This window comes from Leptopilina heterotoma, unplaced genomic scaffold, assembly GCF_015476425.1.
Source record: "Leptopilina heterotoma isolate Lh14 unplaced genomic scaffold, ASM1547642v1 Lhet_97, whole genome shotgun sequence".
Classification (NCBI taxonomy): domain Eukaryota; kingdom Metazoa; phylum Arthropoda; class Insecta; order Hymenoptera; family Figitidae; genus Leptopilina; species Leptopilina heterotoma.
Window position 1 is genome coordinate 1,866,812 of NW_025111203.1, and position 144,179 is coordinate 2,010,990.

Here is a 144,179-nt window from a genome sequence, read left to right on the forward strand (position 1 = left end):
GTCGACAATAAAGCATGTGATATTTGAAGGAGTAGGGGGGTCCATAAAATATCATGCTTCATATTAATCATTAATGGAAAAAGTATCAAGATGGGGGGGATAAAATTTCGGGAATTAAGTATGCTTTATGGATGACCCCAAACAATATCTTTTTACAGCTGAGAACCCACAGCATTTTTTTATCTTTTACTTTAACTAAATTCGTTTGAATTTTGTATTTCTGAAAAACCAGCTCCTTGTTACCGTGGTCACCGCAAAACATATTTCTTATGATGACCTTTACTCTATATTTATAGAGAATAAGTTGCTTTATTTAAAAATGTTGGTGGTTTTTCTTAAAAAAATTAACATAATGTTAAAAGCTTTATTTGGGTCCTTAATAACGTTTTTCTTTCAAAAGCATCAATTTGCACTTTTTAATTTTTCAACGCATAATTTCGCATAATAATCAGTTTTTCAGGGCATAATCCAGTAATTTTTAGCGTCATAAAATACTGTCCTTATTTATGAAGTAGAATTAATACACTACAGAAATTTCACATTGTGCAATCTATTTAAACTTATTTAAAAAAAATTTTACTCAGACGAATTTTGAAAAAAGATCATTTTTATTTGAATCATTAAATAGAATACTCATTCAATATAGAATTTCTACTTCGTCGAGTTTTCAAATGTCAGAATTCACTCTTCACCGTATTGCAAATTATTATAAAAATTATTATTTATTATTAATTATTTTTAAAGAGAGAAAAAATATTATTTTTATATATACAAATAAACTTTAAAAACCGCTGCCAAGTTGTAAATTTTTGTTATAATTTTGTGCTCCTGTTAATATGGGCGAAAAATGTTCGATTAAGGCTCATAAGATGCGTCTAATAAAACTCTACAAAATTATGGAAAAACATTTATAGGTATTATCCTAACATTTTTTTAAAGTTATGGGCAAAAAACGATTTTTTACAAAATTAAAAATCCAAAAAAATATAGTCTTAAACTAGTTTTTAGCGTCAAACAAGTCTTGAGCTTTAAGTGAGCCTTGAGCCTTAAGTGAACTTTGATAGAGCCTTTAGTGAGCCTAGAGGTAGTTTTAAGGTAGCCAACATTTTTTTATGCGGCACATGGTTTTGGCCGAGAGGGGATTTTATTAATGAACTTGACAAATAGGGTAAATGCACTAGTAGTCGGACACTTAAGGATACAATCTTAAATTATGGTTTTTTTTTTAAATAGCAAATATCTACTGTGTTTATAAGCACATTATTAATTAATGGAGTTCTTCAGGATTAAAAATCATGTAAATTTGTTACAAATGCTTGAGTATTTAATAAAATATAAACATTTTAATAAAAAATTACGAATGCTTTAGTAGTCGGACACTTTTTCCCCTTGTTTCTATAGTCGGACATCTGTCAGATATTTTGAATTTATAAAGTGAAAAAGATAATTTTTTAATTGCTATCTGCTGGAAAATGGAATTAAAGCATATAAGAAGTTATTAATATAATATTTAAACCCTATAAGTTTTAATATTTATGATTAATTATCAACAAAACTTTGTGCCACTCATCGTGCTACTCGAAAATGGTTGTATCTATAGTCGGACACCATGATTTTTAAAACATTAAATAAAATATTTCTTGTTTAATTATTTTCGAAAATAACACTATTTTAATAAAATATAAACTTCACACATTCGTCTAGTATACTTTTTAAAGTAATTATCACAATGCATTATTATTTATTTGCCAAAAAACACGAAAGTGTCCGACTACTAGTACTGTCCGACTATACCCGCACTTACCCTATAGCTATGTCTGGAATTCTATACAAATATTACAGTTGTTACAGAAACCTAGAACTAATGTTTAAATATCTTCATTATGATGTTTTAAAAATTATTCGAAAATAGTAAAAGTTTAAAGTTTCGCAATTTAGTAAATAAGAACAAACTGTATCAATAAAATAGTTGAAAAAACTTCCATTATAAATATAAGAAGTTTACTCAACCAACGAGTCTGGATTAATATATAAGCAAGGTCTGAGTGAAGTTGTGCTTCAAAAGGTTGTGTCAATAATTAAATAAAAACTTTCTCAAGCCAGGTAAAATTATACTTTTTTAAAATTATTTCTAATTCTAATAACAGGCTTTTTTATTTAATTATTATTTATTTTTTAAGCTCAGTATACGCATTTTTGAGGCATATTCTATCAATATACAACTTGCAAATAATGTTGTCACTTCTGTCAAAATAAATAAAATTGATCAACAAAAAATAATCAAATGACATTCAATATAAATTGAACTAAACTATGAGTTATGTTTATAAAATACAAATAAAAAATGCATACACTTAGATTAAAAAATATTGTAAATAATAATTAAATAAAAAATACTAAATTCGCATAAGCGGAAAAAATTTCTCATTTAAAAAAGATTAAGTTGAAAGAAAAAAATTGAAAATCGAAAGTGTCCATCTTTGAGAAAAAATACTTTAAAATTTAATTTCAACTTTTTTGGTATTTTCATGGCAGATTCATTATTTTTTATTGCATATTTAAAAAATCCATAAAATTTCCAACAAATTTCAATGTACATTATTTTCTATGTTTTGATAATATTGAGGAAGAAAAACACTTTCGAGAGGTACACTACATTAAATTCCAATAATTCATAACTTCTGTAATATTCATTAAGTCTCAAAATAAAAAATACGTAGGTATTCAATTTTTTTTAAACAGAATAAAAAAAAATTATTCAAACCAAGAATAATTTTTGAATGAAAATATTGTGGAGAATACCCCATACACGCCTTGTTAATATTCTTGTACATCTATATTGTAGTAAATTAGAAAATATATTAAATTAAACTATTAAATATTTAACAACTATAAAACAAACACACAAAACATTTTTTTTTCAAATTTCGCGTGTTAGTAGGAGGTCTAACCTATCATATATCATATAGTCAGTTTACCAAAATTATCACTTATCTAAAAGAAATTTCAGTTTTACCAAAGAGTGCACTTTTATGATTTTTTAAAATGTTGGGGAATTGTGGGCCACTGCCTAAATTGAGTTCAAAATAAAAAATAACGATGAAATATATTTATTAAATGGTTAGAAATATTAAAAATGTTTTAAATGTTTAATTATTAGTTTAAAATTAGAAAACAAAAAGTAAAAAATTGAAATTAATCAGAATCACAATTTAGACTTAAGTAAAATAGGCTCAATTAATTAAACACATTTTAAGTGAACAGCTCTATCGCTTGAATCACAATGAATATCATTGTTTTTGTTAAATTACTATAACTATGAGTGATTTTAATAATATTTGCAATTAAATCGCCAAAAGCAAGCAATAAATACTTCCCTAAAAAAAGTGGCCCACAATTCCCCAAATGCTTCATTTTACAAAAAGCTTTGTATTATTTATTCATTTTAATTTAATGCAAAATTTCTTTTTGGATTCAAAGTAGCAATGACACAATAATTAAAAAAATATTTTCCATAATTAATTCTTGAACAACCTTGCAAAAACAATAAAAACATGAAGGCCCAAAATAAATATTTGAATGCAATTTTTCAGGTGATTTTTGTTAACGGTTTGTAAATAATTGTAAAGCGTTGTAAGGTCATGAAATGCTAATGAAAAATAATTTACTTTGGACGAACAAAAGAAAATAAAAAAAAAATTGGATGATCAAACTTGTAAATATTATTAAATAATGGAGGTGTCCCACAATTCCCCAATCTCCCCTACATGAAGATGAATCAATTGATTAGCAATTATTTATTTATTCGATTTTTTAAACGATAAATTTCTTCTAATTGTAAAAATGTATATATGAATATAATAAATTGGATAAATAAATTTATTTTTAACATTTTTTTCAGAGAATTTCCCTTTGACGGACTTTCGGAACCTCCAGTTCCTTCTAATGCTTATGAACATCTACAATAAGAAGATAATATTAAAGTAATTAAATTTAAAAATGGATAGATATCTACATACAAATCCACTGGATGCAGTGCAGTTTGTATCAATTTTTAGTTACTTGAACTCACTCAGTGACTTCTTATTTATTGAAAAGTTTTTAATAGAAGAGGATCAAAATAAACAAATCCCTGTGGTCAACGCACTCTATGATTACTTGGAAGTCAATAATGATAATAAAGTAATGAAAGTCAAATTGGTAAGAAAATTATTGCAAGGCAGTGACCTATATGGAGAAAATAGTTATGAACAATTGGATGTAACTTTTGTAAATGCAATGTTTGAGTACATTATTACTTCTCTTGTATTTGACAAATATGATAATATTTACGGCTTTTTAGCCAACGTTGTTCAAGAAACTAAATGTTTCCAATTAAATTCTTTGCTCGAGGAAATAGTGGCTAGCCTAAAAAATGCGAGATTTAAAAATGAGTATGGCGAGAATTCAAGACTTTCTAGTTTAGCAGTGAGGAAAATATTTGCTGATATAATCCTGCCATTGTTTCCTCAAACTAAATCTGACATTAACATTTTGTCTATTGATTACATTTACGCACAGGCTGGTTCTACATTCCTTCGAACTGGTAGACCGAATACTGCTTTTTACACTGAGTCGCAGGACTTCAATAAAGCTGCTTATGATCAAGAGAAATTATTTGAACAATATTTGGTAATTGGACATCTATTAAGAAATACCCTCAACAGTGAGAACATACATTCCGTAAGCTTTAAAGCTTTTGCTCTTCCAGCTCTTTTTTATTATGTTTACTTTGATAAGGAAAATGTAAGAAATGTCTTTTATGATTCTAGCTTCTGGAAAGAAGCGTTTCTTAAGTTGTATTCATATCTAGATGGGACTCTTGATGAAATAAAAGACAAATTTGAGCATGAAACCAAGTATCAAATACACAAAGCGTTATTAGACTTCAAGAGTCATTCGGCAATAGCTAAATCCATTCTAGATATTCACTGCAAACACCTAAATAAGGAAGAAATAGAAGAGAATGTGAGAGAATATTTGTACTTTCCAGGACACTTTCAATGTGGAAATGGATACATATTACCGAATCTAAACGAAGAGTTTATGGAGAACGTGAACAGAATAGGTGAAATGTATAAAATTCATGATATGGAAGTAATGCAGCAATTATTCAGAAAAAATTTGTTAAGTTCTTTAAATGACAGCGAAGTAGTTATACAATTACTAGCTCCGGATGATAAAGTAATTTCAGGTGTCTTTGATAATAATACTCGAATGTCTTACGATTTGTTTGTTTTTTATTATCCAGAAAATTCGAATGCAGATTTCTATGCATTAATTCGAGAAAATTATACGGCAATATTAATTAAAGAAATTGATGATCCTACGGACTTTCAACAAAAAACTAGCCTAAGTGTTGACATGTTATTAAGTCATCGGTATCATCGAGTAAATTTAAAGTCTGACAATCAGTCCATGGACGTATTTTGGGAAAATTTTATGACCTTTAAACTACAAAGGTTGACATCTTATCTCAAGTATTCAGGCGGAGATCTGTCACTAGGTGAATGGTGGAGAGAATTTGGGTTATCCTTGATGCCGTTCTATTCATGCATAGAAAAACCAGAAAACATAGAAACTATTAACCAAGATTTCTGCGAACTCAATGAAATAAATTTTTTGCATCAGTGGGATGAGGATATTTCTTCTCAATTGACCAACTCAGACATAAGATCCTTTTTGAAAACGATAAGCACAACATTTAAAAGTGCCCAACTCTTTTTAACAATTAGTCAGAAATATAATGTTACTGCAGCAAATGAAGATATTGATGGCCTTATGAAAAAACTTGTATTGCATATGGAAGAACCTGGATATGATCTTACCTACCTGACTGAAGAAGATATAGTTTTAATGCAAACCGTCGTTAATACTTTAAAAGAGGTTGTTAATAATTCCTTTTCGTTTGTAATATATATTTTCAATAAAATGAGAATATTTAAAAAAAGTGATTATAAAGTCATTGGTCATATTCCAGGAGAACGGAATCAAAAGGTGTTTATTAAAACTGAAAATGTTAATGGAGATACTGGTTATGGTTATAGATTTGCCCATTTGTATAATTACACTGTACAATTACGAACTGATTATCAATTTAAAAAACAAATATTTGTTGCACCTCTAAATCCGGAAGTAGAAGTTGAAAATATATACTTTGAAGTTAGTTGTAATAGTGAGGGAACTGAAGAAACTACACGTATACTGTATGAAAGAAACAACCACCTTCAGAATGTAATGGCAAGAAGAAGGTTTGAAGGCTTATCTGTAAATGAATATAATATTATAAATTGTATCACTGATTCATACATGGAGCATACAATGCCTTTAATGGAATGTCCACGTCTTGCACGTGACATGCGAAAAAGGCGGAATCTAGATGCATGTTTAAAGTTAGCCTTGGCAAGGAGCGCAAATCTTACACACGATCAGGCATTGAAAACAATAGGAAAATATACATTCCCAGATGGAGACAGCATTTGCCTCCAATTTGTAGAAGAGTGGACAAACAATACAAATTTAACAATTCCCGCGTGGGGCGAACAATACATAATAGATAACTCTCCTCTTCTTTCTAAATTAAGATACCAATTCTCTCTTGACTCTAATGATTTATCAGTCTACAATGGTACGTTAAGAATTTTTTCAATTTACACACCCAGAGAAAGGAAACAAATTGAAAATGGAGAACCAATAAAGAATATAATTAAAGATTTTAACAATCAGCAGGCACGTTATGTTGCTACATTTGAAGATTACTATGCCATACGAAACTTTGCGACAACTGGATATACGAGAATAACAGGAGATACATTTGAAGCGAACCAAATGAAGACAGCATTATATAAATTGGCAATAAGGCAATCGGACGATCCAATCGAAGAATTTGACCAAACATTATACAAATTTGAATCAAAACCTCAAGAAATTGTTGAAAAAACGATATCTATTGGAGAACACATTACTTTACAGAAATTTACCACGACTATAGTAAGTAAAGAATCCGCCTTGACATTGGCCACAACTCCGGCAAAGGGATTTATAAATATTTTGTATGAATTTATGCTTCCGACTCCTTATGTAAGAGCAAAAATAAAACAATCTTGTTCGACTGTAGACAATACAGTAATACTTCTACCTGGGAGTAAATTTAAAATTAACAGTATTGAAAATGTACATGGTTTTTTAATTGTAATATTAGATTATGTTTCCAGTGAAAATGATAGATACAATTGGTATAAGAGAATTATGAAACTATTTAACAGAGTACTCTAATCTTTTTATAATTTTAACTTAAATTTTATGCTCTAAAAACTACTTTGTTCCAATTGTAATTAAATATTATTCTATTTATTGTATACACAGAAGAAAATGAATATTTAAAAATAGATATTTAGAAACAAATATTAACGTTTCACATCTAGATATTAAAGTAAAACATCTGCACAGCTATTTTCATTTTAATTTGATATGATATTCTATAGCATAGGCCTTTCATTAACTATTAATGTAAAGTTAATTTTGTTGCGTGTGGAATTGGTTAATGTTAAATCGCACAGAACGTGACGCCATCTGCGAGAGTAAAATTTGTTATATATATTTTATTTTGATGCCAAATTCGGTATTAACAAAACGCTTTGTATTTTCTGTGTAAATCTCTAGAGCAATGACTGAGTTTGTAAAAACGCTTCTTTATGTATCTATTTAATTGTAGCTTTAATATTTATATCTTATTTAATAAGTTTAAATGTTAAAAAGTAATAAAAAAATTTATTCTCAAACAGACTAGCCGATAGATTATAATATTTTCAGTCTTTATAAAATAAAAGAAAATAATTAAAGTTACCATCAACCGGAGAAATTATAAAACAAATAACGCAATTTTTTTCAGTCGTTTCTTCATAAAAAATCTGAATTCCATTTAAAAATTTTTAACTATTTAAATATTAAGGTATTTGTCGCGTAAATTCGTTTTCGACAGAATTTTTTTAAATTTCACATAATTATTCTTTGGATATTTATCTACAAAATAAGGCCTATTAAAATAAAATTGACCGTCTGTAAGTCTCAAAAAATGAAATCAAAGTTTCGATTTTTAACATGTACGGTATAGGAAAACCATATGAAAACCACAGATTTTTAATTTTTGCACTTATACTAATCGACAGATTTTTTAGAAAAACTAAAGTTTTATTTATTGAACCAAAATGAACTTTTATAAAAAAAATGAAAATTTTTCACCGTCTTGTTTAAAAGATATTTAACATCAAACTTGAAAAATTATTTTAACATTTACTGTAAATGACAGGTGAATTTGTAAACGTGGCAATAGCGCTTGTTAAATACTACAGCTTGTCTGCTACTTTTGGCGCGAAATTTTAAAGACGGCCATACGCCAAACTTGCGACGTTGCCACGATCGTTTTTCATGCGAGAGGTTATGAATATACATTGAGAACATCTGTGTGTCAAACTGTACGTCCGCAAAAGTTTTTCGGAAACTCGCATTCATAATCGTTTCATAAGTACAGTCAACGGATACAAACTTTTGACAGTGACCAGTCGCGCGACAAATACCTTAATTAACATTAATAATGAATAAATTAATATTAATGAAACTTATTGTATTGCATAAAATATTATTATTGTAATAAAATAGTATTTTCCTGCAATTTTATAGCAAAATACTTTTATAAGTTGTTTAATTTCAAAAAGGTTTGAATTTGGATTTTTTGAAAATCTTAATTCCTGTGGAAAAAGAATAATAATTAAATATTTATTTAAAAAAGAAATTATTGATGTTTTTGAATAATTTTACAATTAAAGAAATTCGTAAAAATGTAACGGAACATTTTTTTTGAGTAAAATTTTTTCCTTTATTTTCTAAAAATTCAAAAATTTTCATTTTCAATAAAATCAATATTTAAAAGAATTTTGATTTAATAATTAAAAAAAATTGAATTTTACAAACAATACATGAAATCGATTTTTTATAGAATTTTAATTTTATAAATTGAAAAGAAATGAAATTTTTTAAAGAATATTCCAAAAAATTGAGTTTTTAAAGAATTTTAATCTCTTAATTAAAAAATAATTGAATTTTATATAGAATTTAACAAAAAATTTAATTACCGAAGTATTTTAATTGAACAGTTTAGAAAAAATTTAAATTTTCCAAAAATTTATCTTTCGAAGAATTTTAATTTAATAATTAAAAAATAATTTAATTTAAAAAAAAGTCGATTTCTGTAAACATTTTAATATAATGATTGAAAAATAATAGAATTTTAGAACAAAATTTTTAATAAAATCGACATTTGAAAGAATTTTAATTTAATAATTGAAAACAATTGAATTTTACAAACAACTTTACGTGCAATCGATTTTTTTGAAGAATTTTATTTAATAAATTAAAAAATAATTGAATTTTTTAAGGATTTTCCAAAAAATTGAGTTTTGAAAGAATTTTAATTTTATAATTGAAAAATAATTGAATTTAACGAATAATTTTTTTAAAAAATCGATTTTTTTAAAGAATTTTAATTTAATAGTTGAGAAATAATTGAAATTTCCCAAAATTAATTTCAAAAAGGTTTGAATTTGGAATTTCTAAATGTTTTAATTCCTGTGCAAAAATAATAATAATAAAATCTTTATTTAAAAAAGAAATTATTGATGTATTTGAATAATGTTTCAATTAAAGAAATTCGTAAAAATGTAAACGGAACATTTTTTTTGAGTAAAATTTTTTCCTTTATTTTCTAAAAATTCAAAAGTTTTCATTTTCAATGAAAATTTGTAATTGACAAATAGAATTTATAAACGTTTGTTACGTTTATTTTTGAAAAAACTTTGAATTTTATTAAAACATTTGTAATTAAAAAATTGAAATAATGTAAATTATTCCCTAATGAAAATTGAAAATTTTCTACAAAAATATTAAGAAACGGGAATATGTAATGTTTTTTTTTCCAAAATAAAAGAATGAGGTTTGTGAACAATATTGTTATTGAGAAATAAAAGTTATGCATAAAATGGGGTATGTATTTACTATTTCTTAATCATAATTTTTTAACAAATTTTCTATTTTTTATAAATAAACAAGAGAAAAATTTGCATAATTTAGATCAGTCAAACGAAATTTTTTATAAAAAGAGCATATAATAAACAAAATGGGTAAATTTTTCATTTGTTAATCGTAATTTTTTTTTAAATTTTCTAATTTCTAATATTACTTTATTATGAATCATGAAAAAATACCTGCATATTTTCGTTTTTTCAAAACAAATTTTTTTTAAAGAAAAAAAAACAAAAGAATACACAAAAACTAACTTCAGGTGTGGACAGAATGAAAGAATGAATTATAGGATTATTATAGTTAATTTTAGGGTGTACTTACCAAATTGTAAGATCTTAGGCTTATCGTCAGTGATTTTCAGTTTATGAATGTATAAAAAATACTGTTCAAATCAAAATGCATTGCAGCTTTGTACTTAATATTTGATAAGTAGCCATGTGAAACTATAAACGGCTGATGAAAAAATACAGTTACTCTAAACATGTATTATCGTTTGATGAAGATTTCATCATTTATTAAAATTAATGTTATTGAAACAATGATACATAAAACTGCAGATATAAACAAATCTAAAAGGCAGAGTAGCAATATTTGATAGAATAATAAATAAATGTTGTTTCATAAAATTGAAGTTAATTTAAAGCAGTAGAAGTAAGCACTGCAACACCTCTTTCGTAAAAACTGTGTGGATCTTGACTTGGAGCAATGTTCAAGTCTACTGTAAATAATAATTCTGTCCTTGTACTGTTCAAGTAAACGGGTAATGTCAATTTTCCTTTCTTAGTTTCCTCATTCGAGGACCGAATCCATCGTAGCATAGTCACAGGTAGGTCTGTCATAATAGTGGAGGTGAGATACAACTGATTATCCTTGCAGTGTGCCCCTTGTAATTTGAGGCCAGTGACGGCGAAGGAGCAGTCATCGGTTGCTAAGTTGTCACCGTCTCCGATCATAACATCCAAATGGAGTTCTTCGAGAGACCAACTATTAGCTTGAGCGATGCACTGCCTAGTGGCTGTTATATATGCTTCCGGATTTAGTAGTCCTCCCAACCAAACAGGAAAACTCTGAAATTATATTTTTATTTTACTCGCTTGTTGACCTGTCTTAAGCTTAACTTCTACTCTGCAACTGTTTTACACAGTAGAATTTAATTTACAATCTTTTCAAACCTAATGCTAAATATAATCTACATCCCCTAAAAATCATAGATTTACTTAAAATCATATTTCAACCTACGTTTCTGCAGTATTTACTGTTTTTCCCCATACCCTCAATTCGTGAATAAATTTTGGAATACCTAATTGTTGAACAAAGAATTTTCCTGTATGCAATGCAAAAAGTTTGGAATTCGAGACTCGATCAAATAATTTAGAGCTCATCTTTTTTCGGGACTATTCGAGTCGACATTAATTAGTTCGAGTTCAAGTTACTTGCATACAAAGATAATAACCGATTACAGACTCACATCATTTTTAATTAACAATTAATTATTGGAATCTTTACAGTCTGCTTTTTGTGCTAAGCACAGTACATGCACAGCTTCTCTAAAATTTACAACAGACATTGAAGTATCCATAAATAAAAAAATACATAACAATTGTAATATTCTTTGATTTTTCAAAAGCTTTTCCCTCTGTGAATCACAAATTATTAAATTGAAAGCTCCACTCTTTTAAACTTTCTGAAACGGTTTGTGATTGGTTTGAGTCTTATCTTAGTTCAAGATTTTAAAGAGTGGTTACATTTCTGATTGGGACCGAGTAAAGTGTGGTGTTCCTCAAGGCAATAAAGTTTAGCGAGAAAGTATGAAACTTTGGTTTAACAGTGGATCATTCCTTATCTTGGAAAGACCATATGAATGTAATTTCACGTAGAACATACATTGTATTTCAACAATTAAATAGAAAAATCGGACAAGTGTGTGTTACACTCGCAATAAAACCGAGGGTTCCGTACACCAAAATTAAACTCGTTTCTTATACAAAGATATATGGGAAACAAATATGATTGATTGAAAGTAATATATGCGAAATAAGAAAGTTCGTAAATATGACACCCAATCAGATTCGCTAAAATTTTCCTCAAATCTACAATTGAAAATGTAACAGTGTACCGAATTTTAGCCCAATAGGTGACGATATGTAACTTTACGTGTTCAATAATCTTCACCCTTTGATAAAAAATCTAAGATTATCAGTCATTTTCAAAAATTCGAAAAACCGAATTTCTTAAAATTCAACATTTTTTCTTCTCTTTTATGGCATATAGCTTTATTATTTCTGTGCTCTTAAAAAATAATTTACTTATTTAATAATCTCAACCCTTTGGTAAATAATCTAAAAGTTTCAGAAATTATCAAAAATTCGAAAAACCGAATTTCTTAAAATTCAACATTTCTTCTTCTCTTTTATGAAATTTTGCTTTATTAATACGAGACGCATACTTATTCCCGAAATCTTTTTTTACCAAATAGTTATTTGATATAAAACTACCTAACTTGACAAAAAAATTTTGTAACATAAATTTCTATTGACGTAAAAATCATTTAACATAAATTTCTTTTGACATAAAATTCATTTAACGTAAATTTTATTTGTTATAAAATTCATTTGACATCAATTTCATTTGGAATAAATGTCATTTAAAGTAATTCTCATTTGACATAAATAACATTAGACATAAAATTACCTTGACATAAATTTCATTTGTCGTGAATATCAGTTAACATAATTATTATTTAACGTAAAATTAAATTTATATAAATTTCATTTAGCATAAATGCCAATTAACATAATTCTCATTTGACATAAAATTTACTTGACATAAATTTCATTTGGTATAAATCCCATTTGACATAATTTTCATTTGACATAAAGTTCACTTGATATAAATTTCATTTGACGCGGATAACTCATTACACATAATTCTCATTTGACATAAAATTCAGTTGTCATAGATTTCATTTTACATAAAGAGCATTTGACATAGAAATATAGGCGCGAATTTCAAAATTGGCGAATCACAATGTTGTTGATAATATCTAATTGGTTACTTTTAAAATTGGCGCCGATATTTTTATGTAAAATATAATTTGTGTGAAATGATTTTCATGTCAAATGAGAATTTTGTTGAGTGACTTTTATGACAAATGAGAATTGTGTTAAATGGCATTTATGCTAAATGAAATTTATATAAATTTAATTTTACGTTAAATAATAATTATGTTAAATGATATTCACGTCAAATGAATTTTATGTCAAAAGAAATTTACGTTAAATGATTTTTATGTCAATAGAAATTTATGTTACATAATTTTTATGTCAAATGGGAATTAAGTTATCTGAGTTTTATGTAACATAATATTTCTGTTTAATGAATTCTATGACAAATGATATTTATGTTAAATGGTTTTTGTGTGCAATGAAATTTATGTCAAATAATTTGCATATTATGTGAATTTTAAGTTAAGTAGTTTTATATCAAATAACTATTTGGTTAAAAAAGATTTCGGGAATAAGCATGCGTCTCGGTCAAAACCCACATATTGACTTTTTATGACTATTGTTGTACAGTTTATGATGATATAACAGACGAACTAAACTCTAAATTGAAGAGATCCTTAAACGCATGTATAAGATTCATCTATGATTTACCTAAAACGGAACATATAACTCAATACAGAATTAAAGCAGAATTATTAAATGTGGCATCGAGAAGACAATTTTTTATGGGTAATTTACTATATTCACTTTTTAAAAACAAAATTTCATCATATCTACTAAACTTTTTTGAATTTAAAGAACACAGTGAAACAATGTACAATAGGCTTCGAGAAAGGAAATATGTTTTACAAATTCCTCAACATTGAACTTGTAAAATGCAAAAATCGTTTAATGTAAGAAGAGCGAGATTGTGGAATAAGTTACCAATTACTATTAGAGAGGCTTCAAATCAGTTTCAATTCAAGAAACTTTTTTTCCATTTTCTTTTTAAATGTGAGAATCACTATTGTTTAAAAAAACAATAAATTACATGTAATTGTTTTTTGGAGGGCTATGTAGCCCTAGGAACTTATTCTAAATAAATAAATAAATATAGAAACTTTCTTGATTTAAAATTTAAAGAAATATACAATTTACAAGCATACCTTGATTTCTTTTGCTCCACCTTGTGACACTAGTCTTGAAACTTCCTGCAACTGAGAGACTCTGTGGCTAAAATCTGTAATCCATTGTATGACAGTGCATCCTCTTGGCACAGTATACCTTCTCCAACCGCTGGGTAAAATGCCTTTTATTAATTCCGACAGTATAGTCCGATGATAGTTGGTTTGCTTCTTTTCACCCTATTAACAGAAATATTCTTAGATCCATGTGGAACTTGTAAAGTTTGTCGTTAGAAATTCTCAAAATATTGTAGGAAACCCTAACTATTGCTTTGTTTATTATACGTTATTTTGATATTTACTTTATTAGATACCAAAATATTTACCTGGCAAATAAGTACAACGTCTTCCAAATCGTGAATAACATCTTGAAGCAGCTTGGACCCACTGTTGACCTCTCGCTCGAAATATCTGTACAATGGATCTTTAATATTTTCGACAGTTCTTTTCAGAGTAGCCAAGTTTTTAGGAAGCAATTGCAACCAAGTGGTAGCCGAGTTGTGCAAAGTCCTCATCCACGAAGGGCGACCATCGCCTTCAGCCTCGCCAGGCAAGTCTAGCGATTCGTCGTTCGAGTACGCCAATTCGTCCTCGTCTTCTAATTGCTGCATTTTCAAAAGTTTCGACACGAGGTCTGTTCCTCTTGTAGTCAGTAGCACTTTCTCGGCATTGTTCGGCAGACCGAGCCAGGAAGGTGTTTGCCGATCAGAGAGCAGTTCGATCCACTTTAAGAAGTGGTCACGTCTGGTGCCGTCGGGCATCGTAATGTGGCGTTGGTTGCTCTGCACTCCGTCGACATTCGCAACCAGCGCAAAGTCAGCTTCAAACGAACGAGGTGTGAACAGCTTGCGCAGGAATGAAGCCAGCAAACGTTGATCGAAGTCGTTGTCAATCTTTCCACCGTAAATGCACTGAGACAGGAGGGTGACCAGAGCATCCCAGGGGACCTTCTCCGGTGGGAGATTAGTCCTGCCCATGGCTGTGGTTTCTATCCAAGTGTCCAACGTATCACAAGCGACTCGTAAATCACTCTCGTTGAATTCGTAGTACTTGGCCCATCCGAGAGGAACGTAGCGGAGTCGCTCCTGAACAATGGCGTGGAACCAGGCGAGCAGGAAGTACAGCCTCGCTCTTTCGCTAGGTACTTTCATCATTCGCGAAGCCGGGACGGTGCTGAACGTGCGCAGTAAGTTCGCCCTGATGCCTGGAGGCGGTTCATAGACGAAAATGCGACCAGCTCTCAACAAATTGACAGGAACCTTGGGGTTTATCTCCATGGTGAGGAAGAGACGGAAACTCGTGTGCGGCGACAGGCTGTGCAGCTTCTTCTCTAGCTGCACCAACCACTGAGGAGCAAGATGCACATTCTTCAAAAGCACCCACCTGCCAGCTTTGACTGCCATATTAATAGCTCTGTCCGCTTGATGGAAACCTTCCGCCGAACCAATGGCGATACTGGCAATCTGCTTACCCAACTCCGCCGCTAAATCGTCAACCCTGCCGGACGCATCATATCCAGGAACTGAGCACAACAACGCTGGGACTGTTGCTTTCAATTGATTCTCAACAACGGAGCCAAAGTCCAATTCAATTTCCGCTTCGGCCATAAACGTCTCTCCTAACGCAGAGCTTACAAATAGCGACGTGGCAGCAATCACCCGGTCTGGCCTGAAGGCCTGAATAACCAGCAACTGATACATGGCGACTCCTATGGGCGAGAGAGGCTTCTCTTCCTCCCAGAGTTTGGGAACACACGTCTCCGGCGTGGGACACTGCAACCACTTGTTAAACTCGGAATTCTCTTGAATAACGTTAGCAAGATTCTTAAAGGCCGGGATTCTTAGACTCAGCCTGACCATCGCTTCCTGTTGCTCCGATCCTAGACAAAGAACCGGCTGTCCGCGAATACTGAGCACGCCCTCCTTGCCTCGGAGGAAGAAAGCAAATTCATTGTCGTACGTCGACTCACTAGAGATTCCTTTCAAGTGAATACGACACAATAACAGAGCGAAGGTCAATCGGTCCGTATGCAGCATTCCCCTAGCCACTCGTTCGTAACAAGCCGAGAAGAGATCGTTCGTTATCACCGAAAGTCTCTGAGTGTAGTCCGTCAACGCCGCCAACTTTTCATTCTGCGACAGAACTGACGTGAAAATGTCCAAAAACATCTTCAACGAATATTGGTAGAGGAAATGAATTTGATTCAAACTATCCATAGTGAAGTAGATGTTCGAACAAGCTTGGGACAATGGCATGTACTGCTGAGACACGGTTTCAATTTCCGCAATGACCTTATCCGTTTCCTCGACTTTCTTGCTAATATCCGCCGCTTCTTGTTTCAATGTCTCCAAAGTCGTAATAACCGAATCGTCGTCCAGAATTTTCCCCTTCGCATCATTCAGTGCTTGAAGTAACGACTTCTCCAACTGTCTCAATCTAAGATGGAATTCTCCCTGCAGTTTCAGTAGATCAGATCTCTTTTCGTCGATGTCGGGTCGTTCTGCCTTGAGCACTTGGTTCAGGCATTGGCTCTGCAACGAACTTCTGGTAACTGTGAAGTTGACGAAAGTAACACGAGAACAAATGTCGGGAGGGAATTCAACAGTCGGATCTCTCGTCGAAAGAAAGATGACGAAAGATGGCGATAGATCGATGTCTTGATCGCCGAGTGTAATCAAAACACGACCGCCCGTTCGTCTTAATTCTCTATTCAAAACTGGATTTAAAACGGGATCGTAATTCTCCACGTCCTGCACTAGCAAAGGATTGCCAAATCTTAAGGCGCTCTCCAAATTCTTCCTGAACGAGTCGTCTAAAAAGCTGGTTTTTGTGATCTTACGATCTTTGAATTCGTTCATTATGAATTCGGTTGCTTGACCCGAAGGATCGATAATCAACGGGTACCTGTTGAATCGTTTCAACATAATAGCATTTTCCGTGCACAAGTCGTCAGTCGGTAGCGCATTTGCTTGCCAGCGTAAGCGCTCGTCAGGGTTGGACAGATATTCAGTTCTCGCGATGTCAGGTCTGAATTGGATATTCGCATGTTGCAAGTGCTGACACCAAGTGGTAAACAGATTTTGACGATACTGTAAAGAAAAAACAAAAACAAATTTAGTAAATTTAGTAAATCTAGTTTCTTTGTAAAAATTGCAAAAAATGAAAAAACAGATACGTACATGTTGGTCAAAGTATCCAGCGTACGCTAGGAATGCAGAGGAAAGAAGAACGTCGCCTATTATTGTCGACATTTGGCTTCTGAATGTTTCACTTGTCGTTTCCCATCTTTCTCTTTCAATCACCAACGACTTTAGTAGTGCAATTGAGCGATCAACTTTTCCTTGGACATTTTCCAAATCCGTCTTAATAGCTTGCGCTTGTGAAATTAATTGTGCATATTCTTCCTTGTAAGACGCAATACTTTGCTCTAGTTGGGCGATCAAATTTTTCACCTCTTCGCCTTTCAACTTATTCGTTTCTGCTTGACGCTCGAGAGAATGCAATTCATCCCGCAATGGTTCAACTCGTTTCAACATGTCAGCATATTCAATCTAAACAGTTAGAAATTTAACAAATCATTCAAATTTTAATACTTTTAATATTCTCAATGACTTGATTCATAGTTACTATAATTTTCATTCGCAAAGTGAAAAGAAATTTCTAAAATGACAATTATTATTACCTGTGCTATTGCCCACTTTACCATAGGACCACAAGCCATACTGGCACGATTTACTTTCTCGAAATTGTAATCTGGATTTGAAAGGTAACGACTTTTCATTTTCTCTCTAACTTCGTCACTGCAAGAAAAATAGAATATGCTTTAATATTAAATAGTCCTTTTACGAATAATTTTTCTATCAAGTTCAGGACATTAACAATATTTTCTAGTTGAAAAAATATATAATTTTTCTACTTGAAAAACAGACTGCGCACTCGATAATTAATTTTAAAAAAGTAGAAAAAAAGTAATAAATAGTAGATTTTAGTAGATGAGTGCGAAGCCTGGAAAAATATAAAATAAATATTTAAAATATCTATCAAAAAGGTGAAAAGGGAAATTTTTTCCCTGAAAAAAAAAGACAAAAAAGGACAAAAAATTTACCAATACAATACACTGATTTTGGGTTCCAATCGATTTTCTTATAAATTTTCAACTCCAAGTTTGTATTAAGTCTGAAGAAAACTATTAAATTAAAAAACTTATAGGGAAATCGCCTGGGTCTCAAAACTAATGTATTGCCTGCGGGATCCTCTAATTAGAAAATTGTTTAATGAAAAGTTTTTAAAAAGACTTACGTAATATCATCTGTACTGAAATTGGAAACGATGGTGTTAATGAAATTGTCTCTCATGATAACAGCTCGAATGGACTTCCAATCACTTGCGTTTTCGCCCAACAGGAGACAGATTGATTCTAATGCGAGTTTGACAACAGCGGGAGGATTCGCCATAGATCGAACTTCTACTAAATGTTGTTTCTTTATAGATTTCACAGCTGTAAAATAAAAGTAAATTAAAGTAAGAGAAAAAATTAAAGGTAAGTGGTCTCGTTACCTTTTTTTAATTAATTATTAGGTATTTATTAAATTTATCAACGTACCATTTTGTGCGTCAATCACAGCTGGTTCCACTTGTGCTAAATCTGCCATGACATCTTCGCGCTTCTGATCAATAGCTACCGTTTGAATAGCTAATTGTTGTTGAATTTCTTGACTTTGAACTTTTTTCTTTTCCGCTTCTTGTTGATCTTTAACCATTTGCCTCAATTTTGCATTTGCTGCATCATTTTTCGCTTGTAGTTCCTAAAGGCAAAGAAACAATTGAAGAAATAAATACGACAAATAAGTTGCAACAGGAAGTATTTTGCGTAACTCTAAATTTTAAGTCGAAATAGGGTACATGACAAATCTGTTAAAATTCGTTAAATTTATTTAATTCGCTTCTGTTATTTTACTGTTTTCACTTTTCGTAAAACAGAAAGCTTTCAAACATTACTTCTCATGGAAGTTTTGAATTCCATCCAATCAATAAAAGTTGCAAGATGAATTAAATATTTGATAAAATTTACTTTATCTTACCTGAGATTTGACAGCTAAGCTTTTCTGCATTTCTTCAACTTGCTCGACAGTCTCAGCAATTTTACTTAATCCCACATTCAAATGCAATTGCTGTTCCTCCAAGTCGCTTCGTTTCTCTCGATAGAGTTTAACGAAATGATTAATAAAGTCCAAATAGTGTCTTGGCGTAATAGCCATTGTTCTGCTGCCTCTCTTCGCCAATCTCGTGTTGGCTTTGTGCAGAGTTTGGTGCACATAAACGAAGGCGTTGATCACGGCGTCTCTGTGAGATGGCTGTGCTGTAATCAAGGAGCAAGCTGAGGGGAAGAAGTCCGGAGATCTCCAAGACGGCCTCTCCAAATCAATTCGACTCGTGAATTCTTTTCCAACCTGGAAGAGAGCATTGTCGGACCAGTCTCCAAACCAGTTCAACACACATCTGTTGAACAGGGCTGGCGACGTCGCGGCTCTGTCCTTCAGACCATCAGTGTTTGGATTCATCGTGAATACGACGTGTAAATTCTTCATGACCTGTCCAGTGAACCATTTGTACAATTCCTCGTTCGAATCCAACATGAGGCCCTCCCTTTGCGCTCCCTCCTTGCACTGAGTCATCAGTGTCGTGTACTCGTCGCCCTCAAATAATCCTGGAACCTCTCCATTCGCCAGCAGTGTATTCATTCGTTCCAAAAAGCCAGAATCGAGAACATTCGACTCGTCTAAAATGAAAGCTATCTTCTCATCCTTACAACCGGACCGCCTCAATACTTGACGCAAGTCCTCGTCAAAGTCTTCACCAGTGTACTTGTTATGCACCTACGGCGAGTTCAAAAATCTGACTTTAGTTTACTATTTTAAGTGTATTTTTACTGCTTCAAGAAATAGCGAACTAGACAGTAGACACGTACCTTTATTTGGAAAATGGACAGTCCATTCATCCACGCAACGAATCTTGATAGTGTCGTTTTGCCAGCACCTGAGACTCCGATCAGCAGCAAGTGTCCTTGAGGTTGACGGAATATTCTGTCAATTCTCAAAACATGCTCCAATACTTCATCGAAAAGCACTAGCGGAACATCCAACTCTTCTTCGTAGAAAACCTTGAGTCTCGCTCTAACGTAATCCCTCAATTCTTGTCTATTCACTGGAATATAATCTTTAGAAAGCCAGTTGCTGTAGAGAATTGGTCTCGAAAGTGCTTTCTCTTTATCGACGCCAATAAAATGTTTCATAGCAACAAAATCAATGTTCTTATTGGTCCAAGCTCGTTCAGTGTCATCAACCAGTCGGTCTTGGAATAAACGCAAAGCTTCATGAGCCCACAATCGCACCAAGCCTTCGACGGAAAGATTATCCAATGGTCGGATTGCCTCGCAAATACCACGAACCCATCGCGTCATTTCGCGGGGAGAATAAACATAATGTGGCTGCATGTCTTGAGTGAATCTTTCTTGAGAGGCCAAATAAAACTCGACCATGGCATTCGTTAAAGATTCGGAAAATCCTCTTAACGAAGGTGTCAATCTATTAAAAGAAACGTTAATTATTACTCTATATTTCAGAACACAATTCCATTTATTCAATATTTTTAATTTCTCTTCTATTAATCATCGCAAAAAAAATGTTTAATCATATACCATTTCTAAATTTTTTAAATGCTCTCCGTTAGAGCTGTGCAAAATAATTCGAACCGAACTGTTCGAATTTTTTCGCCTAGTTCGAATGTCGGTTTTTCGACATTCGACATTTCGACGCCCCAAAACCGAACAAAACTCGGTTCGGTTCGAATTTTGCACAGCTCTACTGTCCGTTTTTAAAAATTTTAAATTCAAAAAGTTGATGCATTAGACTTACCTGAGCATTGCTCGCGTAAAAGTTCCATAAATCTGCTTCAGCGATGTTTCGCCCGGATAATCGACATATATCACTGGCACATGGCGCAAAAATCTGTGACTCAAAGGCTTCCTTCCGGGATCAGTAGGTGGATTACAAGCACCCACAAACTGAATTCTTTCCAAAGTCACCCACGTTTGATCACTAGTGCGATAGAATCCCTTGTGCTCCACCAATTGCCTCAAAAAGGAAATAACTCTCTGCGTACCATAATTGTCCATATCAGGCAAGTTTATTTCGTCACAAAACAAGACCAGCCATTTGCCCAGTTGAACCGGCGAAAGAACAACTCCGTTAGGAGTCTTACGGTATTCGCAGTAATGGTCAAAAGTTTTCAACAGCAACTCCGGAGTCGTCGCAGAAGAGAAATTCAACCCAACGACTTCCATGTCTGGGAGAGCACGTAGAGCAGAGAAGAGAGTCATAGTTTTACCAGAACCTGGAGGGCCGCAAAGAACTGCAAAAGAAAAAATCGAAACGCCCGTTATAGCATTGCATGAGAAAACATCTCCTTTTATTAACACAAAATATACTAACCAAGTGGTTTGTGCTCAGCCAACCAGGTGTACAGTAGACTTTCATGCCTCACAGTGTCCAGGGTCGGAACCACTATGTCGGGACTTGCCACTTTATGGGTTTCGACTTCAATCTGGGGCACTTTGTTGCTCCACAGTAGCCATTCGCCATGTATGTTGACTTCAAAGTCTATGATGGGCACGTTGCTCAACGTCGGTAAAGGTATAGTGGTAATGGATCTGATGAAGTCTCCGACGTCGGACCTGACCTTCAATTTGGCGTCGCCCGCGAAACTCCAGAGTAGAGCGTAAACGAGGCACTTGGGCATGTAGCGCTCCAACTGCTCGCTCGGCAAAGGAAAGTCGACGTGGGCATGGTTGTACAGCAAGACGTTGCGAACCGCTTGGTTCAGCATGGAGAACAGGGAACTAAGCGCGCGTAGTCGAGTGAAGTCCATTATGTGCTCCTGTCTCATCGCGTATTCCATGCACTTGACCACCAATCCGTCAGGTGCAAAGTAACTCTGCAAAATGCAAGCCACCTCCCGTTGGACGGAGAGAGCAGGCGACAGGGAGTCTTCCTTATCCGAAGCCTTTTTACTTATGTTCTCCTCATCTCCATCCTCCAATGGAATGCTTCTCAACCTCAGCATATAGTTTTCGAAAATCATTTCAGTCGACAGGACGTCTTCGGAGAACCAGACCATTCCACATCTTGAGACAGTGGCCAACGTTGCGTACTTGAGGTCCTGCACTTCGAACATGACTCTCACATTCGGTGGCAAACTGAGGCGTTCACCATTCGGGAGTGTCAAAAGTTTATTATCATCAAGCACCGAGTTTAGATTTTCAACCCATTCCGGATCAACATCTCCGTCGAAAATGATCCACTGTCTTTTGTTAATTTCGCCTCTGACATTATCTATAATTTTTCTGAGAATGTGTGTGAATAACCCATCGGTCCATTCTCGAGTATTTGGGTCTAGTACTCCGTACAATGTCTCCTTGCTGATTGCTTTTGGATCAATCACGTGAGCTACTCCTTCGACTCCTTCGAACCTCTCCAAAGCTTTCAGCAAAACTTTCCATGCCATACTTTTACCAGAGCCACTTGGTCCGACCATCATTAAGCCGTGGTTCAGATTGCAAATTTGGTACAATTGGAGAACCTACAAATAAGAAATTGACAAATGTACATAAATAGAAAAACCAGTGTTTTTACAAACAGATGACAAACGTGCAATCAGCCAGACAATTAGAAACACTAAGAAACGACAGAAGTTGTCCAATCGACATTGTATTTAATAGCCTCTCACCTTTTGAACCCAAGTCACACCGATCATCTCCTGAGTGTGCAAAATGCAAATAAACAAAAAATTACAGTATACAAAAAATCGGTCAAACGCAAGTTTCACTCACTCAAACAGGGTTCCGTTCATGATTTCTTAAAATTTATTTATTTCGGCTGTATTAGCAGGAATGTTGGACTAATTTCATATTAAGAAAAAATGAAAAAATGTAGGAGCCGAAACTCCAAATACGGACAAGATGCTATAATTCTTGACAGAATACGTAGAAACGGCTTTCAAAAATGAACATCAAAATCAACATGTTACTCAGGTTTTTTGAGTCATGATTACGAATTTAATGTCAGATTTGCAATATTTATAATACTTTAAAATTACTTCGAGTTTTTTTAATCCCCAAATTTACGTGAATCCGTGAAATTTTTAAAAATTCGTCCGCCATTTTGAGTTTTTAAAAACTAATACCGGATTCGTCATCAGCGACCCCGAAAGTTCTCAAGTGACAAATTTCCAGTTTATCCGAGTGATTTTCAATTTTCCGTCCACCATGTTGTAGCCGCCATTTTTAATTTTAAAAATTTTGCAAAACTGACCTCGGATTTACATTCAGCGACCCCAGAAACATTATTTACAATAATGTTTTTAATCGATTCTAATCCGATTTATTATTTTTTTTCATATAATCTACACTTGAAAATATTTATATTTCTGATAAATTTTAATCCTAAATAAAAATAGTTAACCCTTTAACGCCCAAATGTACAAACTTTTAGCATGAAGTTTGAGGACTTATTTCTATTTAATCAATAGATGGCGGCTCAAAAATGGAGTCTGAAGTTCAGATTTTTTTTTGCGAAATTTCACCCGAAAGTACGAAATTGTTAACTGTTCAGATTAGCTTGAACCCCCAAGTTTTTGGGGTCGCTGATTATGAATCAAATGTCCAATTTTCAAAATAAAAAATGGCTCATCTAATATTGCAGACGAATTTTCAAATAAAAACTCATGGATCCGGTTCGTTGAAAATCGTTAATCACGTTCTTTTGCCACTAAAATGTTTAAAATATTTTTAATGTTGCTTAACTTTCACCACGTGGAGGTAAACGCATTTTGCAAAAAAAATATAATTAAAGGTTAAAAAACATTTAAATGGGGTCATTCAAATATTACGTAAGCATATTTTTCAGGTTCTTAGACCCCCCCCTCCCCCATGTAAGATTTTTTATATGCATTAGCGCCATTTTTTCTAATGGAAATAAGTAATAGCTAGACCCCCCCCTCCCCCTTAAATGCTTACGTAATACTTGAATGGTCTCAATCTAGTTTTTTTGAGATTTAAATCTAAATATCATAAATCAAAAAAAAGAAAAAAAATACATAAGAAATATATAAAAAAAAGTACCTAAAAAAAATATAAAATTAGAAATTAAGAAAAAGGCTTTCCACTTCACGTTTACCTTCACATGGTGAAAGTTGGACAACATTAAAAATATTTTAAACATTTTAATGGCTAAAGAACTTGAATAACGATTTTCAACAGACCGGTGAGTTTTTATTTGAAAATTCATCCGCCATATTGAATACGCCATTTTAAATTTTAAAAATTGGACATTAGATTCGTAATCAGCGACTCCTAAAAGCCCCGGGTAACAAGTTTCAAGCTAAACTAAAAACTTTTAACAATTTCGTACTTTCGGGTGAAGTTTTGCAAAGAAAAATTTGAAATTCAGATTCCATTTTTGAGCCGCACTTTTAATTTTTAAATTTCCCTATAGTCCTATCTTGCAGCTTATATATTTTTGTCACGTTATTTGTAACATTTGGAATTATTTTCCTGCTATTTCGTAGTTGAAAAAAATCGGACTTTATTTATAAAAAACATTAATAACTTTTTTGTTTATAAATGTTTGATTTTTCTATAACGTCATTTGATAGAATGCACATGAAAACATTAGAAATGATGATTGATGAATTTTTCTATTGATTTTTAAGTATACCGAAATAAGTCCTCAAACTTCATGACAAAATTTTGTACATTTGGGCGTTAAAGGATGGGAGAAGCAAATTTTGTGGACGAACAAACGAATGAAATAATTTGGGTCTCTTTACGATTACTTCGTGAACGGAACCCTAAAAATGCCGTATTTAAACAACTCTAGTGTTGTGCTCAAAAATAAATGGTGAATGCTTGCACTCTTGAGCCAATAACCATAGATTTTAGACGTTGAATCTCAAAGTTCAGAATACTTTTTGTGAATATGTTTAAATCTATAAATGTTATAAATGAAATTTACTATTTAAGATCATTATTTGTAATTTGATATTATATATTTATAAAAACCGACTTAACGGAGTCGCAAAAACAACTGCACACAGTCGACATTTATGAATTCTCATCATGTCAATATTTAAAAAAAACCTCGTGTTACTTTTAAAATGTAATGCTTAGAACAATGATTATATGATGCGATGGTTAGCTGTAGTAATTTTTCCTCTTCACTTCATTAAGTAAACTAGGCGATTATGATGATATTGAATTATCTTTGAGGTTTAAGTAATAATTTCAAAGTGGTAACGTATCATCAACACATATCGCATGTTAGTTTTTAATAAAGTAAGTAAAAATGTCTTAAAATCGAATTTTCTCACCTTCTCTTGCCAGGCACCTCCCTGCTCATCTCCTTCTCCGCAAACAAGGAATTCTTCAGCACATACTTTTCGAATTTGATCCTTCAATCCTAAAATATAAAACAACAGGTATTAGAATTTTTCCTAAAATGTTGAACATTAACGCACGAGTTACGTTACATTTTATGTTTCGAGGATGAAAACAGGTCATAGTACTTAAGTTATAATAATATTCACCTTTCATCTCAGCACGAGTGTAGCCAACATTTGGAAAGACATCATTCAATAAACTGAACAATAAGGGAATATCTTCTGCTACTAATTTCGGAACCAATGTTTCACAAACAGATTGAATTAAAATCTCCTGCTCAGGTAAGTTTTCAGCAATTGATGCCTCATCAATGTCTACATCACCACGGTTCTTCATTCCCTCCTTAATTTTTTGTATGCGGTCTCGTTTCACATTTCCGGCAGAAATCAGCACGGACTTGAGTGCACGTAGACCGAAGTCGTAGTGAGATTGATTCGACAGCTGTTCGTCACACAACCTAAACAATACATCTATTCAGTACTTGCACTTGGAGGACAAATTTATTTACTTTCTTTTAAACTTATTTTTAATACTTTAGTTAACCCTCCGTCACACACCTAGGGAGGGATTCCCTCTACGGTTTCAGTATTTTTTAAATAACTTTTGTTTTCCTCATTGCAAAATATAAACAGTTTCTATACCTTTCGACAATTTACTCCTCAACACATTTCTAAAAAAACATTTAGTTTAAACATAATTAATATTTAATTATGAAGCTTCAAAGCCAGAAAATACTCGAAAAAGTGAGGTTATGTTAAATAAAAAAATCAAGTTTTCAAAACATTTTTTGTTCCACTGTTGGTTAATGACAAAATTATATTATAAATATAATTAAAATGAATTGTTTAATGATTTTTTTGCTTATTTGTTAATGTTACATTATTTTTACATGTCAAGTGGAATTCCTTCGAAGATGTGCATTCGTGTAATTAATTTTTATTTTTGAGACCGAAAATTAATTTTATTAATTTTATAATTTAGAATAATTTACTGCATATTTGTAAGTTTGTGTTAAAACTAAATTTTTGTTGATTCCTTTGTTTATGTTGTAATGTTGCTTATTTTACAATGTGGTGAGGGATTCCCTCTAAACGTGTGTAAAGTCGTAATTTTTTCCCATGTGTGTGACGGAGGGTTAAAGCATTTATTAATTACCCTTTTACCAAATACTTAAAGTAGTTTTAATATTGTAAAAAATACGAGATTAAACATTAATTACTCACTTAAAGAATGGCACAATTTTGCAAGCTAACTTCTCGGCTGTTCTGAAACCTTGACTGAAAAGCATGACTTCAGCGATTAACTGACGATCTGGAGTAGTCATAGCCAGGGATCTAAACAATTTTTTCAAATTGTCTGGCAGATTGGACCTGCCGGCATAGCCAGGGTTCATCGTGATGAATATCGCCATGTCGGTTGACACTTTCACTTGTTTTCCAACCAATTCGACACACAAAGTTCCTTCCTTTTTGCCTTCCATTTGACTCTTCAGAGCTTCCTGGATAGTCTGCACCTGTTGCGAGACGGCTGACAACATTCGCTCTTCTAAGCGATTGAACTCGTCGAAACATCCCCAAGCACCGACTTGACAAAGTCCGACGAAGATGCGACCCATAGCCTTTAAAACAACATTGCATTATAAAAATCAGCTCGAATGGAATACGGAAAATATTTAGTAAAACTGAAGGATAACTTACCTGGAAGTCAAACGTTTCATCACAATTGAAGACCAAAACAAATCTGCCGAGTTGATGCCCCAAGGCTTTGACAGATTCAGTTTTTCCAGTGCCTGCGGGTCCGAAAGGCGAACCTCCCAAACGCGCCTCCAAGGCCTGAGTCATTGTCAGGTAACACCTGTCGGTGAGAGGAGTTTGTACCAATCTGTCTTGCACGCCGAGATATTCAAAGCCGTAGTAGAACTTCGCATTCGCCATGTGTATCGTCAGTTGCTGGAGAACGTCCGTCTGTCTGGGGTCGAAGTAAAACCTCATCTCACATAGCCATTCGAAAGCCTTTGGGTTGGACACTTTGTTCGCAATAAGCCTCCTGGTCACTGTGCGTTTGTGCACGAATTCATTGATCAAATGTTCCAACTTCTTTCTTCTCAACGAAGGCTGTTCCTGCAGGACAGAGTCTGCCAGAATATTCAAAGTCCCTTCGACCTGGACCAAAACCTTCTCCAAGGGACTGCTATTGTTAACAGCTTGAGCCTCGTGTAGAGCAGCTTCGACATCCTCGGACCAAAGAATCTGCGCTGCCAGAACGATGATCTGCGCCTGATAGTTGTCGCACCAGGTCATGAAAGCGTGTGGATTTATATTCCCTTCTTTGAATTGTTTAATGTCTTGCACGGCTTTCATGAGACTTGAAGCGAGTGTGACTCTCATTGCCTTCTCCACTAAAGTCAACCATTCGTTGATTTTCGGATAATCGACGGTCGACACCGGATTTTGAAATTTCACCTCTTCGCCTTCTCGAGAAGCAATTCCGGTAATAACCGTATTATCTTCGTTCAACAGGATAGAAGCGACGCCAGCGAACATTTTCTTGAAATGCTTCTGAAGTCTGGCAACATTTTTACTGTTACCGATAATTTCCAATAAATCCTCGTCACCGACAAAGTAAAATCTGGGAAAAGATGTCCTCTCACGTTCTAGATATTCTCCCAGTGCTTTTTGTATTTTGCCCAAAAGATCGGCAAGACGTTCCAAAGCTCTTTGAACACCGGGAATGTTCAGGACATCCATCACCATTGGCGATTTGGAAACTTTTTTCATTAGGCCAAGAAATTCCGAACTTATGCTCTGAAAGCGTGATGTCTCAACCGGCAGGAGGGTTTTGATATCCGCACTTCCGGAAAATATGCCCTCTAAGTAGACCCAGCGTCTTTGAACGTCTATCCAGACATCAAATAAAGCATTTATTCTGTTTAGCTTCTCCTCCCAGGTTAGAGCTTCTTCTTCGAAAACTTTGTAGTAAGGAGACAGTTTCATTGCAGCTACGGAGTTAATATGCTCTTTGACTTTGTTGAACAAATCGTCCCAGCCGCGAATTAGACGACATTTGTTCTGGTAGTTTATAAGGTCCAATTCGTACGTCTGCCAAGATTCACGCACCTGTTTGAGAAACTCTTCAAGGGCCATTTCACCTTGGGCCACTAGGATAATGTCCTTGACGATCCCTTCGTTCTTCTGTAAATTCACGTCCCACACTTGACCGAGAGTAAGTTCACTGAGTACCCAACTGACTCTCAACTGCTTCGTGAGCTGCTTCCAGTGTCTCTCCTTCAAGGCATCTGATTTGAGTTCAACAATCAGCATATTGACCTTCGTGTAACTCTGCAGCATTTTCTTTACGTATTCGTAGGAGGAGTATTGTCTCAGTCTCGCCGGGAGTTCCTTCAGTTGACTCATCATCGTGTCCAGTTGCTGGCGCAGTTTTCTCGGCTGAACCGACAACCACGGCTTTTCTCTCGTTTCATCAATTTGGGTCCAAATTCTCGATAATTCGGACCACACTCCTCTCAGGTCTTGAAGTTCCTCGAAGATTACTTGCATTCTGTCCTCACTCGCGGAAGTTGATCCCGGTTCTTGCAGTTCTAAAGCCTCTTTGGCTTTGGTGACATTATCCCTCTCTTCTTTTAATCTTGCAAATTTGCTCTCAAACATCTGCAGTTGTTGGAGGGCATCGTCAGGCCGCAGATGACCCTCGACGGGTTTTCCCTTCTCCCAGTCGGACAGGAAATCAGTAGTCCTGGTTTCGACCGCTTTATCCTCTGCGACAATTTTCATTTGCAACGAAGCCACCTGAGTTTGTATGTTAGTGTCCTTGCGCTTTATAATTTCATTGAAGGCTCCCCACTCTCCGTCAATATTGTCCACGTGCAGCCAAGTAGACGGAAACTGAAACCTCTGCCGTTCCAAAATTCTCTGCCCCTCTCGGTAAATATCAACCTGCTTCTCCCAAACTTTCATCTTTCGTTTCAGCGACTGAACGTAGGTTATGAATCCAACCGCGTCGGTCGTGCTCGCAGCTTCTATTGACTGCTGCTCCAGGTCGCTTCTCGACTTTGAAACCTGCGCGTGGAAACTAGTCATTTCATGCCCCAGGAGTGTGCCGAACTTCCCTAAAGTTTCTTTATGCCAAGAATCGTATTTTAAAGAAACCTTGCTCTGAACTTTGGCGAAATCGATAATAATCGGTCCGAACTCTCTCCTAGTGTCCGACGTATCGAAAGTAGTTCTCGTCTTCTTAATGTCATTCAAACACTTCATCCACAAACCAATATCCTCCCCAAGTTTCCCGTACAGATTATCCGGCTGCAAATCCCAAAGAGCTTGGTATCTCAGCCACTGATCCACATAGACCGCAACGTCTTTCATCTTAGTTTCTATAGCACCATAAGCAGCTTCCAGGGGCACTTTCCCCAACGGTAGTTTTGTCAAAAGATTCCTATAAGTTCCCGTCTCGGGTTTGTCAAGTCCCACCTGATACCTAGAACTCTGCAGTCGAATTTGTGAAGTGACGATCGCCTGCCAAGCGAATAATTGTTGCATAATTTGAAATCGAGCGTCCTCGATGCTTGGATACAAGTACATGGTTTGGTTCGTGATTCGCACTTCGTGTATTTGGTTTTGAATTTTGGGATCGCCGCCGAGTTTGTGAGTTGGTAGAGTGGGAGCGTCTGTGTCCATGCTCAAGTCGATTTCTTTCTTATGACCCATAAGAGCGTCGGTCCATGCTTTTATGCCAGCCTCTAATCTGGTTGCTAAATTCTTTTCCACTTCCTCGTCAAGTTTCGTGACCCAAATGTGTAAATTGGAATAATTTTTCAAGGACAATTCGTCGACTGATTTTTGAATTTTCGACAAAATGTCGGCAAATGTATTTGCGGAATATGGGCATGTTTCTAAGGAGCGTACGTCAACGTCCAATTGTTCTTCAACTACTAGAAGATCTTCAACTCTCTCTTGGAATGAAACGACGACATCTGACAGTCGTTGTACGTATTGATCTAATTTGTAGCTTTCCCACACCAGAGCAATACCCTAGAAAGTTGAGATAAAGACGTTTTTTTTCATGCAAAACCGGTGCGAATTATAATGAGTAAAAATTGAAAAGCACTACTCTATTTTGCATAAAATAATTTAAGTTACGGTTGTCTTACTTACCTCAGAAATAAGAACTAAAACTTCTTTTCGCATGCCAGCTACTAGAGGAATAATATTTCCTTTATCTTCAATCTGAAAAAGCAACATTTATTTTGTTTATTTATATTTACAGGGTTGCCACAAATATTTAATTTTATTTTTCCCTGACTTTTCCCTGATTTCCAGACAAAATTTTCACTTTTTCCCTGACCATAAACAATATTCTGATTCACTCTAAAAATTATTAGATACTCAAAAAAACATTCTATTACATTTACTTACGAATTTCTTAAATTGTAAAATTATTCGCAAACATCAATAACTAAATTTTTAAATAAGTATTTAATTATTATTTTTCCATAGGAATTAAAATTCCTCAAAACATTATTCAAACATTTTTAAAATTCAAAAACTTATAAAAATATTATTATAAAACATGAAGATATTAATTACTCCCAGTTTTCGACTCGGAGTGATTGATATCTTCATGTTTTATAAAAATTTTAATTTCCATAAAATTTTTCAAAAAAAAAATTAAATTATTTACAAAAATTATAATAAAATTCTAAGCAAGAATTTAATTATTTTCATAAATAATAAAATTCTTCGCATGGTTTCAATTATTTTTAATACAATTTTAAATAAATTTCTCGAAAAATAAAATTATCTTCAAAAATGTTTTGCAAGAATTAAATTAGGTACATTTCACAAATAATGAAATTCTTCGCTGAAATTCAAAAAGTTTCAAAATTTACATTTTTAATACAAGTTTTTAAAAGAATATAATTATTTAAAAAAAATTGATAAAATTCGTTGTAAGAATTCCATTATTTTCATAAATAATAAGATTCTTTACATTATTTCAATTATTTATAATACAATTTAAAGTAAATTACTAGAAAAATGGAATTATTCTCTTAATTTTTTTGTAAGAATTTAATTACATTTCACGAATATAATGAAATTCTTGGTTGAAATTCAAATATTTTCACAATCTACTTTTTTAATAAAAGTTCTCAAAAGAATTCAATTATTTAAAGAAATGTAATAAAATTCGATGCAGAAATTCAATTATTTTCATAAATAATAAGATTCTTTACATTATTTCAATTATTTAAAAAAAAATTTGAAAAAATTCATTGCAAGAATTCAATTATTTTCATAAATTAATAAAATTTTTCACAGGATTTCAATTATTTTTAATACAATTTTAAGTAAACTCTTCGACAAATGTCTCTATTTTCAAAAATTTTGTTAAAATTCTTCGAAAGAATTCAATTATGTATTTTTAAAAATTCATGCTATAATGCTTTTAATATTCAATTATTATCTAAAATTTTAACTAATATTCATTTTAAAATCAATTTTTATTGGAAAATTCTACAAGAATTAAATTATTTAAATACAAAAATAAATAATTTATTGAATAAATGAATGTTTTTCGAAACTAAATTATCATAAAGAATTATTATTATTCATGAAAGTAATTGAATTTTTGTAAAAAAATCTTATTATTTATGAAAATAATTGAATTATTGCGAAGTTTGCTTAGAATTTTATCAACATTTTTTTTTTTGAAATAATTGAATTCTTTTGAAAAATTTTATTAAAACTGTAGATATTGAAAATCATTGAATTGAGAAAAATTTGAAATATTACAAAGAATTTTATTAAAATTTTTGAAAATAATTGAAATTTGGAGAAGAATTTTATTATTTTTGAAAATAATTGAAATTTGGAGAAGAATTTTATTATTTTTAAAGATAATTGAATTTTTATGAGAATTCTTTTTAATTTTTGAACTTAATTGAATTTCTGCGAAGAATTTTATTATTTTTGAAAATAATTGAATTTCTGCAATAATTTGTAACTTCTCCAAAATTCAATTTTTTCCAGTTACTTAAATAAAAATCCCCGACTTTTCTCTGACTTCCCTGACCAATTTTACTTTTCCTGACTTTTCCCTGACCTGTGGCAACCTTGATTTATGTCAAATGAGGATTTTAGACAACATGTGACACTTTATACTTTCTAACGAAAGTAAATAGAAACGTGATAACAATAAAAAGACAATTCAGAATCTTGGTTTCAATGTATCCCATAAATCAAATAATTTGGAGCTAGTAAAAATACTGTTTCGGAATGCTCACGGAATTAATAACATACATGACATTTGCCGATTTAAATCACTCTATTATAGTAAATTATTTAAATATAACTGGACATAAATTTGTTGAATTCTTACCTTCTCCAAAGTCCTCTCATAAGTCCGAATACTCTCAATCAAACTGATCGCAAATGGGTACAGCTGATTTGCTTGATGAGCTTTGTTAACAATCGCCAGCGGTACGCGGAAGCCAAGATTCTTCAAATTTCTTACTTCCTTAGAGAGAGTTATAATTTCTGGCAAAAAGTTTACTTTCAGTTTTAAAACATTCCCTCGTCCTAACCGTGAGCGCACACTTTCAATGGTGAAAATTCGACCAGTTACTCCAATATTACGTTGCTGCACTTTGCGAGCCCATTCATCAAAAATCTCCTGAGTTGAAAGTTTTGTGCGAAAACTGTCTCCATCTGCTTTTAATTTCTGTCCCTCTATGTGATTTTCCCATCCTTTACCTATAAATTATAAATTGTAAAAAATTATAAATCAGTATTGCAACTTGTTTATATTCATTTGTTCCAAAAGCAATGGCCATAACATTTACCTAAAACATCTTCCACACGTTTCAAGTACATTGTCAGTTGGTAATCAATTTGCTTCACCCATATAATAGATCCAGCAACCGGTGGTAAATCTCTTATTAAACTCATTCTACAGCATTTACTTTGAGCATATTGAACCTATAAATAAAATATGAGATTACGTGAGGAGAAATATCAATAATTCGGAGAAAAAGGTAAAAGAGAGAAACGTACCTTAAACTTTTCATGTAACGCTTCGATGTCGTCCTTCACCCTTTGTATTAATTGAGTTTGGTATTCTCGAATAGCTCCTCGAATGTGAGGTCGTACGAACAAGGCGTTAAATCTGGAAAATATTCTGAACATTTCATTAGCGTTCTTGGCCGTCCCCAACTGATCTCTCAAATGTGCTGTTATGCGCGCCTCTACGCGCTCGATTCGTTCCTCGTATCTGTGCACAGCAGCCTCCCAGGATTCTAAACCTTCTTTCGTGATATCCAAACAATCGACTTCTTTCACATTCTCGTAGGCGAAGTTCACTTCTCCAATGGCATTCGCGTCAGCCGCGTCCAAAGCGAACTCGATTTCAACATTCTCATCTTCGGTATTTTCAATTGTGGAATTGTTGTTCTGTCTGATGGTGGGTCTCAGTACGCGGACAATGACAGTCCTCAATTGCTCGTGTTGTCTTCTGAAGCACCGCATGTGCTCCATTCTCGTTTGAAGTTTCTTGTGCGCTGGAGACACACGCCAGACCATTTTCATATGCTCATCGCGCTTCTTCTTCACAACATCCCTCAGCAAACCAGTCAGCTTGTCGTACTCATCGTCCCACGTATTGAACACTTCGAAACACTGACCCATTACCTTCTCAAAATCATCGAAAGGAATGTGCATCAATCTCCGCGTTCCGAGAACTTTCAGTAATTGTTGTCCTAAATCTCTGGATATTGCTTCCACCAATCTTAATACTCTCTGTATTGGATATTTAGTGCTGCGAATTTTTCTCAAGTGAGTGAAAATTTGTTGGACTGCTAGACGAATTCTCTCAAGTTCGGTGGCCGATAAAAGATCATTAATTGGAAAATCCTTCATCAGTGGATTGTAGTCATTTACTGTCGCAAGAGCCTGTTTTAAACCTGTGTCCGTGTCGAAGCTGACAGTTGCGTGAAAACGTTTGCCATGTTTCAAAATGTCTAAAGTTAATGAGATTTCCAAACTCTCACGCTTTTCTTGAATTCTGTGCAAGGCTCTCTCGAGATTTAACCAGAATGATATTTCCTGCAGAGCTGTGCCGGATTCTGGGTCACGATTTAGTTTCGTAACCTGAATAAAATAAATAACACACTAGAATAAATTTAACCCTATAAATATAATCTTTAAAAAAACAGGAATATCTTTACCTTTTGAATTTCTTTGATCCACCGGTTGACGCCGTTTTGCAGTTGATTAAGGAATGTCGAGTCTTCCACCTTCTCGCCGAAATCTGCTACTTTCGGTTTTCTGCTTTCGTCGCTGCACTGCTTAATTACTTGCAAGACAACCGGATGTATGGGGAGAGAGATTTCGGGAATATCAATATTCTGTTGTAAATGCAAAAGACCCATTTCGAGTTCTGCGATCTTCTTTTCGACGGAAGGCGCCATCTTGTCACCGTCCCTGTCCGCTCTTCCGGTTTCTTTGACGTAGCTCTTGAAGTACGGCGCCATTGTCTTGCTGATGGCATGCAGCGTCTCATAAGCGGGACCATCAGAAAGTGTGACGATGCGCAATTGGGGATGAATAGGTTTATCAGCTTCTACTAAAGTGCCTCGTTTTATTAAAACTATTGATGCCATTTTGGTGTTTGTAAAATGAATTTCATTAGAAACATAGAAAGTCATGTTTTCTTTTTCATCTTCACCTTCGCCATTGTCTTCTTCTGCAATATAAATATTTGAAAAACAATTCAATTCACCATTCAAGTCATCAGCAATGCCTGAGGATAAGTTTATATATTTTCAGGGTGGCCGCAAGTCAGGGAAAAACTGGAAATCAGGGAAAAGTCAGGGAATTTTGTTAGTCAGGGAAAAATCAGGGAAAAGTCAGGGAATTTTTAAAAATTCTTTAAAAGTCAGGGAATTTTGATCGAAAGAAAACAACAAATTAAAAAACTTTGATACTTAAATGTCAATTCAGTTTTTTATTTAGACGTTTTTGTAATATAGCTCATTATAATGGTGCCGTCACATTTTTTATAAGTTTGGACCTTTTTACGGACATTTTAATATAGAATATTAAATAATTCAAAAATTTGTTAGTCAGGGAAAATCAAAAATTAGTCAGGGAAAAGTCAAGGAATTTTGAAAATAAAATTTTGCGGCCACCCTGATTTTGACAAATTAACCCCTTAGCAGTCCAGCTGAACTCCAACTTGAAGTCAAATTTAAAAAATTCAAAATGGCGACTACAAAAATTAAAAAAATTATCAGATTTAATTGAAACTCGTTACTCTATGATTTTCAGTGGAGCTGTGTCTAAATTCGACATACGAATAATAACTACAAAATTCGAACTAAACCGAGTTTTGTTCGGTTTTGGAGCGCTAAAGTGTCGAATTTCCAAAATTCGACAGTTCAATCGCCTAGCACGAATGTCGAAAAATCGACATTCGAACTAGGAGATTCAAATGTCGAATATTCAACATTCGACATTTCGGTGCCCCAAAACCGAACAAAACTCGATTCGAATCGAATTTTGCACAGCTCTAATTTTCAGGGTCCCTGATTACGAATATGATTTATAGATCTGTGTTTGGTATTGAAAATCCATAACCGGTTTTTAAGACGATTTTCGGTTTCAACATTAAAACCGGTATTCTTTTTTTTTAAAAACCGGTACTTTAAAAAAAACTGGTATTTTAAAACACGGGTTTTGATTGAATACAGACATTTAAAAGACGGTTTTACAAATACCATTTTATTTAAAAAGAAAACTGGTTCAAGAAAATTTGGTTTATTACAAGAATCAGGTTGTTTTCCGAAAAAAAATGTTTGCCTGTGTTATCTTACCAAAAAATAATAATTAAAATAGACAAAGACGATGGAGTAGAGTCTGGAGTCAGAAAATTATAAAGGAACTTAATATTCATAAAATAAATTTAAAAATAATTGAAAAAAAATTTTTAAATTTAAAAATGTGAAAAATAATCAATAATAAAATGACCGACTTGGATAATTTTGATAAATCGTACGAAATGATTTTGAATTTTATTTCCAGCAATTTAACGTAATAAATACTCATTGAGTTTTTATTCTCTGTTCTTATTTAATTTATTGTTTTTATTTGTTTTTGATTTTCTCTGTTTAATAAATATTCACTTTAATGACTCGATAGAGTTTGGAGCTCAGTTTTAAATTTGACTTTGTAGTTTGCAATACGTTTTTACTTAATTTGACAAATTATTTTTATTTTATTTTATTGTGAATTATTGTATTGTGAACCGTTATTTATTTAATTATTATCTATGTGTTATTTATTATTTATTTATTGTTTTTATACCAAGACAGATTATTTATTTATTTATGGTATGTTTATTATTTATTTTATTCATTTTTTTTTTCATTTTTTACTATTTATTATTTTTATTTATTATTAATTTTTAAATTATTATTAACATGTTACTAGTTTTATTATTGATTATTTTTCACATTTTTGTCAATTATTTTTAAATTTATTTTATGAATATTAAGTTCCTTTATAATTTTCTGACTCCAGACTCTACTCCATCGTCAGGGCATAAAAATTTAAGTCTTTGTCAATTTTAATTATTATTTTTTGGTAAGATAATTATCCATTACTTTTTATTTTATTTATTTATTGTTAAATTATTTTTATTATTATTTTAATTATGTATATAATTTTTTTTTTTTATTTTGAATATTTTTTTGGATAGACTCCCTGAAGAGGAAATCATTTAGATTTCGAAACGTTGGAGTAAATAAATATTTTATTCATTGTCCGAATGTTTTCGTTTATTTTGCCTTAATTTATAATTTTATCATATACCTTACGGACACCTTATTATACATCCAACTTTTTTTAAACAAAAATATTTCAAAATCAGATTTATTGGTTTTAGGTTCAATTAAATATAAAATCTCGAAACTGGCACAAAAAAGCAATATCACTCCATAAAACTTAAATATCCCATTGTTATTGAAACAAACATTAGAATGATAATAACGTAATATGTGTCGAATAATAAAGTATCAAAATATTGGTGAATAATTTTTATTTTAAATCCTCTCTCTCTCTCATTTTAAGTTCTATCCAAAATTAAGAAATATTATCTTATTCTCCACACATTTTTTTAGAAAAAAACTATTGACAAAAATGTCCCGCTTTGAAAAATAACAATATTAAACATTTATCAAACTAGTAATAAATATTTAACATTGTTATTCCTCAAAGCGGGACATTTTTTTCCTCAACCACTTTTTACTCAAAAATATGGGAAGAATACGATAGTAATTTTTAGTTTTGCATAGAACGTGAAGAAAAGTCTTTTTATTATAATTTTATAAATAAATAATTTTTAAAAAATTAGAAATTTTCTTTTGAAAATACGAAATATTTTTAAATTCAAGATTTTAAGCCAAAAAAACGCCTTTTTATTTTTTAAAATCGGTTAACATAGACTCAAGAAAAAAATATATTCGTTTGGCACAGTTAAAAATTTAAATTGTTTATAACTTTAACAAAAAATTTTTTTTATTCAGAAAATTTGATCACATTATTTTTAGTTCAAAAGAGTTAGAAAAAAATTGACAGGGTGGCCACTTTTTTTGTAAAAAAAAATTCACTGTCATTTCCCGGTCCATTCCCGGTCATAAATTATTTTTCCCGGTCATAAATAATAACTCTGAAAATAAATTATTCCATGAAAGATTGAAAGAATTTCCTGATTTTTAGACAAAACTTTGACTTTTTTCCAAACCCTAAAAATATTTTAGTTTACTCTAAAAATAATTTTGAACTTAAATAGATTTTTTGAAATAAATATTTAATTATTATCCATTATTTTTCCATATAGTAGGTATTCAAATTTCAAAAAAAAATTCAAATTTCAAATCCTTTAAATTAGAATAATTTGTAAGAATTGCTACTGTAACTTAGTAAAAATTATTTTCAAAATTTCAATTCAATTATATTCTAGAAATAACTAAAATATTTCTAAAATCCACTTGTTTACAAGACAATTTCATGAAATTTTGAATAATTTAAAAATTTTCAATTAAATATTAGGTACATATTTAAAAACATAACTAATTTGAAAAAATGTGAATAAAAATATTTTTAAAAACTAACTTATTCAGAATTTTTAATTAAAATCTTTTAAAATTCAACTTTTCTAAAACTTCGATTTAAAATTTTTTAAAATTCAATCTATAATAATATTAGTAATATTAATTTAACATTCTAAAATATAGAAAAATTTGCTTATGAATAATTGTAAAAAAAAACTAATTGATATTAATGAAAAATACGGTTTTTTAAAATTTATTTTCTAAGAAAAGAAATTTTATTTATTTTTATTTACTTTATTTATTATTCAAAAATTAATTTTTATAAATTTCGTATCACTTTTGTTCTAATTAGTTCAAATTTTTAATAATTCTTATTTGTTTTGTTATAATATTATTGCAAAAAAATTTTTAAATTTCTTTATTTTTCACTATTTTATAGGATGTGAAATTTTTTCTCTTTGAAATTTTTTTGACAAATTTAATTAAAATTATATTTTGTTTAATTATTGTTAGAAATAGAAAGAATTTAGAATTAAATTTAATATTTTCTTTTTCTAAGTCTGTTACGTTGGACAACAAAATTCATAATTTTCTTATAAATTCTAGAAATTGAATATTTTTATAGTACTTTTTATAAAATTCTCTGACAAAATATAAATAGATTTTATAGAAGATCATTCAATCTTTTTTAATGAAATATAGTTAATACCTAAGTCTTAAAATAAATATTTCTATTTTTTCTCACAAAGTAATGTGTGTTTTTAAAAAAAAATTCCAAAATCCCGGTCAAGATCAAAATTCACTGTCATTTCCCGGTTTTTACCTGTCCAAAAAAATTCACTGTCATTTCCCGGTTTCCCGGTCCAGCGGCCACCCTGAATTGAATTAAAAAAAAATCATTTTAATTTCATCTGATTCGCTTGGCAAACCCTGACCCCTATTTTCTAAAATTTTAACTAAAATTTAGTTATAAATCAATTTTTATCAAAAAGTTTCACGAAAAATTAATTATTTAAACACAAAAATAAGTAATTGGTTATTTCTAAAAATTGCACCTGTACCAGTTTTAATTGGTGTTTTAAAAATTTGTGAGGTGTGAGAAAGAAAATTCAAAGATAATTTAGGGTTTTCAATAATTTGATATTTTTTCACTAGGTACTTTAACTGAAGTTTCCTGACTTCTCTTATTCTCCAGTCCTGTGAGAACCCTGATATTGTCAAAATTTATAAATTTATTAATTTTACAAGAGAAATATTAAATTCACTGATTTTAATTACTTAATTTAAGTGTCATAAATCTAAATAAAATTTCTAAATCGTAGGAAATCGCATGAAAAGTAGTAAATAATAGGTTTTAGTAGACGAGAGCGAAGCCTTAATTTTATGTTGTTATTAATTTGCTTCGCTTCTTTTCATTCTGTCTTTGAAATAACCTACTTGTCTTATCCCAACCGTCTTCCCAACTCATGCAAATTTAAAAACGGACAAAGTAATTAGTGGCTCTTACTTTTACCTGTCAACGGAAAATTAACCCTTCGAAAACACATGGAGTCAATCAACTCCAGGTTTTTTTTGTAAACCCCGATTTTTTAAAAAAAGGTGTTCTTTCATTACTTTGGGTTAAACGTTAATATGTTTGAGGAAATTAAAACCTATATTTAAGAGAATTGACATTGCACAAAATTTATACATAAATTGTAGAAAAAAGTACCTTTGCTAGAACTCCTTTGAATATAAAGAGCCCAAACTTGGGTGTCGCTTATAAATTTTCTTATAGACTCTTGACTATTCTTGTCCTCAAGAGTGAGGTTAAAACTGGGTGGTACCTCATCCTCGTCGGGAAGAAGAATCTTGACAATTTTTCGCAGATAATTAACGAATGTTGAATAATCTACAATTGCAATGTTTTGAGACTCCGGAGAAGGATCTCCAGACCCGTCTAAAGAGTCGCCCATTTCAAATCATTCAATTCAATGACCTTCGTTTCGACTGTTATTAATTTGATTTTCAACGTGTTTAATTCACTGCGGCGATTGATTGCATACAAAACAGCACTACTCGGAAAATAATCAGCGGCTCGATTTCCGTGTTTCGAGAAACTAGCGGACCAGCGGTGAGTCATTCATTCCATCATTTCTCTCCAGTATAAAGGTGCGTCTACAATAAATGGTGCTTAATGTTCATTAAAAAAAATAAAGGCGGTTTCACACCTCAAAAGCGTGAGGGTGGAGTCCCATGACAGCGTTTTGCGTTGCGTCGTAATGGGAGAGAAAAAGACGCAAATATACGTTTGCTGCATTCTCTCTTATTACAACGCAACGCAAAACGCTGCCATGGGACTGCGGCCTTACTTTTAGAAAAATTATTCTTGTCATTTTCTCTCTTATGACAGAGACATAAGTTTGTCTTACTCTGCATTTTCTTATTTTTTCCAAAAAAGGAATAATAGGTAATTCTTATTTTATTTTAATTAATCTAATTTTAATCTAATTTTATTTTAATTATTTTTTAATAATTCTTATTTTTTCTGTATTTGGAAAAAAGTAAGAAAATTTAGAGTGAGACAAACTTATGCTTCTGCTATGGAAGAGAGAAAGACAAGAATGGTTTTTCCGAAAGTCGTGTGATCGTACCGCATACCCTGACTGCATTATGCTATATCTTTCCTGTTTGACCACCTTTTTGAAAACCGTTTTTACGTTCCCGATTAAGAATCTATACTGCGTTGGGGGTACCTTCAGTTGTGTTCACAATAGCACCTTGAACGTAACGTGAACGTAACGAACTTAGCATTGTTACGTTACCAATATGTTCCGTTTTAGGTGAATTGTCTGACTCTCTTACTCTTATGTGTTACCATGACAACCTGCAGGCAGGCAAGGCAGGAGCCGAGGTGAGACCGTACCTTGAGTGTAGCAAGGATAGAAGTATGTCTTTTCTTCTCTCTCTATCTCATTATTCAACGCAAAACGCATTGTTCGAATGCAAGAATGTAAACACCGCCTGAGACATTGTGAAATAAACAGTATTTCACCCCCTTGATCTTTAGTTATCTTGGATAATTAAAAATGATAGATATGTCTGTTTTAACCTATTTTTTAATTATAATTTGTTGAATTACTACTAAGAAAAATGGGATGTTGTTACAGTCTTTGTAAGGAAGACACTGGTCCACAGGTAAAAGAAAATATTCATAAAATAATATTCTAAACTCAAAGAATAACTTCCCAAAAGTACCTGTTTAATGTTAAACTAAACTATTTTTGTTTTTCTGCCAAAAAAAACATCGGATGAAAGTGCACCTTTTGTTTATTTTGATTGAATTCCTTGAGGTATGTTTATTTATAGCTTAAAATGAATATTGCTTTGTTCAACTGTGAACATAACCTTAATTTGTATCAAAATATTTCAAGCTATTTCATTGTTTGCAACTTGTAAAATTACAAAAAAAACATGTAAAACAATATTTTTGAAAGAATTTTTTTCCAGACACGGCACGATATGTAAATTAGCTTTTATTTTTCGGTAACAGTCATTAATAAATGAAAGGAAAATATTGTCTATTGTTGTCAAACATTCAATAAAAACAAGTTTCGTCTTATACGAAATTCAATTATTATTAACTTATTAAGACACTATTGTACACTACGGTGTACAATGATTCTTAACATTAGAATTAGAAAATATTCACAAATGTTATCGTCAATTAACTATTATTATTGTTGACATTGTTATTAAAATATCCATCATAATGCACTTTTTAAAGATTGAACATTTTTAAAATGTTAGACTTGATAGGTAATAATTAATAATTAACGAAAAGATGATTCAATTTTTACAATATTTTCGAATATTGTGTTACAAAATATTTGTTGGTCAAAATAAGTAACGACATTTTTTAACATTAAACCCTTTTTTATACTTATTACTTCCTCATAGAGGAAGTACTGTAAAACCAAAATTTTTCGAGTTCGATTTTTTGACATATCTTTATGTTATTTGACCTCAGGAGTTCAAAAATGACATTTTTAAAAAATGTCATTCCGTATGTGTGTGTGTGTGTGTAAACATCACATTTTCATAAATATCTCGAAATCATGAAGAGCTTTTGGGTTGAATTATTTTTAAATTGTAGATCTCACCTGCGGACATAAAGTGAGAGTACTTTCTGCTTATTAATAAATTTTAACTAAATTTTTTTTTTATTTTAAATTTTGCAAAAAAACGTTTTTTGCCCATAACTTGAAAACAATGTTAGGACACCTATAAATGTTTTTCCATAATTTTGTAGAGTTTTTTTAGACGCATCTTTTGAGCCCTAATTGAACATTTTTCGTCCATATTAACCGGAGTTATTAAACTTTTAAAAATCAAAAATTTTGGAAAATAAGACTTTTTTGAAAATTTTGTTGAAAAACGTAGAAGTAACTTTAAAATTATCGTTATCAACTTGTAGAGCATTAAAAAACGCTTCGATTGACCTATTTTTGAACCTAATTCGATAATAAATTTCGAAATTATTGGTATTTTAAAAACCAAAAATTGTGAAAAATGACATTTTCTCAACTTTTTTGTTTCAAAATTTTTATTTAACTATTAAATTATTGTAACTATCTTGTAGAGTATTTAAAAATACATTGATTGACTCAAAATTCAATCACTTTTACCATATTTATAAAAAGTTATTCATATATTTCTATTATTTTTATCTCCCTGAGGAAGTAAAGTGTTCATGAAATGAGCACCAAAATTATAAAAAAAAATATACAACTTGGCAGCGGTTTTTCAATTTTGTTTAAAGTTTTATAATTTTGTCATTTAATAAAAAAAATACTTAATAAATTTTCTTTTTCGTGTGTTTAGAGTGATGTTAATGAAAGGACTCACTTATTAGTTGATCCAGTGAGCAGTAGCGCTAATATTCCTCGAGTTCACAGGTAAGATAAATTTATTTAATAACGTCTAGTTTTCTGTTAGATATTTAAAAAACTTTTGATTTTGCAGGCTTTTCTTAATTTTTTAATTCCTCTGAACCTAATTAACATTTTTTAATATCATAAAATTTCGGAAAATAAAAAGATACTTCAGTAACGAAAAAATTATTTTTAAAAATCAAATAAATACCTTTTAAGTAAAATAATTAATTTTTTGCAGCCATTTTGTTACATAATTTAAAAAAAATGTCCACACTTCTCAATATATATATATATATATATATATATATAATAAACATTTCAAAAAGAAAATATCCTATTCAATTTTTTATTTTCTCATAACAAATCATCAAAGATATGGATATCTTTTTCTGCATATTTCCTGTATATTTTTCTTGTTAAAAGTAAGAAGGTTTATCAATGACAGGTCACAATTTAAAAAAAAAATTATAAACAAATAATTTGACAGATGTTTAAGACTATATCAGATTTAGGAGACCCAAATGAGAATGTACACTAAATGTTAATCAAATTCACTTATATTTGTACTTTGAAAAGTGATTTGTTTTAAAATTTTATTAAATTTCAGAATAAGAATTTTTTTTTTTTTTTTGTAAAAAATAATTGTTTTATACAAAAAAACAATAATTATAGAACGTTTAAAGGGCCTTACGGCAAGCCAATTTGGCAAAATTGTCCGGAAGCCACTTTTTCATGACGTCATAAAATTAATATTGATTTTGTTAAAAACAAAGTTAAATATATGACTGGATAGAAAATTAGACAAACTTTTCAGCGCTTTAAAGATCAAAGCTTATTAAATACCAGGACAGGACAGAGAAATGTGCGGATCTTCGGCCTTCCGGAAATATTTTATTGAACTCCTTAATTAGTCCTTGAAAATCACGAACGATCCTTTCTTGAAAGATGGCTGGTGTTTATTTTTAAACAAAATTAAATTTTGCATAAATTACTGATGTCCTCCGATTATGATAATTCCTGTATATTTTCGACTTTCACTATCTGTCGGAATTTGATGAAATCCTGAAGACAGGTCAAATGCTAAAAATTTATTTCCTCCCATTTGGGAAGGTATATCTTCAACCACGAGTAGCGGATAAGTTTCTTGGTCTACATCTTCATTTAATTTTTAAACTCAGTATCCACCTGTCTGATCCATATTCTGATTATATAAATTGTATCAAAAATATTTTAAAACTTTAAAACAAAATTTTTTTAAAATTAAGATCAAATATTGACTGAGTAATTATAAAAGTTTATTATTCGTTCTATAAAGTATATAACAGAACATCTTAGGTAAATTAAAAACATTCTAGATTTTCAGTTGAATCCAAAACTTTATTGAATTTCTTTTATTTTCAGCGATGTTTATGTCAATGAATATACAAGTTCAATTCCAAAGAAAACTGACGAGCAGAGTGCCCTGAATAGAATACTTCATGAAACAGCAGCGTAAGTTTAAATAACTAACAGTATATTTCCTTATAACATTCGATATTCCCAATGTAACAGAGAGAAAATCTTACATGAACTTGAAACTTATCACTCGGAGATTAATCCGGTGTTACTTTTTGAAAATTGAAAATGGCGGATTTAATATGGTGACCATAAAAATTTAAATTTGATTAGATTCTCTAAAAACTTGTTCGGTGGTTTTTTGAGTCGTTGAATCCAAATTTTTGGATAGATTTTAAAAAATCAAAATAAATATTTTAATTGTTTGACAATACGGGATGTTAAATCCAAACATAATAATATGAAGTCATATCCGTATTTTAGCAATATAATTGATGTTGGTGCTTTGGATTCTCATAATTTGGAACAACATGAAGTTATTGAGAGGTCTAGAGCCTATGCGAAACGGTTAGAAACTATAGGTATCAAAGTTCCCGAGCAGACCCCAAGTATGTTAAAAGATATTCCTGCATTGGAAAAAGTTCTCACTTCTGAATCTCTTAGCACTACGGACAAAGAATTAGTAAGTACAAATAAATAACTTTTCCATGCAGATGCCATTTTTTAGAATGAATTTAGCTCTCAGAAAAGAAAGTGAAACAGAATCTTATGTTTTGTAATACGTTCGTTTGAAGTTGCTTTTATTAAATTATAAAAAAATCCATATTAAAAAATAAAATGCACGCGGGCGACAGATAATTTTACTAAATTGACAAGCACACAAAATAATCAATTTCTGATATTGATGTAAATTCATGTTTTATTTGTAGATAACCGACTTGCTCAAGAAGGCTGTGTTAGCTTTAAAAGATATTAAAGTGGAACATAAAGAAGATTTAGTTGTACCATTTCTCTCGTGATCTGCAAAAGAAATTTAGCAATAAACCCGCTTTAGTAATTTATAAAAATATATTAGTTTTACTGGTTGAAGCTTCTAATTTCAGTAAGAATTGAACAATTTTAGGTATACAGTGAAATTAACAAAAAAATATATTTGTTTTTTGTTTAAGAATATTTATTTTTTAATTAATAGACTGTACGTATTTGTATATATTACCGTCATAAAGAATGTGTATACTTGCCGTAAGCGTTATTTAAAAATTATCATCAATTTTGGACAGTGTATTTTGTTAGGTGAATAGTTATGATTAGAAAGATCATTAAATTCGGCGTCAGTGATTCATACAAACTTAATTATCGAAATATGTATGAATACCTAGAAATTATTACCTTCGAATTTTCCCAACTCGGCAAGGAAAATTTTCTCTTCTTTGACATTCATAATGTAATTTGAGATATTAGGTTGAATTAAATGTAATTTGTGTCCTGGCGCGGTAAAAGGGACCTTACAGCTTAGAAGTGAATTTCGCAGAAAGTGTATTAGAAGTTACACGAAGCAAGGTAATTGTGTGTAACAGAGAAAATAGAGAGACTGATTTTCTGAACTGCCTTCTGCTTGCATATATAAACAATTCAAGTGTGACTGTGTTTTAAAGGTAATAATAAAAAATGTAAAAGTTATAACAATTTTTAACTTTTATATGTAAAAGAACAACTCAAAATCTATAAAACAGTATCAATAACTCAAAATTAATTTTTTTAACCTACGGCCCCTTACATCGCGTCAGGGCATATAACATTTAGAAAATTTCCAATTGCTCTCGAAATGCTAAATTTTTATTATTAAAGCATCAAAATGTGTAACGTAATAACGATCCATGTTCGAATTCGCATACTTACACGAAAATGAAATTGAAAATGAAATTAGAAAGATTATGCTATAATTATGACAAAGTACAAAAGAAGAATTTTTTAATTTGCAGAAAAATTCTGAATTGTATTAAAAAGTGTATTAGTTTTTTCTATATTTATACACTGTACTAACTAATGATGGATAAATTGAAATAATTGAATTCGTAGTTCTTTAAATGCAAAATTTAATGACCTTTCTAATTGTATGCAATTTAAGAGTTTATTTATTTGAAGCTAATTTTCAATAATTCTTTATGACAGTAGTGCACAATGAAAAATATATAAATAAGCTTGTGTCGAATCTAAATTTAGTTAACATAACTTCCTGAAATGTGTAATTTTGTCACATTACTAAAAATAATCATGCAAATTGATTACTTGCATATCTGATCATATAACTAAAAATATTATGTACAGAGTAAAGAATTTTACGTTTTTTATAAGTAATTAAATTAATTTTATAAAGAATTGAATTTATGCTTAAAAAATTCTCTATCTAAATATATATACATATATTAATAATATCTGTTTTTATATGCATGTCAAATAAAAAATTAAAAATGACAACTTTTTTGGTTTGTCTAAAATTTTTCAAACCGTTCCTACTTTCAATTAATAATAATTTAAAAGGAAATAAAATTTACACGATAATATTATGACCAATGAACAAAATTCTTTATAATTTAAAAATACTATCACTGTAGCTCAAAAATTGACTATGACCATTACCTTATCATTGGACATTAAATGAAAAAACAACGTTATTTGTATAAAAGAAAAATTTATTTAAACAACTATTGTTATAAATTTTGTGAAAAAATTTAAATGAGCTTTACTTACAAAGATATAATACATAGTTATTTCTGTAACATATTTCTTGAAAAGTATTTAAATTGAATTGAACAATAATATTTACCTTATTACAAATTTTGAAAACTTTTTCCATTAACATACAATTTTTTTTTTACATATTTTTGTACGTTTCTTTTACACTAGTTGGTCTAAAAATCAGCACTTTGTGATTTTTATATGAGTTTTATTATAATGCATAATATTTATTTTGGGCGCATTATTCTTCTTCAAATTGCAAATATAAAAATTCTATTGTCCCGAATGCTGTTTGTCTGAGAAGACATGTACGTTTCACTATTTAGCTGAATTTTTTATAAAATCTGCCAACCAAGATTCAATTATTAAAAAAAATGTTTAATAGAATTTTAAATTATTTTCAATAATTTTAATAACATTCCTTGAAAGAATTTGATTCTTTTTATAAATAATAATAATATTTTTTTGCAAGAATTCAATTATTTTTGATACAATTTTAATTTAATTTTCTCGAAAAAATTCAATTATTTAAAAAAAATGTTAATAAAATCCCTTCAAATGACTTTAATTATTTTCAAATTTTTTGTTAAAAACTTTGTGAGAATTTAGTAATTTTCAGTACATTAATTAAAAATTTTAAAACATTTAAAGAGAAAATTTATTAAAAAAGTTAAGAAGCAAACAAAAACTAATTTCAAACTGCGAACAGATTCAAAACATATCAATATTAATTTATTGCTTTAAAATTGTTTGTGAATTTTAATTTCATCTATTATTATATTTTAGAAAAAATTATAACCAAAATCTGAAGAAATTTTTGAAGAATTTTTGTTTGCTATGTCTAAAGATTTCTGAAGATAAATAAGAAAATATAGAAGATTTTTCGCGCATAACCAAGAAATTTCAGAGACCATCGAACAATCTTAATCCAAACATAAAATGGCTCTGCTGAATAATTATATTTTCTTTCAGAAAGTTAAAATTATTAATGTTTTGTTGATAGGTATTATATAATTTATACTCCATAAATTAACCTTATTATAAGAAAAGAATTACATTGATAGGTTCAGCAACAACATTTTTCTACTTACCGCGAAATAATCTTCGATTTTGAAAATTCTTTTTCATATGTGAGTATTTAAAGACTTCAAAGTATTCCAATATTTTTTTGCGAATGAACCGTGTGTGCCCTATAGCGCCCAAAATAATTATCGTACCAAATAGATGTGACACGCTCCGAAAAAAGGTACCCAAGAAGCAAATGATTATGTTTGTGTTATTTTCACTTTAATTAAAACTAACTAGAATTAGTCTTTATTAATTATTTTAGATGTAGTAAATAATTAAACATCAGTGATGTTTTTATGTATTTTCATTTTAAAACTTAAAATTGTAGCCTAATATTTTTTGCGTTTCAGGTACTTTTCTTCAGAGCGCGTCACAAATGAAAACGCTAAACGCACTCTTTTCTCTCTAAAGCATCACATATTGTTTACAAAATTGTATTTTCCTGCACATAAATTTGATAAAAACAAAATGATATTCTGAGGTTTATGTTTTTATTATTGTCTTCAATTTAAGAATAACTCCCAGCTGAAAATATTCGCCCGAATTTTCCGGGCGGAAATCTGTATGGAGATTTGAAATAATCCGCAAAGATTTCCGTGTGCATTTTCCTCCGGATTTTTACAAAAGTTCTAAATAAACGTCAAATATGTAACATAAATACCACTTTAAAAACGCCGGCGTAACATATAGAGTGATATACCTCTTCGGGATATAAAAATTTGAATTTGAAGCCCGTTTTCAAATATCTATTAAGGTCACATGCCCCATATACTTTACTATGGAAAAACTTCTCACTGAATAACATGACCTTAAGGGTAAAAATATTGCGGTTTGCGGATTTTCGTTCGAGTTGTTTCAAATGGACATCCGGGTGAATTTTTTTAGCTGGGTTCAAATTACAAGATTTGTTCGTATCACTAAATGATGTAGTCGTTGGTTCTGTATCAGTGCCAAATTAACAAATTTTTAAGTCGAATGTATTATGCAATTTTACTGCATAGTTAACGAAATTTTAAATGGACATGTTAAAAATATTTTATTTTTTTTTCAATTTCGAAAATTAGATTGCCGACGACTACATCACTTTATCTATTAATGTGATCCATAACGAAGTAGTAGGCCGAAGTCTGTGATTTTCCTATAAACTTCCGTAAAATTGCAATATTAACCACCATAAGATTGAAAGATATTTTTTAAAATATTTTTAAATTTTTGTTATAAACTTGCATTTTGGGTAAACTTTAAGAAAACCACAGGTATAGAATTCAAAATCTTTACTGTTTATAACTTTCCTGTTTGAGTAAAATAAAACAAATCATTTAGGCAGTGGATTTGTTGATTCTGAAGAATTATCCATTTACAAGTTTAAGATACAGGTGATCCATCGCCAAATAATTTAGTGGTTTTATTTGGATTTTCAAATTCCTAAAGCTATATTAGGAAATTATGAAGTTACAAGGAATATGGACTGCCTGATCTCAAGTATGTAAAGTATTATACGCGTATAATAGCGTATCCCCTTATTGCACATGCACTCTGCGCTTAGCACTTAAGAACTTTACTTACAAACTAGCAATATCAAAGTTTTAGCAAAATGTATGGCTGTCACATTTTGCTAAAGTGTAAATATAACAATTTCAAAAACGTAGTTTCTTCTTTATAAACTATCAAGTCATTGTAGTAATAGATACAATTCAAATTTTATAAATAGATATCTACATAACTTGGATTATCAATCATTTCGATGTCACATGTGCATTCAATAATAATCAATACAATCACCAACAACTAGAATTTTATAATTTTATATTTTTATTAATATTAATTAAAATAGTTTCATTATTTTTCAAGTAACTCTTTCTCTGGTAAAATCATTAATCAAACAAATTTAACAGATTTATATACAGTACCGGCCAAAATTGTCAGTCCACCCATTTTTGAAGGAATGAAAAAAATTTTTTAACATAAAATTTATGAAAACTCAAATTTTTTTTGGTTTATATTTTAAAAGACGATCAAATTTTGAAGAGAATAAGACCTTATAGAAGTCATTTGGCCAAAATTTGTAGAAGATATTCTTAAAAATCGTCATTTTCAATGCTTCACAAAAATTTGAATAACTTCTAAAATAATGAACGCTTTTTAATAATCTTAGGCTTATTTTAAAGGTCATTTTCTACGGAATAAAAATTACTTATAGGCATTAACCTGTAATTTTTTTCTTGGAATAAGCATGACGTCAAAGTTGGACAAAAAAATTGGAAAAATTTGAAATAAATTTTTTGTACTAAAAACTATTCTAGAACATATATAAAACATGATATGGTGTAGATTCTTCAAGAAAATTTAATAAAAAAATATGTTTGAATTTCAAAAATTATTTTTCTTTTAATAATATTGTTTCAAATTTTTTGAATTTTTTTGTCCAACTTTGACGGCATGCTTATTCCAAGTAAAAAATTACAGGTTAATGCCTATAAGTAATTCTTATTCCGTAGAAAATGACCTTTAAAATAAGCCTAAGATTATTAAAAAGCGTTCATTATTTTAGAAGTTATTCAAATTTTTGTGAAACATTGAAAATGACGATTTTTAAGAATATCTTCTACAAATTTTGGCCAAATGACTTCTGTAAGGTCTTATTCTCTTCAAAATTTGATCGTCTTTTAAAATATAAACCAAAAAAAATTTAGTTTTCATGAATTTTATGTTAACAAAGTTTTTTCATTCCTTTAAAAATGGGTGGACTGACAATTTCGGACGGTACTGTAAATATATTTTCTTTAATCCACAACATTAAAAAATGTTCATTTACAAGTTGCAAATTTTAACGATTTGTAACTGAATTTAGATTTACGCTCAATATTATATTCAGTTTAATACTCTTAGTCTTAATTAATGAAATTCAATAAAAATACTATTAAAAATATTTAAAGTGTTTTAAATGAGCTTAAATAAATAAAACAAACATTTAGATTTACCAGTAGTCGAAGTAATTTTTAGAAAGTTTTATGTAATTCCCACACTGAAAAAAATGCCTAAACGATTTGAGCATCCATTATAGCATTAAGGTTACTTTAACTAGGAATCTTGATTATATTGACAAATTTAGTGCTGTAGGTGCTTTAGGATTCCTAGTTAAAGTAACCAATATTCTTAGTGGATGACTCTCGTAACTAGGAGCATAGTCAAATCGCCTAGGAATTTCTTTCAGTGCATGATATGAAAATATAAAATAGATTCATATTTCAACTTGAAACTTGTAAATGACTTAAAAATTATTGTCTCAAATGTCTTGTATTCAGCAGCTTCACTTTTCTCACGCAACGATTTTAACCCCTTTACAGTCTTTGAAAAAATCAGTTTAGGGACATTAATAGGTAAACCCAAATCGAATTTATTTTAGTATTTTTTAAAGATATTTTTTGCCCAAAAACGTGTCATGGATTGTAAAGGGGTGAAATAGGTAATTAAATAATATTCGTGACATTCTTGTAAATAAACCGCCATTCACTGATATTAAATGTGACGCTCAGGCCGTGGAGCGTCACATATTGTGAACATTCACTCTTTATTAATTTTAATCGTACTTAGCTTTTTTATAATATTATAAATTTGTGTTTTACCAAAATTGCCTGACTGTTACATTATAGTAAAAGTTGAAATTGTTCTTTAATTTTTTGTAAAAGTCAATTTAAAAAAATGAATAGTAACTAAGGTACTAAATAAGAAGTGTTCGTTCATGTATGAACAAATTAATTGGTATATGTGTTTTTGTCCCTTATAGTGGACAAGTACTTTGCCTTCACAAGTAAAAGAAAACTTCAATTGTATAAGGTTTTGATGAGATGCATGAATATTTCGAAACACAAGATGTAATTTCTATTTAAGCAAATCGTATAAACTAAAATTTATATGGGACCGAATGTTTATGTTCTTAATTATTCAAGAATATTTATTTCGTTACGAATTTCTATATGCAATAAAACAGATAGAACTTAATCTTTAATTGAAAAATTAATTAAGTTTACACTCTGGAGAACATCACTTAACAACATAGCTGTTGACATGATATCTATTTAATAAAAAAACTTATTTATAAAAATTTTTCTAAATTGAATTTAAGTTAAAGTTAACTAATTTTAACTAATATAAAAATAAATTCTATTTCATCAGATTCGCCTAAATAGAAATTCAAACTGAATAAGAAAGTATGGAAGATTTTCATGTGCTTGGTCCTAATATTACGCATGTGTTTTCACCGAGCTTGTACTAACATAATGTAAAGATGGTTTTACAATAAGTCCAATAAGTTAATAATAAGTTCCTCAATAAGTACGGTGGAAACGCATGCCGAGAACAATTGGTTAAGTAAGTTGTAGGGTAAAATAAAATTTTAATCTTCCTTATCTTGACTCTAAAGATAGGAACCCTACTTTTTCCAAAATTCCGAACTCGTCATTCTTTTCATATGTGCGATATTTTAAAAATATGAAAATATTTAGACTTAAAATAAATATTTAGTACTTTCTCGTAACTGAAATATTGTGTGCAATAATGGTGCTCTAAGATATTTTAATTGAAAATTTACATTTAAACTATTCTTTCTACAATAGTCATTTTAAGAACTTGGAACTTTTTTCTACAATGTTTTATCTGGAAATGAATTAAGAAAGCAATAGTTGTAAGTATACGCCACTGTTGCGCTCAATATTTGAGTTAATAATAAATTTGTGGTGTTGAAAACCTTATTTGATCCCACTGCTTGTACTAGAAAAATATTTCGATTCCATTCGACATATATTACTATTATTTAAATTTCACTTTGAATGGACTAGGTTGAGAAATTCCTCTCGAGTTTTTGGATCGTCTCGAAAAACTCCCATCATAGTTGAAGTCACAGTTTTGCTGTTGATTTTTTGAACCCCTCTCATGACCATGCACATGTGTCTGTAAACATAAGAGACATAACAGTTTGACTTAATCCTTTATGAAATTCGGTTTTATTACTTCAGTATTAACAAATCTCAATATTACAGTAACAAGGTTAGTAATTAATAAGCTAGCTACGGATCAATTACCGTAAGATAATTTAAGAAATTCTCATTGTCTAGACGTTAAGAACCTACGACTTTTTCATAATTATGTAAAGCGTATAAATCACATGAAACTATGAAAGTTGTGAAAAATTCCTTGTATGTATCTCTTTATTAGTACAAGGTCTAATTTTTTACTAATAATTGGTTCTTACGAAAACTATTGCCCAACAAGTGCAACGAATCGGAACCAAAGACCATGCTTCTGTATTAACTTACGTTTTCTCAAGAATATATGTTACAGATAGAAAATATGAAATCGGACCTCGTCATTCAATAGAAGGCCTAAAAAACCTCTGGTCAGCCAGAGAAACTGATATTTAGACCAAAGATTACATAAAGAGCCGGTTCGAATCTAGATTGCTTTTCGAAGCGGGCGTTTGTTTCCTTCGTACCCTCTTCAAATCATTTCTAATTACTTTTCGTCTTAGATAAAACCAACAATACCTAAACATTACCCGATGGCATTTTCAATTTCAAAAACCTCACTTCAATACAGTTCATTGAATTTATTATAGAAATTCTTCCATAAACTTCAATTTCTTATTTTTAAACATTTTTACAAAAGAGCGCATGAATAACCCAAAAAATTATTTCTTATAGAAATTTTCATAAAGCAGATTCAAAAAAATTTGATTTTAACTTAACGAAAATTTTTACATAGTAAAAGTTTTACATAACAGAATATAATAAGGTCTTCGAATTTTTATTTAACAGAGTCTTCAATTGATTAAAGTTTTAATTACCATTTTCGAAAAATCAACTTAGTCAACTTAGCCCCGCAGACAAGGAGTAAAAAATGTGAAATTTTAGAGGTTTATTGTCTTAGAATCGCACAATTTTTAGTTTTTTTAAATTTCGAAACTGATTTTTTTTGAAATCCTGGAGCAGAAAGTCCCCTTAAGTAAATTAATTGCATTTTTTATTTTGATATGTTTTTAACGGCCACAGAATAAATATGAATTCTCGAAGGTACTTGAGTTACAAACTACCCAAAAATTGAATTTTTATAAAATGAAAATTTGTGTAATTCTAAGAAAGAAGTATCTTTCAAAATGTTGACTAATGTTGATGAATGAATGGAATTAAAATAAACTTTAATATTTTTGTAAGCTAATTGATATAAAAGACAGAAATACTCACACTCCTTCTACGACAACAGCTACTCCTGATGGATGAACTGCGTTGGAAACAGCAGCTGCTATTTGCTTAGTAAGACGCTCTTGCACTTGTAAACGGCGACTGAACACCTCGACAATCCTTAAAAATCAAGTTTTATTTAAAGTTTCACTTAAAGTTATTCTTAACTAAAAGATTTTGTTTAACAATATGCAATTTAACAAAATGTCTAGTCAAGTTCTGCATAATTATTGGCAATCTCTTTATATTTCAGTCATACCTTATTTCTTTTTTCAGTAATTGAAAGATAAACCTACCTTGCCAATTTACTGAGACCCAGAACTTTCTTCTGCGGTAAATATCCAATTGACACTTTTCCATAGAAAGGTACCAAATGATGTTCACACATTGAAAACATTTCTATATCCTTAACGACGACCATTTCATCATGATCTTCATCAAATATTGCATCGTTGATAACATCTAGATCATAAAAAGAAGATAATAAGTTAGTATTAATTACAAGTGATGACGGAAAATGATTTTTGGTTGCTTGGGAATTCCTTACTACAAATCTGTTGTCAGAATTTTAATTTAAAAATGACAGAACAATTTTGTCATTTTGAGGTTTTGAGGTTTTTCCCCAAAATTAAGGATCCTGGTATGTAAAAGATCCAGTTATAATTTTTTAAGATTCAAAATTCTACATCTCTAAATTATAAAAGGATTTAAAATTTCAATTTCTTGTAAGAATTTTGTATTTGTATAAAGATTATGAAAATGTTCCTCCAAAAATGGTGCGATATAAATCTTTTCAAGTCTTGATTTGTGCCCACCCTACAGCATATTAAGTAATTGCAAAAACATTAAAAAATTGCTGAAAATCAACTTTAGACTGACACGACGACACGAGCCTCCCAACAGGTTGAAATTAAGCTTAGTCCCGTCTTTAAGTTTATCAATTCAGTCACTCAGGTATTACAGGAATAAGATGAAATTTGATTTTCGATATAAATTTTGACATTGTGTCACTAAAAAAGGAATGAAGGAAAAGAGCTCTGAAACATAAAACATAAAATGTTCGATGCGCCTGGTTATGAATTATCCAACATTGACCCAGTTTTTAGAGTGTGGTGGTTGTCGTCGATAAGCATGAGTCAGTGATTTCTAGATGTTGGTACGTAGATAATGGGAGAGGGAGGCTGCTCTCTATGGTTTCCACGGCAACCTTAACAAGAAACACCTTCGCACTGACCCTCAAGAGAACGAGAAATATAACGATAGCAAATGATGGAAACAATTTTAAACTATCAAAATCAAAAAATATCTTATCAAACAATTTTAAAAGTTTCTTGTAAATATAAATCGCCATGTTCATTTAGAAGAATATTTTTTGTATTTAAGATATGAATAAAAACTACATTACTCGCTTTTAAAAGTGTCTTTTGGGAATTCTTTCCTTTTACCCCATTAGATTTAAAATGTGTATAATTTCTATCAAGAATTGAAAAAATATAAACTAAATATCTGGTATTGGATGTCTCGCAATAAATAATTCTCGCAACTGATTCTTTAGTGAGTAACAGGTTCAACCCCCAGGCAAAGAGACAATAAATTGAGAAATAAAATAATTAACTAAAAAAATGAGTTCCATCGGTACTTGAATTTACATGCAATAACATTTATTTAATAAATTCAGTGAATGCGAAAGGAATCCAAACTATTTCTCTCGGTATGTGAAAGCATAAGCATAAGCCACCCTACTGTTGCGCCAGTAAGTAAAGTAACCCCATTTTCCATTAATCAACTCTGACTTATTGTAATCTTGTTGAAAGGTTTTATTTTACTTAAGGAGTCGAGCTACGTCACACCATTTGGACCCATTTCAGACCACTTGCACTCGCCATTAATGCTTTAATTATATTTATTAGTCATTTTTAATAACCAACTAGCCAACAAATTTTAACTTTTTATTTTATAAATAGAATATCAATATCAATAGAATATCTTCGAAATAACTGTCAGGCAGTTTTTAAAAAATGTACCAGAAGATATAGTAAAATATTACACTGAAAAAAAGGAATGGTTGGGTCAACCATAGATACGGATAAATACGTCCCTTCAAAATTAGATGGTTACTTCATTCATAAATTTGGTTGACTTAACCATTCTATGTCTGGCACAACCAAACGTTAGGTTGTTATATCAAAATAACGAAAATTCCTATAAATTTAATCTGTCGACCAAATCTATAGATGTAGTTGCGACAACCTTTCATTTTTTCCGTGTAGATATTTACAATAATAAAAATAACATTTTTACTTTTTACTAAAAATACAAAAATTCTTTTTTTTCAGTTGCTATATGGTGACTTTGGACAGTATTCTAATTTTTCCACTCTGCATATATAAAATGATTGTTTACAATTTCACCTTTCATTAAAAATATCAATTAAATATTTATCCCATTGTATCAAATGAATTCTAATCAATATTATTCCAAGACAATCGCAGACTTTGCACTCGTTAATTATTAGTTTTAAAAAAGTAGCTTTCAAAGTAAAAAAAAGTAGTAAAAAAGTAGCTATCAAAAAATTAAACTTGACGACCATTCCATATTCTTCATTTTCTTGACTTTTTCCTAATTCTTGCGAAGAACTTTATAACAATTTTTAAATAATTGATTTTTTTCGACTAATTTTATGCAAATTCTAATTTAAATAATTGAATTCCTGAAAAATTTTTATTCATACAAATAATTGAATTCTTAGAAAGATTTTTACAATCATTTTTTTAATAATTGAATTCTGTTTGGAAATTTTATGAAAATAGAATTCTATTAAAATTTTTGAGAATAATTGAATGTCTGTGTGGTATTTTATTAAATTTTTTTGAAAATAATTGAATTCCTAAAAAGCATTTTATTATTTATGAAAGTAATTGAATTCTTGCAAACGATTTTATTAGAAATTTTTAAAATAATTAAATTTACAAGAAGAGATTCATTACTTTCAAAAATAATTTCAATTTTTTAATGAATATTGTTTTTTATGAAAATAATTGAATTTTGCAAAGAATTTTATTAAAATGCCTCAAAATAATTGAATTAAAATTGTATTTAAAATAATTGATTTCTTTCGAACAATTTTATTAAAATATTTGAAAATAATTGAATTCTTCCAAAGAATTTTAGAAAAACATTTTTTTTAATAAATGATTTTTTCGAGATATTGAAGTTAAATTTTTAAGAATAATTACATTTTTTTAGCAATTCCTGTAAAATTGTATTAAAAATAATTGAAATCATGCGATGAATTTTATTATTTTTTATAAAAATAATTGAATTATATATTGTGAAAAATTTTATCAATAGTTTAAAAAGAATTGAATTTTTGTGAAACGTTTTATCATTTATAAAAATAATTGAATTTTCGGGAATAATTTTTTTATTTATCGACATAATTGAATGCTTTCGAAGAATTATTTATGTAAATAATTGAATTCTTGAAAAGAATTTTATTAAAATCTAAAAGAAATTTAATTATTTCAAAAAAATTTTATTAAAAATATTTGAAAATAATTGAATTCCTGTGAAAATTGCTAATATTTTTGTAAATAATTAAATTCTTCCAAATAATTTAGAAAAAAAACATTTTTTTGAGAAATTGAAATTAAATTTTTTGAATAATTACATCTTTTTGAGCAATTCCTGAAAAATTGTATTAAAAATAATTGAAATCTTGCGATGAATTTTATTAAAATTTTCAAAAATAATTGAATTCCTGAGAAGAAATTTATTATTTATGAAAATAATTGAATTATTGCGAAAAATTTTATAAAAATGTTTAGGTAAATGAATTGAATTTCTGTGAAAAATTTTGTTATTTTTGAAAATAATTGAATTCTTTATAAGAATTTTATAAACATTGTTTTAAATAATTAATTTTTTCGGAATATAATAAATATAAATAAATAAATAGGTATTATGGAAATTTTATTTTAAATAATTGAATTCTTGTGGAAAACTTTATTTGGGAAAATAATTGAATTTTTCGATTAATTAATTTAAAATAGTATTAAAAATAATAAATTGAATTCTTGCTTAGAATGTTATCAAAGATTTTTTAAAAAAATTGAATTTGCATGAAAAATGTTATTATTAGTGAAAGTAATTGAAGTAATTTCTAGTATTATCGAATTTAAAGTAGTGGAAATTGTCAAAAAAAAAAAAAAGAACAGGAATAGTAGCTTTCAGTGGGTAAAATCTAAAAAAGTACCCAAATAGTAGCGCATAACGTAAAAAAGTAGTAAATAGTAGGTTTTAGTAGATGAGTGCGAAGCCAGCAATCGCATTGACTTTAAAATTGAATCTAACAATGGATATATTTGATGAAAAAAATTGATTGTTTAATGTATCTAAGTAACTACTTATCTTTACAAGTGTTTCAGTTTTTTTGAATTAGTCAATCATTTAATAAGACGTGAAAGTTTTATCCTTGGAGTATAGCCTATTTATAACAGCTTTTTCAATGGAAGTAGATAAAGAGGAAAACAGGACTATGCAGTGACGACTCGCTTCAGGAATTTTATACTGTATTTTATAATGTAGTTCTCAGCGAGAAGTGAAATAGTCCTATTAATATTAAATGCCCTTATCCATATGCTGAGAATGGAGATTTGGCGCTGGTTACAAAATACTTTCATTCACTTTGATAGTGGTTCAAGTTCGTTTATCGGGTAGAGTGGACACGCAGAGAATGCATTTTTAAAATTAATTTTCAATTCATGTGGAATTTTATACCTACTCTCGTCCATTGTTAAACTAAAATGCTTTCTGAATTAATTATTAACCACAATATTATGGCGTAAATTCTTTAGACTTTTTTAAACACGTTTTAATTAAAAACCAATTTAGAATTTACAGAAAAACTTACCAAAAACATAATTTATTTGATTCTGAATTTCTGAATCAGGAAAGGGTGGAATTATTAAATAAAATATATTATTTTTAATTAAATAGTTGTTACAGTTGCAAAATTTTTCAAATATAATTAAAAATAATTTAACTTTACAATAATATTACTGCAATACATTGACTGTATTTAATTTATTATTGTGTTTAATACTTTTTTTACTGTGTGGTCGTTCATATACCACGTGGGCGTGGGACAGTTTCGGGGGGAGGAGGATCAAAGCAAATGTCCAACACTGGGCCTCAGATATTACAACTTTTTCGACTTATTTTCAAAAATTGAGACTCTTTCGACTTTTCTTTCATATATTGCAACAAAATACCACAATTTTTTGTATAAAATTCAACTTATTTCGATTTTTACAGTGTCGAAAATTAAATAAAAAATAATTTAACAAATTTTAGAATAATTGAAATTTTGTAAAATTTAATTGAAAATACTTTTTTAAGTATAGGTACATATATTGTTTTAATTTTTATAAATTCTCCAAGAATTTTAATTGCAAATTTTGAAAATAATTGAATTCATTTTAATTTTTTAAAATTCAATTACTTTCAAATATGTTCAATTACATATTTCCGAAAATTCAATTTTAATACATAGGTACAATAAATAATAACATTAAAATTTTTAGAATCTTTTCTAACATTTTGGAGAAAACAATCATGTTCGAAATTTTTAATTAAAATTCTTCAAACAATCGATTATTTTTTTATATTTTTTAAAAATTCAACCATTTTTAATAGATTTAGGCAAATTTTAATTGTTTGGAAATTTTATTAATTATTGTATATGTATAATTATTGAGAAACTATTCTTCTTAAAAAATTATTTAAAAATATTTTTAAAAGATAATTTTAAGAATTTCTTTATATTATAATTTTTTCAAAATATTATGCCTTGATAACTTTTTGAAAAAACTTGGAAAGTTACAATTATTATAAAAAATTTCGAAAGGATTTAAATTGAAATTCTTTTAATGGAAAAACAAATAAGAAGTATTTAAATATTTATTTAACAAAAATTATTCAAATTTTGATTAATTAAATTTAGTGATAGGTGAAAGGTTAGGGAAATACAAAATAAACTTTTTGTGACCTAAGATACCTACAAAACTTTAAGATATTTTGAAATTATAATTGAAATAATGGAAAGAGAGCACAATTCATAAACTTAATCTTAGGCTAAGGAGGGAAATGTATTTTTATGCTTACCTTCAAGGCTTTGGTCGTATCCTTTTGTAAAAAATAACATAGCCTTAGCTGCCCTTTCGGGTGTCTTTAAGAGTCCTGGCCGATCCGGGTTTTCTCCAAGAGAATTTAAAAGTAGTTTATAACTTCGTGACATTTCTGGAAGTAATGCTTCTCTCGTTGGTGGCCGATGGTCCAACTCCAGGTCATGATGAAATGTGCATTTTTCATGTCCTAAACAAAAACAAATAAATGCAAATAAATCTTAACCTTTTATTTGACACATTAATAATTAGAAGCAGTAATCTTTGGGTGACTTTTTCATGATTTTTTAAAAGCAATAAAGTTGACCCTATCGGGGCATTTGAGATTGCGTTGTGACGAAAAAAATGAAAAAATGAAAATAAGGAAGTTTTCACTAAAAGATAATTCATGTCTAATTTAGTGTTGTTTCAATAAAAATGTGCTACTAGTGAGAAGGCATCAGAAGTTATCGCATATAGTTAACCGAACCGCTGGAGCAGACATCACAAATTGTCAACAAATTGCTTGTTATTTTACTGATAACTAACAACATCATTTAACAAAAGGTAATTAATTATTCACACATTCAATCTACTTATTTCAGACCTTATCCTTTTCTCGGATTCAAGAATAATGGCTAAAATCTTTCATTTCAAGCTATTAAAATATTTTTTCTGTCTCTTTATATAAATAAATTTATAATGTTTCGCTTAAAACTCATTTGCTGATTAATCAATAATTTAATGAATAAGTCTTCCACAGTTGAAAATCCAAAAGTAAATAACAATTTTCGAACTGAACTAAAAAAAGTTTCAGAACTTTTTAGACATGTTGTTACATGTATATATGTTATTGTTTCATTCTTTTTAAAAATATTTTAGCCGTCTCCCAATAAGGCTATACTTTGAAGATAGAAGCACAATCTATCTTCTTCTTTATTAATAATCGTAGTATTCCGGTAAAATGTCCGCAGTTTAAAGTTAGTTGCTGTTTGCTATTTTGTTTCCCAACTTTTTAAATAATTTTTCTTTTTAAATGTTTAAAATTTTTAAATTAATGTACTGAAAATCATTCAATTCTTGTAAAGTGTTTATAAAAAAAAATTGAAAATAATTTTAATAAAATTCTTTAGTCAATTTATAAATAATAAAAATCTTTGTAAAAAATTCAATTATTTTTATTTAAATAATAAAATTCTTATCAGGATTTCACTTATTTTCAATTTCATTCTCAAATGAAATTTTCCAAAAAAAAAATTCAATTATTTTTCAAAATAAATTTTTCACAGAAGTTCAATTATTTAAAAAAACTTTTAATAACATTCAATTCAAGAATTCAGTTATTTTGAAACATTTTTTTTAAATTCTTCGAAAGAATTCTACCAATAAATAGTAAATTTTTTACAGGAATTCAATTTTTTTAATACAATTTTAATAAAATTCTTCTCAAAAATTCAATTATTTTTTTAAATTTTTCAAAAATTCAATTCTTTGTTGAAATAATAAATTTTCACGCAAGGATACAATTAATTATCCTATAGAAATTTTATTAAAATTGTATCTGAAAATAATTTAATTTCTCAGAAGAATTTTATTATTTAAAAAAATAATTGAATTCTTGTCCAAATTTTTATACAATTTATAAAAGTAATTGAATTGTTTCGAAGAATTTTATCAGAATTGTTGAAAATAATTTAATTTTTATTAAAACTCTTTAAAATAATTGAATTTAAATATAAGATTTTTAAAAATAATTTTATTCTTTCGAAAATTTTTATTAAAATATTGTATGGAAAATAATTGAATTCCTCCGAAACATTTTATTATTTATAAAAATAATTGAATTTTTCTCCAGAAATTGAATTAAAATTGTATTCAAAATAATTGAATTTTTTAGAAGAATTTTATTATTTACAATAATAATTGAATTTTTTGAAGGAATTTTATTAAAAAATTTTAAAATAATATTTTTTGAAAAAGAATTTCATCAAAATTGTTGAAAATAATTGAATTTATATTAAAATTCTTGAAAATAGTCAAAAATTAATATTTTTAAAAATAATTGTATTCTTTCGAGAAACGTTATTAAAATTATTGTATTGGGAATATTTGAATTTCTTGTGAAGAATTTTATTATTTATGAAAAAAATGAAATTCTTGCGACAAATTTTATTAAAATTTTTGAATAATAATTAACAAGAATATTTACTATTATGTACTTAATAATTGGATTCTTTAAATTTTGAATTTGTAATCATTAAAAAATTGATGTTTATTCTTGAAAATATAAAATTGTTGAATTTAAAAAATAATAAGAAATGAAATACCTCGTTCCGCGCGCGTATCATTTGCTGGGGAAGAAATATAATGCGGAAAAATAAATTGACATATGTATCGCAATTACGAGCTTCAGGTGCGCGATTATGAAAGTTGCTACTTTAGCTCATTGACGATTTCATTAATATTTTTTCCACGAGTCTCAAATTTCTGATTTTCTTCTAATAAGGAATACAGAAAACACTGAATGCTTAGAAGTAATTTTTTTTATCACTTCTTAGTTCCAGGTTGATGGGAAACAAAGTGAAATGTTCACTTTCGTTTTTGGAGCTAATTGGAAACTAAATTCATCTGTTATTCGACGGGTCACAGACGGGTCATGACATTTGATAAGACTATCTTCCTTATTACTTATTATCTAAATAAATTTTGTAATGTTTTCCACTTTTATACTGGTTCGTTAAAAGGTGTTTTTAAACTGACTAACTTTTAAGAGAAATGGAACAAAAGTGCAGGCTGATAAAAGGTGAATAATTAGGTCATTAATGAAAAGGATATTTTTGGTATCTTTGCTCAAGAAAACTACCTAAGACTGACACTAGATATCTCGGAAACATTTCGCCGATAACTGGTGCTGAACTTTCTAAATTTTAAGTTATAAAATTTTAATTTCACTAATTTTCAGTCATTGCTAGTTCAAATTAATATTTCAACGTTACTAATTGAATTAGATATTTTTATAGATTGTTCTTATTATTTCACAATGATCTAATAAAATATTATTATTAATATTAATAATTACTAATTGGCCAGGAAAGTAGAATTGGTCTGGGAGAAAACATAGATTTTTATTAAAAGTACTGAAAAAAATTTAATTTTTAGAATTCATTAGAAAATTCTCAATTTTTTGTGTCTTTTTTGTTGGCTTCATAAATTATGAAATAACCACGAATTCTAATACAAATCCTTCAATTTTTTCTATTTCTTACAATAATTTCTTTTTAAATAACTTCATTATTCTTGAAGAACTATCATAAAATTATTACTTAGAAATTATTTAACAAATAATTTTACGTAAATATTTCAAAATTAATTGAATTTTAAGAGTTGCGCTTACAATTTTCATGAATAGATCAACTTCAAAAGGTTTCAATTTGAAAATTTAGAAAATTTCAATTTTGAATGAATTTCCTTAGAAATTTTAATCTGAGTTCTTTAGAACTCAGATTTTTTAAAAATTTCAATAATTTTAATAATTTTTACACTAAAAAAATATGGAATTTTTGAGAAGTTACAAATATAATTATTGCAGAAATTTAATTTATTGTTTTCGAAAGTAATAAAATTCTTTGCAGAAATTTAATTATGTTCAAAAATTTTTTAAAATTCTCGTCAAAATTTCAATTATCTTTATAAATAAAGAAATTTTCTTCTATAATTCAATTATTTTCAAAAATTTTAATAAAATTCTTGGTAAAATTACAATTATTTTCAAAAAATTTCCTCTATTGAATGATTTTTAATATCTACTATTTTAATAAAATTTTCCGAAAGAATTCAATTATTAAAAAAAATTGCAGAATTTCAATTATTTTTAATATACAATTTTAATCAAATTCCTCGAAAAATGTAATTATTCTTAAAAATTTTATTAGAATTCGTCAAAAGAATTCAATTATTTAAAAATTTGTTGATAAAATTTTTTATAGGAATTGAATTTTAAGAAACATTCAATTATTCAATAAATTATTTATTTTGATATTTAAATAATTGAATTCTAGTATAGAATTTTATAATACAAATTGATTTAAAAATATGAATTTCGTAAAAAATTATTAAAAATAATTGATTTAAAGAAGAATGTTGTTGAATTTGAAAATGGTTTGAATTTGAAAATTTTGAAAATCATAATTCCTATTTAAAAAAGAAGTTATTGACGTTTTCGAATAATTTTACAATTAAAGAAATTCGTAAATAAATGTAATAGAACATTTTTTCGAGTATATTCTTCAGGGTCAGGGAAAAAGTGAAAAAGTGACAAAGTTTGTCTGGTCTATGTATAGTTGCAACGCATAGTAAAAGTTAAGAAATTATTATGAAAAGTAAATAAATATTAGACACAATTAATTCTTTTAACCCTTTTCACTAGTCACTATATAAAATAATTGTTAATGACAAAACTCAATTGAAAGTCATTAATCATCATTATCATAAACACGTGTATAAAAATTTCTTTTGAGAACAACTAGAATTTTTAGACACATAGTTTAGTTTAATGCATATGCATGAATGAAAATTAAAAATTTATGACTTGGAGGAAAAGTGAGCTTTAAAAGTAATTTTCATCTACAATCTTTACAATTATGAATTTATCTTGTATAAGTATAAAATATGTTGTTCACATAAAAAGTTTATTTTTTCTTTTTTTTTCTTTTTTTTTTTGCAATTTAAGACAATCGTAACCTTGAACAGTTATATTTATTGAAGATCGTTTCTAAAGGCCCTGAAATTTTTCTTGATAGTTAACATTAACATTTTGTATATATAATTGCAAGGTGAATTATTATTATTATAATTAATTATTGAGATATTGTAATAGATTTCTGATAATTATTGCTGTCAGCAACGCATCATTTACAATTTTATAGTTATGCATAATGAAATAGGTGCTTTAAAATGCATTAAGTAAAAATTCTTAACTCGAGATAAAAGTGACAATTTTAAAAGAAATTTCAGATTCAAGTGGTTAGTTTCCGCCTGTCGAGTTGCAGAACCAATAACCACCTGTTGAAATTACTTCAAGCTTTATATAGAATAAAAATACTAACAGAAAATAAGGATTTGATTAGCAGTTCATACATTTCTAAAAAAAATTAAGTTTCACTTGATACAGGCTTCTTATTTCTTTTTTCACTGGAAATAAAAATTATAACTATAACCCTTCCGAAATTCAATTATTTTCTACAATTTTGAACTAAACTTCATCTCTAAATCAATTATATTATCTATATTAATTTTAAATAACTTTCCGAAAGTTCTTCGAGAATTCAATTATGTACTTCAATACAAAAATTCAATTTTTTATAATGATTGAAACTGTCCATTTTTCCTTTTAAAAAATATTAAGGTAGAATATTTTCAAAAATTTTAATAAGACTAAAAAAGTAAATTGTACAAAATTTTAATTTACTTTGTTCCAAAGAAACTGAATTTTAAAAAATTATGATGAAACAATTCGAATAATTAGTTTTTTATAAATATTGTTTTATGTAATTTTTCGAAAATAATTAAATTTCTAAAAAGAATTTTTGTATAATTTGAAAAAAACTAAATAATTTTTTGAAGTACCTATTTTAATTAAAGATTTTGAATATGATTATTTTTTCCGAAAAAAATTAAAGATGATTCTAAAAAATTGTCATGTTATTTATTATATATGTTTGAATTTTCAGAAATATGTAATCGAAAATATTGAAAATAATTTAATTTTAAAAAATTAGAATGAAAAAATTCTGAGAATTAGTTTTTTCAAAAATATTTTAATATTATTTTTACGACCTAATTTTCATTAATTTTCATTTCTATTAAATTTACACTTGAAGATTTTTCATTAAAATTTTTGAGAATTCAATTATTTCAAAAATTTTCAATTAAATTTTACAAAATTTCAATTACTCAAAATCTTTTTAATTGAATATTTCAAAAATTTAATTAGAAAAATTATTCAAAAATAACTTTTCAAAGATTTGTCGAAATGTCAAAATGTGGAATTTTACTGCAAAATTTGGAAGAAAAGTCGAAAAAAGTCGAAAAAGTCAGAATATCCGAGGCCTGCTTGATATTAAAGCAGATGATTGAAAGTAGAAAAAATTTTATTAACTATTAAAGTGGTTGATGAAACATTATTTAAAATAATTTAAATTCAATTATTTTTAATAGAAATTAAATTATTTTCAAAATTTTCAATTTAAACTATTTTAAAAAATTACATTATTTTTACAAAATTTAATGAAATTCTTCCAAAAAATGTAATTATTTACAAAAACTCTAATAAAATTGTTTAAAAGAATTTAATTTTCTTTAATTTAATTTTCTATTCTTCATAAAATTCAATTGAATTTAAAACTTTTAGTAAAAATTATTAAAAAAAACTTTATTATTTTCAAGAATGTTGCAATAAATTCTTCAAAACAATTCAATTACTTAAAAGAATTTTAGTAAAAATCTTGCCAAGAATTAAATTATTTTCAATACCTACAATTTTAATTACATTTTCTCGAAAGAATTCAATCATTGAAAAAAATGTTGACAAAATTCTTGACAAGTTGTTCATTTCATGACCATTTAGCTTCCTCAATATATAAATAGAAATTCGTGACGTAATTTACGTAAAAAATTTTAGCAAACTCCATCTAAACATATGTATAAAATTAAATTTATCCCATAGAATCGGTAACATAGAATCGGTGAAATTTACACTTTCATATGCCAATTGCTTCTTTTTTTATGATAGAATAATCATTTCAAAATATTAATATTAATATTAAATAAATTATGAAAAAAGGGGCCGTTCAAAAAATACGTAACGCTATTTTTCGGAAATTTTTTTCCGAAAAAATATTAACAAATGAAAAAATTATTTCAAAAAATACAAAAAAAAAATTTTTCTGAATTTTAAAAAAATTGTATAAAAAAAATGTTTGTAGATATTTTCGAAAATTCTTGTGTCAGATTTTAGGTATTAATGACTGCAATAAACCTGCAAAATTTCAGGACAATCCATTGAAATTTGTCTGAGATAATTTGTACACAATTTTTGTGACATACACACACATACATCTGGACATTTGCTCAGAATTGAATATACATATGTTCTAAATGAAAATGAATCCAAGTTTATAAACTTCTTTTGAAAAATTGAAAATTGTCACGAATGCAAAGCTTCCTTATGAGGAAGCAAAATGAATTCAATTATTTTGAAAATTTTTTATAAATACTTTTCAAGAATTCAATGATTTTCAGTATATATCGACAATTTAATTATTTATGAAAACAATTGAATTCTTGAATAAAATTTTATTAAAACTTTTTTAAATAATTAATTCTTTGCAAAAAAATTTATCATTTCTACAAATAATTGAATTTTTGCAAAATTTTAAAAATTAAGGGAATTTTTGAGAAGAATTTTATAAAAATTGTCTTTAAAATAACTGAATTCCGGTGAAAAATTTACTATTTATTAATATTATTGAATTCTTTCCAAGAATTTAGAAAAAAATGTTTAAAAATAATTAAATTTCCCCTGGAATGCAATTAAAATTGTATTTAAGATAATTAAACTCCTGTGAAAAATTCCATTATTTTTTGGAATAATAATTGAATATTTTTGTAAAATTTTTACAAGATTTTTAAAAATAATTGAAATTATTCGAAAATATCATTTGAGAATGAAATTGAAAATAAGTGAAAGCCTGATAAGAATTTTATTATTTAAATAAAAATAATTGAATTTTTTACGAAGATTTTTATTATTTATAAATTGACTAAAGAATTTTATTAAAATTATTTTCAATTTTTTTTTATAAACACTTTACAAGAATTCAATGATTTTCAGTGCATTAATTTGAAAATTTTAAACATTTAAAAAGAAAAATTATTTAAAAAGTTGGGAAACAAAATAGCAAACAGCAACTAACTTTAAACTGCGAACAGTTTACCGGAATACTACGATTATTAATATAGATCATTTTGCTCTTAATTATAAGAAAGTAGATTACAATAGTCTAAAATTTAACAAATTACAAGTAAATTAAAATACCCGAAAACATAAATAAGAACGGTAAATTAAAACAACAAATAAAGATATAAATGTAATTAACAAACATTGAAATAAAAAGAATGATTATGGATTCTAAAAAAAATTAAAATTTTAGTACAAAAGATGAAGAAAGAAAAGAAACAAGAAAAATTTATTTGATTCAAATAAAATGACTTGTCTATTATCAAATATATATTTACTTGAATCAAATAATTTTCATTTGAGTCAACTAAATTGTATTTGAATCAATAATTTCAGTATTTGAAGCAAATACAATTTAATTGACTGAAATAAAAATTATTTGGTTCAAATATGTAAATATTTAATTGATAATAGTCAAATAATCGATTATTATTTGAATCAAATTTTTGTTCAGTGTAATGAATTACTAGATAAATATATTTTAAATAAAAACGAGCGAAAATTCTTACGTAATTAATAAATAACTTTGCAGAAAAAATTTTTATGAACAAATTAAAAATGTTTTTTAAAAAAAAAAGTGTTCTCTTTTTCTATTAGTTAAAAAATTGATAGCTTTAAATAAAAAAAGCATTAACAAAACCTGTAATTAAGAAATAAGGAAACATAAAATTTTCCTTCCCGGAAAGTGAATATTAAATACCTGGAGTAGTGGAGGTTCTTGGTGTCCTAGGTGTTCCAGGAATATCCAATTCAGAGGCTTCCACGTTTTCACTCCAGGAAACATTTCTCAGTGGTCCGGGTTTTTTAACTGAGTCATCTTTATTGTAAATCTTGTCAGACTTAACTTTGGTGCACTGTCCAGTAGTACCATTCATATTTACCTTTCAATTCACAAAACATATAATTTTCACTGAAAATATAAACATTCATAAGATTATACATCTGATATTATGAAAGTAAATTGTTTTGTTAAATAGTGCATTGATAATTTTAAATTCCTTTCAATCTAAATGAGAGCGAGATTCAACTGCTTTCATATGAAAATAAGTAATATGGAATTTATTCAAAAAATTACAAGCCTATTTCCAATTATAATGAAAGAGAATATAGTTATTATAGGAAATAGAGAGGAAAATTATTTTCCTTGACAAGTGAGTTGATATTACAGAAAAATAGATACAAAGTTTTTATTTTTTGGGTAAAATAACGAATAACGAATAACGAAAAACGAAAATTATATTATCAATTGTTTTTTTTACAATTTTACAAATTAAAGGTTTCATTTAATTTTAAGCATAATGTTTGTTCTGAAAAAAGCGGTGATCTTAGAGAAAAATTACTTAGTTTAGACGCTTAATTGCATTTAAAATGAATATTTGAATAGTAAACTAACCGTGAAGTAAAGTAAAAATGTTGGATGAGAGTAAACTATTACGAAAATTGCAGTTAAATATCAGAGAACAGAGTAACACGACGTCGCTCGCTTGAGTGGCGCGGTGCGACTGATCAGTGATCACGACTGATTCATTTCAAACCTGAATCAAAGTTCTGCCGTGCGGTCTGGTTTAGTTTCATCTCAGCGCATATTAGTTTTATTTCGTGATACAATTCTATTCTCTGCTGCCCAAAAAGCAATTTTTTATTTTCTTCCCCTTTTTTCACTTTTATTTCTTGAGGGCAAACTCAATATTTAATTGCATTACACAATGTGAAATTGATTTTTTGAATGTCAATCAAATAGTTTTTTCCTCCCAAAATTGAATTAAGAACAAAATTGATTACATTTGATTTGGAAATTTTTTTTTTTTCTTTTTTCTTTTTTGCTTTTTTAAAGGCACTTACAGAGTAGAATAAAAGTCGTGTTTTTTTCATTCTTCGAGAAAAAGGGAAACAAGAATCGATCTCGGGTTTTCCCGCTGCTACGAGTCCTGATGTGAAGGTGACTAATTACTCACGTACTGCTCTTATTCTTAGGAATCAATTTACAAAATTATTCTTTTATAATCAAACTGGAACGATTATATTGATTATATTGTAACAAAGAGACACTTTTTTGGTATAAAATGCATCTTATTTTAATTTTTATACGGAAAGAAAATAAATATTAAATTTTGTGAAAGTAGTTTACAATTTGGGGAGAAAAAGCCGCAAAGCGAAATTTTGATATAAAAAATACTAAACTTTAAAAAAATTTATGTCAAGTTTAGTTTAGTTTTGTCTTTTGTTTTTTAATATCTTTATAGATATATTATATGTTATATTATTTTATTATATCATAATGTAATGACAATAAATAAAAATCATCAGAATTTTTTTCACTTCTCTTCATTAAAAGACTAAAATGTTGTTAAATATTGTGTTTTGTCAAATTGAAATTATGCAGATTTTTGTTCTTTACCTCTAAACAAAATTAGAAAATTGTTAAACAACTGTGATTAAGAAATAGAAAATTTATTTTAACAAAATTATTATTTTGTTTTAGAAAAACAAGAAAAATATTTTCCACAATTCCTATTTTTAATCTTATTTTTGGAACAGGATTTTCACAGGAATTTAAGACATTTAAAAATTTCAAATTCAAACCTTTTTTAAATATTAAATTAAACAACTTATAAAAGTATTGTTTGTTATAAAACATGAAGATATCGATTGCTCCGAGAAATAAAATCATTATTTTATATTATAAGAATATTGTTACTGTAACTTCATCAAAAGTATTTTCATCATTTTAATTCAATTATTATTTTCTAGAATTTTAAATTATTTTTTATGAAAATAATAATTGAATTCCTTAAAAAAATTTTATTATTTATGAAAATAATTAAATGTTTGCATACAATTTTATTAACATTTTTTTTAAATAATTGAAATTAGGACAAGAGTTTTTTTTAACATTTATGAAAATAATTGAATTTTGGAGAAGAATTTTGTTATTTATAAAGAATTGTGACGCTCCACGGTGAAAGGAACCTTACGTGACAAAAAATTAATTTTGAGTTATTTATATCATTCTATAATTTTTGAGTTGCTCTTTCATATACAGAAAGCAAAAATAATTTCTACTTACAGGTTCTTTTGTTATTAATGTTTAAAAATGAGCTTGTTGAGTGTTTACACGTGCTTGTTCAGAAAATCAGCCCCTCTACTTTTCAATACTACTACACTGGTCATGTACGTACAATTCGTGCGCTTCGTGTAACACGGACAGCTATCAATGTGTAGTGAGTAGTGGGACTGATTTTCGCTAAAGTATCTCAACCAATCGGAACACTCGACTTTAAATGCTTTTCCTGAAAAATCAGCATTTGTCACGTTAGGTCCCTTTCACCGTGCGTGGAGCGTCACAGATAATAATTGGAATTTTTAAGAGAATTTTTTTCAAATTTTGAACATAGTTGAATTTTATAAGAAGAATTTTATTATTTTTTTTTTATTTTGAAAATAATTTAATTTCTGCAATTATTTGTAATTTCTCCAAATTCTATTAATTAACTTTACTAAATTTCATATAATTTCTTTTTTATACAGAAATTTCGTCTTGTCGCATTTTCTCCCCAAATTATAAAATACTTTTACAAAATTTAATATTTATTTTTTTAATTATTTAGGGTCAACATTGTTTTTAAAAAACTTATTTAAGATACTTTAATTTCAATATGTAATGTAAATTCGATGAATAAGGTAGAAAATCTTTTAAACTTTTAAAAAATATAATTAGAAACGTTTTAAATAATTGATGAGAGTTTGAAAAACTATTATTGAAAATAATTGAAATAGTTCATCAAAATTTTTAAAATCAAATTTTTAAAAATTTTAATTGGAAATTTTTAAATAATTTAATTCTTAATAATTATAATAATATATAAAATGTCTTTAACAAAAATTTAAAAATAAAAATAAATAAAAGTTAGCTTAAAATATTTGCAAAAACCAATAATTCCCACAATTTTTAGTTACATAGTTTCAGTAAATATTAATAAATTTAAAAACAAAAGACATGAAGAGTTACAGTTTACAATTATTAAGTATATAAAAAATTGAATTTTCGTATTGAAATAATTGAACCGCAGGTGACTAAAATATTTTTTACTTGAAAAAAACGCGTTAGCTCGTTTGGTCGATAGCGGTTCAATTACATTTTAGAGGAATTTTCGAAAATTACTTAAAATAATTGATTTAGAAAAAAAGGTTTAATTAAAAATTCTAAAAAAATAATTACATTTTGGAAAAGGTAAAGTTATAATTTTTACAAATAATTAAATTTTAGAAAATTTCAAATTTAATTGTTAAAAATTGTATGTCTTGTGGAAAAATAGAAAACAAATTATTTATTGAACAATATTCATGTTTCGCTTAGTTAAACATGTATAACTAGTCTTTTTAGATAGATGTTTATTTGTCAATTTCAAGAAAATAATATTTGAGAGTGAAAAATTAAATTTGTAAAACTTTGTGATTTTAAAAAGTTTCGATTTTTTAACAAATTTATTTTTTTGAAAAGTGAAAAATTTGTAAGTCAGTTAAGAGTTATCTTTTCGAAATTTACATAGTGTAATATGATTTTAGCTATTGAAAGAATGTCAAAAAAAAATTGATTGCTCTAAATGAGGTCAATTTAGATTGTCTTAAATTTTACTGGTGTTACTTTAAAAATTAAACTGCTTCCACATTATTTTTTAATAGTTTTCGTTGCCGAATTTTTTATAATCTGTTTTTATGATTCTGTGAACAAACAAGCATACTTATGTATTTTGAAAATTTTTAATTTTTTCAAAGCATAATATTTCGAAAGCGGGCTAAAATAATTTTTAAAAAATTGTTCTATAATGAAGAATATACCCGAGACTTCCATTTGAAACGAACAGAATGAAGTAACTGGATACTTACATGTATTGCCTTAAGAAACATGACACGTCAAAATTAAATTAACTTAAATTTTTTTATATAACAAAATTATATACCTAACATAATTAGAATTACTGGAGATTTTAAAATGCACTTCTTCTTACCCCCCCCCCCCTCTCCATTTTGAAACAATGAAAAAATGTAATATCGCCTAAATAGATTTATACGAAAATTCCAAAGTAAATTGTGAGGTATTAAAAAGTGATGCAACATTAAATTTACACCGAAAAAGATTAAAATAATCCATTTTAAGCTCAAAATTATTGCCCTGTAAGTAAAAAATTAAACTGTTTTTAATCCCAATTTTTTGAGAAACATCTTGGTAATCTTTATACAAATACAAAATGTTTTCAAGAAATTGAAATTTGAAATCCTTTTTTCAATTTAGAGTCTCTAAAACTTATAACCGGTTCTTTGATTGGGACCCTCAATTAGGCTTAAATTGAAGCTACAACTAGCAACTAAATAAATCGAATCGAAAAAGCCTTGAACCAATCCAAAATTATAATGTACACTGCTGTCGGGAATTATCGGTACGGCTGTACGCGCACGGCCCAAAAACATACCAGTCTTTAAATCACGATTTTTTTGTAAATACAAATGTCAGAAAATTAACAAATATACCGTTCGAAAGATAATTAAATTCTACGATTAATGATACATAACTGAAAATTTTAATAATTTATACAAAGATTGCAGCAATCGACAAATTTGACAAAAAAATTTTAAAAATAAAGTTTTTTTGGAAATTTTTTCAACCCCTGCACATTTTTTAAAAATTGTAGAAAAATTTTAAAACTTACATAAGAGTGATCATTTAAGTCTCATCTTTAATTTAAGACCAAGAGAGTTCAAAAATCTTAATCGGTTAGCGAAATATCATTATAAACGGCCGAGTATTTTCAGCCTAAAATCGTTCAAAATCGACTAATTTAATGCATTTGTCAAAAAACATGCTCGGACGTTTATAATAATATCTCACGAACGGAATAAGATTTTTAAACTCTTTTGGTCTTAAATTAAAGATGAGACTTGAATGATCACACTTATGTAAGTTTCACATTTTTTCTACAATTTTTAAAAAATGTGCGGGGGTTGAAAAAATTTCAAAAAAAAATTTATTTTTTAATTTTTTTTGTCAAATTTGTCGATTGCTGCAATCTTTGTATAAATTATTAAAATTTTCAGTTATGTATCATTAATAGTAGAATTTAATAATCTTTCGAATGGTATCTTTGTTAATTTTCTGACATTTGCATTTACAAAGAAATCGAGATTTATAGATTGGTATGTTTTAAGGCCGTACGCGTGCAGCCGTACCGATAATTCCCGACGGTAGTGTACTTTTTCACATTTATAGTTTTTGGTGTTCCACTGTATGTAATTTATTGTACATAAAAATTTATTATAGATAACAATTTTTTTCTCTGCTAATTTTGGGAATTGTAACTTAATTAGATAATTTTTCCTTAGAAGAGAGATATTGACGAAAAATTGAAATTTGAAGCCGAAATAATATTTAGTAATTCTTGAAACATGACATTGTCAACATTTATTATATCAATTATAATAGGCATTCTTTTATTATAAAATATTAATTTATTTCTAAAATACTATTTTAAGTATTTAAGACTTCTACTTGTAGCATAGATGCAGAAAGGAAATCTTACAAAATAGTAGTTGCAGGTATAGCTTTAGTTTTAATTGTAATGTTTAATTATTTATAATTTAATTATATTAAAGCAATTAATAAGGAAGAAAACTAATATAAATACATTGTTAAACACTTATCTCTCGCTTAATTTAAACATCAGTTCTTTTCCTATAAGTAACAAAAAGTCTAACTTAATAACAGAAGAAACGAAATAATAATTCTTTCCTAAAAGATATATATGTGTACACGAGAAAAATGCTGCTAGAGATTTGCAAAAATCAGTGCCATCGCATCGGCGCTCTCTTCGATTACAAATCTTGGCAGCATTTCTCGCCCTGAAACTGATGATGAGTGAATCACTCGTTTAAATAAAAAAAAGAGAGAGAAAGAGAGCGAAAGAGAGCACTGCTGGTGAAACGTGATTTTAATATCCCTCTACCAACATTTCTCCTGCGTATATACATATGTACATATTTTTGTGTATATATATACACTCTCGGCGCCAGATTAATTTCTGCAATTTCTGCAATTTCTGCACTGATTACAAGGTTGCTGATAATAATACACACGAAATTTCATGTATGGATAACATCTTCGCCGTCGTTTTCATCACTTTGGTTCAGTGATACTTTTGCCACATTACTCGAAACTTAACTTTAAGTCGGATGCTAATGATTACGTTGGGCAAGGACTGCGACGTTGCATTCTGAAACAATATTAATGTTCATATTATGTACTTCAATTCCATTTGTTTACTATTCAATTTTACGAAATTTCGATTATTTGGAAATTCTTCAATTAAATATTAAAATATTAAAAAATAAAAACTTCAAATATGTAGTTTCAAAAAAATTAGTTCTATAAAATTAATAATTAAAATTATGAAACCTTTTCAAAATTCAATTATTTCTAAAAATTTACGATATAAGGCTTTTAATATTCAATTATTATCTAAAATTTTAACTGAAATTCTTTTTTAAATCAATTTATTATTAGAAAATTCAACGAGACTTCAATTATTTAAATACGAAAATAAATAATTTATCGAATAACTGAATGTTTCTCAAAAAAATTGAATTTTAATAAAGAATTTTATTAAAAAAATTTTAAAATATTAAATTCTTTTCACGAATTTTAAAACAATTTTAAAGAATAATTTTATTTTTCTTTAATTTTCTTAAATTCGATTAAAATTGTATTAAAAACGATTGAAGCCTGTAAAAAATTTAATTTTCTTAAATACTTGAAATATTGCAAATAAATTTATAAAAAATTTGTAAATAATTGAATTTCAGTGAAATTTTTATTATTTATAAAAGTTTATAAAAATAATTAAACGTTTCCGTAAAATTTTATTACTCTTGAAAATAATTGAATTTCTGCAATCATTTGTAACTTCTCCAAAATTCAATTTTTTTTAGTGTTTTTAACTAAGATTCTTCTATAAATCTATTATTTTTAATAACTAATTCAATATATTATATTGAAAAATTTAATAATTTCAGAAGAATTTGAATTATTAAAATTTGTCAAAAATTTAATTTCTTTAAAATTTCTAATAAAATTGTGATAATTTCATAGTTTATAGACACAAAAATTCAGAGTTTTCTCAAGAATTCTAGAAAATGAATATTTTTCAAATTCAAAAAAATTCAATAACTTTAGAAAACAACAATTTTCCAGGATTCCGATCAAAATTCCCTGACTTTTCCAGGTTTTTTTAAAGGTTTATAAAATTCCCTGACATTTCCAGCTTTTCAGGTTGCGTGGCAACCCTGATTAAATAAAAACATAAAGTTTATGTTAAATGTACGTTCAAATAATCCTTTGTTCTGAAACTTTTTTTAAGTAATTCAATTCTCATTAAAAATCAAAGAGGATCAGTTTATATTTTCCGCTAGTTTTAGTTAAAATGAAAAACTCTAGCTTTTAGTTTTCACCGTCAGTTTAAGACAAGCAGTACTCGTTGATACACAATGAACTACTTTTCACCCCATTTCGCCCTATATTTGAAAAAAAATAATTGACCTCAATTCATACAAAACTGCGAACTAGAAATGTCGTTTACAATTAGAATTAAAGCCTAAATGACTTGACATAATGGAACTTACTTTCTCTTTTTCACTTGTCCAGAATGAAATCGTCCTCCTTCACCTCGAATTCTATTCATGGCATGGCGATGTCTGGATTCATGTAGGTATTTCTAAAAGCAAAACATTATAAATAACATTAAAAATGTGTAGATCTAGAATCCAAATTGGATAAAACAATGTGCTATTTGATATTTAAAGAAACTCACCGGTCGTTCTTTTGGTATCTTCCCTTCAGCCTCTAATTTTGCTCTTGCTTGTCTGCGCTTTAAAATACGCCTATATTGTTTAGCATTCACGTAGAGAGGTTCTTCTTCCAAAAATTCTGCATTCGGCAACGCGACTCTTTGAAACTGAGGTTGACTACTATTTCCAGGGACCATCTGTGCAAAAATTACTAATTAGCCAAACCAAATGGTTGCGATTAACAAGCATGGGCAAACATGACAATTAACGGAATCGAATTTTACGACTTGTTATATGCGATTTACGTATGCGAAAACCAAAAGTATTTCACTCTGACGCTGCTATTTAAAACTATGAATAAAAAAGTTCTTATTAGAAGATGTATTTTCGTTGTTGACCAGAATTATTTGTAGTGAAAATGATGTGTTTTTTTGCTGGTTCTTACATGAAAAGTACGTCTTGTAAAAATTTTGATATTTCTCAACTATTTGTTTTGAATAATTTAAAAATGTTATTTTGCACTTGAAACATTTAGCTTTAGAGTTTATTGAATAATTATTGTGGATCGCATTTTGCTTACAGAATGTCTAATAAATTACTTGGAATTTGAAGCTTTTGAAGTAAACTTTCATCGCTCGTCGACATATAACAAAATTCGTAATTTGCTATTGCTCCATGATCACAAGTCCGTGTAATTTGTACACGAACATTGTGAATTAGAGACTTTGCCTATAGTAATCACCATGACTATATTTCCTGCCTGTGTTGTTGTTGCAGTTGGACTCGACATAGGTTGCACTGGAGTCGTTGTAGGTGCTGAAGATGCCGTCTGTGCTGTCGACCCTCCAATTTGCATTAAATTCCCATTGATGTTTATAACTGCAACATAGTTCTTTCGTCAAATATTTATTTCTATATTCTATTAACGATTAGAAAACAATCTCAATTCTCAAGTATAACTGAATTCAAATTATCCATTTTAATCAAAAACAACATACATTTTCCATTATTGACACAGAGCCAAGAACCAGACTATGACTAAATAACATTTAAAACTTCAAAATCTTTCTATATTATTTCTTAGAGTTTTTAAACTTGGCAATTTGTTCATAAAAGGTAACAAATATAAATTAACTTTTACTTCTAAAAAAAATCCGCATATAATTTGGAATTTTTGACAAATTCTATTATTTCCACAATAGATTTGACTAAATTCAAAGTATATTTCACTAATTTTCAATCAAATTTACGACGGATATTATAAAATTTGTAAATTTTAGATACTATTTTTAAAGTAAAGTTTTTTCTAATTTTTATAAAAAAATTGTCTTTGAAAATAGTAAAAGTCATTCTGGAAATAATTTTCAGGGTTGTCACGCTTTTGCTCTTTTCAAATTCCCTGACTTTTCCAAGTTTTCCAGGTTAAAAAAAACTCCCTGATTTCCAGACAAAACTTTGACTTTTTCCCTGACTCTGAAGAACTTTATTTTTAAATAAATATTTAATAATTATTATTTTTTCCTATAAATTAAGAGTCGGAGTGATCGCTTTCTTCATGTTTTATAATAATTAAAACTTGCTACTTTGTTACTGTAATTTCTTCAAAAATTATTTTCATTATTTCGATTATTTATTTCTAGAATTGTCAACTAAAATTCTTCTTTAAGTCAATTTTTTTAAAATAATTTTTGAAAAAGTTCTTTGAGAATTTTCAAAATTCTTTTGTTTACAATTTAATTTTACGAAATTTCGATTATTCGGATATTCTTCAATTAAATATATTAGAAATTAAAGACTTCTAATAATTAAAAAAAATTATTCAATTAAACTTTTTGAAAAAATAATTCTACAGAATTCTTAATTAAAAGTATGAAAAGTACAAATTTTCAAAGATTTTAATTTGAAATCTTCTGAAAATTCAATTATTTCTAAAAATCCACGCTATAATGCTTTCAATATTCAATTATAATCAAAAAATTTTAACTGAAATTCATTTTTAAATCAATATTTATTAGAAAATTCTACGAGAATTCAATTATTTAAATACAAAAATAAACAATTTATTGAATAATTGAATGTTTCTTACAATTGAATTTTCATTTAAAGAATTTTATCAACAAATTTTTATAATAATTGAATTCTCTTGACAAATTTTAATAAAATTTTTAAGAATAATTTAATTTTTCGAGAAGTTTGATGAAAATTCTATTAAAAATAATTGAAATTCTGCCAAGAATTTTGAAAGAAATTGAATTGGAACAAAGAATTTCATTAAAATTATTAAAAATAATTTAGTTCTTTGAAGAAATTTAATTACAAATGTATTGAAAAAATAGGACGGAAAAGTTTTTTAAAATAATTGAATTTTTTTGACGAATTGTAATAAAATTTTTAAGAATAATTACATTTTTCGAGGAATTCTATTAAAAATGTATTGAAAATAATTGAAACACTGAGTAAAGAATATATACTTAATTCAAATACAAAAATAATGTTAGATGATTTTGTTTAATTGAAATTAGTTTGTACTGCTTTGATTTAAACAAAAAATATTTTAAAAAATTTTTTGTTTGATTCAAACTTAAAAGTTGATTGTGAATAATTTAAAATCAACCATAATTTATGTTTGAATTAAATATGTTTAACTGTATAACAAAGATGTTCTAAGTTTGATTCAAACAAAATTCCGTTTGGATCAAATAAATCGTTTTCTCAGTGAAGTCTGCGATGAGTTTCATTATTTATGAAAATAATTGAATCCCTGTAAAAAATGTTATTATTTATGAAAATAATTTGTAAATAATGCTCCATAAACGATTCAATTGTATTTCAATGCAAAATCTCAAAAGGTTTTTAAATGCGAAGAACAGTACACTTTCAGATGATGCTACGAACTTTTAGAAAAAAATTCTCTTTTGATGTTACAAGACTTCAAAAATGACTAAAAACGAGTATTTTACACTTTTGGGTCACAATATTTAAAAAAAATTGACGTTCTGGAGCAATTCGGACGTCAAAAACCATCGGAAAAATATTTTCGAATTCTTGGTTCTGTTATTCATAAAATCTTAACTAAAAACAAGCAAAAAGTCCATTGCGTACTTAATTAAAGAAAAGTGGAGCGTGAGCATTAAAATAAGAAGAATGGAAGTGTGAAGTATTAGTCCTTCTTTCGCACACACAGTTGGATACGCAATGTTTAATACAATCTACAATAGAAAAAATTTATTACCAGTGGGTTGTTGGGTTTGTTGAACTTGACCTTCCAATTGAACGGGCTGGTAAATGTAGGTTTGCCCATCCGGAGTTTGAATGATTTGTGGAGTTTGCGGCTGCTGAATGACAATCTGCTGCCCTGTGCCTGCCAAACTCGAAACAGGAACTACTTGAATTTGTCCGTTTGGAGCAGCGACTTGAATAGTCTGAGGAAGCATCATTGTCTGTCCAGCTTGATTCATCTGCACCACTTGCACCGTGCCTCCTGCACCTCCAACCATCACCGCTTGGCCCTCGCCAAGCTGATCCATGGCAGGTTACTGCCAAAAAATTAACGAAAAGTCAAGGTCATGTCATTTCAATTCCCTTACTTTAATTTCTTCTCAGTTTGAGAGAAAAGTTTTTAACAACATCGATTGCAATGTACATAGTAACGAGGCTTATTATGTACAATAGTTCGACCCCATGTGCACTTTTAAGTTTTTTCTATTGTGTGTACTCAATTTTTAATCATTAGTAGGGTTGCCACACAACCTGGAAAACCTGGAAATGTCAGGGAATAAGTCAAATATTTCAAACTTAATTTCAAAAGAATTCCATTATAAAACAAAATTTGAATAAAATTCTACGCAAACATTCAATTATTTTCATAAATAATAAAATTCATCGCAGAATTTCAATTATTCTTAAAAATTTTATTAAAATTCCTCAAAGAAATTCAATTATTTTAAGAAGCCTTCCTATAATTTATTTATTAGATTTCAAGTATTATTGTCAATACATTTTTAATTAAATTTCTTGAAAGAATTAAATTTTCAAAAATTTTAATGAAATTCTTTTTAACAATTCAATTTTTTTTTCAAAATAATTTTAATAAACATATTTGTAGAAATTTTCAAAAAGTTTAATGGAATTTTTTTTTTTATTTATTTCAAGTCTTTAATTTATTGATAATATATTCAATTGAAGAATTTCCGAATAATCGAAATTTCATAAAGTTTAATTGTAAACAAATAGATACGAAAATCTTCAAAGAACTTTTTCAAAAATTATTAAAAGTAATTAATATAATTTAAAGAAGAATTTTAGTTAAAAATTCTGGAAAACAATAATTGAATTGAATTGAATTGATGAAAGTAATTTTGAATAAGTTACAGTAACAATATTCTTATAATATAAAATATTTATTTATTTGCTAAACAAACGAGTGAAAAGTACAAATAATGATATAATAATAATTACAAATAATAATAAAAGTAAAATAATGATTTTATCAGTCGGTTATTTTTAATTATTTATAAAACATGAAGATATCGATTGTCTAATTTCAGAAAGGTTTGACTTTGAAATTTTTGAAAATCTTATCATTCTTATACCTAATGACTAATTATTTAATTTTTTAAAATATAGTTTTAAAAACCTGGAAAAATTCCGTTGTTTAATCTGGAAAACCTGGAAAAATATGGGAATTTGAAATGAGGAAAAGCGTGGCAACCCTGATTATAATTATATAGTAATTAGGAGTAGTGAGAAAATATGAATTAAAGAATGTAATGGCGTAAATTGTTGAGAATGTAGATAACAATTTTCTAACTCATTGATTATTTTATGGGAAATGAATTGAATAAGAAAATATCGATTACTATTCGTATGTAAATTGCGTCAGAATATATATAGGTGCACGCACACTGGCATTCTTTTCATATAGTAGTGGGAGGGATGTAGTTGTAGTAAGAGAAATTATGTTTTTCAGATTAACAACATATGTTATATACAAATATAAACTCTACTTGCCTTTTTATAATATATTTAACTCACATGTTTTACATTATAGTTACTTTTTTCACTTAAAAATAGATGGAATTTTTTTCAAAAAAAGGTGATCAAACAAACAACGAATTAAAATATCATTTAAATTTCGTTTCCTTTTTCTTTGATCTGAATTTGTTTCCCTCTTTTAAAACAAAGTGCAGTTAAAAATAAATTTTTTTACATTTACGTATGAAAAATCTGAATTTCACCATTTTAAGGGTAGTTTTTTCTAATTTTAATAAAAACTAATGGTAACGTTTCAATTCTGACGCTCATTTTGAGTTTTTAAAACAAAAATACAGAAATGTATGCTTCCTTTAAAAAATTAATCTTTTTTCTCATTTTTTTCCTGTTAAGGGTATGTATAGTTTTTTTTAATTTTAACAAAAACAAAAGGTGATGTTTTAATTCTGACATTGTTTCTGAGTTGTTGAAAACGAAATATATAAATTATATGAATGGATTTTTTCAAAAAACAAAATAAGATCTCACTAAAATTACGCAAATCCAAACAAAATAACATCATAATATAAATTTATTATTGGTTCTGTTTAAAAAAATCTATTATCTCATTTATTTGACTTTAAAGTTTGGATTTGCACATTTAATAATTTACTTATTTAAATACAAAAACTCAATTTTTTATAATAATGGTAATTGTCCATGTTTTTTTCTCAAGTTATTAAAATCTAATATTTTCAAAAAATTATAATAAAGAAATTGTTAGAATTAATATTCTAAAAATATTTTTAAATAATTTTTAAAAAATTAATTGTTTTTGAATTATATACCTACAATTGAAAAATTTGGTAAAATCTTTTTAAAATAATTCAATTTTTGAAAAATATAAATAAAAATAATCAAATTTCTGAAAAAATTTTAATTGTAAATAATATGAACATGATTTCTTCTAAATTTAATGGAAGATTTAAACAGTAAATTTAAAAAAAATTTAATTTACTATGTTCTAAAATAATTGAATCTTAAAGAATCATAATAAAATACTTCTAAGAATTAGTTTTTATATAATTGTAATGTAATTTTTCGAAAATAATTGAATTTTTTAAAAGAATTTTTGTATAATTTAAAAAAACTAATTCATTTTTTGATGAATTTTAATACAAAATTTTAACTTAATTTTTATCTCCAAAATGTTAAAAATAATTCTAAAATGTTATTATTTTTTGTATGTATTTGAATTTTTGGAAATATGTAATTAAAAATACTGAAAGTATTGAATTTTAAAAAAGTAGAAGCTAATTTTCATTAATTTTCATTTTTAAATTAAAGATTTTTCATCAACATTTTTGATAATTCAATTAATTTCAAAATTTGCAATTAAAATTCTTCAAAAGTTGATTTTCCAAAATTGTAACAAAATACTTGAAAAAATAAATTATTTTCAATTAAATTTTATGAAATTTCAAGGATTCAAAAAGATTTTTACTGTAGATAAATTTAAGAAATTTAAATATATTAAACAATGATTCAAAAATTGTAATAAGTTGCATTTTATACTAAAAAATGTGATTCGTTACATCGCTCCTATAGAATTTTTAAAAAATGATTCGATCTTAATGTAGTAAAGTTTATTTTCTTCAAAACATGATTTTGAAAATATGCTTATTTGTTTAAACAAAGTCACACATTAAAATCGACTCATTTTAAAAAAATTTTGTATACAGTGGAACCTCGATTATTTGAATCTCCGTTGTTCGATTCTCTATTATCGGAACTGAAAATCATTTTATCCGAACTTTTTCGTCATCTTAAACACTAATTTTCAATTTTTACATGTAATGGTTAAGAAATTTCATAAAAATAAAGAAATTTTATTGACTGACCATGGATTTTTACTTTTTTTAATACCACTGTAAATACAGTGGTATTTACATTAATTTATTCAGTGATTCAACTTTTTTGTTTTGCAGAATTTAAAAAAAATTTAAATCGTTTGTTCTCAATATGTACATCAAAAAAATGGGAAAACATTGCCAACAAATTTAGTTTTATTTATTTTATAATAATTGATTATTATTTATTAATAAATTAGTTTTAATATTCAGAATGAAATCAATTATTATTGTTGTATACTTATCATTTAAGTACATTTTTAAGGTACTTGATTTATTATGTCAAAAAATAATAATTAATTAAAATAATTAAGTACCTAATACTTAATTATTAAAACAGGTTACGAGTTTATAAAGAGAAAAAGTTAATCTTTATTAAATAAAAAAAGTAAATAGTTACTCAATGCTTTTACACAAATAATATTAAAAAAAAAGTTAAAAGGAAATGAAATTACGTAAAACAATAACTTTTACCATTACTATTAGAATAAAAACATTAATACACTTAAATAAAATATAAAAATTAAAAAATTAAAATAAAACTTGAAAAATAAAAAAATGTTTATTTTAATATTAAAAACTCATCAATACGAAATGTCATATTGAATGGTGTATACGTTTGATAAAGACTCTAGTAGGACTAGCACATATGATAGCAAATATATCAAGAACAACACATAATAATTTCTTAAAAAAATGCTACTAATATATTGACAGCAATGAGAAACAAGTTGCGGATCACAACGACAAAGTAAATGTTTGACTTTAATTATAATTTGGAAAATGTTTGAAAAATTCTAAAGAAACATAAGGTTTGCGTCCTTATAATCGTGACATTAGAGATGACATTAATAATTGCTGGGAGCATAATCGAAACCGATTGTTACGAAAGTTGATGTTGAAGATATTTGGTCGAAAAGCGAATCTCAACAAAATGTGTCATTTATAAAACAGTGCCGTATGTGAGCACCGGGTTGGTTTGATAATTTGTGGACTTACATTGGATATTTTCGTGGGCAATTTCCCAATGATTGGTCCGTAAATTGAGGACCAATGGTCGGCGATAGAGTACTGTAAAGTTCCTGTGTATTGGTGGTAGGAAACTGCCACTCCGATGTTAGACAGTTTCTAGCAGAGTGTCGATATTCCTACGCGTCTTTATGAACCCACCAATCGGCTTCCTCGTCCAACAGTCTCACTGAGTCTCACACTCACTCACGCTCAAAGAGAGCAAGTTTTCATCAAGCACAAGTAAAAAATGCTCACCCAATCAATGCGCTCACAACCTCGTTAATGCTATATCTATGCGTTAATGCTTCTGAAAGAGCCTAAATAACACACGTTTATTCCCGCATGTCTCGAATTACAATATATATTCCTTTATAATTTAGAGTTTACTATTAGTTAAATTGCTTAACTCAAATATATCTTTTCTGGCAGCACGTGCCTAGGCATGCAAACGTGTGAATGAGGCTTTAGGTGTGAGAGAAAAGGAACGAAATATCTCTGCTCTTCGGTTTTTCTTTCTCATGTTATGAGGCCTTTTTTCAATAGGATCTAAAAGCATATTTCTCAGACGTCATAAGTGCAAAAGAGATAGGAGATATTGTTGTTCTTTTCACTCTAATGATTTTCTGCTTTCGGTCGACGTATCGGTTCGCGAACGCAATGCATGGATTAGAAAAGGACAGATATATATTTGTATCCTTTTCTATAGAAAAGGCATCACTAAATATTTATTCACAATCTGTATACATATTTTAATTTTGGTCAAAATTACGTACACTTGCTTCTATACCTCTGGTGGATTGGTCAAGCAATCGGCTCGATGAATTTTCACGGTCGGAAAATGTACTTTCATGGCGGGTATTTTTGAATAAGTAAATGTTGAAAAGGTTTTTACTTGAAAATTTATTTAAAAAAATGATTTTATCATAGAAATTCTTTTGAAATTTATGTTAAAAAACATGTTTTATTTCAAAAGTTATCAAATTTTAATTCAAAATGTTTTAATTTTCCAAAGAAGTGTAAAAAGCCTAATGTTTTTGAAATGCTAGTACAGACGGTACAGACTGTTTGTTATGAATGTACATAACCTAGCGTTGTGTTGTCTGTTCATTATTATTTAATATAATAATAATAAAATCATTAAATTTAGAATATAATATCACAAGCACGACAACACAACGCTAGGTTATGTACATTCATAACAAACAGTCTGTACCGTCTGTACTAGCATTTCAAAAACATTAGGCTTTTTACACTTCTTTGGAAAATTAAAACATTTTGAATTAAAATTTGATAACTTTTAAAATAAAACATGTTTTTTAACATAAATTTCAAAAGAATTTCTATGATAAAATCATTTTTTTAAATAAATTTTCAAGTAAAAACCTTTTCAACATTTACTTATTCAAAAATATCCGCCATGAAAGTACATTTTCCGACCGTGAAAATTCATCGAGCCGATTGCTTGACCAATCCACCAGAGGTATAGAAGCACCTTTATTTATTTTTCGGAACACGTCGATCGCGAACGAATTGGCCTTTAATAGGTTGAGTCCACAATAGCACTCTTGAACGGAACGTAAACAAAACGTAACGAAACAATGCTTACGTTCCGTTCAAGAGTGCTATTGTGGACTCAACGTAATGGAGTGATGTCTTCTGTCCTTCTCTATCTTATGTTAAAGTTCAAGTTGACGATTGCGTGATTGGCTTGTCTCGCTATCGATGTGTATTGACCATTAAAGCTGCTTCTACAATATCTTTTTTTTCATTGACATGAGCGTGAAAACGATGCGCGCGCAACTATTTTGCATGGTTTTAACAGTGCATCTTGTTCGTGTCGATGAAAAAAACGTTGTTGTAGAAGCAGCCTAACGCGAAAGTTTTATCAAGATGGCGGTTGTCGTTGCCGGGCATTGATTATGTGACTTTTTATTTGCGCCTGGAGAAACCTTGTTTAGTTGGTCATGACAGCCATGCTTTTCTGCAATTAGCAATGGGCATGTGAGGTGTTTGTGAAGAATAAATTTCAAATTTATATGTAAAAATAATCATGGTTTCAAGAACTACAGTTGGACTTGCTGTAGGAGTTGTTAGTATTTTCGTTGGATATTGCTTTTATTTTGACCAAAAGCGTCGAAGTGACCCTGACTTTAAGAAGAAACTTCGCGAGCGTAAGTTACTTGGAATTCAATTTCATGGATTTATTTTTTCATTTTTATTTCATGTTGTAAGCGGTTATAAGAATTTATTGTATTCTTCAAGTATAATTCAGACATTTTTTTATCCTTTAATATTTGTTTATGAGACTGGAATTCTTTTGAAAATTATAAAAATAAAAATAGAGTTTAAAAAATTATATTTTTTTAAACGGATACACATGTATTCATGTTCCTAAAGTTTCGAACGTTCAAGAGAAGGAGCATTTTTTGTTACTTCTTTTTATTTTGTATTTTATTAGAAAAGGATTTTACTGAGTAAATTTTTCAATTTAGATTATTTTCCGTTTCTGAAAATGTGTAAAGAGAAAAAAAATTTTCATTCATTTGAACGTTCAAAATTTTAGGGAAAATATCCTAAAAAATGGACTAATAAGAACATTTCTAATTAACAGATTATTTTTTAATATTTCCAAGTTTAATAGTGTTCCTATAGGTTAAACATTAGACTTTCGTACTAACACGAAGTTAACATTTAATTTTTTTGGTAGTAAATTTTAAAAAATTCACTTTTTAACAAATGACTTTTTAAACTATTACTTAAAAATGTGTCATTTCTTGTTTATACTTAGCTGCCAAACTATTAAACATCATTTTAGACTAATTTTGTTTAAAAAAAGAACTCCAGTCTGAGTTAAATACAATTATGTAGTTTTCTCTGCGGGAGATACTATGCATTAAAATAAAAGTATAGAGAGAGTTAAAAAATATTTTTTTTGAAAAAAAAATGAATGGAAAAAATGATTAAACTTTTTTTGAAATTTTGTAAAGAAAAGTGATAAAAAATATTGCATCACAATACTGTCGATTGTCTTTTGCATTAAGTCTACGGTAAATAGATTAGATTAGATTTATTTCTCCATTGCACACTTGACACCAGGGATCACAGTTAATCCCTTTTTTATCCCCTTAAATTACTAAAATACGCTAAAAACCTAAAATCATAAATTTTCTACCCTTTTTCCCTTATTTTTCAGAGAAAAACTTATAAATATTGTCATTTTTTGTAAGTTAGCAAAATTTTTAGCCATGCTTGAAAAAAAACTTTTACTTTTCGCAAACTTTGGAAAAATTTTAGTATTTTGAAACAATTTTTTCATAAAAGGTTTTCATAATATAAAATAAATTTTACTTCTGCGAGAAAAATAAAAATTGTTTGGAATTTAGAATTTTTGACAAATTTTATTAATTCCAGAATAAATTTTACTAAATTTAAAGTATATTTTACTAATTTTCAATAAAATTTACTATGGATATTATAAAATAACAATTTTTAATAGCAAAATTTACTATTTTCAATGTCAATTCTCTTATAAAAATTATTAAAATTTTCTAATATTTTTCTGTAATTTACTTCGTATAGGGTAGATGTACCGTTTGTGGCCACTGCACCGGTTGTGGCCACTTTCAGATTTATTTTGGCATTATTGAAGTTTTTATAGTTACTAGTGAATTATAAATACTTTCATAAAATTCTAAAATAAGTAGGCAACATTGTGTTCACTTGTTTTTGACAGAAATTCAGCTGATTTAATTTAAAAACACACATAACTGTACAAATATTTTGACAGTGGCGAATAAGTACAATTTTTAGTAGATGAGTTGAAATATCACTGGGAAGTAAATGATTGTTTTTCGACATTAATATCAATATTTTCATATTTTTCTTTTTATACAATATTTCTAGGGGATAAATATTTATATAAAAACAATGCTTTTAAAATAATAACCTCAAATATTTGTAAAAAAGCCCGTGTCCAAAAACGGTACAGCAAAAATATAAAAGCACCGTTTTTGGCCACACTATATATTTTATCGGCAAAATTGTCATGATTTTAGTTTGATTAATAGTAGTTTTCATATTATAATTATCTTAATAAATGAATTCATTTCGAAAAATAATTTGAAGTATGACAGTATTTATTTTACTTCCATTGAATTAATAACTGAATAAAAATAATAATTTCACGTTTAAGTAATACATTTCTTGCTGTTGTATTTTCTAATTATTTATCCTCTGTAATAGTTAATTAATTAGTTTTTTAATTTGAATTATGCTATAATTATTATATTAAAAGTGTGGGTAAAATAACAAAACTTTTTTTTTCTTAAAGGCAAAAATGTTAATAAAAGGAAGAAGGAAGATTTAAAAAAAATCCAGTGCATGTTAAAAAAGTAAACTGTGATTTTAAATAAATTAAAGATTTATGGAATTTAATTAATTTCTTTTATAAATGTACTTAATTACTGTACAAGTTAGATTTACTAATTCTAATTATTTATTAAAAAAATATAATTCCTCAATATCCTGATAACACTTTTTAAGCAGTGGCCACAACTGGGACAGTGGTGGCCACAAGTGGTGCTGGTGTGGCCACTACTGGTGAAACAGGTTTTTTGAAGCAATTTGTTTATTTTTTAATAGCAAATATAGCTAAAAAACTTTATTAAGTTTGAAAATCAATATAATTGACTCCAATAAATATGATATAAAAAAATTATAATAAAATTCAGTACTTTAATAAATCTATTTTCTTACTAAAAGACGACTAACAGCTTAAAGTGGCCACAACTGGTACATCTACCCTATTCGTAAAATTCACGTTATTGTAAAATAAAAGTATCATTGTAATAAAATGTTTGATAACAAATTTAAAGAATAATTACCAGAAAAAGTTTAACAAAAAAGTAATTTGATTTAAAAAAGCTGAAGTTAAAAGAAAATGTAAGAAAAACCTTAAAAATTAATTTTATGCTATGTAATACAATAATTTTTACTCGGGGGTTTTTGAGGTCGCTGATTACGAATCTGTTATTAGGTTTCTAAAATTCAAAATGGCGGATCCAATATGGCGGACGACAAAATAAAAAATTGATCAGATTGACTTGAGACTGAATACTCGGGGATTTTCGGAGTCGCTGATTACGAATCTGAAATCATTTTTTCAAAATTCAAAATGGCAGAAAATTTATTGAATTTGTTTGACACTGGTTACTAACCATTTTCAAGCAAATTTGACCAATTTAAAAAAAAAATTTCCGCCATATTGGATCCGCCATTTTGAATTTTGAAAAACTAATGGCGGATTTGTAATCAGCCACCCTGAAACCCACCGAGTATTCAGTTTCAAGTCAATCTGACCAATTTTTTATTTTGTCGTCCGCTATATTGGATCCGCCATTTTGAATTTTAGAAACCTAATATCAGATTCGTAATCAGCGATCCGAAAACCTTAGAATACCAAGTTTCATAAAAATCCATTAGAAATGTTTTCAACACACTTTCGGCCCAAACAGTGGAAATTTCGTTGACAGCCAAGGGGATAACCTGGAAAAGTCAGGGAATTTGAAAAGAGCAAAAGCGTCTCAACCCTGAAATTATTTATAAGAATTTATAAGTTGCAGCACTATTATTTAAAATAATTAAAATTTGGCAACATTTTTTTCAACTAAATTTATATGTGATAGAATGTTGATTGAAACAACTCTTCATATGCCCGAATTCAATTTTAGGAATTGAATTTTAACGTTAAATATTTTTTTATGAAGCTACAACTTGTACCCAGTTAATCAACATCTGCTTAATTTTTCCAAATTTGATATTGATTTTAAACAAAAAGGATATTTAACTCTAAAATTTAATTTCCAAAATGAAGCGGGTGCTAGTTTCAGCTTCATTCTTGAATGAAAATTGTAGCTAATACATTTTATGTACCCTTTACTAAAATATAAAAAATGTATTTTTATAGGAAGGAAAGCCAGAAAAGAAGCCCAAAAAGCTGGTTCTAAAATACCAAACCTCAAAGATCATGATGTGGTTCAAAAGTTTTTCGTTCAAGAGGTACATTCGAGATTTGCTGTGAAATAATTGACACCACAATTGGACGATTTTTAACGAGTAAAATATATTTTCACAGGTAGAGTTGGGCGAGGAAATGTTGGCTTCAGGTGATGTTGAAGGCGGTATTGAGCATTTAGCAAATGCAGTAGCGGTGTGTGGTCAACCCCACCATCTTCTACAAGTTCTTCAAAAGACACTTCCTCCACCAATTTTCCACCTCCTTTTGCAGCGACTGCCAACGGTTGGACAAGTGAGTTAATGAGTTTTTTCTTTGAAATTCTCGAACAATTTCAAGTTAGTTTCGATGTTGATTTAAATGTTTCAATGTTTCATTTCGCAGAGACTCAATCCACAAGGCGTGATGGCAGAGGAAGATGTTGAATAAACATCTTAAAAAAAGATGTTGGCATTTTTATACCAGAAACAGCGATTGTAAACATCTTTGTTAACGTGTGCATTGAGTAGTATAACACTGATTTCTTCCTTTTTAGATGACTCAATTTGATAAAATGACTCGTTTATTATTTACAATTTATTTTTTTAATATCTCCTAAATCGTTAATTCAAATTCTACAAATCTCAAATATTCCAAAGATTGTCCAGTCTTGTTAGTCGTACATATAATGTTGAAAGATAAAAGAACTTTGCTAAATTCCAAAAGAGTTAATGATTAGACATTTTTTATTACTTGCATCATCAACGTGACTTTCTGTAAATTTCTTTTTCTCGACAAGTTACACTGTACATATAAAATATGAATATTAAAGATTGTAAATTGACTAACATTTCTTTATTTTTTTTCCGCTCCTTCTCTTATTGTTAGCGAAATTTAATTTTTAATCTCAAATTCAGGGTGACCACGTGTCAGTAAAGTCAGGAAAATGTCAGGGGAATTAAGAAAATTGAGACTTTTTTTAAAACAATTAAACAAATTTTAATAGAATTCTTTTAAATGATTCAATTATTTTCACAAATTTTTCGTAATTCAATGATTTCTAATATCTACTATTTTAATAAAAACATTTTCCAAAAGAGTTGAATAATTTTAAAAAAATGTTTATAAAATTCTTCATAAACATTCAATTAATTTCATAAATAAAAAAAACTTTCACAGGAATTCAATTATTTAAAACAAAATTTTCCAAATATTTTTTGAAAAAAATCAATTATTTAAATAGATTTTTATAAAATTCTTCGCAAGAATTCAATTATTTTTAAAACTTTTAATAATAATCGTTGGAAGAATTCAATTATTTTTATAAATATTAAAACTCATCGCAGAATTTGAATTATTTTTAATACAATTTAAAATTAATTCCGCTAAAAATGCAATTATTCTTAAAAATTTAAATAAAATTCTTGGAAAAAATTCAATTATTTAAAAAAATTTATTAATCATTTTGGGTATTTTTTTAGTTAAAATTTTAAATCTTGTTGGTTAAATACAAATATTTGTAAATTAATATAATTCTTTATTAACAATATTTTTTTAATGTAACAGTGATTATTTGGTCTCGGAAAATGCAAAGTGACAATCATGTTTACAAAAAAAAATTCTTATTCGTTAAAAAAGTTTGCAAATAAACAAGTAAGAATATGAGAGTAGTCGGCCACCTTCAAAAACCGTAGAAAATAATTTTTTTTCAATTACAAAAGTTTAGGTTCGTTTTTCCCTAAATCAAAATTTCAGCAATACAAATTACTTATTTTAATTATTAAGTGTTAGTTGATTTAGTTTGGATTTGGTTGATGGAGAAATTTTAGTGATTTTTAGTTTATTTATAATAAATTGATTAACTCATACTATAAACAACGTATTAAAAATTTTGGAATTGATTATTATTACATGGTTGTCACAGAGCCTGGAAAAGGTATGGAATTGAGAAAAGGATATAGAAAACCTGAAAATAGTGTGAAATTAAAAAAAATTTCTGGAATTTTGCCTGTTTTTAATAATTTTTAACAAAATTTTAATTTAAAATTTCAGAAGAAAAAATTTTTGGCTCGTAATTATTTATAAATTTTATGGTATTTGGAAACTTAAAAAAAACTTTTAAGAACCAAAGCTATGTTATCAGACCAGAAATTTTTTTAATATTTGACTGGAATTTCATAATTATTGACCTGGAAAAGCCTGTAAATTTACATTTATTATTTTGTGGCAACCATATTCATGTATTAAGAGTTTGCTTCCTCATTGAGAAAGTCTTACCGACCGTTTTAAAAAAAGATTTATGAAAAATGAGATCTTTATAAATTATAATGTTGGATTTTGAAACATTATCTATAACTATTCTCAACACAATTTGCGGACGGACATAATAAATGAATAAAAACGGAGATTGTTATTATTATTAGTAAAATTGCAACATCTCTTATTCATATTTACATCAATAAAACCAATTTCTACATTTTCTTACATTTATTTTACAGACAATTTCAAGTTTATTTCTTATTGGGAACGGCGGTCTAATAACAATTATCTAGTAACTTTTACCTACTTCTGCACCCATTTTATTTTTCCTCTCTTTTTATAGACTAACGATAAGATAGAAAAGGACACAAATGTATATCTATTCTTTTCTAACTCACGTTCAGCCGATCCCAATATTAATTAGGTATTTTATTTAATTATTTCTATATTTTTATGATTTTATTACAAATACAAAAAACTAGGTACTTTTATCATCGTGTTAAAAAACTTATTTGTTCAATGATTATTTATGTTTGTATTAAATTAAAATTTAATTTTTTATCAACATCATTATATATTTATGTTATGAATGCAAAGTGACGTGCAGTGGCGTATTTCGTAATTACATGAACGGTTTTATTTCATTGAAAAATGTTTTGTGTTCTTTATATTACATATATTTTTAATTACATACTTTTAGTGTAAACGGAAAAAAATTTTGAGTAAGCACTCCACATAATCATTAGTAGATATTATGCTAATTTATCATTAACACTTGGCAGTTATGAAAAAATAAGTTGTGACATTTGGTCCGCCTACCAATAGAACAGTGCCATGTTGAGCAGAAAACGTACAGCAAGGCAGACTGCTTACTGCTCAACAACCGCTAAAGACATCTTAGACATCTGGTGTCCTTGCAGAAACACATCGGCTACAAACTTTGCAATCAGTGACCACCATTGGGCAGCTGCTTCTCAAAATGTTTTTCCGTGTACATACTGGTTTTTTTAAACTTTTGTATCTCTGTATTAGTATAGTACAAACAACAATATCGATTCAAAAATATTTTTCTTCATTTACCCAAAAACTGTGGGTTCTCGTCAGATTGATATCTATATTAAATTAACCAAGTTTGTTAATTACTGTACTGAAGGTTGCTTTCGGCACTCACGAGTCGACGATGATAAAATCGTCAATAACATTCTGTTGAATCGGGACAAGTGCCGAAAACCGCCGAAGAAATGACTACAACAGGTGAACCTGCTAATAGTGAAATGTGCTGAAGAAATAGACCAAATAGACCAAAGCCATGGAAATAGCCACAGAAGAGAAATTTCACTATTGAGATAGGTTCACCTACATAGCAACAGAAATTTTAATGTTAATATTTTGCACAACCCCAATAATAATTGTATTTGCAATTTAACAAATGCCTAATACAGTTTCTTTTGCATCTCGGTGGAATGTTAGGAAAAATGTTAATAACGATATTATCGTCACTATGTATAATACTCCTTGCATAGCTCGGTTCAAAAAATCCGCAAAGGTAGACTGAACAAAGAGATGTTTCGTACCAGTGGTTCCAGTGATGCTGATTTCATATTACATTCCATATTAAAATTCGCATGAATAAATTTCAAATCCAATTCTGACCCCTCTGTTTTCAAACACAGATCTAATATTTATTGCCAATTACCAAAAGTTTGTCGCTTTTAAGAATGAAGTGATTTCGTATTTTATTCCAGTTAAAAAACTCTTTCCAATAATTAAGTGGATTATAAACAGGAACCTGTGACAATTTTTGTGGTTCAATCAGCATCCACAGAACTTGTCAAGTAAAATTTCGTTTATTTTGCAAAGAAATGCAATCACTCAAGTTGTACTATTTAAATTACAGGGCAGTGAATAAGATTAGTATAGGGAAAATATTATACCTGCAAAGTATCAGTGTAACTTATGATTGTTGCGCTGCAACAAAATATTTCAAGATAAATGTTCGAAAAGAGAGAAAAAGAAATATTATCTTGGGTCGATGGTAATCTTTCCTAAGAAAACGTAGTGGCATTGAAAATAGAAAGGAATGTCATGACGTCAGAGTGCAAATGATCTGTTTCAACTTTTAAATATTAACAATCAATAGGGAATAAATCTTAACACTCGTTAACACGTGGTACAAGACACGAATAATCAGGTTCGTAGTACACTCGATGAGAATTAAGTAGGAGCGGAAGTAATAAAACAATAATCCATTACATTGGGAAGATTCTGGTCATACTCAGACACAGGATCATTAGTTGACTCAGGGTCATTAATAAATAATTTTAAAGTCAGAAATGGGCCCAATCATTTTATGAAAGTCGTCAAACTTTACAATTTTGCTTGCGCAATCGAAGACGTAATACTTTTTTACTCTGGGATTTTCCCTACATTTTACCTCATAAAATAAAACAAGCGAGTATAAAATATTCGAAACATGGGAATTCGAGATTAGACCCACAGGAATGGAGTTGATAGAAAACGGGTGTCTTAATTTTAAGACACTTTTGTTCTCACTTTTAAGAGATTCATGGACAGGAAGACGTTATGTGTCCTTATTTGCAACAATTAATGTATTATTACTTGCTGTCTGCGCCTATAAATTAATTAATGAAAGGGATAAAATTATAAAGATACTTTTTAGAGTTTTAATAGAAAATGACTTAATCATAATAAATAATAATTTCGACAAACTTTAGAATAATGTCAAATTTTCACAGAGCACAGAAATTTTTTATATTTTGATAAAAAAATTTTGAAATATTTTTAAATCAATTTTGTCAGAATTGAATGCTCTTCTTTTGTTCCTGCGAATATAAAATGCATGAGATGCTTTTGATTGTGTACAATTAAAAATATTTTTAAATTTTTAGATATCATTTTATTTATTTCAACAGTGATAACTAAAGTTATTCAGGGTTCCTACAAAATCTGGAAATCATAGAAAAAGTTCGGAATTTTTAAAAACTTATAAATCAGAGTGGTCACAAGTTTCAGTTTATCAATTTCACTGACAATTTACTGACATTAAAATTCTTTTCCCTGACAAGATTTTTATAATTCCTGAATTCAATTATTTTTTACAATTTAAATAATTTTCGGAAAGTTCTTCTAGAATAGAATTGAGTTATTTAAATACAAAGGCTCAGTCTTTAAATTTTGTGCGAAAACATAAAACCTCATTTTCGATGCAAGTGCGAGGAATTGGAGCATTATAAACAATTAGTTACTTCAAGTGACATTAAAATTATATTCAAAATTTTGCTGGAATTTTCAAGAAATGATCTAAAAAACCTGGCAAAAGTTTGTGATTTTGAATTAGGTTTTTCGTAGGAACCCAGAAATTTTAATGAATTTATCTGAACAATTGGGGTTGTCAGAAAATTAAAACATAGTCAATATACAAAATCGTTTGTGTGACAATCGTTAAAGGTTGAATGTCATAAAAACAATTTGAAAATTCATCATAAAATAATTATTTACACTGATAGAACTTGTAAAGAGTTACTTAAACTTAAAGTTTACTAAGTGCAGACGTTCCGCTAAGGTAGTCATACAACGTTTCTTTAAATATATTACTACAGAATTTAAAAAATTTCCATTAAATAAAAGAATAGAATTGTAAAAATAAAGCCCAAGATAATGTTTTATAAATAAAAATAACCAAAAAAATATAATTATTATAATTTTTTATCAACATAAAGTTATATTCCAAAAGTAACAATTGTTATATATATAGAACTGCTCTAGTTACAGTTACTGAGAAAAAAGGTAACTATTATTCCTTACAACATAATAAAAGTAATAAGTTATTGCCCAACACTTATAAAACAATAATAGATTATATAACAAATTAATAAACCTTCTGAAAGAGTGGATTCCATGACAACTCAAACAAGAAATAAACATTTCCTTTGTATTCTTAAAAGTATGTCGCTTCTATTTCGTTGCGTATTTAATTTTGTTGCTGAATAAATGAGACTTTTAAGTCCAGAAAATGTGTCATGGTCGGGTTGGCAGTAGCGTCAGACAAACTATTGCAATCTAAGCTGGCATAGAATCCATGAAATGTTTCTCTGAGTGAGCTTTACTAAAATCATATTTCCAAAATGTTTATTCTACAATAAATGGAATAAGTACTATTTAAGTCATTTTCAAAGGAAAAACAACTTTAAAGCTGCTATGATATTGTCGGATTGAGAACTTCGTTTCGTGCGTTTAACATGATTTCTAAAGCGTTCTTATCAACGAGACTTTGGGCGATTTCATTTCCTAGGTCTTCGGCGCCAGCGAGACTTAGACCACTTACTTTTCCTGGAGCGACACTGCAGTACAATCGAGGCTCTCTATACGGGCACTTTCTGGAATTCAAAATACATTTTTTAGTACGTTTAATTGCACGAATGAGTAGCGCTAACGCAGGGCTCGAACTAGGTCCGTAAAAGTCCGTAATTTGATTAAGAAAAGACGAAAAGTTCCTAACTTGTACAATATAATTTGGAGAATTTTAGTAATAAAATTCTTTGCACAAACTTTCTTCAATTCAAAGATTTTTAATATCTGCTATTTTAATAAAATTTTCCAAAAGAATTCAATTATTTAAAAAAAAATTAATAAAATTCTACGCAAGCCTTTAAATATTTTTATAAAATAATAAAAATTTCACAGAAATTTAATTATTTACACATTTTTTATAAACTTCTTTTCAATAATTCATTTATTTTCATAAATAATAACATTTTTACAGGGATTAAATTATTTTCGTAAATAATAAAATTCTTTTTTGGAATTCAATTATTTTTAAAACTCGAAAAATGTCATTATTCTTAAAAATTTTTTTAAAATGCGTCAAAAGAATTAAATTATTCTAAACAAAAACCACTTCAAAATTTGTTTCTATATTTCTGCCAAGAATGAATTTTTTAATATTATTCAATTATTTCAAAAGTTTTTAACGCAATTATCTTGATAAATAACTAAATTCTTCAAAGAAATTCAATTATTTTTAGGAATTTTATTACAATTCTTTGCAAAATTAAATTATTTTCATAAATAAAAATATTTATCACAAGAATTCAATTATTTTCAAAAGTAATAAAATTCTTTGAAATTCAATTATTTTTAAAAATGTTAATGAATATCTCGTCAATGATTCAATTATCTTTGTAATATGTAATAGTAAAATTTTTCTACAAAAATCCAATTATTTTTTCAAAAATTAAAAAAAAATTCTTTGTAAAATTTCAATTATTTTCAAAAGTTTATCGCAATTCAACGAATTTCAATATTTACCTACTATTTTCATATTTGCTTCCTCATAAAGGAAGCTTTGTATTAGCAAAATTTTGGATTGTCATTTTTTGACATATTTATAAATTTTTTTTTATTATGCCTAATCTTTTAGTACTTTATGTACGAATGGGCACTGCCCGTATAAATGTTCGAAATAAATAAAAAAAAATTTCGACGTATTTTGATATCCGAAGTTCAAAAAAACGGATTTTAAAAATTTGTCCCGATGTGTGTGTGTGTGTGTGTGTGTGTACTAACATTACATTTGCCTCAATATCTCAGAACGAGAAAGAGCTAAAGGCCTCAATTTTTTTTTAAATTGTAGATCTCCCCGGGGGACATAAAATGAGAGTATTTTCAGCCCGATTCATGAAATTTAACTATTTTTTTTTTTTGCATTTTTCATTTTGTAAAAAAACGTTTTTTGGACATAACTTAAAAAAATGTTAGGACACTTATAAATCTTTTTCTTTAGTTTTGTAGAGTTTTTTCACACGCATCTTTTGAGCCCTAATTGAACATTTTTCGTTTATATTAACCGGAAATATTAAACTTTAAAAAATCAAATTTTTAGAAATTAGGGTGTCTACTATTTTCGTTTAACAAAATTCCCGGTTATTTCCCGGTTTTTCCCGGCTATATCCTAATTTTTTCCCGGTTTTTTTTTCTTATCAAATTTAAATTTAAATTTGATTTCAAACATAAATAAATCATTAAATTTTTTTAAAATAATGTTTTTTTCAATAATTTTAATTAAAAACTTGGAAAATACTTGAATTAAACAAAGAATTTTTTCAAGTTTTTAAAAATAATCTTGTCTCTTTATAATTATAATTGAAAATTGTATTTTTCAATTTTATTAAAATTAAGAATAATGGATTTATTCTATCACTCAGTCGTATTAAATAGTAAGAATTTGATGTAATCGATCACACTGAGTCAAGGAAGTTAAAAATTAAAAAACTCTCTTTTTACGTTTCGACAGCGCTGCCGTCCTCATCAGAAACAGAAAAAAGAATATATTTACGCGTTCACATTATTGAAATAACGTCCTACACGCTATAAGCGAAATGTGACACTTCGCTTATAGCGTGTAGGACGTTATTTCAATAATGTGAACGCGTAAATATATTCTTTTTTCTGTTTCTGATGAGGACGGCAGCGCTGTCGAAACGTAAAAAGAGAGTTTTTTAATTTTTAACTTCCTTGACTCAGTGTGATCGATTACATCAAATTCTTACTATTTATTAAAATTATATTGATAATAATTGAATTTCTGCAAAAAAATTTAACTATTTATAAAAACAATTGAATCCTTCCAAAGAATGCTATTATTTATGAAAATAATTTAATTTTTGTGAAGAATTTTATTAAAATTTTTGAAAATAATAAGCAGCAATAATTAATTATTTACTTAATATGTAATAAACATTTAATTTGCTCAAGAAATAAATAAATATCATTTATTTGAACATTCAGAAATTTAAAATGATAAAAATTTAAGAGAAGTTCAATAATTATAATTATTAAATAATAATAGAATAGTATAATTTTTAGAAGCAAAAAATTGATTTAAAACTGTAAGAGGGACTTAAAATTTTAAAAATAAAATTATAATTATGGTCACTAACTTCCCTTGATTATTTTCGAAAAATTTCGAAAAAAAAAAAATTCAATTATTTTTCAAAAAAAGTAAAAAAATTTCAATGATTTGTTTAGAAAAATTCAATTATCTTGAAACAATAGAATTAAAAAATTACAACAATTTTATTTTTTAGATTTAAAAAAAATTTTGCGAAAGTTCAATTTTATTAAACAATTTTAAGTATGTATATTTTTTTTAAATTAACTAATAAAAATTTTAATTATTAATCTTCGCAGTAAGAAACATGAATACATTAGAATTTTACTCTTTATAATATTCAATTATTAATCAATTATTAAATTAAAATACTTTGAAAATTCTATTTGTCAAAAAGTTTCTAATGAATTTCTTTAACAAATTTAATTACATATTTTCAGTCGAATTTCACAATATTTCTATTAACTCCATAATTTTTTTTAAATTTATTTACATAATATATTTGAATTGGTAACTGATTTTTTATCAGCAAATTAATTATTTTTAACTAACTTAAATTTAGAGAACAGTATAAATATCTATAAAAATTGAAATAAAAATTGATTTTCTAAAAACAAATTAAAATAATAAAACTTTTTTAATTTTTGTGAAAAAATTCCCGGTTCGGTATAAAATTCCCGGCTAATTCCCGGTTTTTCCCGGTCAAATAAAATTCCCGGTTATTTCCCGGTTTTCACGGAATTCCCGGTTAGTAGACACCCTTTTAAAATAAGACTTTTTTGAAAATTTTGTTGAAAAATGTAAAAGTTTAGTTTTGTTTTGTATTTAGTTTTGTAGAGTTTTTTCACACGCATCTTTTGAGCCCTAATTGAACATTTTTCGTCCATATTAACCGGAGATATTAAACTTTTAAAAATCTAAAATTTTGAAAAATAAGACTTTTATAAAAATTTTTTTAAATTATGTAAAAGTAACTTCAAAAAATTATTACCAACTTGAAGAGCATTAAAAAACGCTTCGATTGACCTATTTTTTAACCTGATTCGGTCAGAAATTATCAAATTATTGGTATTTGAAAAATCAAAAAATTGTGGAAAATATCATTTCTCCAACGCTTGCTCTGAAAGGAGTACTTTTCTTGGTAGAAAAGTGTGGCGAAAGTAGAACTTTTCTCAACTGCTCTGAAGAGCGTGGCGAAAGTAAAATTTGGCGTGGCGAAAGTAAATCATGAATTTATTCTTTTTTCTTGTTTTTTGACCGAGATTTATTTTGTATCTAACTTCTTCCCCACTCAAAAAACATTCGTCTTTTATTATATTAAACATAAGAACATTTTTAATTAAAATTATACGAAACTCACGAAGAAACCTTTCCTCGCAAGGCGTTGGAGAAAACGTAGTGCACAACACGTACGTGGTGAAAGAATGATTTTTCTCGAGTGATTGCTGCTCTCTCTACGCTCGAGCCGCAAACTTCACTCTTTCGCCACTAGTTGTACAATGTACTATTTTCCAACATTCTTGTTTATTAACTTATGTGTAATTATTAAACTATTATTACCATCTTATAGAATATATAAAAACACATTTTTTGGACCAAGATTTAATGATTTTTAACGCTTTTATAAAAAGTAATTCTTATATTTCAATTATTATTATTTTTATGAGAAAGCAAAGTGTTCATGAAATGAACACCAAAATTATAAAAATGTACAACTTGGCAGCGGTTTTTTTAATTTAATTTAATTATTGAAAAATTTTTTGATACAATTTTACGAAAACATTCAAGTATTTTCACAAATATTAAAATTTCATTAGGAATTCAATTATTTTCAGCGCAGAATTTCAAATATTTTTAATACAATTTAAAATAAATTTCTCGAAAAATGCAATTATTCTTTGAAATTCTATTAAAACTTGACGAAAGAACCTTGCAATAATTCAATTATTTACATAAAAATTTTTAATTTGTCGCAGAAAATTATATATTTTTAAAAAAATTTTAAGTAACTGTGCAAAAGAATTCAATTATCTTGATAAACAACAAAACTCTTCCCATAAAATCAATTATTCTAAGGAATTTTAATAAAATTCTTTTCAAAAATTCAATTATTTTGATAAATATCAAAATTCGTGACAAGAATTCAAATTTTTTGAAAAGTAATAAAATACTTTGCAGAAATTAAATTATTTAAAAATTTAATAAAATTCATCTTCAAAAAGTTTTCAATTATCGTTTTTATTATAGCGTGAATTTTTAGAAATAATTGAATTTTGAAAAAGTTTAATTGAATTTGTTTTATATTATTTTAAGTTTTTATTTGAAGAATTAAAGAATTTACGAATATGTAATTGAAATTTTAATTTGAAATTGAATACTGTAAAAAAATGGATTTGAAAATTGTCAAAAAACTTTTTGGAAAATTATTAAAATGAATTGAAATACTTTGACTGGTTCGAGCCCTGCTAACGGTGGGTTGCACTTACTTGGGCGGTTCTCCGTCGTCGTCTGGTATAAAGAGCTTCTTTTTCAGCGTGTTCTGAATTAAAGTTTGACCATCGAGCGACCAGACAGCTCCGGTGATGGTTAAATTTTCTCCAATTAAGGAAGAGGAGACTGCTACAGGAGCCGAACATCCACCACCCAAGGTTTTCAGAAATGAACGCTCGCAAACACATCTCAGTGTGGTGTGCACATCGTTCAAAGGGTCAAGAAGGGACAATATTTCCCAATCCGATTCCCTGCACTCCACACCTATGGCACCTTGACCCACCGCATACAAAGCTTCTTCTGGTTCTAGTATCTACGAATAATTATAATTTAATATAGCGTCTCATTAGATGATTCTTTAAATTGATTCTTTTCATTTAAAAAATGCCAGATTTGTAGGTTTACCTGACTTATTCGATCGTGCCAGCCCATTCTCTTTAATCCTGCTGCTGCTAAAATAATTCCTGCGAAAGGACCATTTTCATCGTCCAATTTTTTTAACCTGGTGTTTAAATTACCACGAATGTTTTCTACTTTCAAGTGAGGCATGTTTCTTGCCAACTGAGCGGATCTTCGCAATGAACTCGTACCAATTATACTTCCCTCAGGTAACGTATCCAAGGTTTTGCCTTCAAATTTTTTAGACATAACGACAGCATCACGTTCATCTTCCCGTCTAGAAATTTTAGAATTGCATTCATTTTTACAAAATAATATACTTTGGACATGTTGCAATTAATTGCAAATCTTGGAATACTCACTTCAGGATTGCACCTAGGATCATTCCCTTTGGCAATGTTGTCGGCAAATCTTTGAGCGAGTGAACAAGGAAACTGACTCTACCTTGTTCTAAAGCCAGCTCCAACTCTTCAGTAAACAGTGATTTTTCTCCGATTTTTGGCAGTGACTTGTCCAAAATTTTATCTCCTTTCGTTTTCATTGTAACTGTAAAGAGTAAAAATTAGAGTTAAAACTAACAACAATCTCATAATACATTTCATTAATTTAACAAGTGTTTTAACGTAGTGCTAGAATTCTAACTGACAATTTGATTGTGTTCCTAATTCCTATGAAGAATTCACTCAAAGTTTTTTAACGCCTATTTTTAAAAATTAAGCACTTGGCCAACATATGTTTTAGGCCACGAAAACCTTTCTCTTGCTGATTTTTGAAATAAAATGTGTGACATGTCCTTTTTTAAATAGAACAAGTGGCTTTCAACTGCTTTCAACCCTCCTAACAGTATCACATTATCACATGCTTTATGCGGACGGCTCCTAATTGACTGTTTCGCTTCTAATAGTATTTACTTAAACAAGTAATAATTTCCTAAAGTCATGACCTACATCTAAACTTTTCACTTGTTTACTAATCGTAAGTGTCAGTGTGTCGTTCCACAAAGATTTCTATGGAAAAAAAGATGACAAAAGGGTGCAGGGGTTCAAGATTTTCCAAATTTGTGTGACGTAATAAATGAACGATCCCTAATGTTTGCTCAATAGCTAAGTAAATTTCACTCAACAATTTTTTTTTTGTAGTATAACCTGGTTTCATTTCTCAGCGTAGTTAGTGCAATTGTAACTCAACAATACGTGCATGTGAAGGTCGCCAAATGTAAAATCACCTCTCTAAATCTGAATAAGTGGAATTACACTTATTCAGATTTAGAAAGAATTTTCAAAGAAGTTGAGTATAACAAATTAGTTTTGAACAGCAACACTTAACGATTCTGACTTATAATCGAACAATCAATTGAATTTCATGAAACTGGTAAACATTGTTCAGTAGATGAAAATCTACGAAAGCAAGAATAATGATTGTTTTCAGAATATTTTATTGAAAATGTTTTATTTAATCTGATAACAGACAACAGTCGACATGGGCAATTTGGAAACTCTTATCAAACCAGTTGGTGAAGTCAATGTCAACTTATCACAGATATTTTAATGACTTAATGGGATTTAGTTAATATTCTCTGTAATACGCTTCTTGAGTGATGATAAAACCCTCAAATCCACTGTTTTCTGGTGGCTTTCATTGTGAAGCAAAATGGCACTTTTCGGCCATTTTCGGCAAAGAACTACTAAAACACAATGAACTTTATAGAATAAATTTATAAATATTTACTTTGATTGCGTCAAATTAATGTTAAAAAATATAATTGTTTTCTTATTCGAAAAGGTGTGTCTATGTCATCATATTGACACCCGGAAGTCAAATTCTATCACTGCGTAAAAACACTTAATTGATTGTATTTTCTTACCAATATCAAATTTTTTCTTGGGGTAGATCTCCTTCAAGCAGTTAATTACATGTTTTGTTTGAATTAAGGCCAGCTGAAAAGAAAAATTTAATTTTTTAAACGATAAATAATACAATTTTTTAAAACTGATTGATTTTTTGCACATTCATCAAAGTGGAGAACCGTTATTTTTTTAAACGTATAATATAAATTACTGCTAAATAAGTGAAACTTTCATTACTTTTATCAGTAAATTTTAGTGTTAATCAGTAAAAAATTCAATAAATAATCAATAATTTAAAGTCATTAGTAATTTCTTTGAGATAGTATTAATATTAACTCAGCATTGAACATTTTCAAATTATATCATAAACAATATGTTTCATTGTATAAAAATGACAAGTCATGTTTAGAATTTTTCCATATTTCCATAATTATATATAATGATTACTTTAATATACATAGATAAGTAGTGACCAACAAAATGTCATTCTTTCATTAATTATTTTCTTCAAAACTTCTCATTAACCTCTCAAATATAAATTTATGTTTAATCCGTGTTAAGTTGGCCAAAAAATAAGTCAGAGGTAGTTAAAGTGAAAATCATTAAAAAGTTTATACAATTCTGCCAATATTTAAATAGAAATTTTTTAACCCTTAAAAAAAAAGATTAAATCACTTTATAAGTTTGAGGAAAACTCGAGTAATTTAAAGACCTAAATACCTTTTGTAAACTTTAGATTTTCCTTGATATGCTTTTAGATTGTATGACTATTAAAACGTATTACATGAAAATAAAAAATACTAAATATTTTTTTCAAACCTATCAGTAAATGGTGAAATTTTCTAAACTCAGTTTAAAATCTAATTTTTTATTCTTTATGTTTACAGAGACAATAATTATGTAAAGGTAATAAATTTTGATTTGGATGAATAAACAGAAGTATGAAATGTTACTTTTAACTGATAAAAATACACTTTTAATTCTGATAACCTGATCCAAAGAAAACAAAAGTTTTTTGAATTCCTTTTAATCCATGCAATGATCCGTTCCAAATTCAATTTTATTTGCGAAACAATATGAACAAGTAGCTTTGAAAAACATTTTTCGAAAATCGTAATTTTGTAACCTGAACTTATTTCATTAGTTTCTATACTAATTAAAAAAATGTCATTTAATAAGAGTTCCTGATACATAATTGAAATACATCCTTAGTAATAATTATATTATATCATTTTTTTATTAATTTTTAACTTATATTTTTTCCCTTTAAATGAAGATGCATAAAAATTTCCAAAATCAAATATTTAAAATTCTTAAAATTTAACAATTCTTACTCTGAGAAATATTACTGTAAATTTTTCATCATTTTTAGGATAAATTCAACAATATTGGTTTACAGTTAATAATATAAAATTTCTTTTAATGTTGCAAATACTCTCGGTTGTTATTTTATTATTAAAAAAGTTTTTTGCAATTAATTCATTCGTAAGCAGGTAGAAAGATAATATTAAATATATTCCTATACTTCCTGAATTAATCTCAAATTATTTATGGAAAATATTTCTGTTATTTAGAGACATAAACTTTATGTATTTTTTTCAATCTGACTCGGAGTGATCGATAATTTCAACTTTATTATTTATGTATATTTGTTAGAGGTATAATTGTTTTAAAAAGATACACGGAAAAAAAGAAATTAGCTGCAGCAGTAAACAGTTGTTTGCTGTAAAATCTCTGAAAATTAGCTACCACAGCTAAGAAGTTTGCAGTGGCAGCGAACATGTTAGCTGTGACAGCAAACATTAGTAAAAATTTATGCGAGTTTGCTGTCATAGCGAACTTGTTCGCTGTCCCTATTTCAACGAACAAGGTTTGCTGTGGCAGCAAAATGTTCGCAGCCACAGCAAACCCTTTCTATGTGTGAAAGAATGCCTTAAATCTGTTTTAAAGAAAATGTTTTTCTTTAAAATATGAAAATTTATTGAAATTAAGCAAAAGATATTATCCTAAAATCCATAATAGGATGGGTTAATTTTTAAATGAAATATCCCAAAAATTCTGATATTTGAATTATTTAAAAACATTATAATTATTCCTTTACTAGTAACAAATATACTTGAATAGGAATGTTGAATACAGAATGAATTATTGCTTTCTCATGAGTAAGCTTTGTATACGTGACGATTTTTGATTTTCCAAAAAAAGGCTACGTGAACTAATTTTTATCTCGAATGCATATAGAGGTACGTCACAAAATATTGTGTACAAAGTATCACAGACATGCTTTAATGGATTATTCTGAAATTTTTTAGGATTATTGCAGTAAACATGATCTAAATTAAGGCAAAAGAATTTTCGAAAATATCAACATAATCTTTTTTCAACATTTTTTGAAAATTTAAAAAACCTATTTTTACATTTTTTTATTATTAAAAAAACAGGTTTTCCTTTTTTTATAATATAAACAACCTTTTTCTTTATATAATAGTATAAAATTTTGTTTAATAAACTAATTGTTATTTTTATCCTAATTAATTAAGAAAAAAATGGAAATCATATAGATTAAATAAAAACTTGCCGAATAAAAAGCATTTGCAATGAACTTTTTAAAATTTTTTAATACTTTTTATTTTTTTAATTCATAAATAGAAAATTTTCTTGGTTGAAAATTGGTACTCTGATGATTTTTTAGAGCATCAAGGAATCCAAATGTGCCAATAAAAAATTTCATTTATGTATGTAAGTATGTCATATATATAGAATCTTTGTTCACGCATCACTTAGAAACAGCTGAATCGTTTGAAAACAAATTTGGCAGAATGTTATATCTTGACCCAAGTTAGGTTTGTAAATTTACAGATTTCAAAAATATTAATTAGATCGGAAGATATTCAATTTTTTTTAAAAATTCAAAAAATCGGAAATCTCCAAATGTTACATTTTTTAATGGATTGTTTTCAAACTTTCTGTAATTGAGTATATTACTAATATAATTAATATGTAAGTATAAATTTTGGGTCTCTGATTAAGATTTGGACGTGAAAATAATGCAATTTAGAATTCCAAATTCAACATTTTTAGATTCAAATATATCTGAAAGTTAATATTGAAATTACAAAATACAATATCATAATGTGAACGTAAATCAAGAAATTAAAAATAATTGTATAATTAATTGCATTTAATTTTCGAACGGGGTGTATGTTTGGGGTTCCTGATAAAGATTATGTCATCGAAATGCATGAGAATGCAGATCCTAATCGAATTCAATTATTGTAAAGTTAAAAAAAAACTTAACAACTGAATCGGAAGATACGACATAATTTTGAAAAATGAAATTTTTTTAGATATACTTATTTTTATCCAATATTCTTTAAGTGAAAGCACTTGAAAAATATTAAAAATGGAGTTGTTTTATGATAAAAATGATACTGCAGAATGTTAAGAATTGTAAGTCAATTGTGATATACAATACTATCATTATGCTACTGGGTAAAAACTTAGATGGTAAAAAGTTTTATTATTTTACTACTAAATTTAACTTTTGAAGACATGTTTTGAGCAATGTAAAGACAAAAGTTAAATCTATAAGTAGAAAGTAAAACCATAAAAACTAAAACTATAAAAAATTATATATTTATAATATTGCTTTAAACTTGAAGTTGTTTCATCACTTCAATATATTTTTGCTTATCATGGTGAGAAAGCTAAATGATCATGAAATGAACTATTTTTATGCTTGTTAAATTTATAGTAAAAATAAAGAAAACATAAAAAAATATCTAATAGGAAGAGCTTATCACTTATAGTAACCGCTGCAAAATTAAAACTCTAATTTTGGGATTAATTTAATGAACACTTTGCTTCTTCATAGAAATTTAATTTTATAAAATGCATTATAGTCATATATTATTGCCAATTTAATATCAAAAAACCACAAAAAGTCATTTTTTGCCAAATTTCAAATTTTTCAAATGTCAATAATTTTGGTTGACATGTTCGAAAAATGTTCAATGTTCAACAAGGGGTCAAATGCATCTCAAGAAGAACTACAAACTTAAAGAAAAACAAGTAAATGTCAATTTATTACCAAAACACAAAAAGTAACTTCTTTCAAAATTTTCAATGTTTAAAATGTTAATAACCTGGCTAATAATATAGAAAAGTGTTTCATAAGGGATCAGAAGATGCTAAAAATTTAAATTAAAATTTGATTTTACCTTGATTTGGGAAATGATTTGACGTGAAATGCATTTTTATTTGGGATTCGGATTGGCTTTGGCGCCAAATTCATTTAGATTCCGAATTGATTTTGAAGTCAATTCGAATTCGAAATCAAAGTGAAATCAAATCACATAATCAGCCCCCTGAAAAATGTTTATGGAGAGAGGCAACAAAAAATGTATAAATTTTTCTCTTAAAAGCTATAGTAAAGTAGGAACATATGCAAAATATTTTATTTTGTTTTGTTATTTCTCCTAAATAGGGCTTATCTCTATAGATAAAGCTGTTTTAAAACTTTATAAAATGAATAACAAACTATTATCAATTTTTGTTTGAATAATTGTTTCTTCTGAGGTGTTTAAAGTTTTTGAAGTATATGTACATACATGTCACAGACCACGTATTCAACAAGTGGGTAAACTGTCAAAATATGTTATCATTATTACGTTCCAAAAGTTAAAGAATCTTGTCCGGAAGAAACATATCTTTACTTAGTTAATTTACTTTATCTGGAAAATCAATTTTATTTATATTATTATATTTATATGAGCCATTATACGTTTATAAAAATCTTTTAAGTTTTGTTAGATTAAAAACATTTTTAATTCATAAAAAAGTTTAATTTTTGTATAAATTTATAGAAATTTCCCTGATTTTGAATGAAATTCTCTGACATTTCCTGACCATTAGACATCCTGTTGAAAGAAGGGTTTTTAAAAAATTTGAAATCTGAATATTTGGCAACGTTTTTGTAAAAAATAATGAATTTTAGGACTATTTAAATCAAGTAAAATCGGTTCTAATGAACAAAAAAAGGAAAATTTTATTATTTTAATTTTCGAAGAAGCAGTAAGAAGATATCGTGACCACTGCAAAATTTATTTATATGAGAGAGGACTTAAAGAACCTGTTGCTACGGGCCTAATGTTTAATGCTTTTTAACGAAAATTTTACAAGTGTGTAGAATTTTAATAGTGTAATTTAAGATATAAAAGTGCTCATATGAAAGATTTATTTATTTTACGAAAAAAAAATAATTAAAAAACATACATTTTCTGTCAGTGTCGAATCATGTAACTCCTTCATATCAGCTAATAGAGGTAAACGGTCAATAGGGCCATTATGTTATAAAAATGTAATTTTTCTGTTCCTTCTATTCTATTGATTAAAATAAAACTAAAAGAACAATTTTTTTTTAACTTTGTGTAATTTGGAAACATAATTTTTTTTAAAGTAATCCAATATCTTCTATATTAATTAATAGTTGTATTTCGAAAGACTGCTGTTGTTCACATTGTTGGATTTTTTGTTTCCTAATTTTTTTGATTATTCTTTTCAACATTCTTTTTAAATTTTAAAGTTAATGAAATTTTATAATTTAATGTTTTGAAGATTAAACTCTAGCAAAGAATATAATTAAACTTGTTTTGAATTAAATTTATAATTTAATTAGTAATTTTTTTTAACATTTCAAAACATACAAATAGTTACGTTTAAATGATTGTTGGAAAACTAATTTTCATTAGTGCAAAATGCGGTTAATATTATGTATTTTATAGAAAAAACTGTATGTATTTTTTTATTTGAATACTTTGTTTAAAAATGTTATATTTTTTTTTAACTTTTTTAATTTTCAATCTAAAGTACCTAATGTATATTAATAATTGTTGATTCCGGTAATCTGTTCGCAGTTCAAAGTTACTTAGTTGTTGTTTTTGCTTTTTTGGTTCGTAACTTTTTTAATACTTTTTCTTCTTAAATACTTTCAATTTATTAATGTATTGAAAATCATCAAATTCTTGTAAAGAATTTTATAAAAACATTTGATTATAATAGAATTTCTTCCAAGAATTTTATTATTTAGAAAAAAAATTGAATTCTTTCATGAAATTTTATTAACATTATAATAAAAATAATTGAATGTTTGCAAAGAATTTTACTATTTATAAATATAATTGAATTCTTTTAAAAAATTTTATAGAAAATTAAGAAAATAATTTAATTTATTTGAAATATTTTATAACGAATTTGGAAAAAATTGAATTCTTTCGTGAAATTGTTTTGAATATAATTGAATTTTTGATAAAAAGTTTACTATTTATAAATATAATTGAATTATTTGAAGGATTTATTAAAATTTTAGAAAATAATTGAATTTTTTCTGGAAAAATATTATTTAAAATTTTTTAAAAAGTTAAATACTTTCATGAAATGTTATTAAAATTGTATTAAAAGCGATTGAATTTTTGAAAAGAATTTTACTATTTATAAAAATAATTGAGTTCTTATGAAGAATGTTATGAGAATAATTGAATTATTGTAAAGAATTTAAGTAACATGTTTGAAATTAATAAACAAGAATAATTAATTAGTAAATTGGTTACACAATAATTGAATTGTTTTAAAGTTTGAATCTCAAATTATGTATTCAATAATTCATATTTGAAAATAAAAAATTTTGTAATTTGCATAATAATAATAAATGGAATATCACGTTCGTGCGTAACATTTGCTAGTTTAATAATAAATTAGAGTTTTTTTTACAATTTATGAAAATAATTTAATTGTTTAGATAAAAATTAAAATTCTTTCAATGAATTTAGTTAAATTTCTATTGAAAATAATTGAATTCTTTCGACGAATTTTATAAATATTATGGAATTTTTTTAAGAAATTGAAGGTAATTAAAAATAATGAAATTTAAATATCGTTAAACGACAGTAACTAAAAATATCTTATTAAATATTAGAGATTTTTGATCTAGCGGGATAAAGATAAATAATCCACTGTCATTATTCTTACTCCGTCTGCTTTTTCCTCATTTACACATTCTTCATGATAAGCAAAAATCAAGATTATATGATTTGCATGATTATTATTATTATTATTATTATTATTATTATATATAGAACGGAAGATTATAAATATGTTGTAGTAAAAATTGTTCAAGATGTAATTTGTACGGCTTGTAAAGTCTCGTACTTGATTTCAGAATCACGTGTGAATTTCGTCATGTTTACTTTCACCCATTCGTCGATTCTCTGCAGTGACAGTAGGAGGAATGACAGACAATTATTTCAAGTAAAGACAGTCCCGACTGGTCTCGACGTGAGACTCTGGAGTATATGAAAATAATAATGATATTTTTGTTTACCTCACTGTTACGAGAGCCTACGCGGATCACTTCTCGTGGTTCTGAACTCGTCATATTGTTTCTTTCCAATATAAACTCATATGCAGTCACCTGAATGTCACTGAGTTTAATGCAAAAAGCAACGATGTCGTCATAAAGATTTTACACATTAATTAACCTTTCCGTTTCTATTTTCCCAACAATTACAGTTTGTACAAGTAACAAAAAATTGGGTTTACATATTTCACAGTCACTGACACTGCAGCAGAATGTGACAGCAAACGTAAATATACAACTTCCAACTCAATAACTCTACGCCATGATCTCACTTTTCATACTGACTTCTCGTTCTCTTCTCTTCTCATATGTCTCACTGGATTCCAATTCAATCAGAACGATCAGAACATGTACTTTTTTCATGAAAGAATAGGTTAGACCGTGGCGCATGTTCAACCTGAATAAACCAGGGTTGGTTATGAATTCGTGTGAAACTGCCTCCACTCCCACGTGTAAGGGTGCGATCCCATGAATGCAGAATACGTCGACCGAAAACAGAAAATCATGAGAGTGAAAAGAACAACAATATCTATCTATCTCTTTCGCACTCATGATTTTCTGTTTTCGGTCGACGTATTCTGCATTCATGGGATCGCACCCTTACACGTGGGAGTGGAGGCAGTTTCACACGAATTCATAACCAACCCTGGTTTATTCACGTGTGAGGCGGTGTTTACATGCTTGCGTTCGAACGCTGCGTTTTGCGTTGAATAATGAGATAGAGAAAGAAAGACATATACTTCTGTCCTTCTTACACTCACTGCTCAACGCAAAACGCAGCGTTTGAACGCAAGCATGTAAACACAGCCTGAGGCTCATAGACATATAAAGGTGCTTCTATACCTCTGGTGGATTGGTCAAGCAATCGGCTCGATGAATTTTCACGGTCGGAAAATGTACTTTCATGGCGGGTATTTTTGAATAAGTAAATGTTGAAAAGGTTTTTACTTGAAAATTTATTTAAAAAAATGATTTTATCATAGAAATTTTTTTGAAATTTATGTTAAAAAACATGTTTTATTTCAAAAGTTATCAAATTTTAATTCAAAATGTTTTAATTTTCCAAAGAAGTGTAAAAAGCCTAATGTTTTTGAAATGCTAGTACAGACGGTACAGACTGTTTGTTATGAATGTACATAACCTAGCGTTGTGTTGTCGTGCTTGTGATATTATATTCTAAATTTAATGATTTTATTATTATTATATTAAATAATAATGAACAGACAACACAACGCTAGGTTATGTACATTCATAACAAACAGTCTGTACCGTCTGTACTAGCATTTCAAAAACATTAGGCTTTTTACACTTCACTGTAAAAAAATCTGGTGTAAATTTACTATGTCCGACGTTGGAAAGTTTGGTCACTATGTCCGACGTGGTATTTTTACACGCCGACTGTAATCTACATAACCTGCAAATATTTTTTGAAATAATATATTCAGTCGTAACTTTTTGTATTTATGAAATATAGCCCAAAACTTTTTGTAATATTATTATTTACTTATAAATTAGCATATACTTTCTATAAATGTACATTATATACACTTTTTTAGAGTTATTTATAAAAACTTGAAAATTTTTTGAAAATCTTAAAGGAATAAGAAAATTACATTCGCCATGTAATTGTACAGATCGTGCGACGTAATATTACGTCAAAGTGTAGAAATACACGCAATGTAAAAATACCACGTCGGACATAGTGATCAAATTTTCCTACGTCGGACGTAGTAAATTTACACAAAACTATTAAATTACATAGTCGTATAATGTAAAATTATTAAAAATAGTAAAACTACTTTTGGAACGAAATAAATTTACTACGTACAACCTATAATTTTGATGTGTGAAATTACAAGTTTCGTGTTATTTTACACCAGATTTTTTTACAGTGATTCTTTGGAAAATTAAAACATTTTGAATTAAAATTTGATAACTTTTAAAATAAAACATGTTTTTTAACATAAATTTCAAAAGAATTTCTATGATAAAATCATTTTTTTAAATAAATTTTCAAGTAAAAACCTTTTCAACATTTACTTATTCAAAAATATCCGCCATGAAAGTACATTTTCCGACCGTGAAAATTCATCGAGCCGATTGCTTGACCAATCCACCAGAGGTATAGAAGCACCTTTAGAATAGACTGCGCAAGAGGATTAAAATTCAGCTTGTGAAATAGAAAGAGACATCAATGCGTTTGACCAAACGGATAGAGCAGAAGAACCGATTGTCAGACTCTTTCTAGCGCACGGCATGCTTTGGAGTGAGGGAGAAAAAAGAGAGTTCTTACGCTCTATCCGTCTCTTTTTATACCACCGGCTTGCTCCTCTCATGGGAATCATGAAACTCGCGCAGTCTATTCTTATATGTCTATGGTGAGGCTGGAGTCCCATGGTAGCGTTTTGTAACTAGGCAATGAGTGCAAATAGAGCAAACCTATTTCTGTATCTCTCTCACACTCATGGCCTAGTTACAAAACGCAACGCAAAACGATGCCATGGGACTGTACCCTCGCGTTCGAACTGCGTTTTGCGTTGAGCAGTGAGTGTAACAAGAATAGAAGTATGTCTTCCTCTCTCTCTCTCTCAGTCATTATTCTACGCAAAAGGCAGCATTCGAACGCAAGCATGTAAACACCGCCTTACTCGTTCGTGAACGATTTTCGAGAACCTATTGTACGTCGGCCTTTATAACTTTATAGGTTATGAATAAGTTATACTTAAATCCTTAAATTCAAGAAGCATTATAAACAAAAACAAGGAGAAAGAAGAAGTCACTTAAATGAAGATTTCGTCAATATTTTCATATCCATCAAATTTAAAACCACAGTCGCGGTATATTTGCCTATTTTTTTAATTGAAACAACTTTCTTAGTATACTGGCTATTTGTATGTACAAAAGGCCATTAAAAACAGCTGCCAAGTTGAAAGATGAATTTATTGTGTTCATTTCATAAACACATGTACTTCCTCATGGAGATTTTTTATATCAATTTATTGCTTCCTCATGAGGAAGTATTGTAAAAACCAAAATATTTCAAATTCGATTTTTTGACATATCTTTATGTTATTTGACCTCAGGGATTCAAAAACGACATTTTTAAAAATGTCATTCCGCATAAGGTAAAAGTACCAATTATGGGACGCTGTTTAAGCTAAACTAAATTTCTTGGAATCGGGAGTGTTAATATGAATAATTAGGGTATAGATTGAAAGATTGATATGTTATGAATAATATTTAGACCCTAAAATGGTTATTTTTCATGAAATAAAAATAATATTAATTAAATTATGAAACTCTGCACTGCACTAATTATGGGACTATGATTTCTGTATGTACGGGTGTCCCATAATGAATGTTCCTATTATGAGACATTTATTTAATTCAATAAGTAATTAGAATTCTATTGACTTATCCTAATAATTTGAATATTAATTATAAAGAATAAAATACAATAAACAAATTCTGGTTTAAAAAATAATTATAAAACTAATTTTTCTGGTAGAAAATTAATGCGAAAAAACTGAAAATATTTGAGGTTATGTTTGCAGTATATTTCCTGTGTGTCTCATAATAGGGATAGCAAATAATAAGTGCACCTAATGTGGGACGGTAGTCTGACGAAAAACTTGGCTTACCTTAATTTAAAAGCTAAAATGCAAATAAACATTTCTTATTAAATTAAATGCTATACACAAATAATTATTCTTTTAACGTGTAAAATTTTTTGAAATAAGTAGAAATTTCTTATGACCAATTTTAATTGCATTTATTTTATTTTTTGTAATACTGTCTCATAATAGGGACAAAATTGTAAATTGTCCCATAATTGGGACCTTTACCTTATGTGTATAAAGACTACACTGTTTAAAAATCATTTTCTGTAATTTTACTACTCTGAAAGTACCTAATAAAATTGTAAAATTCACACATTAAGGGGATTTGAACCTTGATGACGTCACAGTTTGTGCAAAGCATTAGTTTTAAATCTGTGACGTCATCATGGTTCAAATGCCCTTAAAAGTATTAATTTTACCAAAGAGAATTTAAGTTCGCTATTTTTAAAGACGATATTTTACAAGTTTCCATAAAATTCCATAACAACACTAAATTTACATTAAACAACACTAAGTTTACATTCTCATAAATATCTCAAGATTATGAAGAGCTTTGGGGATGAATTGTTTGTTTAAATTGTAGGTCTCACGTGCTGACATAAAATGAAAGTAATTTGAGATAGATTAATAAATATTTGTTTTTGATTTTTAATTTTTCAAAACAATCGTTTTTTGCCCATAACTTTAAAAAAAATGTTAGGACATCTATTTTTTCCCCTAATTTTGTAGAGTTTTTTAGACGCGTCTTTTGAGCCCTTTTTGAACATTTTTCGTCCATATTAGCCGAAGATATTAAACTTTTAAAACTATACAATTTTGGAAAATAAGACTTTTTTAAAAAATTTGTTATGAAATGTAGGAGTAATTTCAAAAACTACAGAACCAACTTGTAGAGCATTAAAAAACGTTTCAATTGACTTATTTTTGAAATTATTCGATTAGAAATTATGAAATTATTGGTATTTTAAAAACCAAAAATTATAAAGTCTTATTTTTGAATTTTTTTTTAGATGTGGAAGTAACTTTTAAAGTCTTATAAATAATAATTTGTAGAACTTTAAAAATTGCTTTGATTCACCTATTTTTTAACCTATTTCGATCAGAAATAAGAATTTTTGTTATTTTAAAAACCAAAAATTACATGGAAAATATTTTCAAAGTTTATAGTAAAAATAATTTTATAAAAGCAGAAGCGTTTAAGATAGTTCTCCGGCTTCTACTCTTGTAAAAATTGATTTTCGATAGATTTTCTTCTTGAGAAAATGTTTCTTTGGGTGCCCTTTAAATGTGATAACAATTTCAAAACCCTTTGCCATGTCAAAGAACGAGATATTGTGGTTGACATTTTTTATTTTTAACATAATCGCATGTAAAAGTGAAAGTTTAAACTTGAATAACTCAAAATTTAGCATCGCAAAGGGGTTTGAAATTTTAACCACATTTAAAAGTCACCCGAAGAATCATTTTTTCAAAATTTGAAGAAAATCTATCGAAAATCAATTTTTACAAGAGTAGCAGCCGGAGAAATACCTTAATGTTATAAAATTTATGCAATAATAAAAAATAAAAAAGAATATACATATTTTACAGAGAAGTGAAAAAAATTAGTATGAATTGAGTTTTTTTATTGAACACGTGAAACAAAAATAAAAATGTTTCTAATAAAATTAAATTTACCAACTCTATAAAATCAAAAATATAAAATATTTTTCAAATATGGAATGTAAAATCACAATTAACTATAGTAATTATATTTTTCTGATATTCTACTTATGATTGAATCGCATAATTTTAAAATTTAATAAATCTTAAATTTTAAAAATAACATTTAACAATTTAGTTGAAAAGTTATTTATTATGTATTTAATTTAAAAAAAAAATAAAATGAAGAAAAGCAAAATTTTGAAAATTTTGAGCCTACTATGCAATTATTATGCAAATGAGTAATTGCCAAATTTTGACGAATTTACTAATAATTATTCTAAATGATACAAAATAGGATTTTTAAAGTTTAATAGAAATAATAAAATTAAAAATTCTGAGAGTCTCACAACATAAAATTTATCAATTTTTAATCAAATCACTAAAGAAAAGTTCAAAAAAGGTAAAATAAAAAAAAATTTTTTTCCAGGGTTTGAAAAGAGTGGATTTGGATGCTATTGGCGAAACTCTTATAAACTTTTAAAAAAATAATTTTTTAAAAATGGAAAGTGAAAACACTAGTTCTGAAGATGAGTCTGTAATAGAAGCTTTAAAAGAAGCAGCCGATCAAACTTTTCTAAAAGAATCATTTTTCGTTAGACCAATTACCAAAAGTGTAGACAAAGAAGGTATTTATTTAAAATATTTAATATTTAATTCAATTTAAATGTAATGCAATCAGTCCAGGGTTAAAAAAAAATTTTGTCGTAAGGTCCCTTTTTCCAGGCGTAAAGGGTGGTATATTTTTTTTGAAAAAAAAAGTTATAGTCAAATACATTTCTGCTCATTGCATTTTTATTAAAATTTACTCTTAAAAATATACTAGAATCTGTTCATGTTTTGCATATTTTTTCTAGATTTTCCATTGAAAACAATCGGTCTTGTTTCTTGAGCAAGAAATGTAATTTCGACAAGTCCCGAGAAATGTTTTATTGTTTCCTAAAAGAAAACTATATTTCTACTGTAGTATTGCAAGCCATTTATTGTAATATTTTTGGCTGTTCCAAAGGTCTCCAGGGTAAAATAAATTCTATTAAAATTTCCCTATTCCATAAATTTATACTATTTATTTCTAATACAGTTTTTAGAAAGCATATTTCAGCCATTTACATGTAAAATATATTTGGAAATGTCTTTTGATAGCAAAGCCCTTTTTAGACACTTAAATACTTTTCTGAAAAAATTGTTCAAAAAAAATTACCTTTAAATTGAAAACTTTTTTTTAGAGTCTTTGACGAATATACGTGAACAAGAAGCAATTAAAGCAAAGTCGATACAAAATTCAGAGTATAATATATTCGGAGTCTCGGATTATTTTCAGAAACATGTTGGTGACAAGCTAAGCAAATCATTAGAGAAGTATGTTTATTTTGTAAATCAATACAAGTTTTATTACTATATCATTAAAGGGAACAATTTTTTAGCTTTTCTATTATGTATTAAATATTTGTTTCTATTTAGTATAATTCAGAAAAATTAACATTAACATTAAATTATTTGAAAAGTTTTTATTAAGTAAAAAAGTCGATTACTAATGGCAAGTTTTTACTATGCACCATCTAAAGAACAATATTATTTTCTTATTTCGTAGAGAAATTGAATTCATAGACGATTATCAAAACCTGAATCTTACCGTGAAAGGTGATGACTCAAAATTGAAACTTGGAATCAGATTATTAAGCCCATTTGATACAATAACACAGGACGAAGAAGTGAATTGTGTTGAAAATAAAAGTTCCTTTGTGCAAAACAAACGTTCTAAAACTGTGGTAAGTAAAGATGAAGCCAAATTGTGCAAAGAAAGAATTAAGGAAGCAGTTGTGAGCCATGAACGGATTTTATCAAAAACTGACACTAAGGCATGGTTTGTTAGAAGAAAAGAAGCGGATTTTAAATATAAAAAATTATCGAATGGAACTTTAGTTGAACAATAAAATAAAAAAGCAAAAATTTACTGACATATTTTTTAAATTCTCCAGGTAATTAATTCACTTTTTAATTTATAAAATTCAAACATCTAGATTCGGAATAGTGAATTTTTTCACTAATATATATTTAGAATCGATACGTCAGACCTGAGGTTCATCAATTTGTTATAATTCTGACTTTAAGCAAATTTACGGACCTTTACGAGATTTACTAGTTACCTAGTTCAAGCCTTAAAAATATCTAAACAAAAAATTTTTTAATCAATTTTTTAATTTAAAAGAAATCGATTTTTGTATTTTTTGAAATAACTTTATTCTTTATTAAAATTTTCAATTAATTCTTGTCAAAATTGTATTTCTGACATGAAAACGAATAGATTCATGTATATAAAGTATATATTTTATCAATATTTACAAAATTAATCGATATTTTTATTTTTCACAAAAAATTGAAATTTTGTATTTTTTGAAATTTTATCTTAATACTTTAAAATAATTATTCTATAATAAAAAATTAAGCAATTGGTATGGGGCCATCCATAAACCACGTAGCCACTTGAGGGGGAGGGGGGGGGTCAAGCAATTGACTACGACAAGAGGAAAAAATGGCGCTAATACATGTAATAGCGTACTACATGGGGGGAGAGGGGGGGGGGTCAAAATTCCCAAAAAATGGGGCTACGTGGTTTATGGACGACCCCTATTGTATATTACATTGAAGAAGCTAAATGATCATGAAATGAACGACTTGTATCTTTTTATAAAAAAAATGTATTGAGCATATAGTAAAGTACAAAAGAGGTAAGTTTATAAAGCGTTTATAAGCGTTTCACCACCTCACAAGAATGTGATCGCCATCTTGAATCGAGTAGTAGCTCAGTTTTTGAAGAGGTTTGTCGAGAGGAATCTCCTCTTTTGATAACTGGTTCAAATTATTTAAATTAGTACACGTAAAGAATTTACAATACGGTGAATGATAGTAATTTTTGTAATCTAACTTACTTCCTGCTGGACAAAAGAAAGAGTTGGTATTTTTCCGTAAGTTTTGAACAGCCTTTGAGCGAGGCCCGTTACTTTTTGCACATCCATGTCTTTCAGAAGTTTCCTTTTTATCCCTTTCGACTGAGCTGGGTCATCGGGACACGCAAACTCAACGGAAATAACATTGGAAACCATTGCCAAGTCTGCTTTCGAGGTAGGAATGTCAGCTACTCCATATTCTACAAATGAAAACTGATGAAAAAGTTGCACATTTATTTTTTAAAAGCGGGACATACTTTGCACTAAAGCTGGATATCGAGGATGGTTACTCAAGAACTTTATTCGATTTTTTAAATCGTTCTCCGATTCTTTCCACTCTCGAGCAAACATTTTCAAATAATCATTCTCGGCTCCCGTTCTCTCGGTGTAGAAAATTTCTGTCTTATTAAGGAATTTCAAATTTGATATCCTAGCTATTATTAATTGTCGTGTTGTTTCAATACTTTCTCTCCTTAGAATAGGATTTTCTCTAAATTTTAAATCTTCTAAACACTTTAATTTGTCCAATTCACTTATGGATATCCACTATAAAATAAACAACAGTTAATTTTATTAGCATTCACTCTTCATAATAAGATCTCTAACTCTAGAAGCGGCAACTTTAATCATTCGTGACTTCGAACTACTTTTCATCCATTTGTTCACGCTTTCTGTATATGAGCTTACATTCTAAATTACTGTTGAGATAAACTCTTACCTCTGATACATTATTGTTAGATATATGCATCTGTTTTAACACTGGAAAGTAGTTGGTTTTTTCAGTTGAACTTTCGACAGGAAATCTTATGAACGGTAGTTTGTTACAATTCAAATTAATGGATTCTAAGCTGCAAAGCAAGCAACATTACAATAATTGCCCAACTTTTAACACTGAAAAAACCTAGGTTCTAATTGAGTTTAGCATGGGCTCATTTTGAGTTGCAACAATGACGAAAGAAAAAGAATAACCCAGGTTTTTTGTGTGAATGTAAGAACATTAAATTACTAACCATGGTAGACATCCCAGTTTCAAAATCTCATCCCAACTGTGAATTTGGTTTTCCTCCAAGTCCAAACTCGTTAACTTCATGCAAGTGAATTCTTGAATGTCTTCTATTAAGTTGAAGGAAACAGAGAGATTATTTAAGGCGGGAAATATATTTATACAACGACTAACGTCATGCGTGGTGTAATTCATTTTCGTCATTGTTAAATCAGTTACAGATGAAAAGGCATGTTTTAATTCATCCAGTTCTTCATCGATTGTTAAATTATTTTCACTGAAAAAAATGTTTCGTTTATAAGTAACACATTTATCTTATTCAAGTAGAGCCAGGTCTCGCTAAGTGTCGTTACTGGGAATTTTTTGGGACCGTCGGTCTCAGTAAGTGTCATTGGTCTAAACCACGCCCCTTCAGTAAAAGTTGTCATTTCATTGGTTTATGTTTTGGCCAAGTCGATTTTTCGCATTGGAGAGGTTAAAAAAAGAGGGGACAGTGACACTTGTCGGGTCTCGAACGACGACACTTTGCGAGACCTGACTGTATATAATTTATAAACTTTATTAGACTTCGCAGAGATAATTAATTTCAAATTTTTGACATCAGGACAATCGAATTAATCGCTACTCGGAAATGTTATTTTTTCAGATAAACATAATACCTATATTAAATCAGGCCTGTCCCAATACTTCTCCACTCACAGTCTCACACTTTGTACCCCCCTGTTCCGACTTACCTCCACAGGCAGTTTGGCGCAGAGGGTGAGAAAGGAACCTGAAAGGAACTTCTTGTGCTTCATTGCGTATGGGTGAGAGGCGATTCCCCACCACAACCGCTTTGCTCCAGGAGCAGATTTGGACAGGCCTGTATTAAGTAATTATTTCCTTGGAATGTTTTCTTTACTAATTATATCAAATATTCCTTTTAGTGTCTTTCATTTAAATAATCACGTCAGGACTCTATCGAATTTTCATCATTTCCTTAGGAACTATATTTCTTCACTTCATTCCGATTCTACTGAAGTTTCTTTTAGATTAAACATCCCTACACCTGCAGATGATTGACTTACAGATAATATAATACACAAGATGTTTTATATTCTTACCTGACATTGAGTCTTTTCAAACGAACTAGTTGAGAGGTTATTTCAGCCACGGTCTTCCAGGAACAAATGAGGTTTTTCGATAAATCTAATTCGGTTATATTAGGCGACAGTTTACTTAGTTCATCTTGGTTCCCTGCATTGCTAACGCATTCTCCCCTCAAACAAACTACTTCCAAGTCTTCAAATTTACTCTGTTTCTTGTTGACTTTCGAAAATCCAACCATCTCCATGAAGGGAGCATTCATTTCCTTTTGTAAACTTGATAATGTGTCTCTGTCAATGCCTGCTAAGTCATCATTGATCAGACCGTATTTCATTTTAATTGCTTCTGGACAGGATATTCCGAACTTGACTTTTTCTATGCGTACAAAGGACCCCGAGTTTGGATGCCTGGAAAAGCAACAATAGTTATTATTTCATTTACAATTAAAAGAGAGATAAAAACAAACGGAAAAAATAAATTCTGTAAGAATTCCTGAATTTGTTCCATAATGGAGGATTTGTGCAAAGTTCCAGAAATTTTTAGAAATTCAATGTAAGTATATCTGAATCGTTCCGAACTAATTACGAAACGGTTTTTGTGAGACTTTCAAAATCAGCATTGTAAATAAATTCCTGGAGAAATACAGGACTGGTCCATAATATTATCGAAATTTTGTCGTAAAAATTATATTTCTTCTAAAATAGTATTTACAAGCGTCTAATCAAGGAGAACTCCAGTTTAAATTTCATAATAATTCCCGAACTTCATCGAAAGAAAAGATGTGCCGACCCCGTTTCTCACAAGCACTGAATAAAAGTAAAGTCTAGTATAGGGTAAATGCACTAGTAGTCGGACACTTAAGGATACAATCTTAAATTATGCTTTTTTTCTTGAAATAGCAAATATCTACTGTGTTTATAAGCACATTATTAATTAAAGGAGTTCTTCAGGATTAAAAATCATATAAATTTGTTACAAATAGTTGAGTATTTAATAAAATATAAACATTTTAATAAAAAATTACGAATGCTTTAGTAGTCGGACACTTTTTCCCCTTGTTTCTATAGTCGGACATCTGTCAGATATTTTGAATTTATAAAAAGAAAAAGATCATTTTTTAATTGCTATCTGCTGGAAAATGGAATTAAAGCATATTAGAAGTTATTAATATAATATTTAAACCCTATAAGTTTTAAAATTTATGATTAATTGTCAACAAAACTTTGTGCCACTCATCGCGCTACTCGAAAATGGTTGTATCTATAGTCGGACACCATGATTTTTAAAACATTAAATAAAATATTTCTTGTTTAATTATTTTCGAAAATAACACTATTCTAATAAAATATAAACTTCACACATTCGTCTAGTATACTTTTTAAAGTAATTATCACAATGCATTATTATTTATTTGCCAAAAAACATGAAAGTGTCCGACTACTAGTACTGTCCGACTATACCCGCACTTACCCTATAAGAGACTTCCCAGGTCCCTACTCATTTTTTTATTTTTTTTTAAATACACTTTTTAGACTCAAAAATCCAAACAATAATAGTAATGCCCCACCCTACCCTAACATAATAATTAATAAATAATTTCATTTTGGCATGTATGATTCTAATTTTGTTATTTAAATTATTTCAGCCATTGAAACGAATATTACGTACATTAATTTTGAGGCAAGTTTAAAAAATATAACAAATGATAAGTTATTTAACTTTTTAAGTTGTCTGATACGTTCATAATGAACCAAAGGAATTAATGATTAAAATTTTTTTGTAATTTTCAATTTTGAAACATTATAAATTAGAGATAGAATTTGGCAACTGAATACAAGAATTATAATAACGCTCTTTATTAATCATACACGTTTTCAATTTATTTTACAGTGAGTTCTCGCGAGTCGTTCAACTCACGAGTCGTTCAAACTCGTCAGTCGTTCAACAGCTGATCCGTGTCCGATTCACGAGTCGTTCAATTTCTGGTATGCGCGCGCTGGTGCTCAGTGCTGTGTAATTTAAACGGACCAAAGCCATTGAATATTGTGTCTTTCGGGGTGATAAATATGTTTCACACATCCCTGAAATCGCCTTGGAGGCGTGGCTTATGCGTTGAACGACTCGTGAGTTTTATGATCTTGAAAATTTTCGAGAATTGAACGACTCGCGAGAACTCACTGTATTTCAATCTGCAGATGTGCTCAATTTATTTTATTGCAATCTGCAGATGTGCTCTCTCGTATTTTTTAAGAAATTAGTTACACATATTGCAATGAATTCAAGGAGAAAAACTAATTTCTGTGTTTACAAACAAAAGCCAATAGTCGTTTACATTTAAAAATTTATAATTTAGCTTTAAAAGCTGTTTTAAGGTGGTAAAACGTCATGGTATGGCCTGTCCCCAGTACGATGTATATAAAAAAAAATTTTATTTTTAATAAAATACAGTAATTAATCTAAAAATTATTCATAGTTTCGTATTATTTATGTTCGTAGAATTGTGAAAAACAAACAACTTGCGAGAAAAATTTATTTAAAAAAATTTTTTTTGATGTTTATTCTTGTCTCTCTTTTCGCGTCATGGTCTGGCCTTTTTATAAAATTGTATTATTTACATAAAAATCAAATCGAAACTTTACTCAATATTAGTAAAACGCAACAACAAACTCTCCTAAGTAAATTAATAAAAGAGAAACTAATTTGAGAATTAATTGTTTTGTTTTTTAGACATTAAAAGCACTATAAACTTGCATAGGGAATCACAGAATCGTCATAGTCTGGCCTTCACATACTTCCCAATAAAATTAATAATTATTTATATTTTACGTCAATTAAAGTGTAGTAGTATTAGATCAGTGAATATAAATGACGTCAATATGAAACAGAATGAAAATCGCTAATAAATTGTTTAAAAAATCATTTTTTCTTGAGCGTCATGGTCTGGCCTTCTTGTCATGGTACGGCTTTTCTGTATTGAACAGCGTGTAACAACAGAGTGAAGCAATAATTGTTAAACAGTTGTAATTTGAAAAATAACATATACAGATAATTATTATTTAATTTGCCTGTAAATATAACAGGTGCTTTCATTTTACTATGGCTGGATAGTATTGCCGCAAAGTATATACAGATATATAAAAATTATTTGTTTAAAAAATAGAAAAATTATAAATATTTTGTCCGGCCCACCACTGATATTTCATTTATAAACACTAAATTTGAAGATTCTATATTGACTTTTACTCAATTTGAAAAAAAAATCAGCAATAGTAATAACTAAATCGTGCGCTACGTCGAGAATCACCCATAACGTTATATGCCATATGAGTTATACGCATATAAGAATTGAAACTTGTACCTAGAGTAACACTGCAAATTTCATTTTTTGAATTTATTAACTCTATTTTATTATTTGTATTAAGCAACTAGGCTTAAATTTACTAACTTTTCTTAGTTCAATAGCTTTTTAGAGATTTTCTAAAGCAGTTAAAATATGAAAATAATTAATAGATGAGTTTTGAAACAGAAAGATTTGTCAGTAACATGAAATTGACCGGTTCTGTGGATTTACCCAAATAAACACGGATTGTCAGCAAGTTATGTTATTGCTTTGTCATTATAGACAAGAGTCTATACGTCTGAGAAGAGGAAAGAAAGTTTTGTTTAGAGTGAAAATATCTTCCTTTCTGTTAATAGTGGAACGATTTGTTTTAATATGGATCATTTCAGATATTCGTCGTTTTGTAAAATTTTGTCTTTACTCAATTATCAATCGGTTTGAAATTTGGTACAGTACTTCTTGACATAACTTCTCAGGTATCCCTGGGAGCTTTTTTTAAAAAATAATAAATACTAATTTTACAATAACAAATTAGCTGATTTTTATAGAAAAAATTGTTTTTTATAAGCCTTCACTGTTTCTCATTAAGCAGTCACAAGAATGCGTAAAGTAAGCACTTTAAGCACTGAAAATTAGTTTGTGTAACACCTGTTGGAAAAGAGTTACTTTTCTTTAATATAAATGCAGCAGAAAGTGTTGCACACTTCCGGATTCATTACTTACTCTAACAGATTAATTTTCAATTAAAGCGGATTAATTCCGGATGATGAAGAAAGCCCAACTGTTGAGGATTAGTCCGGAATTAATCCCAAATCTTAACCAGATAGATAACGCATTACCTGGACAGTAATTACCATGTTTTAAAATATTCCACTCCTTCGTAGGTTCCGCCGTGCTTTCCACGAGAGAAATCATCCCAGTCAATACCGAACCACAGTCCTTTCGTACTTCCCACTGAACCAACATATTTTAGTGTGCCACAGCATCCGTCGCACTCAATTCGACTATCAATTTTGTAGTTTTTATCTTCTACCATTTTTTGCAAGGTTGCTAAAAATATTAAGCAAAGACAAACAATTATTAGTTACATAATTTTAATAAATAAAAGGTTTTATATTCTTATTATGGTCCCTATAACAAATACACTCTTAATCTGAATCAGTGAAAATTTCACTGATTCAGATTTTGTGTGTATGTAAGAAACTGGTCCAGGAATTAAACAATTTCTGTCATTTTTTTCAAGAAATTTTATATCAAACTATTTATCATAGAAAAATTTGATTATTCAAAATCGTGGGGAATCAGTTGAAATTTAATAATGGTAATTTTTAAAATTGAATAATACATGAACAAACTCAACTTCTCGAGTAAAATGCGTTTAAAGTTTTTTATTCAAATTACTGATTTTAAGCGAAAATACCTATAATCGTTTTCGTCATAAAAAAGTATATTTTCATTGAAACATTTTTTTGAAGTGAAAAATTTTTTTTAAAATTTGTTTAAACAATTGCAAAAAAAAATTTTTTAACACGGGACTAATTGCATTACATTATTTTAAGAACCCGTCTAAACTGAAAAATAAATTTTTTTGGTCATAAGGTCCCTTTTCTCAGACGTCGTCACATATGTGCACTGTTAAAAATTGGATTCGAACCTTAAAACAGAAATATTGAAACTATATATAATTCCACTTTTTCTGTGTAAAGTTGAAATCCGATTTTGAATAGTGAATCTAGAAATTCCAGGTTTTGCAATAGTCTTGAAATAAATAGAAAGCACTTAACCCAAAAAAGGAAATGTTCACAAATGAGTCATGCTCTTGGGAGTAGGAAGGGGGTTTCTAATATCAAATGCGATAGAGTGCATTTTTCTCATCACTGAAACGTTTTTTATATTAAGATAATTTTCTTAAATTTAACCATTTATTTTTTATTTACCAACATAGAAGCTACAGGAATATAATTATAAATAATGTTAAATATGAGTTCCTGATGAAATATTCTTGACATAAAGAAAATTCAATTGGTTTGATAGAATAAACAGGCTTCGTACTCGATAATTAATTTTAAAAAAGTAGCAAAGAGTAGCTTTAAGATTAAAAAAAAATAATAAAAAAGTAACTATCGAAAAATTAATATTGAATCTCAATTTTTTCATAATTTCTAAATTAAATATTATTACGGCTTTACAACAATTAAAATTATTAAATACTAGCTGTCGTACCCGTCTTCGACGGGTTTTAGTTTCTTCTAATACATTAAATAGCGTGTGTCTACCAGTCTCGAAAAATGGGAAATAGCGGAGAATTTAATTTGACCGGAAAAAATAATAATTAGCTACCATTAACTATTTCATTAGATAAATATTACTATTTTAAATCAGTGATTGACTTTTTATCATCAAATAATTTATTTTTAATTAATTAAAATGCAGAGAACAATGTTTGTCAATTATTTGTAGAAATTTAATTATTGTATTATAAGTTAATCCAAAATTTTCACCAGTTTTTGGAGTTACAATGAAGTCAAATTCGAACTAATTGTATCAGCTGGGAGTATAATAAATTATGGATTTATAATAAACAAAATTTACAACATAACTACTTCTTAAATATCCAAACAAAATTTCCATCCACAATTAATTGTATCATAATTGCTAAAATCTAAAATAAGACCTATATTGCAGGCTGAATTCACAGTTTTTCCCGATTAAATTAAATTCCTGCATATTTCCCGTTTTTTCCAGTTGGTAGAACCCCTGTTAAAAGTATCAGTAAAAACAAAAACCCGTCGAAGAGTATTTTCATAAAATAAGTGAATTTTTGTAGCCATTTGTAGATTTATTTAATGTTAATTCTTCTCAAGAAAATTTATATTTGATGAGAAAAGATACACCTGTAAAAATTTGGACAAAGCTGGGAAAAACCGGATAGTTTGTTAAACAAAAATAATAATAGACACCTTGTTTAACTTTTGCCTTTACATAATGCTCAAAACATCCCTAAAAGTTAAATCAAGAATTAAAATAACAAAACTTTTTACTATTTAAGTTTTTTCCCAGTAGCATAATGCAAGTATCTTATCACAGAGGTATTCTTGAATTTCTGCAATATCAATTTTATCATAAAAAATCTCCATTTTTAATATTTTCGAAATTTTTGCAATTGAAAATTGTTGATTAATTGGATAAACAAATAATTCTAAATTCCATTATTTTGAAGTCAGAAGTTTATCAGAGACCCCAAAAATACTCCTGAATTAAGCTTGATAGTAATTGGTCTGTCAATTATAATTTTTCAATTTTTTTATATTAAAAACATTTTTATACTTATACTTCCATCTTATAGTTACAGGACAGTATTTTTTTCAAAATTATGTTAAAATATGACAAAATAACATGTAATATTTAATTACTGAAAGTTTAAAAGATATACAATAAAAAATATAAAATTTGGAAATTTTCAATTTTTTTAATTTTTTGAAAAAATTGAATACCTCCCGTTCTAATTAATATGTTTAAAATCTGTAAATTTATTGTTTATATATATCTTATAAAAGTTAAACTGATTAATTTACAGCAATCTGTCAAAATTTTAAAAAAAAATTTCGAATTTTTTGGTATAATTTTTTTTCATATTAATATTATTTTTTAATTCAATTTATTGTTATATATCTTTATAATCATTGGAATTATTAATAAATTAAAAAATGTATGCCAATCTGCAAAAATTAAAAAAAAAAATTTTTTTTGAATTTTTTGAAAAATTCATAACTTTTGTTTAGCTCAATATTTTTTCATCAAATATAGCTAATATTTTAAGTTAGACCAATATCTAAAAGATTGCCAAATTTTACTTCAATCGGTCAAGACGTTTTCAAGTTATACGCGAACAAAATTTTGCGGACATACATACATACATACATAAATACATGCATACATACATACATACATACATACATACATACATACATACATACATACATACATACATACAGACATGAAATTTTCTATTACCATTTTTGGATTCTCCGTTGTTCAAATAAATAAATTATGCTATTAAAAATTAATTTCGTGCAATGTACAGACAAAAGTCTGATTTTATTAATATAGATTTTAATTAAAAAAATCTTTTGAAATATAATTATTTCTAAAAATTCAGACTCTAACATTTTTAATATTGAATGATTATCTAAAATTTTAACTGAAATTCAATTTTAAATAAATTCTTCCTACATAGTTATAGCATTCCTTTTAAAATTTTAGGAACATGATCTTCCTTTAGCTTCGGTTTTTTTCCTAAACAGTTTTGAAATTGTCTCTAAATACATTTTACACGGCGAGAAATTGAAAATCAGGAACGTGTTTTAAAAATACTGTATTCTTTTTAGCAGCTGTGATAGAACGATCATCATTATTCATAACTTTGGCAAGATAAAATAGGGTTTCAGTAACTTTAACAAAATTTTTAACTGGATCTCTATCAATCTCTTCGGGTAGATTTAGATTTTTATATTATTCTGAAAACTCTTACCTGATATTTCCATTACATTGACAAATATTGAAAAGAAAAACCTATAATTTTGCATGGTGTCAAACCTGGTACTTTTCAAATAATGATTTGTCTAATTACTTATTTACTAGCAAGATATGAAGCCTAGATGGAATGAAATCGTCGCACTTGTGTGAAAAGATTTTAAATAATTTATTGAGCAAGTAACAGGTGGAAGGAGAACGAGATGTCACCAAATTAAGTAAATTCTACCCATGAGTTACTAGTATTTTTAAATATGCTTATCTCATTGAAACATACGATCTAATTAACAATTTAATTGATTTCATTTTTGAGTAATTGATTTGTGAAGAATATTAATTGAATCATTAATGCAATTATATTGACTTGGCTTATGATAACCTTTCTTTTAAGAATTGATTCTATGAAGATTTTTTGAAAGTTTATTAATGTAAAATATAAGTTAGTGGGCTTATATTTAATCACTGTGTGTTTAAACAAGTAATTGATATTAAAATTGCAATAATAGTTATAAAAAGGAAAAATTATAAGAATATTAAACTTACGTGCCTTTATATCTCAAAGGAGCTTTTGATGACAATATTAAAAATTATACTTTAGCCCTCGCAAAAGCTAATTGTAATCATTTATTTTTAACTCCAACATAGAAAGAGACATTAGTCTAAATAATTAATCTACATAAAAATGTAGAAACACTAACATAAACATCAGCCCTGAGAAGGTATTCTTTACTATTTTCGAACCAGTGTCGGGTTTGGGTGGAGGAGCGGGTGGAGTTTTAAGGCATAAGCACAATTCCGTCATGGTTAGGGTGGAGTCCCATGACAGCGTTTTGCGTTGCGTCGTAATGGGAGAGAAAAAGATGCAAATATACGTTTGCTGCATTCTCTCTCATTACAACGCAACGCAAAACGCTGCCAAGGGACTGCGGCCTTAAGGTTGAGTCCACAATAGCACCTTAGCGGAACGTAATCTTAACGTAACAATGCTAAGTATATTGTTCCGTAACGTTTAACGTTCCGTTCAAAGTGCTATTGTAGACTCAACCTAATGCAGGTTCCACACTTAAACCAAACGGACACCCGACACAACGCGCGTGCCCCCTCTGCCTCATCTACCAAATGCTTTCCCCTCCTTACGTAGGAGAAGTTAGCATTGGAGAGGGGGCACGTTTCACGTGCCGGGCATCTAGTGTGGAACCTGCATAAGGCCAAAGCACAACTTCGCGAAATGCGAATGTCGTTCGTGTGAACGTGAAGCATGAGATAGAAAAAGATACAAATATATTTCTGTCCTTTTCTAACTCATGCTTATAGTGTTCGCGAACAGTTGTGCTTAGGCCTTTAAATGAGATAGAAAAGGACAAATAATAACATTTTTTTCTCTGTCAGGTAAGTTTAAGGCCAACACACAATAAACTTACTGAAGCCGTTCGCATCAGGGTAGAAAAGGACACAAAAATATATGTCAGTTCTTTTCTAAAGCCGCAGTCCCATGGCAGCGTTTTGCGTTGCGTTGTAATGAGAGAGAATGCAGCAAACGTATATTTGCGTCTTTTTCTCTCCCATTACGACGCAACGCAAAACGCTGTCATGGGACTCCACCCTTAGAAAAGAACAGATAATATTATATTTGTGTCTTTTTCTTAACTCCACACGTATAATGGCACATTTACACTTCTGATCCGATCAAATCACTTTCTGGTTGAGTCCACAATAGCACTCTTGAACGGAACGTAAACATAACGAAACAATATACTTAGCATGTTACGTTACGATTGCAATCCGTTACATGACGTTTGGAAAAACCATTCTTGTCTCTCTCTCTCTCTCTGTCTTTGCTACAACAGGGGCATAAGTTTGTCTCACCCTGAATTTTTTTACTTTTTCCAAAAACGGAAAATGTAGAGGGAGCACTCATGGCCTAGTTACAAAACGTAACTAGGTGCTATTGTGGACTCAACCTGAAGGCCAACGACGCACAAGCTGCGCGAGAAAGTTGTTTGTGAACGTAAGGGAGCATTTAGGGTGGAGTCCCATGACAGCGTTTTGCGTTGCGTCGTAATGGGAGAGAAAAAGACGCAAATATACGTTTGCTGCATTCTCTCTCGTAAGAGAGTCAGATAACAGTCTGTCTCTCTTAGGCTGCGGTTACACCTCTGCAGGTTGAGTCCACAATAGCACCTAGTTACGTTTTGTAACTAGGCCATGAGTGCTCCCTCTACATTTTCCGTTTTTGGAAAAAGTAAAAAAATTCAGGGTGAGACAAACTTATGCCCCTGTTATAGCAAAGAGAGAGAGAGAGAGAGAGAGAGAGAAGAATGGTTTTTCCAAACGTCATGTAACGGATTGCAATCGTAACGTAACACACTGTAAAAAAATCTGGTGTAAAATAACACAAAACTTGTAATTTCACACATCAAAATTATAGGTTGTACGTAGTAAATTTATTTCGTTCCAAAAGTAATTTTACTATTTTTAATAATTTTACATTATACGACTATGTAATTTAATAGTTTTGTGTAAATTTACTACGTCCGACGTAGGAAAATTTGATCACTATGTCCGACGTGGTATTTTTACATTGCGTGTATTTCTACACTTTGACGTAATATTACGTCGCACGATCTGTACAATTACATGGCGAATGTAATTTTCTTATTCCTTTAAGATTTTCAAAAAATTCTCAAGTTTTTATAAATAACTCTAAAAAAGTGTATATAATGTACATTTATAGAAAGTATATGCTAATTTATAAGTAAATAATAATATAACAAAAAGTTTTGGGCTATATTTCATAAATACAAAAAGTTACGACTGAAAATATTATTTCAAAAAATATTTGCAGGTTATGTAGATTACAGTCGGCGTGTAAAAATACCACGTCGGACATAGTGACCAAACTTTCCAACGTCGGACATAGTAAATTTACAGCAGATTTTTTTACAGTGTGCATGCTAAGTATATTGTTTCGTTATGTTTACGTTCCGTTCAAGAGTGCTATTGTGGACTCAACCAGAAAGTGATTTGATCGGATCAGAAGTGTAAATGTGCCATTATACGTGTGGAGTTAAGAAAAAGACACAAATATAATATTATCTGTTCTTTTCTAAGGGTGGAGTCCCATGACAGCGTTTTGCGTTGCGTCGTAATGGGAGAGAAAAAGACGCAAATATACGTTTGCTGCATTCTCTCTTATTACAACGCAACGCAAAACGCTGCCATGGGACTGCGGCCTAACCCATGCATTGTGCATTAAGCAGTTGTGCTTAGGCTTTTATTGTGCACTGACCATAAGGTAGAAGAAGGACAAAACATATTGCCGTTTCCAATTCACTCGGGCAGCGTTTGTCACGTTCATGTCTCATTTCATTAGTTCAGTGAACAGTGCATCCTCTTTTTTACAAGACACAACAAACAAATTACAAAATGGCCGAATTAGTTCTCGTTTACATTTAGTGATGAGTTAATGGAACATTTTACAAAACTTGTAACTTGATGACAAGTATGTGAAATTCTTCAACTTATAAAATATTTTTCTTTATTATTATTTCATAGTTTTGCGTTGAAATAGTGTTTATTTTGATTGTTTATTAAAATTGGTATGATTTTGTTCACTAGTTCACTACCAATCGTTTCACATGAGGAACAAAATATCCAAGTCAGTGCTGACAACTTTTTTACATTTTATCTTAATTGTTTACCATGTATTAGAATAATATTTTTAATATTGTCTGCTTTTTGATAAACACTTCTCTTGGTGAATTTGTGTATTTTTCTTAGCAATACAATCAATTGGGAGTTTGTTGCATAAGTTATATTAATTGTCAAATTTATTTTCTCGAGTCTACGTTATATGACATTATTGGTTGCATATTTTTAGATTTGAACGATTTGAAAGACCAATATTTGAAATTAAGATTTATATTTTATTGATATTCACTTGAAATTCGTTTATTTTAAGGGTTGGTACCTGGTCCATCGGATACTTTGTCTTTCTACAAATTTTCTGTCTGAAAAGTACCTACTTTCCTTAAGACTTATGACAGAGTTTTAAGAGTAGAATAACAATTTTTTTAATTTGATTAATTCACGAGCAGTGAGAGGATTTTGATTGAAATAAATAGAAATATTTATTCTCTTTGACTTTACTCTTGCAGTCGTGGTCAAACTAATGCCAATAAATCTGATTTAGATTTATAAATGAATAAATAATTTTTTATCAAGACGAAACTTGAGAAATTTTTAATTTTGAAAAATATTTTTAACTTTCTTATCAAAAATAAATTTATAAATCAAAAGTTGATGTAATTAAACACTTTTATCATAACCTATAAATTGAAAATTTAAGTTAGAGTAAATTAAAAAATTTTTTTTTTAATTTTATAATCTACGAAGATTTATCCATCTTTATATAATCTTCTAATGCTTTTATTAAAAGTTTTTTACAGTTAAAAAAAATATTTAATTTTGTTTTTAAGTATGGCCAAATGTCATGCATATTTTATAATTTATATCAGGGTGACCACATGTCGGTCATTATTTTTGAATAATTTTTCTAATTAAATTTTTGAAACATACAATTCAAAAAATCTTGAATAATTAAAATAATTAATTTTTCCTAAGTATTTTGTACCAATTTTTAAAAATAAGCTTTTTGAAGAATTTTAATTGCAAATTTTGAAAATAATTGAATTACCTATCAAAAATTTTATTTATTTATTTATTTATAACATTTATTTATTTATTTATTTTATAAAATGCTAATGAAAAATCTTTTAATTGTTTGGAAATTTTTCAATTGTATATAATTAAAAAACTATTATCTTTCAAAAATTATTTTAAAATGTTTTAAAAAAAATTAATTTTAATTATGATATGAATTCTGAAATTTTATTCAATGCCAAATCAGAAGTAGAAATTCGAAGCGAATTCTGTTTCCACAAGAAAACCGAGTGTAATTTGAAGTAAACTTTTGTTTCGTTACTGTATCAGAATCAAAATAGAAACTGACTTTTGTTATAGAAATATCATCAAACAAAACTAAAGTGGAATGGACTTTTGTTTCGTTACTAAATCAAAATCAAAATACATTAATAATTTCATTTTGTCATATATTCAAGCTAAAAGTGAAATAAATTTAAAGAGCATAAAAAACCCTATCAGAATTGAGTTTGACCTTCCAATTTGGTGAAATAGAAAAAAGTTATGAGCTTCTGAATTTCACGGTGCATGCGAAAGGGTTGAATATTCAACCCCTTGTAACTAAGAAAGGGGTGGGGTAAAAATCTAATACTTGCAGGTTAAATTACTATCATATAGAGCAATAAGTTCACAAAGTATAAAAGCAATCGAAAGACATGACCAAAAGAACTGAACAGTTCAAAAAAATGCTTCATATAGAAAAAAGTGACACTAAAACTACCAAAAGGAGTCAATTTATCCCGCTTCGCATATTTGTGTTTGTTTATTTTCCATTAAAAATTATTTGTCATTTGGTAGACAGTTTATATTCGCTGATAAAAATAAACGTGAAAAAATTCTATCGCTTCAGATAATTTTTAATGGAAGATTTACGAATTCAAAAATGTGCTAAGACTATTAAAATATTTGTGATCTAAGGAAACAAAAATATAGGTTTTAAATTCGAAATTTCTAATAATTACATTGTTTTAAAAACAAAAAAAATTGTAATGAAAAGTACACTGAATTGAAATGAAGAAATGAGATAAGCCGATTTTGAAAACCACAAAAAATGTATAAAGTTCGGCTTGCAACATTTTGCAACATTTTAAAAGTTTAGCCTTTTATTAGGAATTAAACTCTTTTCTATTTGTATATGAGTTAATGAATTGTAAGTTTATTTATTGAGATATTAATGTAAATTTCGATTTACCATTGCAGGTAATTGTACTGTATTCTTATCAGGATGACGACTGATACTGAAAAGTATTATTCTAATTGTTTTATATGTAACAGTAAACTTTCAACAAGAAATACTGTTCAAATTTTTAATGAAAAATCAGGATCACGTTCTGAAAGACCTCTTGCAGAGACAGTATTCTCAGTATTGGATATTGAATCTGACTGCAATGATCCGCACTCCAGTGTTATTTGTAGGAAATGTAAAAAATTATTTGAAGAGGTATTGTTACTTTTTACTTACTTGTTTATTATAATAGAAAAGCTTTTCACCACAGACAGGCAATATATTTAATGCATAGTTCAATTTTATTTTAATAATAATCAGCGACCTAAGTTACTAGTTTCAAGTAAATCCTATCAATTAAAAAAATCATCCACCATATTGGATAAGTCATTTTAATTTTAAAAAACACATTCTGAAAATTTTAATTCATATTTTTTAATAATAATTGAACAGTGCTTGAATCTAGGATAAGTCAGGGAAAACAAATTAAAATTTTTGTGACAACTCTGAAAGTTGAGCAACTAGAAAAAAAATGATACATGATAAACTGCTTCGCCTTCAAAGTACATTGTGTTTTTCAAATCACTGAAAGTTCTCTTCCATTATTTCAAGAGACTTATTTAAAGTTATTATTTTAGGTTGATGCGTTAGAATCTCGTATATCTGAAATAAAAGGTGACATATTCAACAGTTACAAGCAAACTCAGAAAGTTATCTCTGAATCGTTTCTAAATGACGATGAACTTAACGATCACGATTATTTAAATGCATTGGCGATGACCAGCAAGGAGAAGACAGAAATAAAGAAGAACACGAATGTGAAAAAAAAGTTTTTAGAAACCAAAAAATTAATAGATCCTGAAGAGGAAAATGAAGATAAAGAGGTAAATTAATTATTTCATTTTCCGTACATTAAAATTTCATTGAATTAAAATTTGGCGGAGAAACAAATTTTTCTTCATAAGGTAAGAAATTAATGCATGTGATGGTTAATTTTAATAAATTCCACTTAATACCAGATTAGTATTGACGGTAAAAGGAAACCAAGTCAGAAGTTTCAAGTCAAAAGAGGCAGGTTTTTATAGATATTTAAAGTTTCATAAATAAATGTATAACTTAGTCGTGATGCTACTCTTCTCTTAACCTGCGAAATCATTTTTGGAAGCCGACAATCTAGAATTATAATTATAAAATTCAATTTGGCGAATAAAAACTTTTTCATTCCATTGAAACAGAATATTTATTAAGCAATAAATAACTATTTAAATTATAAATTAAAAATTTGGTTAATCACCAAATACGTGTATGAACTTAATTTAAATTCTGATAAACAGTTAGTAGGTACAAATTCAGTGTAATTGACGCAGTATAAAATATTTTTAAAAAATAATAAGAATTTGCTTAAATCTCGCTTTAAACTTTGTAAAGTAGACTCAGCGGATTTGGTTTAGTTAGTTAAGTTTTATCTTGGTACTCAGTAAGTTTGGCAATACAAAGAAAGTTAAGAGTGATATTTCAATAAATTTTTACGAACAGCTAAGAAAATGGACGGAATTCTGTGATAATCTAGTAAGTTATGAATAAAAATTTAATTATGGACAGAGAATAAGAGATTAATAAAAAATTATTTTTATTATTATATAGTCAGGAATAAAACGGAATTTGAGTAAAAACTTTTTTACATTTTGATAATACGAACTATTTCTGATCTAGGTATATTACATAAACATAAAAAATATAGTATATTTTTTTAAATTTATTTCAAAAATATTGAGATTGCAGGGCTCGAACTAGGTCCGTAAATCCCGTAAAGGGCCGTAAATTTGCTTCAAAGTCCGTAAAAGTTAGTTTAGAAAATTATTAAAAATAAGAAAAACAATCATTCCGAGTCGAAGATTCGGAGTTATCGATACCTTCATGGTTTGTTTATGAAAAATTTAATTTGTAGTTTAAAGTATGTAATTAGTTTCTGTAATTGGTCAGTAAATGGTTCGTAAAATCTTTTTTTTTCATACTTGAACTGGTTCGAGACCTGATATTACAAAAACATAAAAAATACCCTTGGCTTTTTTATGTCATATCACAATTTGGATAAAGCATTTATTTTATTTTAAAAATTTTCATTATAAAGTTCCAAAAATATTGCGGTTAAAATTATTTTTTTTGTTTAAAAAATATTGAGATTGTAAAGCATACCTACTTGATAAAATAAGGGCATGAGATTTTTCAAACTCATTTGGAGGGAACATTTGCATAGTTTAAGTAATTCAATTAACTACATTCAAGCAAGCATCCCTCATGTCTAATTTATTCATATTTTGTTGTTATTATTATTTAAACATTCAGGAAGATATGATAGAAATTGAGAAAGAATCATCGTCGATTCAAGATGTTTCTGAACTTGTCAACTCAATCAAAGAAGGCGAAGAAGTCATTATTAAAGTCGAATCGTTGGATTACTTGAATAATGACTTGAAAAAGACAGTCTTGAAAAAATCGAAAGTTAATCCGAAAGAAGAAGAATCACAAGAGCAGGTAAACTATTTGCATATTAATCTTTGATGTATTATAATTTGTATTTAATTTTTTCTTTTTCGTAGATTGTTTTACGAGAAGATTCAGTGTACACGTGTTTATTGTGTCCTCGTAATGATGTGAAAGGCGATGCAAAAAGCATTGTAGCTCACTTGAAAACAGTACATGATACTCGATTGTATATATGTGATTTGTGTGGATTAGAATTTAAGAAGCGAACAGATCTTTCTGTTCACCTCGATGATCATGTAGCTAAGGAAGAAGGCGATTTTCAGTGCGAAAACTGCAACAGAATATTCAACAACTTACGACTCTTTAGAATACACAAACGGATTCACTACCCTCAAACCAAATCTTGGCCTTGCGAAGTTTGTGGCAAACGATACAGGTAATATCGTTATTAAAATTACTTTTCATTTCGATTAAAAATTTAACAGAATTCAGAAATCATTTCATATTTAGTGAGCAATGTTTCATTCAATTAAGAGATGTGCGCTGTGAACTGGAAGAAATTCTATTCAATTGACTTGATGATTTTGAAAAAAGCGATTTTATTTTTTCATTTTTTCATTTTTTCTCAGTGCTCAATTTCTACATTATTGTAATGTAAAAGTGCTTTATTCATTTGAAACTAGAAGAGAATTTAATAAAATTACTTTTTTGAATCACAAGTCAGGAGAAAAGGCAATGTCAAGATGAGTCTCTCTGTTGAAAAAAATATCACATTATCAGAAAAGTACGTTATCCGTGCAGAAATTAAATAAAAAGATATCTCCTTTAATGAATATTAATAATTATGTTTGCTTTTCTATTTTATTTGTGTTTTTTTTTTCAAAACAATTACATTTAATTAAGAAGTAGACGTGTTTTTTGACGTGTTTTTGACGTGTTTTTTGTGAAACAAAGTTCTAGAAATTTACTGGAAGAGCACACAAACACACACAAGGGAGTTCGACCATACATGTGCAAATGCGGAAAAGACTTTGCCTCGAAATATACGTACAAGGCACACGTTAAAACACACGAATATCGTCCGCGTCCCTTTGAATGCTCACATTGTAGCAAAACCTTTTTAAGTCAGCAGAATCTTAGTCAACATGAAAGAACTCATAATGGAATTAAAGAATACGTGTGCGATCAGTGTGGTAAGCTAATTAACGATACAATTTTCATTTATTTTTTCGAAAAAAATCAATTATCAATCATTCAATTTTTTAATTTAAAAATAATTAAATTCTTTCGAGGAATTTTATTAAAATTATTTTCAAAAGAATTGAATTGCTGCAAAGATTTTACTATTTATAAAAATAATTTGATTGTTTCGAAGGATTTATTATCTTTCGCGAAATTTTATTGAAAACATTTGAATTTTTGCAAAGATTTTACTTTTTAAAAAAATATTTGAATTGTTTAGAAGGCTGGATTTATTAAAATTTTACTTTTAAAAATTATTTTTGAAGCATTTAAAATGAAAATTTAGAAAACTCTGTAATTGGCTACTTTACATGTTTTTAACATTTTAATAACAGGCAAAGCATTTGGATCACAACACAATTTAGAAGTGCACAATATAGTCCACACTGGTTACAAACCATACAATTGTAGAACTTGTGGTAAAGCTTTTGCCAGAAAAGCCGAAATTAGAGATCACGAGAGAACTCATACAGGTGAAAAGCCCTATCAATGTGAATATTGCGGAGCAACTTTCAGGTAATTTACTTTAAGTCTTTTAAATTCAAAAATATAAAATATTACATAAAAAATTTGTATCGTTGAAAGAAATTTAAATCGGATGTTTTATATAAAATGAAAAAAATTTTACATTCATGATCTTTCCTCTTAGCGTATGAGAAAAATACTTCTAGGATTAAATTGAATTATGAAAACTGGACTTTTTTGACAATGAAATTATTTTCAATGGGTAATATCTACTTTTCAATGTTAACAGTCAAAGATCCAATCTTCAGTCTCACAAACGAGCGACACATTACAACGATAAGAGGTACAAGTGTGATGATTGCGGAAAAGGATTTAAACGTCGTCGACTCCTGGATTATCACATTAAGGCAGCTCATACGGGAGAACGTCCCTATAAATGTGAAACTTGTACAGCAACATTCGTGTATCCCGAACACTTCAAGAAGCACATGCGCATTCATACGGGAGAGAAGCCCTTCCTGTGTGAAGTAACAACAGTTTTTATGTTTGAAATTAATAGTTTCAAAATTTCCACGCCTATTTCTTTTAACAACATCGCTTTGTTTGCAGGTATGCGGTAAAGCTTTCAATAGTCGTGACAACCGAAATGCTCATCGCTTTATCCACAGTGACAAAAAACCTTATGAGTGTTTAGTTTGCGGCACTGGCTTCATGAGGAAACCTCTTTTATATGCCCACATGCAAACACAAGTAAGTTTGCGTCTCTAAAGACATTGTAAGTAATTCATTAACATTGTAAGTAATAAATTTATAATTAATTTACAGGGACATCTTAATGACACAATTGTTGTCAACCAACCAAGATTGACAACAGAAGATGATCAAGTTATTACTGTCTCAGATGGCAATGTAGAATTGTTAATGGAAAATGCCGACACAGAACAGGTACATATACTTTTCAGGGATCACATTGATTTTTTCATGTAACATTAGGTAAAAAAGGGAAATTCCAAAATAAGTACATATTATTGTATTGAGATAACGCATGAAATTTATTTTTTAAATTTTCTTTTACTTTTCCTTTTAACTACAGCTTGTTAAAATCAACTTTTTGTTAGTAAACTTCTTCCGTTAATTATTTAGTAAAATAAACTTTGAACTTATAGTAAAATTCATTACGAAATTAATACAATTTGTCAAAATTTCCAAGTTTAAAGACTGAGAAATAATATAGAAAGATTTTTAAGTCTAAAGTTTGCGTAAAGTTACAATTTTTTTTTCAAACATAACTAAACATTTTTCCAAGAAAAAATGACAATTTAGACTGAACACGATTTATTTTTATGCTCCATTTTTCAAATAAATCACATTCTTTATAAATAATTAATAATTTTGAATTTCCTTTAATAAAAATGTAGCTGAGTGAAACTGGATTGTATGTAACTGATCTAAAGAACCACGTCATCATACATCAAGATGGAAATCAAATATACCATGAAGGAAGTATGCTGAACATTCCTTCTGATAGTGATATTAGTGGTGATCAAGTTCAACATCTTGTAGTGGATGGACAGGTAAATAAATTATGTAGACCGTAAATAGTACATTGTACAACTAGTAGCGAAGTTTGCGGCTCGAGCGTAGCGAGAGCAGCAATCACTCGAGAAAAATCATTCTTTCACCACGTACGTGTTGTGCACTACGTTTTCTCCAACGCCTTGCGAGGAAAGGTTTCTTCGTGAGTTTGGTATAATTTTAATTTAAAATGTTCTTATGTTTAATATAATAAAAGACGAATGTTTTGAGTGGGGAAGAAGTTAGATACAAAATAAATCTCGGTCAAAGAACAAGAAAAAAGAATTAGGTCATGATTTACTTTCGCCACGCTAAATTTACTTTCGCCACGCTCTTTAGAGCAGTTGAGAAAAGTTCTACTTTCGCCACACTTTTCTATCAAGAAAAGTACTCCTTTCAGAGCAAGCGTTGGAGAAAATAACATTTCCATGTTTCAATTAGATTGATACTAATTTGTAATGTTGAACCATTATTCCAGTTGCTTGAAAATAATGCGCATTCGTCTAAAGACGAAGATGAAGAGGGCATGGAAGACGATGACGAAGATGAAGAAGGAGAAGAAGAAGGGGATGTGGAGGAGTTATACAGTTATGAAGAAGAAGATCACAAAGAAACCATTGTCCTACCGGGAACTTCAAATTACAAGCAGATAATAGGAGACAGTAAAAATTCTGTTAGATTGGTGCAAATAAGGATTCCAACTTCTTCTGCTGGTGATGGGAGAAGTTGGTTGAACTTGGTACAAAGCACTTAAACTTGATTCAATTTTCATACAGTCTTTTCTGATTATAAATTTCAATCTGTTTTAGGCAATAAAAGTAAGGTTTCACTGTATCTAT

The 144,179-nt window shown here is 28.3% G+C and overlaps 9 protein-coding genes across 15 annotated transcripts; 4 read left to right on the top strand and 5 right to left on the bottom strand.

Annotated features, from left to right (window-relative positions):
• Nucleotides 1-10,602: 10,602 nt before the first annotated feature.
• On the bottom strand, nucleotides 10,603-40,999 carry LOC122512352 (dynein heavy chain, cytoplasmic). The gene is made up of 21 exons (XM_043628133.1): nucleotides 40,613-40,999; nucleotides 35,017-35,534; nucleotides 33,848-34,939; nucleotides 33,637-33,772; nucleotides 33,174-33,547; nucleotides 30,950-31,021; nucleotides 27,476-30,826; nucleotides 27,002-27,396; nucleotides 25,925-26,235; nucleotides 25,709-25,797; nucleotides 21,775-22,921; nucleotides 21,199-21,694; nucleotides 20,253-20,868; nucleotides 19,366-20,160; nucleotides 18,888-19,089; nucleotides 18,584-18,782; nucleotides 17,967-18,084; nucleotides 17,464-17,835; nucleotides 14,611-17,373; nucleotides 14,267-14,464; nucleotides 10,603-11,183 (listed from the first exon to the last, which is right to left on the bottom strand). The coding sequence occupies exons 1-21, from the start codon at nucleotides 40,854-40,856 to the stop codon at nucleotides 10,749-10,751; spliced, it is 13,923 nt and encodes a 4,640-aa protein (XP_043484068.1). The 5' UTR covers nucleotides 40,857-40,999; the 3' UTR covers nucleotides 10,603-10,748.
• Nucleotides 41,000-41,893: 894 nt separating this feature from the next.
• On the top strand, nucleotides 41,894-47,224 carry LOC122512337 (ragulator complex protein LAMTOR1). The gene is made up of 5 exons (XM_043628111.1): nucleotides 41,894-42,078; nucleotides 43,765-43,838; nucleotides 45,219-45,308; nucleotides 45,636-45,834; nucleotides 46,082-47,224. The coding sequence occupies exons 1-5, from the start codon at nucleotides 42,034-42,036 to the stop codon at nucleotides 46,169-46,171; spliced, it is 498 nt and encodes a 165-aa protein (XP_043484046.1). The 5' UTR covers nucleotides 41,894-42,033; the 3' UTR covers nucleotides 46,172-47,224.
• Nucleotides 47,225-51,647: 4,423 nt separating this feature from the next.
• On the bottom strand, nucleotides 51,648-71,061 carry LOC122512241 (GTP cyclohydrolase 1). Its single transcript, XM_043627977.1, has 6 exons — nucleotides 70,770-71,061; nucleotides 70,077-70,286; nucleotides 61,361-61,570; nucleotides 55,492-55,657; nucleotides 55,199-55,315; nucleotides 51,648-53,909 (listed from the first exon to the last, which is right to left on the bottom strand). Exons 2-6 carry the CDS (start codon nucleotides 70,249-70,251, stop codon nucleotides 53,780-53,782), a joined length of 798 nt encoding a protein of 265 aa, XP_043483912.1. The 5' UTR covers nucleotides 70,252-70,286; nucleotides 70,770-71,061; the 3' UTR covers nucleotides 51,648-53,779.
• Nucleotides 71,062-76,297: 5,236 nt separating this feature from the next.
• On the bottom strand, nucleotides 76,298-86,532 carry LOC122512242 (nuclear transcription factor Y subunit alpha). Of its 2 annotated transcripts, none has more exons than XM_043627979.1 (6): nucleotides 86,092-86,532; nucleotides 81,444-81,747; nucleotides 78,972-79,090; nucleotides 78,235-78,408; nucleotides 78,047-78,138; nucleotides 76,298-76,641 (listed from the first exon to the last, which is right to left on the bottom strand). In XM_043627979.1, the coding sequence occupies exons 2-6, from the start codon at nucleotides 81,736-81,738 to the stop codon at nucleotides 76,611-76,613; spliced, it is 711 nt and encodes a 236-aa protein (XP_043483914.1). In that variant the 5' UTR covers nucleotides 81,739-81,747; nucleotides 86,092-86,532; the 3' UTR covers nucleotides 76,298-76,610. The 2 variants fall into 2 exon arrangements, with proteins under 2 accessions (XP_043483914.1, XP_043483913.1); XM_043627978.1 differs by having other exon boundaries at nucleotides 78,954-79,090; nucleotides 86,092-86,531.
• A 1,485-nt stretch (nucleotides 86,533-88,017) lies between these two features.
• LOC122512243 (mitochondrial import receptor subunit TOM20 homolog) lies at nucleotides 88,018-92,945 on the top strand. Its single transcript, XM_043627980.1, has 4 exons — nucleotides 88,018-88,274; nucleotides 92,069-92,160; nucleotides 92,237-92,410; nucleotides 92,501-92,945. The coding sequence occupies exons 1-4, from the start codon at nucleotides 88,154-88,156 to the stop codon at nucleotides 92,543-92,545; spliced, it is 432 nt and encodes a 143-aa protein (XP_043483915.1). The 5' UTR covers nucleotides 88,018-88,153; the 3' UTR covers nucleotides 92,546-92,945.
• Nucleotides 92,946-98,062: 5,117 nt separating this feature from the next.
• On the bottom strand, nucleotides 98,063-113,792 carry LOC122512244 (porphobilinogen deaminase). Its single transcript, XM_043627981.1, has 6 exons — nucleotides 113,379-113,792; nucleotides 106,018-106,090; nucleotides 104,516-104,699; nucleotides 104,160-104,430; nucleotides 103,751-104,067; nucleotides 98,063-98,751 (listed from the first exon to the last, which is right to left on the bottom strand). The coding sequence occupies exons 1-6, from the start codon at nucleotides 113,430-113,432 to the stop codon at nucleotides 98,571-98,573; spliced, it is 1,080 nt and encodes a 359-aa protein (XP_043483916.1). The 5' UTR covers nucleotides 113,433-113,792; the 3' UTR covers nucleotides 98,063-98,570.
• A 2,296-nt stretch (nucleotides 113,793-116,088) lies between these two features.
• LOC122512345 lies at nucleotides 116,089-120,685 on the top strand. 3 transcript variants are annotated; one of them, XM_043628121.1, is made up of 4 exons: nucleotides 116,089-116,251; nucleotides 119,166-119,364; nucleotides 119,962-120,094; nucleotides 120,327-120,685. In XM_043628121.1, exons 2-4 carry the CDS (start codon nucleotides 119,238-119,240, stop codon nucleotides 120,667-120,669), a joined length of 603 nt encoding a protein of 200 aa, XP_043484056.1. In that variant the 5' UTR covers nucleotides 116,089-116,251; nucleotides 119,166-119,237; the 3' UTR covers nucleotides 120,670-120,685. The 3 variants fall into 3 exon arrangements, with proteins under 3 accessions (XP_043484056.1, XP_043484057.1, XP_043484058.1); XM_043628122.1 differs by lacking the exon at nucleotides 116,089-116,251 and adding an exon at nucleotides 116,518-116,539; XM_043628123.1 differs by lacking the exon at nucleotides 116,089-116,251 and adding an exon at nucleotides 119,593-119,753 and having other exon boundaries at nucleotides 119,226-119,364.
• Nucleotides 120,686-121,416: 731 nt separating this feature from the next.
• Nucleotides 121,417-132,406, bottom strand: LOC122512318 (tubulin-specific chaperone E). Of its 3 annotated transcripts, none has more exons than XM_043628081.1 (8): nucleotides 132,193-132,406; nucleotides 127,967-128,162; nucleotides 123,790-124,179; nucleotides 122,694-122,963; nucleotides 122,402-122,531; nucleotides 121,941-122,229; nucleotides 121,666-121,883; nucleotides 121,417-121,585 (listed from the first exon to the last, which is right to left on the bottom strand). In XM_043628081.1, the coding sequence occupies exons 2-8, from the start codon at nucleotides 128,146-128,148 to the stop codon at nucleotides 121,493-121,495; spliced, it is 1,572 nt and encodes a 523-aa protein (XP_043484016.1). In that variant the 5' UTR covers nucleotides 128,149-128,162; nucleotides 132,193-132,406; the 3' UTR covers nucleotides 121,417-121,492. The 3 variants fall into 3 exon arrangements, with proteins under 3 accessions (XP_043484016.1, XP_043484017.1, XP_043484018.1); XM_043628082.1 differs by having other exon boundaries at nucleotides 132,189-132,406; XM_043628083.1 differs by lacking the exon at nucleotides 121,417-121,585 and having other exon boundaries at nucleotides 121,733-121,896.
• A 2,587-nt stretch (nucleotides 132,407-134,993) lies between these two features.
• On the top strand, nucleotides 134,994-144,174 carry LOC122512258 (zinc finger protein 2 homolog). 2 transcript variants are annotated; one of them, XM_043627999.1, is made up of 13 exons: nucleotides 135,008-135,147; nucleotides 135,264-135,303; nucleotides 137,547-137,787; nucleotides 138,210-138,455; nucleotides 139,918-140,106; nucleotides 140,172-140,494; nucleotides 141,013-141,251; nucleotides 141,636-141,816; nucleotides 142,055-142,292; nucleotides 142,375-142,515; nucleotides 142,591-142,710; nucleotides 143,184-143,339; nucleotides 143,819-144,174. In XM_043627999.1, exons 3-13 carry the CDS (start codon nucleotides 137,572-137,574, stop codon nucleotides 144,092-144,094), a joined length of 2,325 nt encoding a protein of 774 aa, XP_043483934.1. In that variant the 5' UTR covers nucleotides 135,008-135,147; nucleotides 135,264-135,303; nucleotides 137,547-137,571; the 3' UTR covers nucleotides 144,095-144,174. The 2 variants fall into 2 exon arrangements, with proteins under 2 accessions (XP_043483933.1, XP_043483934.1); XM_043627998.1 differs by lacking the exon at nucleotides 135,264-135,303 and having other exon boundaries at nucleotides 134,994-135,147.
• The last annotated feature ends 5 nt before the right edge of the window (nucleotides 144,175-144,179 follow it).

Coding starts and splice junctions, on each gene's coding strand:
- LOC122512337 (XM_043628111.1), top strand. CDS start 42,034: ATGGGATGTTGTTACAGTCTTTGTAAGGAAGACACTGGTCCACAG. Junction 43,839..45,218: donor AATATTCCTCGAGTTCACAG/GTAAGATAAATT, acceptor TTTTATTTTCAG/CGATGTTTATGTCAATGAAT. Junction 45,309..45,635: donor ATACTTCATGAAACAGCAGC/GTAAGTTTAAAT, acceptor TCCGTATTTTAG/CAATATAATTGATGTTGGTG.
- LOC122512243 (XM_043627980.1), top strand. CDS start 88,154: ATGGTTTCAAGAACTACAGTTGGACTTGCTGTAGGAGTTGTTAGTATT. Junction 88,275..92,068: donor TAAGAAGAAACTTCGCGAGC/GTAAGTTACTTG, acceptor GTATTTTTATAG/GAAGGAAAGCCAGAAAAGAA. Junction 92,161..92,236: donor AAAAGTTTTTCGTTCAAGAG/GTACATTCGAGA, acceptor ATATTTTCACAG/GTAGAGTTGGGCGAGGAAAT.
- LOC122512318 (XM_043628081.1), bottom strand. CDS start 128,148: ATGGTAGAAGATAAAAACTACAAAATTGATAGTCGAATTGAGTGCGAC. Junction 122,964..123,789: donor TTGAAAAGACTCAATGTCAG/GTAAGAATATAA, acceptor CATTTTTTTCAG/TGAAAATAATTTAACAATCG. Junction 121,884..121,940: donor ATATCCAGCTTTAGTGCAAA/GTATGTCCCGCT, acceptor TTTCATTTGTAG/AATATGGAGTAGCTGACATT.
- LOC122512244 (XM_043627981.1), bottom strand. CDS start 113,432: ATGACGAGTTCAGAACCACGAGAAGTGATCCGCGTAGGCTCTCGTAAC. Junction 104,700..106,017: donor CAAGAAAAAATTTGATATTG/GTAAGAAAATAC, acceptor TACTCTTTACAG/TTACAATGAAAACGAAAGGA. Junction 98,752..103,750: donor GACGACGGAGAACCGCCCAA/GTAAGTGCAACC, acceptor TTTGAATTCCAG/AAAGTGCCCGTATAGAGAGC.
- LOC122512241 (XM_043627977.1), bottom strand. CDS start 70,251: ATGAATGGTACTACTGGACAGTGCACCAAAGTTAAGTCTGACAAGATT. Junction 61,571..70,076: donor AAGAACCTCCACTACTCCAG/GTATTTAATATT, acceptor GTTTTTGTTTAG/GACATGAAAAATGCACATTT. Junction 55,316..55,491: donor GGTCTCAGTAAATTGGCAAG/GTAGGTTTATCT, acceptor TTGATTTTTAAG/GATTGTCGAGGTGTTCAGTC.
- LOC122512352 (XM_043628133.1), bottom strand. CDS start 40,856: ATGGGCGACTCTTTAGACGGGTCTGGAGATCCTTCTCCGGAGTCTCAA. Junction 31,022..33,173: donor ATGAGAGGACTTTGGAGAAG/GTAAGAATTCAA, acceptor TTGCTTTTTCAG/ATTGAAGATAAAGGAAATAT. Junction 21,695..21,774: donor GGCTGAGCACAAACCACTTG/GTTAGTATATTT, acceptor TTTCTTTTGCAG/TTCTTTGCGGCCCTCCAGGT.
- LOC122512242 (XM_043627978.1), bottom strand. CDS start 81,738: ATGGATCAGCTTGGCGAGGGCCAAGCGGTGATGGTTGGAGGTGCAGGA. Junction 78,139..78,234: donor AGATACCAAAAGAACGACCG/GTGAGTTTCTTT, acceptor TTTTGCTTTTAG/AAATACCTACATGAATCCAG. Junction 76,642..78,046: donor GGACAAGTGAAAAAGAGAAA/GTAAGTTCCATT, acceptor ATATTGTTTCAG/AATGCAACGTCGCAGTCCTT.
- LOC122512258 (XM_043627998.1), top strand. CDS start 137,572: ATGACGACTGATACTGAAAAGTATTATTCTAATTGTTTTATATGTAAC. Junction 140,495..141,012: donor GTTTGTGGCAAACGATACAG/GTAATATCGTTA, acceptor TGTGAAACAAAG/TTCTAGAAATTTACTGGAAG. Junction 142,293..142,374: donor AGAAGCCCTTCCTGTGTGAA/GTAACAACAGTT, acceptor CTTTGTTTGCAG/GTATGCGGTAAAGCTTTCAA.
- LOC122512345 (XM_043628121.1), top strand. CDS start 119,238: ATGGAAAGTGAAAACACTAGTTCTGAAGATGAGTCTGTAATAGAAGCT. Junction 119,365..119,961: donor CAAAAGTGTAGACAAAGAAG/GTATTTATTTAA, acceptor ACTTTTTTTTAG/AGTCTTTGACGAATATACGT. Junction 120,095..120,326: donor CTAAGCAAATCATTAGAGAA/GTATGTTTATTT, acceptor CTTATTTCGTAG/AGAAATTGAATTCATAGACG.